The sequence below is a fragment of the Micropterus salmoides genome, unplaced genomic scaffold (assembly GCF_014851395.1).
Source record: "Micropterus salmoides isolate LMB-PRFRI ecotype aquatic unplaced genomic scaffold, ASM1485139v1 Ms_hic_scaffold_1, whole genome shotgun sequence".
Classification (NCBI taxonomy): domain Eukaryota; kingdom Metazoa; phylum Chordata; class Actinopteri; order Centrarchiformes; family Centrarchidae; genus Micropterus; species Micropterus salmoides.
Genome location: NW_024040040.1, coordinates 13,766,287 through 13,895,390, shown reverse-complemented (window position 1 = coordinate 13,895,390; position 129,104 = coordinate 13,766,287). Strand labels below are relative to the sequence as shown.

The 129,104-nt window shown below is 43.0% G+C and overlaps 2 protein-coding genes across 7 annotated transcripts in view; both read right to left on the bottom strand.

Moving 5' to 3' along the window:
• Nucleotides 1-7,710: 7,710 nt before the first annotated feature.
• On the bottom strand, nt 7,711-68,208 carry nrp2a (neuropilin 2a). 2 transcript variants are annotated; one of them, XM_038718952.1, is made up of 18 exons: nt 67,354-68,208; nt 58,116-58,293; nt 48,432-48,613; nt 40,786-41,016; nt 39,143-39,298; nt 38,410-38,579; nt 37,437-37,592; nt 30,439-30,583; nt 28,409-28,584; nt 27,679-27,858; nt 27,406-27,550; nt 21,789-21,869; nt 21,449-21,553; nt 17,666-17,931; nt 16,894-16,990; nt 15,313-15,345; nt 10,250-10,312; nt 7,711-10,137 (listed from the first exon to the last, which is right to left on the bottom strand). In XM_038718952.1, exons 1-18 carry the CDS (start codon nt 67,427-67,429, stop codon nt 9,833-9,835), a joined length of 2,745 nt encoding a protein of 914 aa, XP_038574880.1. In that variant the 5' UTR covers nt 67,430-68,208; the 3' UTR covers nt 7,711-9,832. The 2 variants fall into 2 exon arrangements, with proteins under 2 accessions (XP_038574880.1, XP_038574885.1); XM_038718957.1 differs by lacking the exons at nt 7,711-10,137; nt 10,250-10,312 and adding an exon at nt 10,690-13,417.
• Nucleotides 68,209-100,729: 32,521 nt separating this feature from the next.
• Nucleotides 100,730-129,104, bottom strand: part of pard3ba (par-3 family cell polarity regulator beta a) — a 161,166-nt gene continuing 132,791 nt past the window's right edge. For all 5 annotated transcript variants that reach the window (XM_038718904.1, XM_038718914.1, XM_038718922.1 and 2 more), the window contains 2 exons: nt 115,141-115,220; nt 100,730-101,927 (listed from right to left, as the gene is read on the bottom strand). In XM_038718904.1, the coding sequence (XP_038574832.1) occupies nt 101,564-101,927; nt 115,141-115,220 (444 nt within the window). In that variant the 3' untranslated portion in view covers nt 100,730-101,563. The remainder of the gene's footprint in view (nt 101,928-115,140; nt 115,221-129,104) is intronic.

Below are 129,104 nucleotides of genomic sequence, written 5' to 3'. Positions count from 1 at the left end.
TTTACTTGTTCCAAAATTTCAATAGTTAACAACAGCAGAGAATCAATTTTTTAAGCTGATCCAGAGTCTTCACCCTTTACGACAAACACACGCTGCATTTCTTTTTCTCTAGCAAATCTCAAGTGTAGTTGTCAGAATTGTTTGGTAGATATTTTCATAGTCCTACAGTAGTTATTTTGATGTCTACTGTTACTTCTACTTGAGCACTAGTTATATAAAGTAATACTACTTTTATTTGAGTACAGCTTTTGGTTACTCTACCAACCTCTGCCGAACAAAGTAGCGTTTTTCCACTCCAAAGACTCAAACCTGACCTGCTATGAATTGCACTAAACAATGCAAGTAGAGTACCACAAACAACCTTTCCTCTAAACAACTCTGTGGTTTAATAGCCACCAAACCATCCCCAAAGCAAATTTAAGAGAACAAAAAGGGAAACCTATAAAACAAAGCTCATACTCAACAAAAGAACAAGCTTTGCTGCTTTATTTCAAAAACCATTCTAAGCTTCAAAAATCGGCTCAAGCTAGCAACTGCCTCCCCTAACCACACAAAGCTTAGTGACACTAAGTCATCCAGCAGGTTTAAAAGTTGAATGAATAAACCCAACCAGAAACTATCTGAGGCCTAACCATCTCCTTTGAGGTGCGCTGAGCTAATTGCAATTTGCATAACACTGCAGTGTCTAATGTCTAGTCCTAGTTTTGGGCTATAGTCTTGGCTAGTACAGTCCAAGACGTGACGCTGGTCGGGTATGCACATCATCACATTATCAACACTTGCTGTATTCCCAACATGGACAGAGCCTTGCACACACAGTGTGATTTATCCTTAACAACTCTGAATAATGGCGTATGAAATGAGAAGTATTAAATGAACTGGAAGTCCTTCTATGATCCCCCACCCAAGAAAGATTAGGAGGAGGGGGGCACCTCCCTGCATGAGTAGCTCCACAGCCTGGCTGACTTCCACACAGGCTTGCCGGGGACGCTGCCACGGAGCAGAGTGTCAATTTTAAAAGAGCATCTCTTTCCTCTGGGCTGGAGGGTGATGGATAATGCTTTTGTGCATTACTGAGAGGGGAAGGCCATCCATCATGGCTACGTGCATGCGGTGGTCTGTGTGTGTGTGCACAGTTTGTGCATGTGCTGATTCTATGCAGGTAGCATTGCTCTCCTCAAGGCTGTGTAGTTATGGAAGGGGAGGGGGTAAGAGGAGGCCATGCGGGTAAGATGTAAGGCAGACTGCATCTGGAGACAAGGACTCTCACTGGTGTCAAGCAGGGGGCGTGTTATTTATTTGGTTGGGGGTCGAGGGAATACTGGAAGCATCCTTTTGCTGATGAAGAGCTGATGCTCTCGGACACACTGCAGTGCTGGTGGGTGGTGTGTGTTTTGTGTCAAAGGCTAGCTTTTTAACACCAGATGTTGTCATGCAGTAGGCTGATTAGTGGGAAGGAAAGAGACGCAGTAATGCAATAAGAAACATACGTGTGGATGTACACACAGTACGTACACACACAGAATACATTAGTCCACATTCATGAGTTATGAAGTGTCACCAGTCAAAACTCAGCAGGGTACAAGACTGTGCAGCAGGAAGGCTCACATTCTCTTGCACTCCTTTGCAGGGAAGTTTAAAAAAATCATATTTTGGACACAAATGGCTGGAAAATACAGGCGAAAAGCATTGCAGGAGTGAATTTATATGCGCATATATTTGCTAAACCTTTTGTATTTTCACTTCTATATAAATCTGGGAGGCACTCCACTCAATACAGTGGCACTCAGGTACAGAAGCACTTCTCATTCTTGGCAAGGTGCAGAAAGCGACAGATACTATAGTATGACCTGCTGAACAGAGCTCTGTTTAGCATGCCATGCTCTATAGGGCTAACATATAACACCCATGCTAATGCTGTTCCTGCAGCCGCTCCTGTTTCCATAACAACTAAATGTGAAGGAGACAGGTCTCTGACCAAAAACCACAGAGCAGCCTGGGTGGGAGGACACATGGGAACTAAACCTGTGCATGCACACACATAGTTGATGTAAAACAAGCAGGCCCATACATGCAAACAAAAATGCAAACACCCATGCAGGTGTAGTCGTAATGTTACACACCCACACAGCAGCAACCTAACCACCCACTGACTCTTGTTGTTTTTCCTCCCCGTGTGTTCAGAGGAGAGGGCAGGTGGTGCGCACTCCCCTGACTCCATCCTCTGAGGGTTATTACTGTTACAAATAATCCCATGATGACGCCAAGTCCAAACAGTTTCAAAAATAAAGACGGGATATTGATTTAATATTTGCAGCAGTATTTGTCAGTGGATACAGTTGCTTGTTTGTTGTTCTTCCCAGTGTATATATGAAAACTGCAGCGCTGCGACTTTGTGTGTGGCCTTGGTCATGGGAGGAAGGCCTTTTGTGTAGCTTGCTTATTCTACTATGATGTGTTTACTTGACTCTCTGCTTGTGCCCCAGTGGCCTTATGCTGTTATGTCTCTAAGGGCCCAAAGTGTAGCTTGAGAGGGACTGATAAGCAAATTGAGCAGGCCCCTTTCCTCCCTGCTCTGTTTGGCTATATGCAGAACGATTGTTTCATTTGTGTACAATATATTTTTTCCTTTTTACTGCCTTCTCTCTCTCTCTGTTTCCTCTCTAAATGACTGTACATTTTATGAATGTTGCTGAGCGTGAGTGCTAAAGTTTGGCAATTTCAAGCCCATGCAACTGTAAGTTTCACCTCTGCAATATTATAATTCAGGTGAAAAACAATGAGAAAAATGAGAGGAACGTGCAGGGATAAATCTCCAAAACACTTACTGAAAGGTCCCATGAATCTACCTCCACAACATCATTCAGCAAGACCCTACGTGTATGTGCAGGTGTTGTTATGAAGATGGGTGTTTGTGTGTGTGTGTGTGTGTGTGTGTGGTGAGATAGATAAAAAGAGAGAGGGATTGCTAAGTTGGCGGTTTGAATGATGTTTAACTGGAGCTCAGCACAGTTGAATGAGGCTGTAAATCCGCTTTCTCCTGGGTGTAGCTACTCAGAGAGCCATGGTACAGAACTATCACAGAGAGGGAAGGATGTCACCACATTACTGTCACACACGCACACACACACACACACAGACACACACACACACACACACACACACACACACACACACACACGCACAATATTTCTACCTCCTACAAGGCATAAAATATAACCCATACCATCAGCAGCAACCCACTCAGAGGATTGAGGATATACACAGAGCACAGAGCTCCATCCCACATTAACCAAACACAGAGAGCGCTCTCCTCTCTTGAGGCTTCACATCCGTACTGGCCTCACTGGCATGTAATCTCCCTCTGCCACTCACTTCTCCTCACAGCTTACTCTGCTTATGAGAGTAGAAAGGAAAACAACAAAACAAGACAGTCACTAACTGGCAGGTACAATTTAATGCCGTAAAGGAAATCAGTGTGTATAAATAAAATAAAGGAGGGAATCATTGGTTGATATTTTATTCCTGCTATAACAAATGTATCCACTAAGTCTAAATATATGAATACAGATATCTTCCTATATGTATAACTTCACTTAAGGACATTTGTTATAGCAAATAGCACCAAATTGAAATGCCTTTTGAGGGCAAAAAATTTTATATTTAACCTTTTTATTTACTGCTGCCAACGACATACAGCAGTGTCCAACTTCATCAAAAGGGGAAACGTGCGGGTGTTCTTACAAAGCTGCTTCATAAACACACGTTACTTGTGGAGCTAATTTGATTCATATGAGGAGATTTGTGTGCAGAGCCGAGGAGACCAGGGAGGTTGTTTTTTTGAAGGGTAGAATCGTCAATTATTTCGGAACAGATGGGTCTCAAAGTGCAATTGAATTTGATTATCCTCTCAATGGAATACATAATGAAAGAGTCCTAATTTGCAGGGAAAGTTATGAGAAGGCCATTTCAATTTCTCCACATGCTAAACTTGGGTACCAGCTTCACAAAACAGACTCAGGCATTCAGATAATTTTCTATTTCGTATTTTCTTTCTTTCTTCCCCTTTAATGACAGCCAGAGTGAATCATGATGAGCACAGCTGTTTATTTGCTTGTTTCTGAAATTTGCCCCAGCTGCATTCTTGAAAGCGCAATGCTTTTGTCATTGTTAATTGATAACCACTTTTCATGAAATACAACTTTGTTTTTCATTCTATTATCAACACACTTGTTCAAATAATAACAGGCTTGGCAACTCAACGTCATTGAAATCATTTGACAGATTCAGAGTAAAGGATTGTCCACGGTGCCAGCATCGAACAGATTATTACAGAAGCTTTAAGATGTTTTGTCCAAAACTGTTCAAATCCTGACAGCCTGTCAAGTATGATTGCTCTACTAACAGCTTTCCTTTAGGCTACTTAACTTGTGATTGACAGATACATTTTTAGCTCTTTTTTTCTCTCAGGTTCAAGAGTTCATATTGATTTAGGTTTCACAGAACGTATTTAATCTGTTTTTAGAATTGGGTTGTTTTAAAACTTGTAAGCATCATCAGTTATTTCTTCCTCTTTGGAGCACCAACACAATGATCATTCTTTCCTCCTAAATACAGTTTTAACGACTTAATTGCTCATAGATGGACTAGATGTTTAAGATAGGACCCTGATCAAATGGTAAAAGTATATTAGGAAGGTTTATTTGGGTGGGAAGGAACACAAAACTCTTAAATGTCAGCATGCAATGTGATGTGACTTCCAGTCCTACCTGTTTACAGGTGTAGAGGAGGCACACATGAAGAAAATTGCATAAAGCTAACAAGATCTCTGTACCCCACTTTTCGTGCAAGCAAGGTTTCATTAGCCACTACTAACACAACACAGCTGAATCTCTACCTGAATTGTCAGGAATTGCCTGCATTGTGGGTAATATAAGCAGCAGGTATTTTAAAGACGAATGCATAGAATTAAAATATCTGAGCTTTTATCTAATTGAACATCAATATATCTTTGGTATAAAAGATTTCCTTGGGCAAAGTAAACATACAACTCTTTTTAAATTTCAGCATTTAAGTCAGAATAACAAGTCTACAAACTCTTTGAAGGTCCACTGTTTCCACTCCGAGAGCTGCAGCTTTAATCTGAAGCAATTACTTAAACAACACAATTCTTATAATACAGAACTTCTGAAGTGTTGCTGGTCCCTGATGTCAAGCACTTAAACTGTAACACCTTCACTCAAACTCAACAGCAAACACTCCAGACAGATGGTTAGGACCCACTGCGAGAGGCCTCCCGCCATGCCTGATAACAAGTTTCTTGTGGTATACAGGTTACCCGTGACTGTAAACACACCAGCCTCAAGTGGAGAGAACAGGTGGCCCACCACATAGGACCCCTGGTCACAATGCGTGTCCACAAGAAAAAGTTCAGTTATGTGGAAATGTCAAAGAAATATCTTGCTCTGAATAATAGCTCTGCACCCAAACATTACTGCTGAGCAATCCCAGAGCTGACTGGCTCCAGTCTAGAGAGAGAAGCATCCAAAAGCATCAAATCACCCTCAGTATCTTTATATCAAGTTAATTTCCTCTGTGCTGCTTCACAATGACAGGAAAGCTGGCCTAGTTTGGAGCTCTGAATGGAGATTTTCTCATTCCAATCATTTCCTCCATGTATTTGTTTTCCGAGGCAGTATCCTCTGGTGGTGGGGACATGATAATGTCACGGAGGAAGGAAAGTGATGGTCTGCCTGGTGTTTATACAAGACTTTGGCATTTGTTGTCATTGGGTCTGTCGTCATTGGTAGGCAAGTTGCCATAGAGCCCCTTTCCATCCTCCACACACACACACCCACCCTCCCCACTTTGACCCATATAGGTGCTTTGAACCGCTGGCAGGCCTGACAAGATTATCTGGGCCCCCTTCCCAGGAAGACCATTGGGATTTGGGTGCGTGGTGGTGTGTGTGCACGCAGGAAACATGTAAACGTGCTGTCAGTCTTTCCATGTGCATGTGTATATGCAATGCTGCAGCATTTTGTGACAGCACTTTGGATGCTGTTGAAAGAGATGTAAGGTTTAGTCTCCAGGTGGTTCTCTTATTCAGTCACTGAAGGTGCAAGGAGGAGGATATGGAGGATTTTTGAATTTATGATTTCTGTATCTCTCCGAGGAAGGTCTAATTCTATATTATTGATATTCTGCATGACTAAATCACTAGCTATTTCTAAGGGTTATTTGAAACCAATGTACACTTGATATACCCAGACCAGGCTTCACCTTGCTACACTGTGAGAAGCAATACTAAGTGATTAAGTTAGAAAAACAAACAAAGTTTCTTCCCTAACTGCGAGGCCTGTTTGCCCTCTCTTCCATCTTGATAACATAATCCCCAGATTAATTAGCTGTGTGTTTCAGTCACTTCCTGTAGCGCGACCCTCAAATGGGCTCCCTCCACAATCTGGCCTATCGACTTACAGGGTTCCAGAGCTTTTTCTTTGAAGGCCGCCTCGGCTTCAGAGGCAAAAGAACTCTCTGATCTGACGGCTAAAGAAAAGGGCCCCTGCAGTAGGTCGTTACAGACTGAGAAAAACCTAGAAAAACAACATTTGGGTAACACTCACACTCACAGGGGGAAAAAATTAAGAATAATTTGGGTGTGAAAACAAGAGGCGGTATGGAACAATGGCAATCTGGCTCCTTTGGTAATTTCCTGTCGGCGTTCATTCGTGTGATGTGGTCGTGACTGTTCTGCCGGGATCAATCAAACCTGTGAGCAGATGGCATCGCACTTCTCCAGTGGACTGGGGATTGTCTGTGTTTTTTCAGAGACGGTAATTGGCCGGCTATGTCACGGACTGGAGCTTGCTAACAGCCACTGCCAACACGTGTCGTTCTGCTTTGTATGTAGTACCTGTGCTACAGGCCCCATTTCACATTAACTCAAAGTTGTGTTAAATGTTGCTATAATTAATATGCTATGATGACAGTCTATTTCAGCAATGAAAGACACATTTCAGGAGCGCATATAAGCTAAGATATTGCAACATTAACTTCGGCTCTCTCATTAATCTGCCAAGTCAGTAACAGCAATCATAAACCCCCCTCCCGCATAGAGTCAAAGATATCACATTCTGGATCTGAAACTCTGTGCTGTATTTGTTAATAGGGTTTGCATTTAGGTGAGGAAAGCTTATGTGGATAAATGAAACCGTGTGTGGGGGACTCAGAAAGCTGTATAAAAGAGAAGCAGAGTAATTGCATGTGTACTGTATGAGTCTTTGTGTTTATGTGTATGAGTCTGTGTGTGTGCGTGTGTGTAGCAGAGACGCCGGGCACTTCAAAGCTTTGATGTTGAAGCTCCTAAATGAGGGCCACCAGAGGTCCAGGCTAATGGGACATCATGGGGAGATTAGAGGCCAAGTGTAGCAGGCTGACAACACAGCATTATGTATGTATGTGACAGAGAAAGAGAGCAAGAACATGAGCTTGTGTGTGTGTGATTTCCCATGTGTATTCCTTTTTGCAATTAAAAGTGAAAGTTTGGCTCCAGAGTTTGAGGGTAATTGGACAGGAAGTATTTAGCTGTGTTGTTGTGCTGTCCACAAATATTGGCATAATGTCAAAAATTATAAGAAAACATTGCATCAATCAAACATTTTCTAAATGTATCACAGTAAAAAAAATCTTGGCCAGTTTTTTCATCAGTATGGTATAAATCCTTTATTAAATAATCATAACAATAATTATAATAACAATCATAAAAAGAGCATTTCTGTACAAAGACCCCTTTAAAACAACAACAACAGCAGTCCGAGCAGTGCGAAAGGGGGGATCCTGTCCTTTTACGTGTTTGGTCCTCCCAGGCAGAAGGGGGCGCTGTGACTGTCACTGTCAGCGTCAAATTACTGTATCTGATACCGGCTCCAAAGGCAAGCTGGATCCCCGAGGCTCCAAGGCACTTTGAAGAGAGTCAGTGGGGTCCAGAAAAGCGGGCCTCAGAGGAGAGTGGTGTGGTGTGCGTGTACATGGTGAGCGTAAATGAGATGAAATGTAGAGTGCATGTGTGTCTGGTGAATCCATGGCAAATACATAGCTCAGGCTCCTCAGCAGCAGCCATTGTCCCCTTCATTTTTAGGTCTGAGTGCCTGTCAGTGTGTGCGTCCAAGATCTCATGTATTTCTGATAGAGAGATGGTGTGCATTCATATTCTGTATACACATCTGTATATATAAGTGAAGTAATGCGTGTATGGTGCATGTGCATGGGAGGGAACTCTGAGATGTTTTCTCTCACCCTCTCCTTCTCATGGCTTATGAGTCCATTCAGAGCGTGCAAGACAAGACCCTTTCTGACTGGTTCAAAACCGTCCTGAAGAATGTCCGCCTTGCTGTGCGAGAGCAGAAATACAGAAAAGAAAACTAAAACGACTTCAGAAAATAGGCCACAATTAGCCAGTAGGTGGAAGTGGGGGTGGTGTGATCCATGTGTATGTGTGAGTTGGAGGTGTGTGGGGTAGGGGTAGGTCCTTTAAATCATGGCTTTTGAGGTCCACATATAAAGAGAAAGAGAGATGTAGACCTCCTCTCTTGTCTTGGTGTCGCCTCAACATTCCTTTTTCAACATTTCCATGAACAGTTTGCTTTTAAGGCTTGTTGTGTGTCCCAGGGCACAGTCAGTCAGTCAAGTCAGTCAGTCGATTGAGAAGAGCGGTTTCTGGTTGTGCATTTGTTTCTGATCCCATTTGTTTTTTGTCCTCACGAAAGCACAGGGAGAACATTGCCACTGTGTGAGAGAGAGACAGGGGGATTTTAGTGCTCTGTCAGTCATAGTCTCTCTCACTCTCTTTGTTTCTCTTTCTTCAGCAGTTTTCAGTCTTACTAGCAATCCATAGGTTGCGTCGACCCAAGCTCCTTGACCTTTCACCATTAACCACAATGTAAACATGACCTTCTCTTTGACAGGAACCAGTAACAACAGTCTCCGACGACTAAATCTAACAATAACTCTCTCTGTCGTTAAAAGAATGTGTTAAAATGACCCCCCCACCCACCCCCACCTCTACGTACACATACACTTTCTTTGCCTCTTTTTTTCTACTTATCTGCCATCACAGCCTGGCAATAGGCCAGAACGAAAACATTAAACAGAAAGAGAGTGACCGAGCAGAAAGACAAACTTGATGGAGGTTGGTGACTAAAAATACCACAGACTGTCAGGAACTAAGAGGATAACTGAGGCTGATAGGTAGCAGAGTCTACGACAGAACAAAAAAGCCAACGGGCCACACAAAGGAGCTTCTAAGTCTAGGCCACTGTGTTCACATGTGATCAAAAAAGACGCTTTCTAAGCACGTTCCTAACCTACCAACTTTCCAACACAATGTGTTCTGACTCAGTATGTGTAGCTTACAGTATCCAGTTTCACAACTAGACCTCTTACAAATCTATGATGCATTTATAAACAGTTCTCTTTTGGTGGAGCAGGAATCTGTAATTGATATGTGTAGATATTTACTTTTTGAGGCCTAACATCCCCTCAATAGAACAATCCATCTGGGTAACCCCAGTCTTTCTCTCATTGGTTCTTTCACCAAAGAATCTACCAACACTGGACTGTGCCACGTTTCCCAAGCAGGAAATGAATTCCCCTCTGAGCTAAAAAAGTGGCTTTCTTGTTGTCCATGTGTCCAGGGGTCTGCACCACTGAGGAATTAAACTGACGCTAAAGTGAACTGGAGGAAATGAAGAAAATACTGAGAGGCTTTCACAAAATGGCTGCATCTCCCGCTCTCGATCCGTCTCCTTTTGTGTTTCCTCTCTCGAACTCCTCACGCCTCGGTGCAGCAGCGCTGTTGGTTCAGTTTGACCTTGTGCTTGAGGCCGTCGTACAGTTCGAAGTTGTAGTTCTCCAGGGTGGTGGAGGAGCGTGACGACAGGCCGCTGTAGGAGCAGGTGCAGTACAGGAGGAGGCCGGCGCAGACTGCCCCGAGCAGGACGCCCAGGGAGCTCATGACAATGATGGTGACCAGGATGGGGTCCAGGGTGTACAACCACGAGTTGTCTTTCTCTGAGACACGGGTCACCGGGGGCTCAGATGACGGGGATGCTGTGTTCCACTCGGGGAACTGTAAAACTGTGACAGGAAGGGAAGGAGGGAGTGGCAAGTGAGAACTTTTTGAATTAGCAGAAACAGAAATGTGACTTTAATTCTGCTAATCAAAAGATGTGAGTTCTTTGTGCATTACCTCCACCTAATGGGTCTCTGCCACTGAAAAGGCGTCCATCTCCAAATTCATTGGGTCTCTTAACTGTCAGAGAGAAGCACAGGAAACATGGTATTTGAGCATCAAGCAAATTCCACAAATAATTATTACATGGCACAGCATTTGCACCAAAAGATGGTGCTATGGTGGGGAAGAGACTCATCTTCCAAGTTGTAATCCAAGTTGCAGTATGTTTGGTACTTTTGTTATATAGTAGAATCTTTGGCTGGTTTTCTGGTTCCACTTTAATACATTTTGTAATGCTAACAATCAGCAATAACAGGTGGTTGCACTGCTCATGAGTTTACAGGACTACAAAAATATTTACTGATAAATAACCCTTTAGATATTGTAAATTTATATTTACTGGTGTTTATTCAGAAACGTTAGAGATTTAGTACACATAAGTCTTGGAAGAAAAATTAGTAGAAAAATATGACTTTATTAATAGAGAAAGATCATTATGATACATTCCTGTCAAACACACAGTCATCACATAGCATACTGATGGTATAAGACTGTTCATTCCATGTGAATAAAGATGCAAACATCATCAAATAATTAACATTACCCATACTTATCACCATTAAAATCATCGACACTATTACTGTCAAGTTTAAGAGTGGTGTATAAGATGACCAAAGAAAAAAACCCCACAAATGGCAACATTTAAGTAGTGCTTGTGACAGTCTCGCTTCCCATTCTGTGAAACTCACGGCACTGCCAGGCAGTGTGAACTGAAAATTGATATGTATGTGAGTGTCTGAATTGGAAGATTACAAGTGTGGTAAAACTAGCAATGGCTGCAGCACTTTAGTTGAGCCCAATGGCTCAAGTGTACTTTTACTTTAGATGAGTTTTCACTTTCCGTGTGTGCGTGCATTTGTGTCTATGTGTGAGTGTGTTTTTGAGCTTGCTGCTCTTGGCAAGCATGCAGGAGTGGGAGTAACTGCTTGGCAAGGCACACGTCTAGATCCGGAGGTCTTTGATGGCCAATGGCGTTATTAATGCTTCGTTTCCAGGGCAACTGAAGTTGGCAGCGGATTGGGCGACAGAGGTGCAGTAGATGGGAAGGAAAAGTGCTTACCGCAGCCTTAATAAATGTTATCTGTCCATTAACTAATTACAACTATTAGAGGCTTGGAGCGTAACGGTGTCGAGATGGACTAAGTAGGGTTTCCAATCCCTCCTCTCCAAGTTGATTTAAAAGCACATAGTGAGAGTGTGCCAAAAAACACTTTTTTCACTCTGGAGAGAAAAGTTAAGCTTCAAAATAGTTGCAACAAATCGAGGTGCATTCTGCTGAGCTGTGGGCTAGTAGGTGATGGATTTTTGCTGGTGTGACAGATCACGAAAGCACGGCCATTTAAAAGCCACAGAGTGAAGACTTCAATTCCATTCAATCCAGGGTGTTAAACTGAGCTTGTGTCGAATTTCGACCACCTCTGTACCAACTGATGAGAAAGAAATTGGTGACAATTTGTCTAGCTCAGTCAGAGTTTGGAGAAATTTCACAATAAAACAGGCTTTTAGATCCTAGATATGTTAAATATTAGTAAGAACTGCATTAGCTAAGTCTTAATTTATGTTAATTGCCATTCACGGTGTCTTACGGCACTAAAGGAAGAACCATCAATAGCTGGAGCTCTGCTCTGGTTTTTATAATGTCTTGGATCCCTCTCACTGGTGTACATATACAGAAAAGCATTGCACTTATGGCTTCCAGCTGTTCCAGCTGCATTGTGGGATTTGTAGGAGAATAAATCAAGAACGAAGTGGTGATGGCAGACAGCTGTGTCTATTTACAACCCTAAAAACAACAAGCACATATTCCCACTGAAAACCCAACAAGGCTTTGCTCGGCATGGCTTTCATCTGGGCAGCTTAAAGACATGGGGAACAACGGAAGTGGGTGGTATGAAGCACAAATGGGAGTGGAACAACGTGCTTTATTACGCCAGAGAATCAAGATGAAACACTAAACACTGAAGACAGCTGCATCCATCACTGACTGATGCCTTTATCAGGAGAAGACAAGACGTTCAATCAAACGAGCTGGTTATCTCCATTTGTGATGCAGGACTTAAAGTATGATGGATTTGCATTCCTTTGATTTTAAATGTGCACATGCTCTGCTGAAAAGGACAATGGAAGGATTTTTTTCATCTCCGTTACAACATCCTCACTATTGGTACAACTCATATCACAGCTATCTTGTGTTGTTATTACAGAGATACCAAGAGCTTTATTTTCTTGAACTTTTCTTGGACGAGCTCACACATTGAATGCCTCTCAGCCTAACAGTTTTCTCTTCTCTCTCTCTCTCAGCACTGCAGAGCTCCTCATGTCTCTGGGGTCTTGTTTTAGCCTGTGGTTTGGCAGCTCAGGCTGGCTCTCGCAGCAGAACCAGCTCGACCCCCTCCTCTTTCCAGCCCACACATGTCTGTGTGTATGTCCATGCTGGGGTCATTTCAGGAGGACTGTTGGGGCTATGAGTAGCCAGACGGCACTCAATGGTCCGAAACAAGTTGTTCAGATAAATAACTTACTCAGACTTCAGTCCTCTCATCAGGAGCAGCATAGTGTGAAATGTCAACAGCAAACTCCTTAATGGAACAAAGAAGAAAACAGCAACCGAAGCTACATCCATTAGAGACAGCGAGACAGAGCACAGTGTTTCTTTGCAAATTTTCACTTGGCAGTTTAGGACAATGTCTATGTCATCATCACCCTTGCAACTGTAAACTAAATGAGGGAGGGGGTTTGTCGAGTCGATGTTCTGTCAATCTTGTGGCATCACGACACATACTGCCACTGACATCACAAGTTGGCGTCCTGCTCTGCCAAACACAACGCAGCTAAGTGCTTCTTTTCAGCAGAGGGTACGGTGTCGGTCCCGGCTGTCCAACCTCACTGTCAGGACTGGCTCCACCCCTGGGGCGGCCATACTGGAGGACCAGTTAGAATACTGGAAGCACTGCGAGGAGCTGTGATAGGCCACTGACAGCTGGCTCTTCTTGGTGGCCAGGTGTTGTCGGCAGCAACAGAGGGCTCTGACCAAGATGGCCACCGCCAGGAGAAGAAGGGCGCCCCCGGCGGCCATAATGTAATACCAGTGGATGGGCAAGGGAGGCACAGGAACGCCTCCCCCTGGTGGAGAGATACAGAATAATTGGCCAGCGGGAAAAAAGTGGCACTTGTTTATTTTCTACATTTAATTCTCTATTTTCTATCCCTATTGGTCTTCATATGAACAGCAGGCGTGCACCTCATATGAGCATGCACAAGCATGCCAGTTGCAAAAAATAAAATAAATCTCCAAGGCCAAAAAAAATCAAATGCATCCATTTCTCTCATGTAACTTGGGTTTCAGTTGGAGGACAAATTTTCACACCAAGATCATCAAGAGATTTGGTTTGAAATCAGTCCGATGTTTGGTCCAATCAAATTCAATGCAATTCATTTCTTTTAAAGCTCCAATGAAATTACTTGGTGTGAAACGAATGCCAAGATAATTAGTCATAAAAGCACCCACACACATTGAATTAAGGAGCTTCCTCTTCCTGTTTTGCACTGGCACAGGAAGTCACAAACATCCCCCTGATAAAAGTCTCAGAACCATGCAAGAATCAGTCGGACACCACATGGGAATCCAATGCTCCAGAGCTCTCACTGAGCTGATGCTGGATTGGGATTTGTTATTTAGCTGGCTTGAGTTGGCAGATTTGTTTTGAGTACATCATTTATCCTGTTCTCTGTTCTTGGTTTTTCATTTTCCTTTTTCTCATGCGTACTGGCCAGTCCTCTCCTCCTCAAGCCAAGCTCTGTCTCCTTGGAGACTATCTCCACAGATCCTCTACACTGCTGCCCCTCGCTTGAACCCCCTTCTCAAATTCTTGGTAAGAACCAACTACCGACCTTCCAAGAAGCCTCTACTCGACTACCCAAGGCGGCTATGAAAAAACGTACCCCTGAAGACAATGAAAAACTAAAATATAAAGCCCACATGTATCATTCAAACTTGATGTGGCGAGTTGTAAGACCAAGAGAATGTCAAATTGAACTAGGGAAAGTGAAGCAGAGCTGAATACATCCTGATTTTTGGACCGTGTCACATAATTACAGAGGGGAATGGTGCGTGCTCTGCTACTTCACACTGCACACACTCATTAGACAGAGCTGAGTTAGGGAGAGGAGAGAGAGACACCAGTGCTTGCCGCTGCTCAGTCACTCTATCAGATTGCTTTTCACTGGGGACACTGGTGTGTATGTGTGTGGTAGTATTAATGTGTGTGTTTGTGCATGTTTGTCAAGGGTTAGAGACTCTGTGTGAGTGTGCATGTGTGTGTGAAGGCGGAGGAGTAGAAAAGCCGGAGAAGTGCACACACATCACATTCGCACTGAAACCGCCAAGCTCTTATCTTATTGGAAGACATTATGAGATGCCAAAACACTAACATCAATCTCATAGAGTCCCTCAGGATGCTCTAAATATTTTTCATGAGGCAGACAGTTATTTAAAACCCTTCAGGCTGTGTCAGGGAGCCTAGAACTGAGAATATGTAGCTCTTTTCAAATATCTGACTCCATGAGGTGTGCTTGATTTAGCTTGCCTTACACGCAGAGTTTGCTCTTTTGAGACTAATCCTTTGTTTCCACTGAGACTGACAAGGTAAAACTAATGCACAACAGAACATTACTCAAATCATCTATTTTCCAACTTGGTAAGAGTTTGAGAAAATTCATTTGGCATTTGCAAATGTGATTATTAAGATTTTAGCAAGGGGTTTAGTAATTGTTTGAGGATGTCTGCATGCTGCTGCTGATGCGATGAATCACTAGTTTTGAAACTGAATGCAGTTTTTATTGATCTGGGTTCACACAGTTCTAGCAGACTCAGCCTCTGGGATGTCGGTGAGTGACTGGTTTGGGCTGAGTTTTTTTAGACAACTTAGCCACCAAGCAAAACTCCCCAGGCTAGTGCATACCAACGGGCAGGAAGCAAGACCAGAGAGGAAGTGACATCATACCAAAGCCAAACTCACCTGGATTTTCAGGAGAAAAAGCTGCAAAGGGTTCTGCGAGGACAGAGAGAGATAGGAACAGAAAGAGAGAGAGAGTGAGAACCATTAGAACTTTAAATGCAAGGGAAAAGTCAGTGAAATGTCACACAAATGTCACAAGACTATCAAACTCCTCCTGAGGAAATTTAAGTTAATTCCTCAGATAACTCACATGAATTATGGCATTTACTCGGCTCCTTTGCTAGAATGCAATTTCAAACAGAGCACATTGTGCGAGTTGGGAATTTGAGATGGGCTGTGTTGAGAGTGTACAGGCTATGTGTACGTGTGTGTGTCTGTGTTTGCAAAGTTCAAGCATTTCAAGTTGTTTATCTGCGGAGTCCAGTTAAATTGAAGCGGGTAAGGGTTTTTTGGCTTGCTGCAAATGCACAGACCAGAACCTTCTCTTTGACTGCCTGGAATGCAAACAGAAAGAACTGGTGTGTGTGTCTTAGTGTGTGTTAGATAGTGCATGTGTGTGTTTCATGGGGAGCTGGTGAGAGAGACAGAAAGGGGGAAACCGACTTGGGAACTGGCGCCTTTTGGCGGGAACGCCAACGTACTGTGAAAAACTCAACTGTGTTGGGTGATAAGCAACATCCCAGAATGCTCTGGGAGGGGCAGAGGAGGGGAGGGAAGGGAGGAAGGAGGAAACACAGCAGCATGGAGGCAGGAGGGGGCTGTCATCATTGCCTTCCAAGCTGCTGTGCTGCTTAGAATCTCTCAAGACTCCCGTGACACACATATACACACAAAAATGACTGATAGAACGCAAACACAAAGAGGCAGAAACACACAAAAACAGAAGCGATTGCCACAAGCTAAAGTGACTTAACACACACATATGCGCACACACTCTTTCCCTCAATTACACTTTTCCTTCTCCCCACTGTGGTCCAGCTCCAAAGCACACTGGACGTCAGTCAAAATGATGACGGAAGGTTTTTGGCTCTGAACCCCCGGCTCGGTCTCTGATCTGTTTAAGACCCTCTCCAAAGCCCCTGCTTGGGCCAGATTAAGGAGGCTATGCTGGCGCTCGCCTCACACCAGGCACCCAGAAAGTTGCTTGGGAAACAGCCTGTCTAGTAATTCCCTTTGACGGCTCGGGAAAAGCTCTGTTTACAAATACGACAGAGGAGTGAGCGCAAGAGAGATAGAGGGAGAGAAAGAGAAGAAGAGAAATCTAATGAAACATAGATTAGCATCGCAGGGGCCCACGGGGCGTTTATGGCCTAGTTTTCCTATTCTTCTTTTCTTTTTTTTGTGGAGGAATAAATGCTGTCCCTCCCTCTCCTTCCTCCTTTCATCTCTGTATTCAGTGGGCTCTTTGGAGGAGAGGCTGTCTCCGAAACAGGGATGGGAGGGCGAGGGAGTGGCGGGTGGGGGGTGTTTATCACTTCATGTGTGTCACTGTTCAAGGACCTTAAGGCTAAAAGTGGAGGAGGTGGAAGGGAAATAAAAGGAACGGCAGATTGAGGGAGGGCGAGACGAAGAGGTGATGGTTGAGTTGACGAGAGGGAGTGGGTGGGTCAAATGATGTGTGTTTGTTTGTGCGGAACTTACGTGTACACTCTTTCAGAGGGATGCTAGAGCTCATGTGGATGTTGTCTATCCAGATGTGTCCTCTGGTGCCATGCACAAAGAAACCTTCCATCACAACCTACCACAGAGAAAACAGGGGAGGAAGAGGAAGAGGGAGAGGAGGAGGTATAAGTTGAAAAAGAAGAGGAGGAAGAGGAAGACGGAGACAGGATGAAGGTAAGGGGGAGCAGGGGGGTGGAGGCAAATTGAGAACGGGGACAAGTAGGAGGAGGAGGAGGAGAAAGAGGATAAAAACTTAATACGGTGCCTGTGATTTTCAAGTTGCACTCAAAACTTGCAATCATCCTTCCCTTCTCTGTGAGCGTCTTCAACTTACTTTTTTATGAGAACATTAAGTGCCTGTGATGTCTCTGACAAATGCATGACAATCCCCAAACAATCACACAGACAATAGAGACACTATGGCATACTTTAGCTCCTTTTGAAGTCAAACCTGGCCCGTGGTGACAGAGAGGTTAAAACTGATGCTTTCATATGCTCTGAGATGAATCTCTCTCTAACCAACCCTGATAAAGACATTAAAGATATGTTTCTTTTTCTGGGGAGACATATAATAAAAGGTCTGACCCAGATACCTATTTATCAAGCAGACATACTTTAATATAGCTCACTGATATTTGCCTGAGGTCTGTCTGCTGTTATGACTTTTCCAATCACTTGCTTTTTTAGCCCTTGCACTTTTTTTCATACCAGTAAAGATAAAGTTATTTCCGAAATGTGGGTTTATTATTACCTGGAAGTCTTTAGGGGAGCGAGGCAGGATGGTGCGACCCTCCTTCCAGACGGGGCCCTGATCGTCTTTCAGTGTCCACAGGACGGTCTCCTCGTTGTGGGCGTCCCGCAGCAGGACCTTCAGGTGGCCCTGGGCCTCCCCCGACAGCTGGTAGGAGAAGAGGAGGCAGAGGGGCCCAGTGTCAGCCGCCACCACGGGGCTCACGAGCCGGGCTTGCTGCTGCTCTGTCTTTAGGCTGGCGTCCATGTACAGATAGCTGTTGAGCTCTGGAGGGGAGTGGGATCAGATGAGATAGGATGAAACATTACTTTGTCTTAAATCCAGATGTGCTGCGATTATACAGAGTAACTTTGGTGATTTCAATGTTTTAGCTGTATTCACCAGATTTGAAAATCCAAAACAAAACAACAAAATGTTGACATTACAGAATTTCACAGCAACAATATGCACCCGAGCTGTTAGTATTTTTAACACATTGCCAGAAATGAACAAAGCTTTGTTTTAACCTTGAGTTTGCTGGTTGCAGTCAAATTAAAGTGAAAATATCTTGATTTAATGGGTTTTCATTTCAGCACTGGAGGCAATAAAAACTAGGATATTTGAAAGGCTGTGTGGACTTTTGAAATCCACTGTAAATGGATGCTGCTGGAATGAGTTTGTGGGGCACAAATGAAACACATACACATACTGTGTGTGCATACAGTCACACAATTATAATCGTTAATCATCACTGTGTGCGCATTCAGGCAGACTTAGACATATATATCCATACGCACACATGTACAGTATGTGTTTTCACACAATTACAGATATCTCCAACATGACTCTAAAACAATAAGGAAACTAATCACCAGTTGCTAACAGGAATGGGATCAGTACCACACAATAGTCAAACCAAACAATAGCGATATGACAAATATAAACACACAGAAGAATAGGTCCAGTGAGAGCGTCATTCGTACATGGAGTGCTACCAGAACTCATGTCAAGACCCTCGGGGCCTATTTCTCTTGATTCCCTTCCAGGTAAATGACTTAAACAACGGAAAAGTCAAACAAAACGCAAGCCAATTCATTTGTTTACACCAGAGGATGTTTAGTTTGCAAATTGGATGCTGACATGAATTCCATTGTGAGAGAGTAAGATTGGTGAGACTACAGTATGTATGGGTGTGTGTGAGAGACAGAAAGAGACTGCATGTGTGTGTGTGAGAGAGTGATTCAAAGAGGCGTGTGGTGAAGAATTTTTTAAGTGGACCCTGTGGGAAAATGTCCAATATCAACAATCTGCAGATTAAATCACCTTCTTTATCATGAACTGCGTGTGTGTGTGTGTGTGTGTGTGTGTGTGTGTGTGTGTGGGAGCAACTACAAGCCTTTCTGTCTTAAACGCAAGGAAAAAGTAGTCCGAGGCTAATCGAGAGTGTGTGTCTGTTTTAGTTTTTGTGTCCAGTAACAGCACAAAGTTTGTCTTTAACACGGCATCTGCTTTTTATCCAAAGCACCTTACAGCGGCATCCACTGAGGGTGTATGTTTTTAGTACAGACATGCTCAAGTTATTGAGTGACTGGGTCGATAACCTTTTGCTGTGTGTGTGTGTGTTTGTATGTGTGTGTGTGCGCGCGTGCCTTGTTTCCAGCAGATCCGACAAGCAGTATCTGGAGGGACAAATCTTCCTCCAACTTGACAGCTCCCCTCTGCCCGCCATACGCCCAGACTCGCCTGTGTGTGACACTTCAGACAGTGTGTGTGACAGTGTGTCCCTTGGCCCTTCGCAGCCCTGGAATGAGTGTGTGTCTCTGTGTACTCTCCCCAGCTGCACACGGCACAGTTTTTTGTGTGCATGCATGTGTATATATGCCTAGAGAGGATGTGCGAGTGAAACATATTTGTGACTCCGTGAGGCGTGTTATCACTCATTTTAATGTGTGCACCAAAGCCTCTTCCATTGCCTATGCCTCGTGTTGAGGCGCGGCGTCTCGCAGTGAACCCCCCATTGTTATGCCTCTTGTTCGCCAGACAGCTCATAATCGAGACTGCCTTGCCATACGCAGCACAACAGAGCATTATTAATCCATTTCACAGCGGTCTCCTGCAGCGAGAAACAAACAAGGATTCAATCTATGAAGCCTAGTTAGCACATTTCTTCAAGCACGGGTATATTAAGCCAAATAATACAGATTATGGTGACTTATTGCAACTCTATGCCTAATTACTGGTTTCATGACTGAGGTCAAGAGGTGAGGAGCTCATGGTTTCTGGGTCACATGAGAAAAAGGAATTCTATAGAGGATTAAACAGTGATTTGATAGCAGTGAAATAATGATCCCGTGTTGGCTGGGATTTCTGACCTTTGACATGTGCAGGAAAATCAAAGGCTGGTGTGGCGTGTCAAAACGCCTGGAAATGGTACTCAATACATGAAAGCCACGACCTGACTAATCTAAGCAACCCTTTCCAATCCATCCGAAAGGAGAAGAAATGAAAGAAGCTACTTTGAAGCCCCCTGTCAAAGATGGTTTTGACCTACACAGGTCACGCTTCAGGAGAATTTCTGCCTTTTTGCTGTGAGATCTGTTTCCCTGCTGAACATGACCCAGGTGACATCACAAATTTGACAAAAAAGGAGGCAAGCTGAACCTCTTGTTTAATTCTCTACAGCTGCAGAAATGCTGAATCTTTTATGAAGACTTGCTCAAAAGCATTGCATTTTAAAACAAGGCTGGGATAACAATCCCTTACTCTGCCTATGGAAAATTATAAATAGCGCTATGAACAAAACCCTCCCTAAACCCAGCAGGATCTTCTATAGCTTTTAATAACACGCCAAAAGCTGCATTTTTGATCCACGGGTATGTATAAAAGGAAAGTGAATAATTATTTCTTAAAGGAGTGTATAAGTAGATGGAAGTCTACACTGCATCATCTGGGATGTGCCTGTGGTAATGGAAGGGCAGTGACGGGCGGCTGGGAATAACTGCTCGTCTTTGGAATCTCCTGCTCTGAACTTAATTGGAGCTACTGGGTCTTTCAATTTCAATTCTCTGTTTTATTTATATGGCGCTAATTCATAACAGAAGTTACCTCATTGCACATTTAACCCCTCTTAACCCACTCTTAACCCTTTCCTGCTGAGACGTCACGCATTTTGACACACAGAGTCAAGCCAGCAGAAAGCTGGTGTTTGTCACATGCGAGGCTGTATGCACTTGACACAGCGGCGATGTCTATTTCCCTCTGATTCCCTCGGTTCATTTTCGTTCCCAATCACTCGGAAAGAGTGGCACGGCTGGCAGACAATGTTGCTGCTAAATTAGACTGGTTTCAATTTAAGGAATTATTTTAATCAAATTGAAAAAGGACTCAATGAAGATGCACAAGAAGAATAACTCCATTTAATTATAGAAAACAGTGTCTTGTCTAGACCCACCGAAGTTGCTAAAATAAACTTAATGCATTTGAGCTTGTGCAATTTTCTGTGCCCAAATGAAATTCTCCTTGCAGCTGCATACATAAAACCTCTGCAGTAATCATCTGCAGTTGACAGAAGCTGATACAGAAACACAATGTAAAATTTGAGCTGCAAACCGCGTTGCTTTGTAAAATCATCCAGACCTACTAGCTTAACTAGTTTCAAAACAACCCCTGCCGGTCACTGTCCATCAAATGCTTTCTACACAGAAGAAAAACGTAAACTCCCTGAAGCAGCTCTGAGTCGTTCTGCTAACAGGACAGCAGCGGTGATTCATGCAGAATCTTCACATGACTGATGAGGAGACTCACCGTGGCTGTGCAGGGACCAGAGGAGAGGGGCAATGGGGTCATGCGTCCACCCACACAGGCCATGGTCAAAGTCACACACACTGTCTGATGGAGGAGAGGTGGCTACTGTAGAGGTGAAGAACAGGGAGGAGGGAAAAGACAGAGTATGAGCCAGAGCCAAAGGGCACAAAGGCATGAGAAATCGCAGTCATTTCAGATAAAGAAGTATTCACAGCTGCTCTACATGATGTCATACAGCCCTTTGAAGGGCTTTCATCTTTGTTATTACAGCTTCCTAATAACACCATTAATCCAGTATTTCTTTTGCCTTCAAGTAAAATACCTTGTTCCCAGATCTCACCTGTAGTCGTAATGGGGACAGTGGTGGTTTCAATGTCGGCAGGCAGAGTTGGTGTGACGGTATCAGCCGGTGTGGTGGTTTCTACAGACACAAACATACGACAGGTCAAATGTGGGTTGTATGAAACAATCCTCAGACATTTGATTATTGCTAGGAGGATGTATTAATCACCCAGTGTTTGCTTAAGAGATTATTTATATTGAATTTCTCAGGGGGGGCCAGGAAGTACACATGTGAAAGGAAGTGGTGAGCAACAAAGGCAGAGAGAACCAGAAAGTATTAGTAATGAGGTATAGTGTAAGCTAGTTATATATTTTGAAAGCTGTTGAATCAGATTTATTTGTATAGCACTTATAGCACAGTATAGTATTTCATGTCTGTACACTAAATATGATACAACCAACAGCAGGTTAGCTTAGCTTAGCATAAAGGCTTGAAGCAGGGGGAAATAGCTAGACTTGCTTTGTCAAAGGTAAAATAAAATTTACCTAACACCCTGTCTAAAACTCACTAATTTACGTGTTATATCTTGTTTGATTAATCCACACAAAAACCAAAGTGTGAAAGTGAAAATTCACTGTTCTTGGCGGGGACCAGTAACTTCCTGGAGGGTCTACTGGTTGCCTGGCAAGTGGTCCCAGCCAACAAATTGTCTGGCGCGTAATACCCTGTAAAATTCCCTCTTTTCTCATTGCAAGCTGTAGCAGAGAGCAATCCAACGCGTTCCTCACAAAGAACAGTTCAGGTTCACTTTCACAGCAGTCAGAGCACGTTTTAAACAGGAAATTGAAGAGTTATACTGCTGTTTCGAGTCGATTTTAACCGTAATTCGGCACATAAACATCATGGCTCAGTATCCTGTATATTAAAGGTAAATTAAAGCTGTTCTCATAATTGAGAATGTGAGGTCATTGTCCAAAACTAACTCCATCTCTCGTCTCCTGTCTCCATTCGGCCATCCCACCCAGAGTGTCAGAGACAGGCAGAGGCAGGCACAGACAGCCCCAGAGCACCCGAGGGGAGCCCCATGATGTTGTGTCTGGTGCTCAGGCGTCAGTATCTGTCTAACACACATGCTGACTCAAATATGCAGACACACAGATGCATGGGGCACACATGCATAGTCACACACACTCACGTACATACAGAACGCCTGGGCTAAGGCTGATGGATGGCTGAGTCTAACAATCTCCCCTCGACCTTGGACAGCATGATCACACTCTGGGACTACTCACTGGCTGTCAGGTAGGATACAGAGCACACACACTCCATCTCGCACTCTGTTTTCATGTGCATGTATGAGCTAAGGGAGAACGAACGGAAAGTGTAGGATTTTTTTCTGTCCTTAACATCAGTTTAAGCAGACATACATCACAAAGAAAGAGAAACAACACACTAAGGCATAAATACGGCAACAATTTGCTCATTAAAATGCATCACATGTGCACACAAACAGGCACATGTTGAGCAGACTGCAGTTGGAATGTGAAGTGGGAGAAAGCTCTGTGTTATTAGGAGCAGATGGGTCAACACTGGTGTGTTATGGGAGTTTACACAGAGGTTTGGGTCACATCTCAACCGAAGATTAAAATTTATCATGTGAATGAACTCTGCACGCCGTTCTTCCCTCAATTTCTGTCTGTTGCAAAAAGTCATTAACAACACATGTTTACACAGTGATTTGTTGTTTTTGTCACATTTCACTGCACTACATTCAAACACATCACACTTATTTTATTTTATTTTTTTTTTTACAGATACAGATAAACCAGCTTCTTTTTCTTATTTAACTGACATTAATGAACTCTGAGCGGATTCATAGGCATATTATATTTCATATCGCTTGGCTAGCTTTCCCTGACATATCTCATTTAAGCCTATCCAAACAACTCTGAGGCTTGGATGCCTGATGATCTCATGTGTGCTCATCAGTTGGAAAAGAAACACAGCAGCCATGCAAAAATCTAAAAAAGAACAAAAGTCACATAGATTCATCACCACACATCACTCTGCTGAACTCCTGTTAGCCGCAATATTGTAGACTGTTTAAAACAGTAGTATTAGAGCCTCCTAATGGTCTTCTTGCACGATTACCATTATCATTTAAAGACTATGAAAGTCACTAAGGGCAACAAACGCAGCGTGATACACAATTGATCCGCTTAGAGGAACTTCCTGTGGAAATGAGCACGACGGCGCCCCAGCTGGAGAAATGGCACACATGAAAGGGCTGGCCACAGTTGGCGACAGCTTCTGACATTAACCCAGCGTTAATGTCACGTCCTTTATGCCTGTCATTAACTAACTAATGAGACTCTTCTATCGCTGCCGGCCTACTGAAAAAGTAAGGCAAGGAGAGCAGCCCTCATCCTCAAACCTCTTTTCCTTCTAAATTCCAAATGCAAAACCATCTCTTGTTCCCCATCTCTTCCTTATTCTGTCTCTGTGCACACTCTTCTTGTTTATTTTCCCTTTTTGAGTTTTCCTTTTTATTCCAGTCTAACCTTTGAGTCCTCCAGTTAAGTCTTGGGACCAGGCGTTAAAATAAACCGAGCGCCTGCACATTACTTGGACGCCAGCAACACACGTGCTCCCATGTGTGTGTACAACTAAACACACATAAACACAAAACACACAGTCTAGTCCATTAAGATTCTACCCAGCTCCTGAGCACTCTGTGCTTTCAAAGGTCAGGCCTTGTCACAGTGTAAATGTGCTGACCTTTCTGGGGTGTGACAGGAGTGTCGGGGGCAATGGGAATGGGACCGACCTGTGCGTTTGTGTGGGTGTGTAAGTTAATGCGAGCGAATGTGTGTGAACGTATGTGAGCTGCCTACCTTGCCCCAAGCCCTGTCCTTGATGTGTGTGAGGACTATGTCACAGAGCTGCGTGAGGAGGCCCATGTTTGCATAGGCAGGCCTACTGTACATGCGCAGCAGAGGGCCTTGCAATGCAGGAAAAGTCCCTCCGCAGCAGAGTGTTGTCTTACATAATGTGTCTACTGCTGCAGGTGATGATGCAAGTCATCATCATGCACGGGATGAGACACCAACACTTAGAAATGCACCCAGGGGAACTGCTGGCATAGATAATGCAGATGCACACTCACACGTACAAATACACATCGCAGCTGCGCATGCATACACACATGCTCACAAAAATACACATGGACGTGCACAGATAAATGCTTTTGAATCCTTGTGTTTCAACACACGCAGACACCAAAAACACACACACATACACAGGGTGTCCACATAAAAGGCAATGCTCACTCCCAAAGATTCTGACTCAGCAATATGTCAGAGAAAAGAAAAAAAAATCTTCAATTATGTAGAAAGCTTTTCTGTAAATCTCTGCTTGGCAGTCCTAGGCACACACACACACACACACACACACACACACACACACACAAACTCCCAAAAAATATGATGAGAAGGACAAGTAGCCATTGTTTGATATTCTATTGGGTGTGGTTAAGGGCTCAGACCAAGGTTCATCCACACACACACACACGGAAGCTTTCCTAAAGAATGGGCTTCTATGAGGACAGGGACATAAAGAGCTTATGTGAACAGCCAAAATAAGTATAGCACCAAACTATGACTGTCATCATTTTATAGTGAGCTCTACCATACGCACTGAGATTTTGAAGGAAACAGAAAGCCAGTGGGAAGCTGAGACACCTGCGGTTTACATTACAGGTGTGTACGTGCATGTGTGAGCTCTACAATTCAGTGCTGCTAAGTCTAAAATGATCCTTCCTGGAAAAAGGCAGAGATGATATTTTGCATTTTTTCTACTGATCAGTCTCTAAAATCTCCTTCATGAGCTCATACATTTTTCATTTTTTGGAGCATGTACAGTATGCTAGAAAAAAACTGTCACTGTAGAGGCTGTGTGTGTGTGTGTGTGTGTGTGTGTGTGAGACGGCTGCACATCAACAGTGGGAAACAGAAGGAGTCAGGACCAACAGCAGTGAGTGAGCATGGAAAAGAGGTGCGAGTGATGAGTAACAGAGGAGGAGGGGGAGGAGAGGAAAGGAGAGCAGGCACGGTGACAAAAAAAAGAACAAAAACATTTATGGGCCCACGCACTGAGCCTCAGGGTGGGAAAAGAAAGAACTGCAACCATGTGTAGGAATGGGAGAGAGACCTTATTCAGCCTCACTGTGGTAGCTGCTGCTACGTTCAAACTGAACTAGGCACGATTTGGAGTAAAGAAATATCTGTGTGATTCATATAAATGAGAATAAGTTCAAAAAAGGGGCTTAACTGAAGACAGAACAAAGAAGAAGAAAGTGAATAGTTTGAGTGTAATGGGAAGTGAATGATTTACAGGATGCCAGCAGTAGTCCACGATTTCTGCTGAGTTTTGGATGCTTGTGAACAATGTGTGACCCTCAACAGCAGTTTTCTGTGCCACCTTTCCCCCCAAAAAACCTCCACTCCATCTGATAAAAATTACCCCTCTGCAAAAAGTAGTACTCCCTGACCCTGAGGTTCTTGCTTTTTCATTTTGTTTTCATCTCCGGGGTTGCGGTTCATTGTTGTCGTGTTTCTGCACTGCACTTCCCACGGGTCACTTGTCAATCAAACAGTAAATGCAAAACACATAATTTCCTCTGCGGTGTGTGGGAAAAAAGTGACCAGATACCAGGTATAAGTAAATGCTTCCATGTACTGCATGTAAATTAAGTTGTATTCTATGGCAGAGATTTATGCTTTATTGCTTCCTGATTATAACCGAATTACAAACACATACCTTTTTTTACATTGTTGTGGTTTCATAACTTTGACAGAGCACAAGAGACACACACTTAACACACAGAACTTTATATTATTCATTATATGTATGCAAGCACACAAACTCTGAATGAATGGATAGCCTAACTTGTATTTATAGTGGTGGGATTACAATGATTTGTGAATGTACTGTAAGGAGTCTGGAGAGTATACAAGTCTCTTGTTCTGTGGTTTATGTTGTGTGTAAGTCTGTCCATGTGTGCCAAAGTGTGTATGTAAGTGCTGAGCATGTTGTGCTATACAGGCCGGTCATCCTGTACAGGCACAGAGGGAGTGGTAAACAGTCTATGAGAGTCCATGTGTGAGCGAGTGCTGGTGGATGTGGTTCTCCAGCACTACCTCACATCTGGATAACAGACCATGCTGGAAAGTGAACACACCAGTGCTCTCTCTCGGTCTTTGGGGACACATTCCTTTAAACTGAACCCTGTCCAATCCCTGCTGATGCTAACACTTGTAGTTGTAGAGGCTTAGAGAGAGCCTAACTCATATTTTCCAGGGGAAACAATCTCAGAAACAAATCAAAATCACAACCTTTCAGGGTCAAGCTCTCACTGTGCTATCACTTTCCCTTCCTCAGCCAACACTGGGTGTCTCTTTTCACCTCTGGCAGGTTCTAATGACTCTCATGCATATCTAATGTGAGCCTTCCCTTTTCTGGTGAGCAACCTTCCTCAAGGTCCATTCAGTTCTGGTTAGATCACTGGAGTTCATTACAGTGTGGGGCAAATAATTCAGCCTGGAATAATATAGAGAGCAAATTATCATATATTAAAATGACTCCCTGCCATATAAGCAACAGCAGAATGTCCTACCTGGAAGGTCACAGCCCAGTATCTCCACTCGCATCCCGATCCCCGCTGGAGACCACCTCTCTGGATACAGCCTGATGTACTGGGCCACTATCTCTTCAAAATGACGTAGCTCTGGGGTGTCGTAGTGTGTGTTCCCCTCAAAAATCTGTCCAAAATACACAATTACAAAAGCGCAAAGTCATCTTGACTGTTTGTCTGTTAGGGGGAGGTTACTGAATTCATTGCAAACACACAAACAAAACATTTTCACATCTATCCTCCTTCCTCACCCACCTTGGGCAGGCTAATCTTGCTGTCCATGATGAAATTCCACTCTTTCCCATTCAGGCTGTATGCCACTTTGTACTTCCTGACAAATGCCCGGTTATCTGTGGTCGCCCCACTTCCTGCGTCTCCTCCCCTCGCTCCCTGGGTGATCACCCCGCGCACCGTCTTAGGAACACCTAGATCCACCTGTAGAGATTAAATTTATGAAATGCATGGTGATTAATGTACTTTACACAAAACAACACATGGTTATGTTTATGGCATGACAATATGTACTTAAGCACTTAAAGGTACTACATGTTGCATATATGTATAATTGTGACATTTTAAGTAACTTCCTGAACAAATGACAACATGACTAGACAGTTGCTTTTGTCTTGCATATTTAGCAGATAATATAAAATGCACTACAGGTTCCAGTAGATACATTTTATTTAGTTATTTATTTTTATCCCCTTTAGCTGTAAACTGTTACTCTTCTTGGCACCCACCCAGGCTACTCTGCTATTAATCTTTTATACTCAAATATACTATTATATTAATGCATGTAATTTAATGTTAGAGTGATTCATTCATGTTAAAATACCACACGTCATTAACATATAGGAAAAATGTACAATCTGCAAGGAGCAGACAAGCATTAACATCATATTTTATTGTTGGTGCTTGCATGGTAATATAATCTGGAAACATACAGTCAAATTGTACAATAAATGCAATTAAAATCCCCTTATACCTGAAGCCACTCCTCTCCAGCCAGGGGCTGTGCAGGCGCGGGGAACCAGCCGGAGCGACTGGCCACCAGACGGGCGGTCCCAGGATTCCACACCATATCCCTGCTGGAGGAGGCTGAGATCTGAGCATCGGGCAGCAGGCCGGACAGCAGGCCCTGCAGGTCTGAACACGGAGCATCTGGAGTGGAAGAGAGGCCAGAGATATAGTAATGTTAACCTTCACCTCGGGAGGGTTGATGGAGAAGTTTCAATGATGACCTAACGTACACTCTCATGCTGTTACACACATTGCCACCTGGGAGCTGTTAAGCTGCACCACAGGATTGCACTACTGGCCACTAAGCATTAAGAGTTTAGACGGGAGCAAATAGGAGAGGGAGAGGTGGGAGGCTGAGGAGCGTAAAGAGATGTGTAGCGCAGCACTATTGCTTCATGTTGAATATGCAATTAGACTTCCATTAGTCAGATAAAAGCATATGTTAACTTTGCTGCTGAATAGGCATATGTCCCTGCTTGGCATCCATACACTTCACATATCAATATCTTATTTCACTGTATTGTATCTTTATAGTCTATACAATAGCTTGTGTGTTCACTGTGCTGCACACATTTTATGTATATTCACTGATTGAGGGAAAATTCCAAGTACACGTAAAAGCACTTGGAAATGAAACTCATTCAGATATGGATGGGCGAGTAACATTGAAAGTAACTTGCTTAGGGAGTGTGTGAGAGGGAGAAATGAGGATTAAGGGGATAAGAAAGGTATAATATGAGGAGTTGGGAGGCAGAGAATTACAGAGTGGAAACAAGCGAGAGAAAGACACTCAGAGCTGAAGATGACGGCTTGGGGAAACTGGGAGGAGAAGATGCGGAGATGAGACTCCTACAGAGAGAAACAGTGGGAGAGGGAAGGATAGAGTAGGATGAGCGAGAGACTAGGGGTGGTGGGTGAGGGTGGTGAGAGGTGGGGAGAGCTTGAGAGACACGGAAGAAGACAGAAAGGGCAGGAGGAAGGGAGATGGGGAGATGTTAGTTGTGCTGACGGTTTAAGAGAACACAGATCAAAGTTTCATGCTGTTATGTCACTGCAAAAGCAGGAGATGTAAATAATAAATAAAAGGCACTGGAAGTGTATATGTGTGTGTCTGTGTACATTTCAAAGTGTGTGCCTGCTTTTGAGGTCATCTGCTATATTTAGAAACTGCATGTGTGTGTGTGTATGTGTGTGTGTGTGTGTGTGTGTGGATGTACCTGTACTGTAAGAGCTAATAGTTATTTCAATAGCAGCTGTTGAGGCTGAAGCGAATCACAGTTTCTGATGTAAGAGCGAACAGGGAGCCATGAATGATTGATTGGTACTCATTTCTCCACATAGAGGAGAACACAGAGCAAAGAGGACGCATCCAAAAAAAATAAGTATCTAAAACTATGAGAGGAAAAAAGAGGCGGCGTCGGGGGAGACAGAGACAGCGAGCACGGAGAAGTGGGAGAGCGTCAAGACAGGGAAGTGACACTGGTGGTGCCTCTGGAAGGAAGAACAGACTAAAAGTTTCCTCTAATTAGCCTGAGGCTTGCTATGTTTAAAAGATAGCAGTGTGGGAGAGAGACTAAATACAATGCATACAATTTATGCGTGAGTGAGCATGTCAGTGAGTTTATGTGTTCCTTGTATTTATGGTTTAGGAGGTTATTTTTTGCTGATGTTCAGATGTCTTTAAAGTTGATCTTTGTTTAAAGGAATTATATTTAAGTTGTTTTACGTTGCAAACCAACAGAACAGGCAGGCTGCTGACCACACCACTGCTGGTTCAAATCCCTAAATAACCAAAGAGGACAAAAGAGTGAACAAATAACTTTCTCCTCTCCCTCATCGCTTCTGTTGAATTGCCTTTGAACAATAACCTGAGCTCAAAAGTTGTTGTTTATGTTCAGTCAAACTGTACGATGATACCGGCAAAGTCAACTTTCTTAGGCAACAAAAAAAAAGAGGTCAGACAGATCTAACCTCACGATACACACGCCCACGCACCTGTAATCTGGCATCCGTAGAGCTCGAAGCGCAGGGCGATGCCGTTCCTCCAGGTCTGTGGTCGGATACGAACAAACCGGGCCAAAACTGGCTGGGGGACCCGGTTCAGAACCACCTCAGCTGGGTCAGTATTGGCGTGGAAAATCTGGGAGAACAAAGACAAATAGAAGACAAACAAAGGTTGGTTATTGTCAGAAGGAGACATGCTGGTATCAGTGCTAGCACTCTCTTATCTCTCTCTTTCTCACACACACACACTGTATCTCTTACTCTACACTTATCCACAGTGCACGGTTTCACTTGGCTTCACACACATACACACAGAGTGGCAGGCTGGACAAAGCAGAGACAACCCAAACACGGATCCAATGTCACCAGCCCAGCTGTCGATGTGTTTTGGGGTCAAAGGTTCGGGTGCTGGGAGGCTGGGAAAGCCCGACGACGGATGAGGGTATCTCTCTCTCCTCCATGCTCACACACACACACACGCTGCTCACTCAACTGCCATACACCGCTATGCTGGTGGCCATGGAGAGCTGTGGGAGATATGACCTGACACAACCAAACATGATTGGCCTTTAGACGCAGGAAGTCTCTCCAGGTGGGCAGGATGTGAGTGAAATTAACTTCCTGAGGTGTCCAGCCCAAAGCATCAACATTCTCTATGAACACACCCTTCCTTCCATTTGCTCTTAAGCGGCGGGGTGGGGCAGTAGGGGTCGGAGGGCAAATGTAACCAGGGTGGTCAAGTTACTTCCTGTTTTGGGCAGAAAAGCGTCCCGTGATGCTCGAGGGCGTAGGATGGGAACATTCAAGGATGGACATGACCATTTTGTTGTTAATTCAGTGTTGTTTTTGTGAAGCTGCAGAACAGACATAGGGTGCAAAATAAATTTCCCTTTGTGGACAATAAAAGTATTTCTTATCTTATCTTACATGAGTCTTCCCTTCTTTCCTTTTTGTGACAAACAAGTTTCCCCAGTCCATGACTCCCAGTTTGTATATAATTACAAACAGGGAGTTTACAAACTAACCCCCAGCACTCTCAGTCTGTCGTTATGTCTCTAAATAGCTTCATCTCAATGTGAGATGCGATGAAGGTTTTTCTCCTTAAATTTCTTCTTCAAAACCCTACAGTTGATATCTCTGCACACTTCCTCTCTCACCCCTATTGCCTTTCATTCCTCTTGTTGGTGGCTACAAACTGAAACCACACACACAAAAGACGCAGGAAACCACAGGAACCCACAGGAACCCACACACAACACACACACAACAGCACCCTACACACTTAGATAAGCAGAGGGACTAACCGACTGAGTGACTGTTAAGTGTCATTCACTCCATCTGTCTGTGGTTGATCGGGCCAACTGATAGAAGAGCCGCTGTTGACCGACAAATATGAGCAAAACCACGCTGACTGACATCACGGCCACTACACACAATGGAAAGATAGAAAACCAAATACTACAAGCAGCTGAATTAAAGATTAAAGATTTCTAAAAAAAAATTAATCTAAGCACAGGATGATCAAACCTCAGAACGGTTCCACAGCCCTAAAAAAATTGATTCCCTCTTGTTTTAATTATGTTTTTCATTATGAGTGATAAAAAGCCTGGTTTCAGTTATAGTTAAAAATATTATTCTGCCATATTGGTTTAAAGTGACCCATTTGTAAAATCCCCTGTCTGACACAAGCCTCAAAAAATTACATGATATTCCAGAAATTCTGTAACCAGTGGGAATATAAGTGATATGACTTCAAAATCCTACTCGAGGGGTTTTATTTGGTTTTGGGCATGGCCTGATTTAATCAAGCGGAGCTGACACTGGTTATACAAAGCAGCGTGAGTGTTTGAACAGATAAGCAGGTCTATCTCCGCTGGATCTGCTGCTGGTTTGAGGAATAGACAGCAGTTATGTTTACCTAAGAGGCCAAACAGTGGATGTGGGCTCTTATGGGGGTTATGTAAACACCCACGCATGCTCACACAAAGACAAGATGCCTCACATATAACCGACCCATCTTTACCGCTCCCAGATATTCTTTCTGCGAAACAAAGAGCAACGGGGAGGAAAGACAGAGAGGACAGGAAAAACAGAAAATGACTGCAGGGAGAAAGAGTCCTCAGAAGGATAGTTAAAAACAGATGAAGAGAGGGGTGGAGGTGGGAGGGAGATAGAGAGGAGAGGAGAAGAAAAGGTTGAATGGAGGGCAGCAGATATAACTGAATGAGGAATATGAATATGAGGAATGTGGAAGAGGAGGCAGGGAGTGGTGGCAAGTAGGAAGGAAAGAACAACAAACAGATTCATCTCTGAAGCAGGAAATACTTGATACTTGAATGAATTGCTTTCACTATTTAAAGTTAAGTGTCAATACATAATCTGACCAAGAAGTTCGATTTGCTTTATCAATAAAGCAATGTCACTGTGTGTAAACAGGACATTATAAGGCCCCAAAACAGTTTAGTTTCAAAAGTGGAAAGTTCAGAAATGCTTGTAAACTATTTGTCCACTACAGCTTCCCAGAAACGTCTTCAATCGTACAAGATGTCCGCCACGACTAAAAGGCCATTAGCTGGCGCATTACAATACTGCCGGCTGCTTCTCTTTGTTCTCATCTTCAGATAAAAGCGGAGAACACGGCCAACATTACTGACACAAAAAGAACAATTTGTTCAATAAGAACCAGCTCTCCAGAGGCCCTTTCCATTTTTCTTTTGGATGTAAGAACAAACCTAGACAAGAGAAAGAGAAGGAACAGAGACAATGAGAAACTGTCAGTCAGCTCTCAGCTTTTTCTGTGTCCTCCATTTCCTCCCATCTATTGTCAGGGTACATGAAAGGTCACTCATTTGATCCCTGGCCTATTACTTTCAAGGTTAAAGGTCAACGGCCTTAGGAAGCATATGGTTGGTCATTGACCAACTTGTTGATAACGTGGGGCACTTTTTGACTAACTAAGAATGACCACCAGGCATGAAGTGAAATGCAGGTTCTTATTGTAGACAGACAAGGCTACCAGTTTGTTGTCCAGGCCACCTCTGTATTCTGCCTGACAACAAGCGTGTTTTTTTTTGCTTGGGTATGTCTATGTGAGCCCCGCCCCTCATGTGACATGCAGGCGAGGTGAGCTGAATTATTAACGTTGTCATGTTGTGTCTCCTAGTGTGGAGAGTCATGAAAATATAACGAAGCCCTGCTCGTAGTCTAAAGCCCCCCCTTGACAACACACACACACACACACACACACACACACGCTCACACTCACACTCACACTCACACTCACACACTCACACACACACACACACACACACACACACACACACACAGACACTCACAGGCAGCAGCATGCGACCTGACTCGTTTGTGTGGTGGACATTGGCGGGACAGAGGCACTGTGGGTATTTAACTATTGATGACCTCTCTGGAGAAAGAGGTCACTGTGAAAGGCGTGCATGCATGTATTATAGTAAACAACCTCTCTAAAGATCTAACCTCTGGATCAGCAAGTAGTGTGAAAAGAAGCTAGTGTTCATCCTAAACAGACAGAAGAACATTTGTTCGTTGGAAAATGAGGCGTGGATAGATGAACACATCAGAGCTTGATTCATTTCCCATCTCTCTCTTTTGCTCTCCATTCTGTGTTTTTGTCACATTTATCCTTCCTCTGCCAGTGTTTTCCTTCAAGCTGATGGCACCACAGGGAGATGTGGCGAGTTCTGCACAAGATATTATACGTTTACCGGACGGTTTTTCATCCCTGTGTTGTTCCCTCGATCCAACTCTCTTTCTCTGTCCATTACACTCGTCATCCTCGTCTTCTTGCTCTAGTTATTCCCTCTGTCTCCTTCTCTGCTCCAGACGTTCTCTCCCTGCCTCGTTCTCGGTATGAAGATGTTGACAGTAGGAACTGGTTCCAGCTGGCCGCTCTCCACTACTGGCCCTAAGAGGGGCTGGCGGTATGTGTGTGTGTTCTAAGGTTGAAGCAGTGATCCTTGGGAATTACACCACTTAAGTCTCCCACTTTGCACCAATGTTACCAGCTGTGTTTGACTCTGTCTGTTTGCATGTATGTGTGTGAATCTTTAACTTTGTGACCATATGCAGAATTACACTGATATCATTTATTAGCTTTAAGAATGAGACAAAGCTAGTGTGTGTCTATATGAGGATGTGTGACACAGTGTGATGGGGGAGCAGGCTGTTATACTGAGTGGGCTGTTTTATCTCTCTCCCTTGTTACTTTGTGTATGTGTGTGTGCTTTTCAGTAACACAATGCTTGGTTATCACTGGGGCTGATGGGATTTTCCTCACAGACTGATGACAATGTGCGTCTTTAATGTTAATATGTTTGGGTGTGTGTATGTTACCCCTAGAAGAAAGTAATTGTGTGTTTGTATCTATGTGTGTGTGTGTGTGTGTGATAGAGAGATATGCAATTCCTAAGTGTGCTAGCGTCTAATCAAGTAATGATGTGCATATGTGAATAGTGTGATTTAGAATTAACAAGTCACATGGGTGTCAAACTGAAAATGTGTTGGCATGCACACAAACACAGACACACATGCACAAAGCCTGTATGCTGGTGTGACTGAGGTGATAGCAATCTGTAGCGCTGGTGTTTTTCTTTGCCTCTTTCATTTCTTTACAAAAAAAGTACTATTTCCCACAATTTTTCAGCTTTTCCCATTCTCTTTCTCTCTGCCTCTCTTTCCATCAAATAATTTCTATTGGCATTAAAGCCTTCGGTCTTTGTTACAGCAAATAAGGACACAAATCTTGACAATAAATGGCAGCGTGCTCTCTCCCACTAACAAACACAGTGAGGTACTGCCAAGCCAATTCTTTTATTCATGGGTGATTCATATCTGATGCACAAGATACACTCATGGCTCAACCTTCAACAAACACAGACTTATTGTACACCACCGACACATGCACATGCACTTTTTCAAAGCCACATTAGCTTGAAGCTCACTGTTAAATGACAATTAAAAGAACCAAATCCCAGTCATTACAGGACCCCCTGACGAGATTTGAGCTTCAACCACTTAAGGGCTCTTTGGGGGGCTTAGGACGGGCTAACTGGGAGTTTGTACGACATGACTGGTGGATTAGCAGTCACGGAAGATTCAACTGCAGCCCACGGGGACCACAGGAGAACCTGACTGACGGGGAGAGTGATGGGTACAGTGAACTTCCAGCATTAAAATTATAAGTCAGGCATGAGATCATGACCGCAAATTGTGCTTCAGTGTGCCATTTGTCAAAAGCATTACTTCTGAATCCCATCCATCCATCACTGTATGTGTTCGGAAAAAATACAAAGAGAAAGTTTTATCCAACGTAATCTGAGAAACCTTGCCTCTATTATACATCAGAAAATGTGAATGCACAATAAATCCTTAAATCCCACATAAAAATCCCACATAAAAGTAAATGTCCTAGCTGTCATCTCTTTACAATCATCAAAAACAGATGATATACTTAATCATGTCTACATACATTATATATAATGTACGGTTCATTTGTGGTAGCAGGCTTTATTTACTGGTTTCAACTTTGTTTTGAGGAATAATCACAAACTCTTTGGTTGGCTTCAGTTAAGACCGAGTCGAATGTGAGGACTTGGATTCACTGTTAAAAGTCTAAATGTTCCACTCTCACTACAGCCTTTTTGTCTTTAGAAACCATACTATTTCACAAATCGGCTATCTTTTATTGATATTTCATTTTCCTGCTGGACTTGGTGCATTCAAAAAGCTGAAAAGATAACCAATTTTAAAATGTTCAAAGTGACCACTCATACGGCTGTATCTCTCCTAAATGCATGTCGATGCATCTGTCTAAGCCCATGTCTGAAAAGTGTCTGAACAGTTTTTCTGCTCAGACAGATTAGTGGACTCAGATTACACGGTACAGACAGACAGACACACATCATATACGTTTGCGCACAGATCCCCAGACAGAGAGATCAGCCAGCGGTTATTTAAAGGGGGGTTGAGGAGTTTGCACGTGTGTGTATGTGGAAGGATTGGGGGGCATCTGGGGGGTTCAAATAAATTGCACAGATGTTGATTTTTTAAGTCAAATCCGCGTTTCGCTCAATAATCTCCACATCAAATACCACCCACTGGCCCCACCCCAACCAATCACTGGCACGCCCAGAAATGGGGCCCCAGTCCATGTGGGTAAGTGTGTGTGGATTAACCCTTGCTGCTCTCTATTCTACTGCTTGAAATCCACAGTGACCTTAACCCATATATAAGGGACATAATTCAAATCCCATGGAGACGGGCTTACTGTAGGACACCATCACAACAACAACCTGCACTGTATGTACAGTACATTCATATACACCCTCACCTTACACACAAAGATGGATACGATGAGGCTCGATCGAAGCACTAAACACCACCACTTTTGGAAAATAATGCTGCAATGAACCTCATAAACGTGCCCAGTCCACACCTGGTGCGAGGCGTGTGTTTACGTGTGTGCATTGGTGTGAGAGAGATGATGAATAGCAAGCCCAGATAAGGGCACATAGAGGACTCCATTGTTCTTGTTTGTCAGTTCCTCCTCCTCTCTCTATCTCTATCTCTTCCTCCCTCCCATTCCCTCTTTCTCTACCCCATGACTGGGGTCATGACTCAGGTTCATAAACAGTCGTGGAAGGGGAACGACTACTTCAGGAATGCTGCATCTATTGATATGGCTCTTGGACACACACAACAGCCTCTGTTGTTGTTAAAGATATCATGATGGTAGTATAAAGGTTAGAGAAAGGAGGGCCTTGTACTGCAAGTTCATCTCCTGGTTTAGTGAGTTTTCTACTCCTAGAGGCTCTATTTCTATCACTTTGTCTCTGTGTATAGTATATTAATCTTAATGTGCGCCACTTACAGGGACTAGTTAGGTCATTTTCTGACTACACTATGTGTTTTAATGTACACTATGTACGTGAATGTGTGTGCATATAAAAGCCTACCTTGTGGTTCTTGCCATGCCGGTAGACCATCCAGTCCTCGCCATTGGTGCTGACCTCCAGTTTAAAGGTGGTGACGTAGTAGGACTTCTGCGTCTCCTTGGAAATGGCCCCCTGTGTGGAGATGCCCGTCAAAACCTTCAGGAAGTGAAGGTCAACCTGGAAGAAGGAGCAAAAAAGAAATCATTGAAAACTAGGATCAGAATAGAATAGAGTAAGAGAATTAGGATTTATGGTGCTCAGAGCTGATGTAGATAACAGAGACAGACCAGCTGCTATGTTTATCTGTCACACAGACAGCAGGGGATGGACACCAACTGTGGCTTACTGCTGAGGCAGCTTAGGTGGTGTGTGTGTGTATCTCTGCATTGTCGTGTGTGAGTGTGTAAGGGGAGGAAGGCTGGAGGCAAAGATCAATGGCGTAGTGTTCGGATGCATTCCTGAAGAGCACTGTCATCAATCACGGGCTTCTTGCCGCTGTCCTCTTTACTTGTGTGTGTCTACGTATGCATACGCATGGGCCAGTGTGTGTTTGAGACAGGAAAGATTGAGAGCGCAAAATCACTTCCTTATCATCAGTTCACAGTTCCTCCATTTCTTTTCAGTGTGTGTGTGTGTGTGTCCTTCTGTATATCCTCACTGTATACGAGAGGCCTGCTGCATCTTCTCCTCTATACTAGTATCACCCTCTGTTTATTTTCCTCAGCAAGAGAAAGTAAGGCACTTTAAGTTAATGTACACGAAAAAGATCTTGATCTTAAAATTGCCTATTTTCTATTGCCAATTCCTACGTCACACAGTGATTGAAACTTCTGTATTTAAAGGTCATAAAGCTACTTTGTTACTGCTCTGAACACCTGAGGCCAAGAAAAGGAAATTTCTTCGGCAAATCCAGGCAGAAACATGTGATCTCTGAGAAATGCAGGTGTTGTATGATACGAAAAGGATCGTGTAGATGAACATCTTATAACCTGACCTGTATATACTCCCTGTTGCTGTCCTCAGAAGGCGTCCAGGCGTTGTCGTCGTTGTTGAGGCGGGCCTGGCGTGGCAACCAGCGGTTGTCGTAGAACGATGTTGAAGCGGTGATCTGATCGTCGCTGATCTTCCCTGACTCCATACCGAGCGCCATGCTGCAGTGGAACGCTGATTGGAGAATGGGACGGGAAGAGGAGGGAGATGGAGAAAGCGTTAACTGTGTATGTGTTGACGCAGCTTTACAGAGGAGATGGAAAATGAGAAAGGTAGACAGAAAAGAGGAACTAGGGAAAGTAGAGGAAGATTTAAGCAGCGTATTATACAGCTTGAAGACAGAGACAAAAATGTAAATTCAGACAGAGAAAGGGCAAAGGGAGACAGAAAGCAGTCCAACAGGTGAGCAGAGGTAAATTGAGGTGAAGTTAATTTATATTCTAAAAGAAAATAGTATGAGTCTGCTTCTGAGAAATCATGCTCTCTTAGGAGAGAACAAAATAGGCTGAGAGGGCCGAGAGAGAGCTTCAAGATTGAAATAGCATTAAAGCAGGCAAAGCAGAAAAGATCGAGAGGGTAAGAGGAGAAAACGATGAAGAAAGAAAGACGAGTGTCAGCAGAGATGAAACTGTTGAAAGAGTGAAAATAGAGGTGGGAATAAAAACAGGCAAACAAACCTACACGGAGAGCATTTGAACACACAAAAACACACTCGCTAAAAGTTATCTCGCACTCACAGTCGCTGACTTCTTTGTGTGTCATGTTGTATCGGGCAGAGAAGCCGTCTTTGGCCACGGCCATGTCGGTGTGGAAGGAGAGGGACAGCAGGCCGGAAGACGACTGGATCTCTGGAGGGATCTTTGTCCCACAGTACCGGCCGATCAGAGGAGCCACTGCAGACACATACACATAAAACAAATCGATTTGTCTTATGTTGGTCAATACTTTGAATAGTTTAATTTTTAAGTAGCTTTCAGGGTGACATTGCAATAAAATCCATTTGAAACAAACAGTTGTGCTTTTATTTAAAATAAACAGTTGTATTAGATTGTTACTTTTACAATATAATGGTTTTTGCTACAAGCAAAAATGTGAAATACTTTGTCTTGCAGCATCTGCAAAGACAGGTTTTGAGTGGCCACGCTGCTTCAGTAAGTGTTGTCTAATGAGTCGCAGCATGCTCCCCCCATATTTCTTCCTCCCATCCTTCCTCTCTCTCCCTTTTCTCTCCTGTCCATCCCTCCATCTGCCATGTATGTCTCAGCCAGGGCCCAGCAGGGGGATTGGAATCCCTGCCTTAATGCAAGCTGCACACACACACACACACACACACACTCACCAGCAAGGATTACAAGAGTAGTTCCCTCACCAGACACCAAATTCTTCACCCTTCCGTCTTGTCTCCCATCCCTCTTTCATGCCTGAGGACTCCGCGCACTGGAACTGGGTTACACTTTAATTTCCTCCTAATTCTCAACTTTAAATGGTATAAATTGTTTTCAGCTATCAAAGCTGCCAAATTCAAGGCTATAATTGGAATTTTAAATCCACTTGGATCCCTTTTTAGCAACTGAAAATAGAATAATTAGAGCAAATCCTCAGTTCTCTGCTTCCTATTTCAAAAAAACAGGGAGCGAAAATTAAATGGAAAGAAAGTCAGCAAGAGAGAAGTGGGAAGTGAACCACTCACCACTGGTATTGGGTTTTCATCACTACAGCAACTAACTGGCGGTCACAATCAAAGCCCTTGATAACATCCTCAAATGGTTTTTCCTCGCCACTTCCTGATCTAGGCTGATAGGCTACTTTCGCAAACACTCGGCACCTCCTATTGGATACAAACAGATACTCATCGTGGCCGTCACTTTTACTCGCCCGGGTGGAGGAAGGAAGCGCTAGATGATAAGGAGGGAGGACATTGAGGATAGGAAGGGGGTGATGAAGGGTGTTATTATGGAGTGGGAAGAGGGGCATGGGAAAGGGCTGCTCCTTAGGGGTGTTGAGGCACTTATAGCTCCCCGTGCGAAATAATGTTTCCTCTATATAATGTGAAGGAATGTAAGGCAAGGCAGCTTACATCAAAGAAAGCGATGGCTGCTCAGGAAATTGAAGACTGATATGTAAATTTCTGTGAGAATGTGGGGGATTGCATGAGTCTGTGTGAGTTCTGAACCTGGATATGGACGCAGTGTGTGTGTCGCTGCTGAGAAGACAGGGTGTGTGTTCTTCCCTGAAACATTGATTTTCTAAGCATGTGGGTTTCCATGCACCTTAATAAGTGAGTGTATAAGGATCCTATCCAATGTGTGTATGCTTGTGTCGAGTTGAGTAATTTCAACCTCAGCATGTGTGTCATTCGTGTGTGTGTGTGTGCCCTCACCTTGCGGCAGCCCGTCCCACACGTCCAGCCAGTCGTACTTGCAGTCGCCCTCTCCCACCAGCAGGGGATCGTTCTCAAGGTCAAAGGTCAGGAAGGTGAGGGTGATGTCCATGTGGGGCGGGGCGATGATCATGTAAGAGCACTCCAGATTATGAGGGTATTTATCTGGGAACCCCGGGGAGTCGATCATGCCGGAGGGACTGGTGAAATTGCGGAAGCAGAATTCCGACCCTGTGCGGATACAAGGATAAGAGGATATTTAGAAGGAATAAGCAATCGGTCATATTAGGAGAAGATACAGGCGTAGGCAATCGATCACACGAGGATATCTCATCTGACTTACAGAGGGTGTTTCAGAGAGTCGTTCATCACTGACAACAGGCTGGAATATGCAGTAGCTGTGGTGGCGAGGTGCACAAACACACGGTTTATGATCACCGATGGAGGAGAAAATACACGTGAGCAAATGCTCAAGTGGGCGTGTTTAACGCTGCAGCGCACCATGCCAGCAGGCTAATAGCTCTTTTTGTCAGCCGAATCCCTTCCATCACAGCGTCCCAACCCATTAATCGGACATCGACCATTTTTAACTCAAAGCACATTTTTCAACCACTTCTGTGCTCAAAAACAATAAAGATGTGACAAATGTGTACAAAAATCAATTTCATAAAAGTAGTAATTTTATGTTGTGGCTTTATTGTGCCCCTGTAAAGACCCCATCTTTAATGTTTGAGATTTCATAATCTGAATATTATACCCACTTATGCAGTGCAAAAGAGGGGAATAGAGTGACCCCTGCTATATTTTATACATTCAAAACAAATATTCTGTTGTTTTTTGCACTTCCTCTGTCTGTGTGTATCTCTCTCTCTCACACACTCACACACACCACAAACGTTGTGTAATGGTTCTAAGTGGGCCCTTTGCGGCGGCTCCTCATTAGCCATGCAGATTTATGCGCCCTGGGCGGCTCACCTTGAGCGGCGGCAGCTGTGTGGCTCAGATCATCTACCCATCAGCCACTGCTCCGCGGCCCACTGGGGAGCCTGAGTCACGGCCGAGTGTTTATGGACCGGCACATCAATGAGGAGAAAGAGCTGACAGTCCAGCACATGCACAAAATAGACTCGGGACTTTACACAAATGTCACACACAGTCTAATTCACAAACCCTGGCTATTTCTCAGTTTGTTCATTCGCCTCCTCCTCAAACATTTCTATCTTCATATGTAGGCTATAAACAGTCAGGTCTGTTTAGATGTATGTCTTTCTGTGTCTCTCTCTATCTTTATCTTTATTGCTGACGTGATAATGTTTTTTCATTAGGTCTTTGTTTAACTGCACATGTCAGAAATGCCTGCGGTCGTGGCTTTTCTAAACCAACTGATGCCGCTCTGCTCTCCTTGTGGGTATTTATAAGTGCACTTGTAGTGGACGTTGTTTTTTTCCAACTTCTCTCAAGTTACTTGTCCAGGGCTAACACATTTCACATTTTGCTTTGGCAAAGCCTACACATAGCATAAGGTAAAGAGTCTGTCTGCTCTAGTATTTTCCCACCATTGAGTGTGTTAGAAAGCAGATAGGGAGGTCAGGTTGAAGAGACTCGGGGGAGAAGCTTCTGGTAGATTTCAAACCCGGGGAACGTGGGGCTTCTGTCTCAGTGAACTGCCAGGTTGGTTTGATAATAAGATACATATTCATAAAAACAGTGTTCAGGAGCACAGACATGTTAACAGCACATTCCTTCTGCAGCATTCCTCCAAGGCACCAGTCCTTATTATCAGGCAGCCCCATAAAAGCAGAGAGGCCGACTGGCTGCTCTGGCCCTCCCCTGTCTACACTTGGTTAATGGCAGAGAACTGACCCCAATCAGCACGGAGAGAGAGGGAAAAAACTCAGGACACTTGCACTGTCTGTGTCTCTCTCGCTTTGTTGTTCCTGTTTTCTAGCAGTCTCCCATCGTCTGTTTTTTTCTTGTCTTTTCCTCTTTTTTCCACTTTGTTTTGACGCCAATTACCTTCAATGTTTTCACTCCTTGACTCATGTATATATTAATGTATTTACAACGTCTATGTCTGTATCTGTCTGTCTATCAATCTATTTTGCATAGATGTGTGTATGTTGTGCTGAAGATGTTGACACAAAAGAATAAATCTTCCCACCCATGTTAAAAGCAGCCCTCAACCTCTTGTGTCGACTCCCCCACACACGGCAACATCAAAACACCAGTGTATCATCTGCCTTAATGCCAGGAGCTTGCTGCCTACGCAAACACACAGGCGATTGCACACGCACACGCACACGCACACAAACACCCAGAAGCAGGCATTTTGAAATATGACGGTAATTTACAGCTAGCTACTGGCGATATCTCCCTATCCCCTCAACTACTGACCTCACCTCTCTGTATTAAATGCGTTTTTATGTGTGTGTGCATGTCTTGGGCTACTGTGCATGAGTGAACATCATAAACTGGAGTAAACACAAATGCTGTGAATCCGTTTAAGCAGTAAGATGCATGTGACCGTAATATGCTAATGATGAAACAGTAAATGAACTATGCAGTATGCATGAGCCACATGCCGTGTGAGTGTCTTTGCATGAATCTTCAGTTGTAAGATGTCTTTTTTTGTGTATGCCTTTTATTAAGCTCCTCAAATGTGTATCTTTTGCTGCTGGCATGTTTGCCTCTCTGTTTGAGTGTGTCTGTGTCAGAAGGTGTGTGTGACAGCTTCACAGTATGTGTGAGACCCAGTAACACACTGGCCTTGTTTCTTACTGGGTCACAGTGCAGCAGTCTGTAGTCCTACTGCCGAAAACTTCAATCTGAGCACAGCTTGACTCCATCGCCTCCAAACACACCACTCTCTTTTTAGACTGTGTGTTTTACACTTGGTGTGCACAAAATAGTTGCTCATCGCTGCTGCGTGCCAACGCTGTTTGCATGCATGTGTTCATATATTTACGTGTGCATGTGCAGTGTTTGCGTATGCATGAGTACCTTTTTCGTTAGTGCTCATTAGTTCACAGTATATGAACATGCCAAAAACAAGTTCCCCTTGCTACTTCCCTTCGCCACCCCTCAGCCTATCTTACACTCACACACACACATACACACAAATAACATGTGCACACACACTCACACATGCTTGCCTTGCGCAGACCCCCAGTTGGTGCTTGCATCGCACCATGAGCTGCCATTTGGCAAGAGCCGTTTGCTGGCAAAGAGGGGGAGGTCATGGCGTGAGTGTGTATGTGTATGTGAGTGTGACGCAGGGGGGTGAGAGGGTGAGTTGCTGGGTAGAAACCACTCGACTCTTACACATGAGTGCCTGATGTAGTAGCAGCTCCACATGTTGTGTCAGGGCAACCCCCTTCCCTCCTCCTCCTCCTCCTCCTACTCCTCCTCTCCTCTTCCCTCCTCTTTTCCTTCCATCCCTGTCTTCTCAGCAGCGACACGCAGAGTCTGTGTTCATTCACTCTTTCAACTCTCTGTCTCGTCTGGCGTCGTCTTGCTCCTCCTGTCCTCGGCACGCAGATCTTGCTGAGGGCTCACCTTTGCGTTTGCGAGTGTCTGCTGCACATCAAAACCGCCTCCCCTTCTGCTGTCTACCTGCCTGTCTCCACCTGACATACATCTACTCCTCATGCACAGACACACGCAGATCTCTCATGTAACGCTGCATGAGCTGAGTTCATGATTTCATTGAAGAAAATATCTCCTGAGGCATCCGAGCAGGGCTGAATGTGCGTGTGTAAATGTCTGGCGGAAGGGGTGTGCAAAGGGGTGGTGGGGGTGGGGGTAAGGGTGGAAAACCCACAATAACAACAACAATAACAACATCACGAACAAGAAAAAGACCCTAGAAAAGAAAAACAACATTCTTGGCGTGCCATGGCTCGATACTTTTATAGACCCACAGAGACATTCTACATCAGCTTTATATAGAGAGGAATGCTCCTTCTAAGTCACGTATCACATTGATGCCTCTGCTTTGCATTGTGGAATGGAATGTCATCATCAGGTTTTATTTATCTTGAGCACGCCAAATAATAAAAAAAAACGCAAACGGCAAAAAGCCCCCTGCGGTTTGTGATCAACGTGTTTGTGCAGCTCTTTTTTTTCCTGAGACTCATTCATGCAGTTGCTGATAATACCTTATTATTTAATTTTGGAACACGCTCTCGTCATCGCTGATCAGTTTTGTGCTCATCCAGTTTATTTATTCATGAATTTAATTTACCTTTGCCAGTTAATTACTTGAGTGTAATTCCAGCGTTGGGAGGAATCGGGTATTTCAGGAAAAAACACCACATGGCAATCAGCCATACAGTAACAACCATCACTGACTCAAGGGTCGGCATCCAATCAAAATGATACCATCAGAAATACACACAGGGCCAATGTTATGGCTGGCACTGGGTTGCTGGGTCGCCTTGGGCTGTGCTCCCGCCGTGACCCTACAGATGCCACGGCAGCGGTGACGGAGGGGACCCAACACCCTGGGGTGCTCTCCGCCCTGTCTTAAATCAGGATTGGCTGAGACGTTATCTGCCCCCGCCACTCTAGTGGTGGGCTTTGGGGAACTGGCAAAAAGGGGGCTTTGCTGGCAAGTCTTCCCCCTGTAGCCGTGGTAACAGCGTCAGTGGCACGTGACTGTGTGTAAGGGATGTGTGAGGGATGGTTGGGGGCATGGGGGGTAGTCGGGCTGAATAAAGGGTTATGCACACATGAGTAGGAGCAAAGTAGGCCACAACAATAATGTGGAGGAGGGGAGTCATGCACTTTCACTGTAATGCAGGATTAAGGTGTACGTGTACAGTATGTGTGTGTGTATGTCTGTGTGTGTGAGTGTATGGAGGAGGATGGGGGGGTAGGTGGAAGGATGTTGTTTGGGGGAGAACGCTCACCCTTGCTTCCCTCAGGAGGTGTACTAAAGGGTGGAGGGGTATCAGGATGGATGTAGAGTCAAAGGTCGACTTCTGCGCCTCTTTGCAGGAAATAATTAGCTTTCACTGCACTGTACCCCATTATACACACACACACACACACACACACACACACACACACACACACACACACACACACACACACACATTGACACAAACAGATTGCTTGTCCAATTTAAAACCCCCTAGAGATGTTACAGTCATCGCTTATGTAATAGGGTTGAATGAACAAAACAAAAACAAGACGCAGTATCACTAGTTCATACTTCAGAAAACAGGCCAAGATATGCATCTCTCTATTGCTTTCTCTCTCTCTCTCACACACACACACACACGCACACTGCCAAAACCAGACACACACTGTCTGACTTCTAGACACAGTGTGGTGGGGTCAGTCTGAACTGTAAGCTGTACTGTCTGTTTAAAATGGGAAGGAAGCTGACCAAACACACACACACACACGCACTCATACACATCTCCAAGTTGTGTGCTGAGATTTCCATCTCTTCTAGGACGCACCCTTTAAAAACACATGGCCATAAACACACACCCACTCATACACAGACCCACACACTGTACCAAAAATATTCTGCTCCAGTGCAATCTAGAATTATGTCACACTGTTACTGCTTTGATTCTGATTTTAAAAGTAGCTAAAGCTTCAGTAGAATTAATGCTACTGTCGTCTAAAGCTTTTTAGTAATTTCGAAAAAGCAACTAAAATCCATTAACTGGGGTAAAAGTAGTGGTAGTGCAATTACTTCCACTCTGGTAAATAAACACATCTCAGCCTGAGATCGCTGCGTTCCCGTCAAGTTGTAAGCTGTGTTTAGTGGAAACCCATGGCCCAGGCCTGCCACGGTAAGACAAATAGTGATGATGAGAGAGTGTGCAGGCGCTGGAAATGCCGTAATTAACACATGGCCTCAATCACGCATCCTGAATACATTTTTACTCTCTGACTCACTTCTCCCCTGTCGGTCTGTCTCCCTTCAACCCAATCATTTTCCCATCGTGCCAGTCTCTGTCTGTCTGTCTCTCTACCTCTCTCTCACTTTCTCTCTCACACACACACACACACACACACACACACAAACGCACACACACACACACGTGCATCTATCATTCCGCCTCCACATACATACAGACAGACAGAATCTAACACAACAAGCTGAGTGGAACCACCCACACATTCAGCGAGCAGACACCTACATGTGCTCACACAGTGACACAATCTCTTGTACCCCCTGAATTTATACCGGGATCTTGTTAAAGCCATGGCAACCGCATCCCCCATCCACCAGCCTTCAATCCGTGTGTGTGTGTGTGAAACAGATGCAATCTACACTATTATATTGTCGGGGTTCGAGTTGGTGGCCTTGGTAACGGAGCTGAACGTCAAATCTGGGTCACATTTATTTGACACAAAACCAGAGATATTTTTCAAAGGTAGGAGGTTATAACTCTGGTTTGTTGTGTTCCATACACCCTGGCTTTCACCTTTCTTCAATCTCTTCAATTACAACACATTTTTGTTTTTTAATGAAGATTCACTTTGAGATCTAAAAATCTGAATTAATGAAAGGGGGCCTGTTGTAGAGCTATCAAAAAAGTTGCAAATGCTTCAAAGACAATCAGGTGGTAACTCGCTCAAACATAAATCTTTTAGCCGCCCCAAGGCCACTGGACCATTTCACCTCTCCTCTCTACTATACACACACACCTCAGCACCACCGACAAAACAAATAGACTTTGCACTACAACCTCACCTGCAATGTGCACTTCACCTAACGTACTTCCACGACCTCGAAAAAATTCCATTTGCACACACACTCATCCCCCATCAATCTCCTCGCCTCTCCGCCTCTACCCATAAACCTTTAACCTTAAGTCCAACTCCAAGTTGCCTTGAAGCTCTCTCCATCACCCCACCACCGCCTCACACACCAAACCCTCTTTATCTCCCCAGAGGATGTGGATCCTGCTCCAATTAAGCAAACATTCCTTACATGCTTTCAGGCGGCTTGAAAGTAGTTTAGTATTTTTTTTCTCCTCTCTCTTTAACTTTTATTTACATGCTCGACTGCCTTTGCTGATGCAAATTGTTCTGAGAGTGTTGGGGTGAATGATCACAGGTTTCGGGCCATTAACATGGGGCAAAGAAGTGGCTCAAAGACAAAATCATTAACTTAAGGATTTATGTACAGCAGAGCCAGAGTGTGGAAACTCATGTGGCCACAAAGGCCTTTGCATGCTTCTAGACATTGAGATAAATTATATGGAATGAGCAGTAGACCCTGGCCAACAGTGGTAACAGACACAGTCAGTGACTGAGTAGCTGTAGCACTTTTAGTGAGATTTTGTCCATAATGTAAAAATAAACAACAAGAATCAAACATCAATCAGCTTCTAAACTGTACATGAGCATATTGTGAAACTGAAACAAGATTATAATAAATCAGTGTATGAAGATCAGAACAGTTAAGAAATGCACACACCATGGATCTCTGTGGAATATCTAGCATAAATATTTCTATCTAACTTAATATAATTAAGTTAATAATATATGCTAGCGTAATATAAGGGAGATCGTCAATTGTTTCGCCATTTGCTAATGTAGAGAAAATATCAACAGATCAATTTATTGTATTAAGTAAACGCCACTTCAAATTTGTCGTATTTTTTATAGTCATTCACCTGTTTTGAAGATCTCGTAGCGCAGAGAGAAGCCTGCCCCCTGGTGGGCGTAGTCTGAGACAAATCTGATCTGGAGGGAGGGTCCAGATGAGATGATTGGTGCTGGGGCGATGTTGCTGCAGTGTCGACCCAGAACATCCGCATTCTCCGAAGTCCCGTCGCGGATCTCGATGAAGTCATATCTGGATACACAAAAAAAGGAGAAAGAAACAAAGAAACAGAGAAAGAGATTATTTCCTGTTAGAGAGATAGAAGGAGAGCGGTGGAGGGTATACACATAGGTACATAGTTATGGGGTTATTGCAACAAGCTAAGCTAAGGAAAAACAGACAGGTGTGGACCTATTTACCATCAGAGTTCAGCCTCAGGACAGACAAGCAAAGCATTAAGGAACACAACATTAAGAGACAAATAAATATATCTGCCACAGACTTGGCTCTCAGTCAAAGCATCCCCGCCTTACTTGTGCTCTTTCCCCTCAGCTGCATTCAATAAATTTAGCTCTTACAGCCCAGTTTCGCTCGGGATGACAAACTGAGATCCCTTTTACATCAGATTGAGGGGAGCAATCCCCAAATCATTGGATCTTGGATCACACAGCAAAGAAGTTGAGGGAGGGCTGTGTTGAGCAAGTGGCTGCAGTCTTAGGGTGAAGATGCAGGCAAATAGACAGCTGGACGGATTGTTTAATAAGAAGCGTAAAAATAGACAGAGAAGCTCATGAAAAAATAAAGAGACGAGGGCCTGGGGAGTGGAAAGGTGAGGACATTAGCAGCTTGGGAGGTGAGGTGGGGTTTAGAGAGAGAAATTAAGATAAATAAATGTGAAGACTACTTGCTTTTTAGCTTCCACATACTTGAGCTCTCAGCTCATTATGACCTCAGACTAGCCAACTGACCCTGAACCATAAAAGCAAATTCTTAACTGTCAGGTCACTCTGCGTGTGTGTGTGTGTGTGTGAGAGAGAGAGAGAGAGAGAGAGCCCACCTGGCTGATCCAGAATTAGCTCGCAGCCCTGTGTGCCATTCGTCTAACATTATTAGACACATGCAGCAGCACAGAGTCACAGACAGAGGCGACACACTCTTAACTGTCTGTGGTTTTATTTACCATTGACAAAATGTCATCACTGACAACAAATGTTAGTGTTGACATGTTTCCAGTCTGCTGTGCATTTCTACTTGTTCCTAGTATATGCAAAACATGACATTGTTGTTAGGTCAAACATAGGTCTCTATGCCCTTATAAAGACACAGAGTAAGAGAGAAAGGAGAGAATAAAAACCCCAGTGAAGTCCAGCGCGAGCCATGATGAGTGCAGTAAGTTGTTTGCCTGCTGAACTGATGCCTTATTTTAAAGTTAAGGAACCCTTGCATCTCAAGCAGTTGGTTCAAATGGCCTCTACACTTGTCCTGCATGTGTGGCAAAGTCATCTGCTACTTCAAGCGCTGTTTCTGGAGAATGTTTCAGTTCCTCTATTTACATGACAACATTTTTAGGCCTCAGACGAGTGAGTGATATCCAATGAAAACTGTCATTTACTATAAAACACATTCCTTACAGGCATTACCTCCAATAACTGATACCACAGCTTTGTTGATATGATTAAGAAAGGACCAGCCCTGACAGTGAACCACCAGGTTTTTAAGGTAATAATTTGTGGTTGTGACAATACTGTGAGGTGTGGAAAAGTCCATAATTTCAGTTTGTTACTATCTCAGCGCTTAAATACTGTTTTAGGTATTTTACTTAACTAATGTTCTTCCTAAAGAGGCAATCATATTAAAAGGTATCTGTACCTTTTCCACCATCTTTTTAAAAGCATATGATTTTGTTGGTGCTACGTGTGTGTATCTGCGCTTTCTGATAAATATGCATGTTGTTGTCTTTCAAGTTGCGCAACTGTGAATAACTGCCATGTAATTTTTGTTTCCATAATATTCTTCCCTGGTTCTCTCTCCTTCTCTCTCTACAGTGCTAACAAGTTTCTCTGCACCCCCCTTACTGTGATTCCCTGGGTAACTAACTACATCGCCGCAGGAGCCCTGCAGCTGCATTGAGGACACCCTCCCGACATACACACATACACACACACGCAAACACACTCTTCTCAATTAGTTCATATGACGAAGCCGATAAAAAAACAACAGGGCCGCTGTTGTCTCACTAATTACTGTGATGGGCTCTTTGATGCTGAAAAGGCATCACAGACGTCCCTGGGTTTTAGCCACTCTTAAACACAGCATCTTGCTAAAGTTCTAAACAGGAAACTGTTTTTTACTCCATAATAAACTAATAAAGTATTCGGTAAAGCTGAGAGGCACCAATCAGCACTAGGCTGTGTTTCTTGTTGGCATCTAAGCACTAAGAGTGCCTTTGTACTGCATCTTGGAATAAAACCTGGATTAAGTAGAGTCACTAAGCCTCTTTTTTTGGCAATCTCATTCCTGCAGTGTATTGATTCCTACACAGAGCATTCAAGCTAAGACTGCTGATGGAGGGATAATCCCAACCACATTAATCTGGGTCAGAATGGTACACGCACAGGTGACAGTCATAGTGTGAAAATGCTGCAATGAGCCTGTAATGTCACCACAACATTGTCAGCACCGTGCAAGCATTTTACAGATGACAATATGTGGGAAGTGGTCTGTTTCATTAAACTAAAAAATATATAAAATTACCATGTACTGTTTTGTGAAACTATAATGAAGCTGCTTTGGAAACTGTTTTGATTTGGCTTCAGAAAGGTATCTAGGTCCAGATTTCACTAAAGGATGCTGGTAGCAGTTATGGATGACTACACAGAATGTTGCAAATTTACTACACTTAACGGGAATTTTGAAGGAACTTAAAGGGGAAAGCTGATTTTAAAGCAGTACACCAATTTTACACATCAAGATCAGTTTGCTAGTCATGTTAAGCATCCTGTCATACAATGCCGTCTGTAGCTCTGGAGTAGCTTTGTCAAATCTGAGAACATTTCACAAGTGGCATTACTGAGTTAAAGTTAAAGCTTGTGTTTGAAGCTGAGGGTGTGGTGTTTTAAAGACGAGGTTGTTTGTCAGTGATAGAAGATCTAATGAAAGGTGGATTGTAGGAACTCTAGGATCCAGCGTTGTTGGCTAAACGTCAAGCTATGTCTGCCTCTGCTGCAGCATTTGTGCCTGTTCTTTCTGTCCATATGTCTCTCTTGAGCCCCTCAACTGTATGAAAACGCAATACTAAAATCGCTGGAGTCCTCTTTCACCAATTCACATTATATCTGTGCACCAACATTAAGGAGAACATATGTGAATTATTTAAAAATAGATGTTATTTCTAAAGCAATCCATATATTAACTTTGTCCTGTGATATTGGTACATTCTTACACTTGACTGCTAGCAGTTACAGTATGTGATGGTTGGGGCTGAATCTAACATGCACAAAAGTAGGCCTGAAGAGTACTTGTGCTAGTGAGTAAAGAAGCCATTGTCCCATTCTCTTATACATGTCTTCTTTGTAATCCTGCATTACAGAGGCGATCGTAAGGGTTTTGCGGCAAGCTCCCACGGTGAGCCTGTAAGAGCCACGGCTATCCTTAAGTATGCCTGCTTAGGGCTGTAACTGACACATGCTTAGGGAAAACACACACTCAAACACGTGCCAATAAACACGCACACACGGATATAGACAAACACAGGCATGTACACGACGCTGTATCGCCAACACCAAGGATAAAAGGCCCGCGAAAGAGCTGAGAGCCTAATTAGGTTTTAATTGATTTTGGAGTGGGTCTCTATCCTTCTCTCTCCTCGTCTCTCTCTTTCTGTCTCGCTCTCTCCTGTCGTGGATTAACGTCAGTGACTGAGTGTTCCTCAGATGTGATTATTGACCTGTTCACTCAGCCTCTCCCCAGGCTCTGATGAATACATGCATGAGGGCCAGACGTGTGATAGCCAACTGTCTGTGTCTCTCGAACGCACACTTGAGCGCATTCCACGACATTGCGCACACGCACATACATCGTTTGCACATGGGCTCACACACAAGCCTGCACCCATGCATTAGCATCGCGAACCACTCACAAGCACATTGAAGCATTCACGCAGCCCCCCATCCAGATCCAGATTCCATTAGGAGTTGTTTTGATCCAAACCCCGCCTATGTCTGACACCACTTATTCCCCATTCCCAGCTTTCTGTCTGTCTGACAGTCTGTCTGGGTCTGCATGACCGGCCCTGTGTTTAGGGAGCCATTATGGGCACCATTTTCAACCCTCCCCCCCCCTCCCCCCACGAGGATAGCTGGAGCAGAGGAAGAGGGGTTAAGGAAACTAAAAACCCTTAAGGGCCAGTAATTCTGCACCAGTCCAGACATGTCTTCTCTTCCTCTGCGCTCATATATCACTCCGCCCCTCTGCCAAAACAACTAATTGGCTTTCACACCTTTGGTGTTTGTCCGTGACAAGGGACATTTCCTGCAGGCATTGGGACCTACAAAAAAAATATTTTCAGTATGCATGCACTAGATGTATGTATATTTATAGGCATTCAACTAGCATTTTGTGGCCTTGAGGGCTCCACTAGTGGTCATTCCCCTTGCTATCAACACCAGTCAGTTTGGTCATCTTACTCTGTGGATAACCAATAGTCATATTACAAACCCTGCTGCTACCTTCTTCTCTTATCTTTTGTGAAATCAGAGAAGGGTTTCTCATACTTAGCGAAAGAACTTGGAATATTGTGTTTCATTTAGTTTAATCTAAATGCCTACATAAATACATAAAGCATTCAGTGGGAGCAGAAAAATTACACAAAAGATTAACACATAATTGGTTGTGGGTGCGTCACGGTCGTCTGATTTATTTTGTTTGTGCTGATAAAAGAGCAACAGCTGTTCAAGAATATCAGCAAACCAAAGTTGGCTGTACTCAGACACTTGAGGCCTTCAGCTGAAATGATTTTCCTCTCTCTGGTCCATTGTGTTTTTTTCTCCCCCGTTTTCCACTCTCTGCAGAGAAACCCACAAGATCCCGATCCGATAAACAATGACGACCCTCCTGTCACTTCTGTCTTCTCCCTATTGATGATGTACAGAAGCAAAAATTAAGTAAGGCGGAGGGTGTACAGTAGCCACACACCTACATGCACAAGCATCTACAGACACACACACTCCCACCAACTCCTCCCGCCCTCGATGGGGACTCTAATAAACCATAAGTGCCTCTGAAATATTAACTAGATGCTGCGAGCGAAATCCCTGCAGATCCACAGGGCCTGCCATCTTCAATCTAGCCCCAACACAAATAGCACTCCCCTTCTTCATCTCCTCAAGCCTCACCTCCCTCTTCTGCTGTCCATCACAGATTCATACTTACAGATGACTGGGGCCAAACCGCTGACCACATGCAGTCTCGTTCTCGGCCCCAGACCTTCTAGTGCTGCATCGATCTGAAACATCAGACTATAACTGCTGTCTGAGCTGAAGCCGTGACCCTGCTGACCCTGCTGGATGCATTTTAATCGACCTCTATCAACATATATTTGCGACGGAGATTTTCATCTGGACTGAACAGCTTCACAGAGAGAGGCCTGGGACACCAGTGCTGCACGAGGCTAAATTAATAGTTTTGATGCATTGCTCATATGTGAATGTCTATGTAGTGGGCGAGAGCAATCGATCAAAGAAAGCATTTGAAATGGTTGATAATACTGGTTTCTACATTTAATCATACCTGTTACTTATTACATCATCATTATAGCACTGGCAACTGTAATAGCCATGACCGCTGGACGCTGATGACCATGATCTTGGCCTAAACGCCGGCCAAGTGCCAGATATTGACAAATCAGAATCTCATTCTCCTTTCATTCTTAACCACAACCCTCCTCCTCCTCTTCATCTCCTTCCCTCTCTTCCTCCAGCTATTGCTGATCATCTATCGATTTCCCATTACAAGTGGAATACAGACATTGATCCCACACCTCTCTGCCCCCCCTTGGGTATTAGTAAGAGGGTGATATCATGCATACACACACACACACACACACTCTTGCAAACACAGGAGAGTTGTTGTTATGTGTTTCCCTCACTGTGAGCATGCATGTCACAGGCCAAGGGGATTTACAGCTTTGTGTGTATGTGTGTAATGTTATAAAGTTATATCATCAAATCTTCCCACCTCAGGCTGCATTCAATAACAACTAACCAAATAAAAGTGAGAAAATAAAAACCACAGAGGTGGAAGAAATGGATCTTCCTGAATGACTACCGTTTTACGGCATATGTATGTGTGTGTGTTTGTGTGTGTGTGTTTATGTGCAAGTCAAGTGTGTAAAAATGAAACACTTCTTCCTCGGGCCAGAGGAGAGGGAGAACAAAGGGAGGAAAGAGATAGATCAAGAAAGGGACGGAGGAAGATGAAGCGAAAGAGAAAGAGAGCCGGTGAAAAACAGAAAAAGAGAGGGAGGGAGGGAGAATCACCTCTCTCTCTCTCTCTCTCTCTCCCCCCTCTTCAGCTCCTGGTATATCACTAGGTAGCATCCTGGGGCTTGGTGATGGCAGATTGCATTAGAGATATGGGCCTGATATTTCATCTAGCCTTTATTACATTTAGTTCACATCAATCGGCTGGCAACCTGGAGGTAAGAGCTATTTGGCACACAGCCGGACTCCCCCTGAAATGAAATCCTGAATTAAAGTGCCACCTCAGACACGGAGCGCCTGCATAAGGCTGCAGATTTGATTGCTGCAGTAGAGCCGTGGTTTGGCTGCTTTACATCGTCCGAATACTGACAGTTTGAACCCACTGAGGGAAAATCACCAGCTGGCCAGGGATATTAGCCAGAGTTCAGACCCCTTGCCTGGGCTGACCAAGCACTTTTCTCAGTTTTATAAGGCCCTAAAGTGCCCAAGGGGGGATATGATGGCCGATGAGCACTCTTACACCGACAGGTTGCATATTTAAGTGTGTACGTGCATGTGTTTTTAAACAAATCACATGGCCTTTTACAATCTTTGTAACCGTGTTGTAGTCTTATTTTTTTCTGATTCCATGATCAGCAGTCTAGACCACATAGCTCGGCGTCTTTCAGGTAACACACAGCTCTGGTTTTCTCTCCCGTCGTCTCTGTAATCCCAGCTGTCACACAGATTTCCAGCCTTGACCAAGATGGTGAGCCCTCCACCTCTGCAGCCCTCCGGCTCCCCTCGCCCTAACCTTACAGAGTACCGTGAAAACATGCAAAAATCTACTCTGCTCACTCACACTGCCATGCCTAATCATACAGGCAAAAAAAGGGCAGCTACCAGTAACAGTGCTACAGGGCTCGGATCAATCCGGGGAAAAAAGCATAGCACAGGACGGAGAGAGGAGCAATATCGAGCCGTGCTTTAGCTTTTCCACTTATTTCTGCTGCTATTTCTGTGCCCCAAAGGGAAATGCATCCTCCATGAAACACAGAAGGGCAAGCACATTAGTGTTAGAGGTTATGCATAAATAAATGTTGGCGTGATCCCCTATTTTTCTAATGGGCCTTTATAATAGGGGTTATCACTGGGATGCTGGATGGATAGATGGATGGAATAGGGAAAGGGGAAGTGGAGCGGCTAGTCTTACAAACTAACACTCTTGCAGAGTTACTCACATGTAGACAATTTTTCCCACCCACGCTCCCTGACTCTCTTTCTCTCTTTCACACACACACACACACACACATATATATATACAGGATGAAGGGAGATTGAGTGGGAGTGTATGTTAGAGGGCAGGCCAAGGCCTCAGTCCCTCCAGGCAAGCGTAAAAAAAAAATCCATCCCAATAAAACCCTCTGCGGATTGAAGAAAAGAGGAGGCATTTCAGTATTTTCTTCCTCTTCCCTCGGCCTCCTCTTGCCCTGTACGCCTTGGGCTGTGAGAAACTGCTTGACACACTGCTTATCAACAGCTGAGCCATTCCTCTCTCTATACCACTACAGCAGGGAAGTCCAGTGTGCTAGTGTTGACACTGTGACACCGGTGTAAAGGCGTTATTACTGAGAAACATATTGCAAGGGAGATAATTATGCAACATTTTGCCTTTGACAAAAGCGTCAGAATCCTGGAGACACAAAGCCGAGACATCAAAATAACATTTCCAGTTCACAGCGACGTGACACAACCGTGTGAATAGAGCCGACAATCATTAGAAAAGCCTTTTACCAAAGCAGCCATTGATGTCCTCATGAACATTACATTTCTCTCCTGGCCAGACAAAGTGCTTTGTCAGTGAACAATACAAAAACACCCATCTAGTATTAGTAATTATTTAATTTGCAGAGAGAATGGCGGGCTGGAGCAAGGAAAGGAGAAATAAACGCTTATAATTGCAGAGACTACACTGATAAATCGTGCCTGCATTCAGTTTAAACACACCAAATGGATAATGAAAGTCTCAAAATGGGTGAATTGTATAACATTCGCCCTGACTAAGATGTATAAAAGTGGATTAAACAGTGGTGACTGTGACTTCTTCCTGCTTCCTCTGAGGTAGAAGAAAATAGAAGACCATATGATTTAGATTATTCATGTCTCTGAGAAAGGAAACTGACCAATGCAGTCATATCCAGACAAACAGCTGGGCCTCATTCTCTTCTTCTTCTTCTTCTCCTTCTTCCCTTCCCTGTGTTCTCTCTCTCTGCCCCACTCCTCTTTCATCCTATCCTGTCTTTCTCCCATACTATCTGCCCTCCGTATCCAAACAGACATACAGGTTTTTAAATGTTGCTTGGCATTTACTTATCAGATGGAGGGGGATTACAGCCGGACAGTCCTGATAATGTCAGATAGGTATGCAGACACATACACAGAAAGGATTCTTAAAATGTGTCTAAACTTTCTGATTGCGGATTATAAATCTGTGTGTTGTCCTTCAGCATGTAAAAAACTTCAATTATCTGGTGCCAAGCAGATTATAAGAAAAATATTTTTATTTTTGTCCTAACCAGTGAAAGACACACATGGACTAATTATTGAGTCATGTGAATCATTCTTTCCATTCTGTCCTTCAGTTTGTATTCACCACCATGCTAATGAGACGTGGAAACTAAAATGAGCAACATTTACTGCTCTCTGAACTGTTGAGGTCATGTGCAGCTGACGTGCCCTTGAGCAAGGAATTCAACCCAGTAATTGCCCCAGAGAATATAATACTGAAGGTCCGCGGTTGCACTGGGCAGCATTGAGGACATAATGTGTGAATGCGAAAAAAGGACGGTGCTATAAAAGAGTTTATGTGCTCAGCATTCTGTCAACAAATAATAATTTCACAAAAAGAAAAACAAAGTGCACTTAATGGTCTGCATTTTGCGGAAAGCTTGTATCTACAATTAAAATTTCCTTTGCGACCAACCTGTTGTGGTCAAAATGTGGAAAATGTTTCAACAAGTTGGGATCAAGCCAAACCACTGGCAGTCAATTATAATAATATGTAAAAATCTTTAACAGGAAATTACTTATGTGAATTGCAAATGGTTTTGCAGCATACTAATGAAAATGTCAGCATAAATCATAATTCAGCCAGAATAAAAATAGACCCTGAAGGCTTATTGGTCAAAGCAATTTTTCTGATTGAGCGTTTTACAGACGTCACTATTATTACACGCTTTCGTCTCCGCCCTCTCCCGTAGGCCCCCATTCTCCCGTTTGTCCCCACCCAATCTTACTTGCAGTCGAGCCTCTCGATCTCAAAGTGTGGGTTGAAGTTGAGGACAATGCGCTGTGAGGGCTCCGGTGCCGTGATGATCCAGTGACAGTTCTGGTGAGGCGGGTACTCCAGAGGATAACCGGGGGAGGTGATGTAACCCGCCTCGCTGGCATCGAAGATGCCTCCGCACTCTGACACTGCAATAGAGACAGAGAGAGAAAGACAGAAGGGTGGGGTACAGCGAGACGTAACAGTTATTGATTGTACAAAAGACAAAATACAGGAATGATTCAGTATATTAAGTTGTTTTTTTAATGCATTTCTACATCTGTCACTTGCATGGCAGGACATAAATCCCGAGTAAATGGTACACTCCCTGTGAACAGTGACTCAGAAGACGTGCCTTCTTTTACCTTGTTTCTCTGTATAAAGATGTGACGAGCAACAAATGAACAGTAAAACAAAGAAAGCAATTTAGGCCGTCAGTTAGGAGGAAATTGGAAAAACTTCTCCATTGTGGATTCTCAATGCGAGCGGGACCACATGGGTAAGCTATTAAAACAATAAAAGATCATCACTGCCACATTTGGTGAGCACACACAAACACACACAAACACACACACACACACACACACACACACATACACGCAGGGAAAGACTCTTTTTCACCCTCTTCCACACCCAGGCTCTTATCTCTCTAGTTCCCCCGCTGGGAGCGTTCTCCAAGTGTAATTGTTGCTCCAGCAAGCCAATCTGCAAACATTAGGACACATTCCCTGATCCTATCACGCTCTCCCAGGAACAATAGCCTGCCAATGGCATTGCTCGGCAGGCTTAGACAGGAAGTGACACACAGACGGCCTGTCTAGCGGGGGGTCACCCCGACTCTGTAATGAGAAGCTACCGCGTCAACAAAGGCCCTATTCTCTGCTTACGCCCTGACAGCTACCGCAGCTCTCACGCTTTGCGTTATCTCCCATAAACACACTAAACACATAAACTCACATGGACATACAAAAGGAACATGTATATGGGTATTCTTCATGCACACACACACACACACACACACACACACACACCCACCCACCCAATGGGACATCACACACACAAGCACACATACAGCACTGTGCACAATGGTTCTTTTATTACTCCTGCATTGCAATAGATTCAGAGTATTATTATTCTTTACGGAGGCAAAGGCGAAACGTGTTCTCCATGACAACAGCGGGAGGTGGTTTAGCTACCTACATCTGTCTGAGTGTATGTATGTGTGTGTGGTTGCTGATGTACCAGGGGCATCTCTAAATGTAATGAAATTTGTAATATTGAACACAAAGAGGGACAAATGTTTTCTTGATATTGCAGCTGACGTATGAGAAAAACACAATACAGTGGAAGGAAAACAGCTATATCGGGCAACAAACTAATGCTTATGGTGTACTGCCACTAACAATGCACTACCAAATGGTTGACTTAACCACTCAGCCGCTGAGCTGCATCTATTCTTGACATAAATGGGTTGATAGTCTCGCCTGTTTCTTTCAAATTTCTGTGAAAGCATCAATAAAGGAAGCGGGAAAGAAAAAAAACACAGCAGCAAAGGCTTGAAGTGTAATAGACCCTTCAAGTGATGACATTTCCACCGCCTATTGTGCTTAAAAGGCACACTTAAGATTCTCTGACATTTGATAGAGCTGCGATGGCTTCCTTACTTTGTTACTGGAGAGGAGCGATGCCCACGCTCCCACACCAGGCACACGTAGCTGCCGGTGATTTCATATGAGTCCAGCCGCCCACATGCACACATACAGCCACACATACGAGCTGTTACACGGCTGTACAACACACACACACACACACACAAGTTCAGCCACATGTGCACACATGAAGGCACTCGCACGTACAGGGATGCATGCTTCAACACACTCCCATGATTTTATGCACATGCACACACACACACACACACACACACACAGCCGCTGCTCCATGTTCAAACGGCCACCCACGCACTCACACATCCAAATACATACAGAGGGCCTGTCAATCACGAGGCCCAACAGAAGTGTAAAAAAATAGCTAACTGAAAAATTTCAAAAAGATAGCACGGATGGCAAAGAATGACAGAGACAGACAGAAAGCCACACGCACACAGACATCTCTTTATCTGCTTTAGCTGTGCAGACAGAGAGTCATTGTTGGGAAGCCTATGGAGGGAATGGTGTGCAAGAGGCTATCAGCACGCAGAGCCCCGGCAGATTAAGCCGTTTGGGGAGAATCCCGCAGCCTCGACACTTTTTCCCTGAGCTGCCCATTCAATGGCCTCCAAGGCGGATGAGGAGGGGTGGAGGTGAGAGTAGGGAAGATGGGGGGAAAGGATTACAGTGGAAAATAAAACAGAAAAAGGTGAAGGAGAGGAGGGGAGAGAGGATGAAAGCAGAGGGAAGTGGAGAGGGAGAGTAGAAAGGGTGGATTGGAAAGGAGGAGACAGTGAGGCGATGTATAAAAGATGGATTGAAGAAGAAGGGGGGTCGGAAGGGGAGGAGGGTGAAGGCATTGGGTGGGGTTGATGTACGATGGGCGGATGCGAGGACATTGGTGGGAGAAGAGAGGACGAGTGACAGGTGGAGAGACAGAGGGGGGGAGGTGGCAAAAGGTGATGAGGAAGGAGAAATACACAGAGTAAGGAAGGGAGAGAGTGAGAGAAGAGATGGAGCGGAGGGACCGTGTGTGTGTGTGTGTGTGTGTGTGTGTGTGTGTGTGTGTGTGTGTGTGTGTGTCTGTGTGTGTTCTGCGCAGAGAGCCTGACGAGCCTCATTAAGACATGCCTGCTATCCAGCAGCTCCCTGTAGACACTGACCCCACTGGGAAACCTCTGCCAGTCAGAGTCAGCACACACACACACACACTCACACTGGTAGCATGTGAGTGTGTGTGTGTGTGTGTGTTTGTGTTGGTGGGCGTTTGTTTGCAGCTGCTAAGAAAACAACATAGAATGATGCGGCAGCAGCAATATATCTGTACTAAATGAACTGCTGTGAGAAGATTTTTTGATTATGATAACAGATATGTGTATTTCTTCTTTAATTGCTTGAACGTCCATGGCAATTAGTTAGCACAAAATATGTATGTGTGTGTGTGTGTGTGTGTGTGTGTGTGTGTGTGTGTGTGTGTTTGTGTGTGTGTGTGTTTCACTGTCAAGCAGAATGTTTTGGTGAGAACAGAACTTGTGGTGTTGGATGAGTAACACAGGGGAAGCACTCAGGAGCTGCCAGCAAGCTTTATGAATTACACTGTCTCTTCTACTAGAGGAGCCAATCTGTCTACACACACACACACACACACACACACACACACACACACAAGTTTCACATTTGTTTCTACAGTGCAGGGACCAAGACCCTATTACATGAGAACAATGTCTACTACTATGCGTGTGTGTGTGTGTATTTGCAGAAGCGCGTTTTTCATCATTATTCTGACTGAAACGCTGCAGAAATACTAAAATGTGTGTATGCATGTAAAATCACTCTCCCCTGTGTGTGTGTGTGTGCATTTTGTAGTCACTCCAGGTCAAGTCAAACTCACTGATGTCTTGTTAGCCCCTGTTAGTGCCTTTATCTTTATTATCTGGGAAAATATGCATATGTCTGCATGTCTTAGCTCACATTCTGTGGTGTGTGTGTGTGTGTGTGTGTGTGTGTGTGTGCGTGTACCCACGCTCTCATTTCTATTAGCTGCCTTATCAGGGAAGTATGGCGTCACGCTCTGGGATAAGCTGCGAGTGTGAGGAGAGGAGCTGATAAATCCCTCCATCATTCCTAGTGTCTCTCGCCCCTCCCTCCCTCGCTCGCTCCCCCCCACCTTAATTAAAAAGTGCTATCACCCCGGAGTGAGGGAATGAGAGGGGAGACTGGGCAGCACTCATCCATTCAGTCAAGAGCAGGGGTTGTCTCTCCGACTGCTTTTAATCTCACCCATTCCACACTAGACTGGACCCAAGGAGAGGGAGAGGATGAGGAGGAAGGGAGATTTACTTTCATTGCCCTGTGCTTTAAGACCTTTATGCTGAGGTGGAATGACAGTGCTTGCTTTGGGAAAAAGAGGCAGTGAGTGTGTGTGAGAATTAAAAATTCACGTGAATGAATAACTGACATACAGTTATCAAGATGCCACTTTCAAAGCTTTCCTGGAGTCATCGTTTTGCTTTCTGTACTTGCTGAATTCACTTGTGATCATGGGCGTAGGTTCAGTTTCAGTCCCGTTATGCAAAAAGAAAAAATGAATGGTAATCTAACATGTATAACATTATAAATAAAATCATATTTTGACCCTCACCCTCTTGCTTGTGAGCTAAAAGAGTTTCACCGCTTACTCATTGCACACTCATACCATCCATCCATCCATCGTCAACCGCTTATCCTGTGTACAGGGTCGCGGGGTGCACACTCATACTCATTGTTTAATTTACTTGATGCACTGAGGCCACTTTAAGGTGACGAAATTAGTTTCTGCATTTCCCATGATTGTGAGCCATATAATTTGCGACAATTTAAAAAGAAGTCCTTCCACTTAGAAAGACTGACATAATAACATGTACTGCTGTTCTATATAGGTTCAACATCTTCTGCAGCTAGTAATCTACTAGAATAAACAAAAAGTAACCAAAACACAGCAACAAGCAACTATCAGCCCAGAAGAGCAGCATACGCAGACAAAAGCTTTTTGTTTAACAGTGTTAAATGTGTTTAAGAAGGGATTTTTTTTCTTTTAAAAAATAACAAAAGCTACATCAAAGGCAGATAATATCCCCAAATCCTCTTTTCCTTTCTCTCTGTTTCCTTTTTCTTTTCTCTTTCTACTGCTCCCTCCCTAACAGGATAAGTGCCCCATGCTAATCAGCTAAATGCACAGTGCCGGCCATCGTGATCAATGGTTCAATGGATCAATCGAGTAAACAGATGGTTGCTGGTGCCTGCAGGGGGTAATGGTGTGGGCCTAATCCTAAACACTACCTGACTACAGTATCATGTCTCTTTCTCCCTTGGTGCACTCTTTTGTCTCTGTGCGGGAGCATCAAACCTGCACCGCCGAAGCACTTTTCACAAAAGATTTCCCTGTCTAAAGAGTGGAAATAGCAGCGCCTACATCAGCAAGAGGGAGCTGTGAAGAATTGAGCTTCGCCGCAAGAGTCTTGGTGATTTGTTGCCACCCTCGACCCCCCCACCTTAGAGAATGTTACCTTTCAGTGGAACTGACTGCTTAAAAAACCCTTTCTGGGAGAATTGCAGTTCTTCTAAAAGCACACCCTTAGTACCCTCTCCTCTTTAACCCCGCTTGTGAATTACAGTGAATTTAAAATGCCTTTCCTCTTGACAATACTAACCCCCTCCCAGCTACCACCTAAACCCATCCCTGAGCACCCATTAAGACCCCCCTGTGCGGCTAATGCAGCAGATTGAATAACCCTGCACTGTTTTATTTATTAGGATCTTGTTTTTAATTTCACCCCAAGTGTGGTGGGCTGTTCCAGGGCTACACGCGAGCCTGTGACTCTCATACCTGAATGGTATTGAACGGGCCACTCAGTTTGTCTTTGGCTATGAATGCTAATAGGTGACCTTGTTTTTGCAGCTGATACCTCTGAGGCTGGGGCAGATTAAAACAGGGAGAAATGCAAAGAATTGAAGGGCGGGTGTTAGACGAGAGGAGAGAAAAGGCAACGGCGTAAGAGAATAAACCAAACAGAGAAGAGCAATAAATATCAACAAAGACGATAAAAATTATAACGTCCATTCAGCCGGAGCAAACATTTGGAAAAGAAATTATTAAAGGAGTAGAAATCCAACTCTGGATGTAGTCGATACCATAGGTGGAGAGGATGCACAGCCGCCCACTCAATAAACATGCAAATGAGCTGCTTAATGGCTTGAATATTAATGCTTGGAAAGGAGTAATTGATGTACATGTCACTGAGTCAAACTATTGTGATTACAGTACAAGTGGAGTGGAAGTATCTCTGCTTAAAAGATAAAGACAGCTGCAACTAGGTCTTGTGACATGAAAAAGGACCTGTCCTATTCCACATGATGCGCCCATCAGAGCATAACAGGCCACAACTGGAAATGTCCAGGCACCGAAACATCGTTCATGGATCATTTATCTTCAGACCATGTAAGATTTTTGTACTTACAGAGGCTTCTGGCAGAGATGCCTCAGGCGTGCATCATTTTGTTTCAAATCATTATATTTTAAGGGAACCCCTTTTGCTACTAGAAGTGTATCAAGTTGCTAAAACTAGTCTCTCATCAAACGCAGGAACTCTTTGGAAACCTTTAATATGACTCCACTGTGCTTGACTTTCACAAGAGCATCATTTTGTAACAGAGTGTCTGTTTCTTTTACACTCTGGCTGTGATTTTACCCCTTTACTTTAGCAGTGTCACCTCAGGTGATAATGTCACTTCATAACCCCTTAATATGATCTATTCCCTCTAAGTCCAGGGTCACGTTTACTCTGTGACCCCTGCACACTTTGATGTTGCCCTTTCCTCTCACTCTCTGCTTGATGCACAACCGCCCACCAGTCTCTCCTCCAAGTCTTCCTCTTCCTCGTTCCCTTCTGTTCCTTCCTTCACGTTATGGCCTTGTGGCTCACTTTTCTGTGCCTTGGGTAGCTTTGCATCTGCATTCCATCATTGTCTTCCTGTCCCCTCACATCTCTCTCCCTGTCTCTGCTGAACCTTCTTTCTCTCCCCTGACTCTGGGAACCTCCTTGTTCTGTCTCTATTCTGTTCTCTTTCAGTCTCTCTGTCCTCTGGCATCTGTGTGTAATGCGGCTCTTGAGGGGAGCATGGAGGCAGGGACATGTGGTGCACTGTCTTGGAGAGAGAGATGGGGGGGGGGGGCTTCTTGCTTGCCTGATGGCTGCCAAGAGGCCCACATCTGTCTCTGATCAATGGCTACACAGGCAGCTAGTGAAGCGCACACACACATTCTGAGGGATGGCTGGGGTGACTGTCCTATTTAAAACAAGTAGCCTAAACACGAGGAAGAGCCCATACGAAGTGAACAGAGCTTGGCTTCCTTTTGAGGCAGACCAGCGGGTGGTGTTGTAAAGGTTCAACAGTCATCATAGGATCATGAACAGCTCATCACCCACCTACTCCTGGGTGAAAAGGAACCACAGCACTCCAGCTGAATTTAGACAACTATATAAATAATATATTTGTACACAGATAGGTGACAATTTAAAGGAAAAAACAACATGAAGTGTCCTAGTATGGAGTCATGCCACCATGAGCTCCAGTGTTCCCTGCCTGTGGAACTCTACTGGAGGGACGAACACCAAGATATTCCCTCATATTCATACACAACCTTTATTTAATCAGGTAATTTCATCAAGACAGACCAGAGTACAGCTGACAGAAAGATGAACAAACACAGCCAGGCATAAACAGACATATAACATCAGAAAGGGTCACAGACATCAGTAAATAGATTTGAAGATTGAAGTTTATATGATTTGGTCTTATGGAGATGGTGTAGAGCGTTGGTCCAAAAACACTGTGAAACTGGGTTTAATTCTGGTGATTGTAGAGGCCATAGCATTTCATTCATGACAAATGACATTAATGGGGGGAAATATATATATATATATATGTCATAAAGTAAGATGTGTGAATATGCAGGATTAAGTACTACAGACACAGAACATACAGAAACATATATACTATTGTCATTTTTTCCTGCTCAAAAATTCCACCTGGCGACAGACGGCGAGAACATCTACATGGAATATAAAACTGTGACACGCGGAGTTAAACCACCGTAAAAGCAACAAGAACGCTAGAATAGGTGAGTGCCTTACAAGGATGAGTGAGCGAGAGGCCATGTGTCATCCCACCAGTGGTGTCACTTATCTGCATGGTAAGCCCCAGCATACAGCCCTTTTCCCACCAGCACTTCCAAACCCGTCTACACCCTGCACATTTCTGGTGACATAATGAAGCAACAACTAATGAATTACTCGTTATTTGTATTATTTGATCGTTTATGCATGACACCAGATGGAACACGGCGCTCCCCGATGCTAAATCCACATTTAATGAGGCTTCTAAATAAATTTGGCGCTGTTTCGTGCTTGAGCTTTGCTCTCTCAGTAGTACATCAAACATAGACTAATTTGCCACAGCGCCGTTTCCGAACTTAACGGCAAAAATTAGCCCTGCTTTAGTGCCTTAAAGCAAGGCTCTGAATCTCCACCAGCTGCATGGCTGCTATTGTGCGGATAATCCTGCACTATAATCTCCCAGTTTATTGTCATCTGATTGCTGAGAGTGCACGGAGGTGACGGTGCGCCGCCGCCTGGAGCTGCCGTCGCTCAGCCACCAGCAGCCCTGCCTTCACCCCACACAGACAAGCCCAAGGAGCACGAGGAGATAATAAAGGAGAGACTGCGGTGGCTGATGAAGATAATGATTATAATGGCCATGATTACAGTCCTATTAGTCAAACCCTACAATGACAGTATAGTTTTTACGCACGGTTTCTTGGACACCAGCGAATTTGTAAAATAGCAGGTTATAGCCAAGCCTACGCCTAAAACCTCTTTTCATCCTGATGTGAAAAAGCATTTTAATCAGGCACGGGTTTGTTTATTTCCCTTGATGAATAATTAAATCAAAGAAAAACAACGGGAAACTCGGGGTAAAGAATGTGTTTGAATTTTCAAAAGCTTCATGCATATAATCAGCTCATTCACAGTCCAGTGAGCTGACGGGAGGTTCTGTCCTGCTCTCAGTCTAGCTGGGACAGATAACTGTTTCCAGTCTTCTTAATATTTAATGAAAGCATCTAAGTTCTTTAGTTTTATGTGTGTAACAGCTGGCTTGGCACAGAGCTGAATTAGTCACTGACTTAAATTTAAAAAGTCATCATGGTTCCTGAAACACACACAGGCCTATATAGACTATTCAGATATATATAGACCCCATATTTACCATAAAGGAAAAAATACAAGAGACACATGAATGTGTTCATCATGCCATGCACCTGTGTATTAAAATTATATGAAACGCATGACCAGGAGCTATTGAAAAACGGTAAATTAACTGTAATGTAGCCTATAGACCCATCAGACTAAACTAAATGTGATGCTCAGACTACATTCAGCTTCTGTGATTTAGAATATTATTTCTTTTCCATTGGTTAAGACAGAACGTGCGTGCGTCAAAATGAAAGAAGTAACTAAAACTCACCTTCTTCTCCTTTGACTCTCAATGCCAGATGACACATTGCCATTAAAAATCCAATCAACGATGACACAAAATCCATCTTGGATGACGCAGAAACGTGGAGAGCTTTTAACTTTCTAATGTTTCCACCTCGTAGAGTATAAATTTTGCTTTTCCTCCAAAAAATCCACACCCCTGTTGGACCAAAAACGCTGGCAGCAGTCAAACCTAGACCACTTCAGTAATAATCTCACGGCGTTTATTAAACCATGGTGGTGAGAACTATGTGCCAACTACATGTCATTGAAAAAAGATTTTTTATTTGCGCAGCCCTTTGCCTTTTAAGTCTGTCCATTCGGCGGAGCGCTGTCACTAAACCGTATCCAAAAAATAGTGGATAAACAAACTCCTTGATTAATACTGCGTGCGCTCCGCGGCTGGGAGGCTTCGGGCGATCTTTGCGCTCCAGAGAATCTGGACAGGGGCTCCAGGGTGCGTCAAGTTCCGACTGAGAAGCTTCCAGTGGCCGTATCTCCCTCTCTGCGTCCCCGCGTATTTTGCGCACACGAGGGTTTGTTCTCCTGTCGGGGCTTGGGAGTAGCAAGCTAAAGTCCAAAGTAACCACTCTCAAAGCCCTGGACGCCTCAGTCCGAGTGTCAGAAGCTGCTGTTTAATGCTGCGCAAAAGTCACAGAATAATAAATAATAAACTCTTTTGCGCCCTTGCTTCCCAAAAAGACCGTTTATGTCATGCTACCTCATGTGGCACCGCTCTCTCCCGTGGGTCTCTCTCTCTGGTCGCGGCTCCGTACAGCCTGAGCTCCGCTCCGATACCGGCGTGTGCCCTGTGTACACGTCTGGGAAGTGTGTGTAGAGTGTGTGCGTGAGTGATCGCGCTTTTGAACTGAGCAGCTATCGCGTTACAGTCACGGCGCCTCGGCTCCGCCCCCTCCCGTCAGTCGCTGATCATAGGGAGGGAGAGAGAACGCACGTGCACGCGCCCAACGCTCTCTCTCTCTCTCTCTCACACACACACACGGACATACGTACTCACACAGACAGACGCACCCCCTTCAGAAGATAGCCTACCACAGATATGAACTCTTCCACAGATAAAGCCTAGATAAGACATATTGTAATGGTAAACCAGGGAGCAGAACTTCTCCTAGGGCTGTTTTCAAAGGAACAGGAGGATAGATGAGGACTAGCAAATCCCAGAGTGAGACAGGGAGGGGTGTCTGACTGGGTAGGGGGTGGTTGCACAGTAAACAGGCACAAGGCTTCCTTTCACCAACACATGAAACCACTGAGCCAATGTCAAAGCCCTCAACTCAACAGACTGAGAGCCCACCTCAGCCCGGCCCAATCTCAGCCCTACAATCAACAGGCCTAAATACAGAGCGGGAGGCCGTATAATGACACAGTAGTGAGCCCAAAATAATCTGCTGAGAAAGGGCTCTCCGCAGCGTCCAGCCCATGTGCCCTGCCTATGGCTTGTATTACCGTGTAATGTATTGGACTGGCTGAGGCCTGGCTGTATAATGAGGTACAGTATGTAGCCTCGCTGGCATCTTTATTTGGAGCAGTTAGGTGCATTCCTAAAGATCAGGGCACATGGGAAACTTTTTGGGGCAATTCAAAATGCTGTAATATATGTGTAGGGGCATGCTTTATTTGAAAAGAACTGAGCTAAATATTAAGAGTGTTGGTGCCTTGTTGAACAGACATACAGTAAGTGGTGTTAAACACAGTAAAAAGAAGCTTTTACAACTATCATCATCCTGCCTTATTCTCCTTGTATCGTCATGAGTTGTAAACAATGTCAACAAAAGACCCCAGTGTCCTTGACAGAAGGTTGTATGACAGGTCTGGGTGTCACTGCCTGAATGTCTGTCTGTCACCTCAGTCTGTCATCCCCCGCTGCTCTACGCCCCCCAGGTTGAGTAGATGGCATCAACTTGAAGCTTTCTTACAGCCTGTCAGTAATTTTTTTAAGCCCACCTCTAGCTCGAGGGCGAAGCGGCTGTCAGGAATCATTGTGATTGGCTAATCTGAGCCCCTGGGCGGGGGGGTCCATACTGGAGTAAACCAGTTTGCCATGTGCTACATTGTTGTTTTTTATATTTAAGAAGGTAAGATCCATTTAGATCACTGATCTCTTTAACAAGGGCCACGACAGCACCATAAAAAAGGTTACAGATGACAATAATAACCACAAGAAACATTTAAGATACACATTTACGTGCTAATTAAATTAACTTTTAAATACCTACGCACAGTGACAAGTACCAACCGAGTCATTCATCCTTGCACTTACAAGAAGTTGTTTATGCTTATGAGATTGTTTTTTTTGCCGTATCTGGTGTGCTATATGTATATGTTTATTGATAACTTTTTCTGATTAGCAATGTTAAACCCCTTAATGACCCTTTCACAGAGATAGAGAGAGATGAAAAGAGAGAGACAGAAAACATAGCCAGTATACAACCTTAAAGCAGCACTGGGCCACTTTCTGTTCTGTTCCCCCCTCCTAGTCCCCAGGGGTCATTCGATACTCTTCTCTCCCATTTGTCAACATCTCTACCCCCACCATCAGCTTTCAACCCCCCAAAATATTGGGTCAACGCATGGCTAATACAGGGCAACAGTCAACAAGAGAACCTGAGTAAGAAAGCGATGGAAAGGGAATGTTATGGGTGGAATATGTTTGTATTTATCCCACAAGGGAATACTGTTGCGTTCCTGTGTACAGTTCTTGGCTGTGTATGTATTGGCATTCGTTTTTTGGCAATATGTTAAATGCTGCACTGTATTTCCCAGAGGCCACCTGTCAATCAAATTATGGGTGTACCTCTGACATCGTTTTTTTTGTTTTTCCTTTGATGAAATTTGAGCAACTGTAAGTGACACAAATACAGCCATGTTGATCATTGACACTCATAAAAACTACCCAGTAGTTCTTCTTGCTCCAAAGAGAGAGAGAGAGACAGAAGAGAGAGAAGCAAAACAGGCATTTGTCACAGAGTAAGAGTGAGATATGCTGCATATGACTCAAACGAATCTTCTTGCAAGCAAATGGCATGCTAATAATATGAGGCCAGGCTTAAAAAAAGCCACAGAACACTGCATGTCTCAGTGTCAGAGGCTGTTTAAGTACCACAGCAGTGAAATCAAACACTTAACCTGCAGCTGCAATATGTGAACCTCTTTCTCTAATGTATTTTTCCCCAGGTTTTACCATCTGTATTCCCTTAGCCCCAAAATACAGTTGACAAATGGCTGCCATACAGTCCAACTCCTCACTTCAGCACACCTGTGCTGTGTGCACTCATGGGCGGTAGAGGGGAACACAACAGGGTCTTTCTCCCCCTTTATGTGTGTGTGTGAGAGACAGAGCGGGAGAGATAGATACCAACCGCTGCCATACTGCCTCTCTTATCACAACCTGCCCCGGAGACTGACAGCATGACTGATAACTCTCCCTCTCTTTCTCTCCCCCGTCTCCGTCACACACACACACACACACACACACACACACACACACACACACACAAACACACACCACACCTCTCTACCTCTATAGCTCTCTCAACACCCCCCGCCCCCTTCTCTCTCACATCTGTGTGTTTCGCCAGTCAGTCGGCTGTAGGTTCAAGGAGGAAACTGTGTGGAAGTCTAGAAGTCTTTCTGAGAGGCGGAGTGATCCCGGTCAAGGCCTTCAGCTTTCTTCTCTTCGTCACTGACAGACAGGCTTTAGATCTAACGGTGGGTGAGATAAGCTAGAGATAGCCTTGACTTGACCCTATCAGCATCTCCAATGTGTGTGTGTGTGTGGGGGGGGTGGAGGGGTATTGTAAGCACATCAAGAACAGAGGGTCAAAGAGGCGATTTTGCATTTGGTATTCATTGGAGTGACCCCTAGCTTTCCAACCATTTTAGGGAAAAGCATAATGAAAAGATAAGGACACACACACAGGTTGGCGGCAGAGCTTCTTCAAAGCATATAGGAGCTCCATATTAACATGATGTAGTTGCTGCATTGGTAATCTTCAAAATGTCCTGTTTGTTGTATTTTTTATATTCACACTTTTATTTGCTGCTGCAGTGACCCAGTTTCCCCTTGGGATCATTAAAGTTTCATCTGATCTTTATCTTATAAGCACACATGCACCTACACACCCTCATCTGCCCTGTGATATTTCCAAATATTCCCACAACGTTTCCTCCAGTGAGAAGTATCTCCCCCTTTTCACCAGGAGGCTCAAATCCCAAATCTCTCACATCTTGCTATTTCTAGACTTAGTGCCACCATCAAATTCCTGATGGGCCACCCAGGCTATGGGCATACCAGGCCATGGTAATAATTATACACACACACACACACACACACACACACACACACACTTCAACCTACTGTACTGCGTACACTCATCTTGCTTCTGCTTTCCTGGCTGGTTGCTTGGATTGTATGGAAACATCTGGTGTCTGCTGTTTTACCACTCCTCCTCCTCCCTCTGTGTGCTTCTGTATGTGCTACTTTCAATACCAAAAACAGCTCAATCATCAAAAAAAAAAACGTTCTGCTGCAGAAACAGCATACACAGACAGCATACACGCAGACAGAGAGGAAACCTCAAAGTAGAGCCGTGTAGAAATGCAATGTTTGGATTTAAGGAGACCCAGAAAGACAACATTTCATGATTTTGCTCTGCAGGTTTTGGTCCATCATTGTTGTTGTATGCTTTTACATACTTAATCTGACAATTTGTGGTTGCTGAGATCAGTTTGTCACCCATTCAGGGAAGAGAGATGAACAAAATACTGACTGTAGTCTGGAGTCATATTCAATGACTACTCACATCTTCATTCAGTGTAGGATGATTCATGTGCAGTACACAGCTGAGCCTAACGAGGGCAGGCCACTGCATCAAGCCGAGGTGGTGGGGAAACCAGGCTCCAGGCAACCTTTAGGAACATGGTGTAAATAAACAAACTTGATGTTAGATTATGCATCCTTTAAAAAGGTTAAGATATTAAGATCAGCATGCAGGAGAACTACACTTATGACAGCTATCTAGGCAGATCTCATTTGCTTAATCATGGCATATCCAAAGCATCTTGAAATGCAGTTAAAATAAAGCTGAATTTATGAATCATTCATTTAATAAATCACAGTGGATGATCAGAATTTGCCAAATGCCCTATTTTGATGAATGGTAATTTATTAAACCTACAGTTGCAGCTTTAATAAGTTGCAGTTTTTGATTCAGATATGAGCTTTGCTTGTTTCAAGATGGCCGCGCTACTGTGTATGTAGCTCATAGCTGTTGTCGGCTGAGTTCTAAAACGTTGTTTGCTCACTTTAATTGCAAGATGCCTGCTCTATTCCCCGGTCACCTCTTGTTTATGATACAGCATCATTATCCTCTAGATGTTGCAGAGGGGAAGAGAGAGCGCGTCTCCTCTTCCTTTGCTTTTTCCACCAGGATCTATTTTACTTCTGCTCTGTCTCTTTCATCTCTTTCCACCGGCCTGCTGTGTGTCTTTATAGTCACATCAAAGTGACCTTCGCCACCCTGTTCCCTCCAAAACCCCCTCCCCTCCTTTCAGACTGGAGACCAGACACACACACACACACACACACACACACACACACACACACACAGAGCGAGAGAGAGGGGGGGGGGCTTACTACACATATTTTCCAGACAGCAATACAACAACATGTGTAACATGTTGAGCACTTTTCAATGGACAATGGACATACAATTGCAACAACATCACTACAAATGTTACATCTAACATCTAATGTTACTCTTTTTATGCCTTATTGCTGCTGCTTGACATAAAAACTGCTGAGATCAGAAAAAGTCAGAATAATCAGATGTACTTGTGGATGTAAATTTGTATATATTAGTGTGTCCCTTTTTGTGCAGTGTTTTTCCCATTTATGATGTGTGTGTACGAGAGTGTGTATAACAGTGCCCCCCCCCCCTCCCCCCACTTTCACATGGTGTTTGTATGATCCAACCCTGCTCCAGCGCGGCAGGAATGAGTGCTGCATTAGGAGGCAATAATAAAAAGACAAGAGGCCATTCTCCACGCCTTGTTTATTCTGCAGGCCCTTTATCACTCGGCCTCTGAAGGAAAGGCCAGTGTTTGACAAACCCGGGAGAGAAAACACTGAAGGACAAGTCCATGCTGATGAGAGAGAGTGTTTATTTTATTTTATTTTTTTGTTGGAGGGAGATAAAAGGGCTGCACGGCTAGGAGCTTCAGTTTTATCTGCTGCTATCACAATCTGAGGCTGAATAAGATGAATCATGTCTTATCATATGAAGTCAGACACTTAAACATTATACGCCTGCTGTAACTGTAACTAAAGACATACTGTATTATTATATTACATCATCCACTGTACTTATACTGTGCACGTGCTAAATGTACAACTTTTCTGTATCATGTATTTTCCTTAAAGGATTAAATTGGCATGTTTCTAGATTTTCCTTATAATAAATTCCATGTAGGGTTAGGCCAAAAGCAGTAGCTTTTAATGCATTCAAAAATCCATTTCTCTGATGCTTAGTCCTAAACCCATTAGTTCCTACAGAAGGTGTAAGTCTTTCAAAACAGGTCACAAACACATATATTTAAATTTTTTTAAAAACCCAAACAATTTCACAACATTACTCAAACAGCAGAATATTAAGCATTAGTTGGGATCTATTTTCAGCCGCGGATTAACACACATTTGGTGTATTTACAGCCAGAGGAAGGTATGTTTGATTGACACAAAATAGACTACAGTGTCTGTGTTAATGCTAATAAAGGAACATGTCCCCCAGTGCAACAATGTGGCTCATTGATGTGTTTTAGTAGTTTTTTTGGGACAACAATGGAGCTTTATGGCACAGAAGAAGAAGATATACCACGCTTTAGCTGCATAGGCAATGTTACAAGGATACATTTATTGTTGGCTTTGGTCTTTTAATGACTATTGACAAGAAAATATATAAAATCACCAGCCCTATTATTTAATTATTATTTATAATAAAAAATACTGTTTCTCATTTATTGTGAAGGAATTGGAAGGAATATTTACAGTATTTACAGGCTGATGTATTAACAGTTAATATTAATTAACTGTTTGATTCCTTGCACCTAAAATGTGTGTGTAGATAATTTAATTCTCATTTATATTACATTGGTAATATTTGGGAATAGATGACTATAATTGTTCTTTCCTATTAACTGCACCAATTGCTTTGGGAAACTCTCGCGTGAAAGTTTTGGGAAGTAATCGTAGGAGCAGTCAGGCAAGCAGAGAGTAGGCTCACTCATTTTTTTTGTCTCTTTCTTTCTCGTTTCTGTATTCCCTCTGTTACGTTTTTTTCTTGTATACAGGTACATTTTTACAGAGTGGTCCTGTGGATTTATTGATGTGTATATGGATGAAGGTAATAGTTAGGGCGTCGTGCTAAGGCTTCATTCATTGGAAACCTACAGACTCTATAAAGTTGGAGGGTTTTAAGCAGTTTTTATGTGCTTCTATGCCACTGAGTCACTGAAGTTAATAGAGAAAGATAAAGACAGAGAGAAAAACCGAAATGGGGAGACAGATGGGTTGAGGAAGTTTGTGATGTAAAGAGAAACAGAGGAGATTTGCTGTGCATCTGCTGTGAGAAAGAGGATGTCGAAAGAAGGAGTGAAGGGCACACAAAAGAAGAAAAGTCCCATTAACAGAAAGAGGCAGAAGAGGGCACTTAGGATAACATGGCTGACAATTTAAAAAAGGCAAGGATCTTGGAGAAAGGCGGCTCCCTTAATGTGGTTTAACCCTGGTGCATTCACATTACCATGGTAATCTTATCAGTATCGTGTGTGTTCGTGTGCATGTTGGAGACAGCTAAGCACTCGGCCCCATTAGCAAACCTAATTGACTTACAGCCTTCTGACCACAAAGGTAACATCTGTGTCAGTCGTGTAAGTGAATGCCCCATGTCACCTCACACACACACACACACACACACACACACACACAAAGACACACACATATCATTTGCCTCATTGTGCATCCCTTTGCCACTGATTGACCTTGATATGCACTAGTGGACGGAATATGGACCATATCTTTGTCTCCTTGAGATGAGATGGAGTATACCCCTTCAAATATACAGATTCCTAATTTTTCCCCTTAGCTCATCTTATCCCACACTGTCAGACAGTATCATGTTTGTAAATACAAAGGCATCTATGGTTTGCAGAAAACCTCAAATCTTTTTAGTTTTCTATTCTAGTTGACTTTTAAAATGCTTCGTGTTTATATTGTATTTAAAATCTCACTGACTCCCAGCATAACAGCGAGGTTTTAAGGGTTGAAGGAGTATTAGTAGTAATTTAGTATTGCTCTTCCATGAAGTGCAAGAGACTTGCAAGAGACACATTAGACACAAAATCATAGTAGCAGGGCTTAATATCTTGGTTCATGGTCTAAAAAGAGTGGATCTCAACTCAGCAGCATCTTTTATTAGACTGGTTAATGTCTTTTTCTCCAAGACCTCAGTTTGCTTTCCATCCAAATGTTGAAGTTGTAACCCTCATGACATCATCAGGGGTTTATTTCTCAGACTATAGAAATCTCCCTCCAAAGCCACAGAAGACACAGCTGTTTTCACAAGCTGAGTAGTACTCCTCAAGAGTAAACGTGTGAAATGGGTGGAGTGCTCCCTTAATTTCAGTGAATACAGGATGAGAGACGCAAACCAAACAGACAGACCGACAGACAGGAAGAAAGACTGGCACAGCAGCAGTGAGGGATTGACACACAAACGGAGACAGAGAAAGAAGGAATAGGCAGACGGGTGAACAAGACAAGCCCAAGGATCCATCATTATTTAGCCATGGATATAGAATATCAAATGGAGGACAGGAGACTCCTCCATATCAGCCTGCTATTATTGAAAATGACTAATATATTCTGAAGAGAGAAAGACAGAGAGAGAAAGAGAGATGGATGAGATATGGAATCCAATGGAGACTGACACTCAATCTTTCTGAATAGTAATCCAATAACGTCTCCTGAGTTTCCTTATGGCTAATCAATTGTGCCGCAGCGCAGAAACAAATCACCATATCGCCGAGTCAATAACCGTCAGTCACGGAAATACCTCGCCTCAACTGTCAGTGTTTATCAAGCTCGGCTGAGTCCCAGCCCTCACTGCAGCGGCGTAGGGGAGGGTGGCACGGGTATGTTTGGCATGCACTCTCGGAGCTCTGTAAAGGTGGCTCATGCTGGTTGTAATTTAGATAACGATAAGACGGAGATAGCAAGGTGTTATCAAGCATGCCCTGACCTCAGGTGAAGCCAAGCTCGACCAAAGTAAAGACGGATGAAGCTCTATGGCTGACAGGGTAAACACAACAAACACATTTATCAGGGAAGGGGAATAGGTCATACCACACCTTTAAACACACACAAGATATATCCTCCATTGGACACATTTTGAAGATAAAGTTTACTTTGAACATTGTTGATACCTTTTTTCCCCTTTTCTTTGACTGGTCCCAGGACAGTGTATGCAAATAGCATGTTTAATCAATGAGCCTCACTTCACTACACATCACAAAACACACACATGCAAACATGGATCTCTCCCAGCGCTGACTTCTAACGCTTGTGTCTGAACTGCGAGAGCCTGTCATACTGGTTCTGCATTGGGAATTTCATAATAAGGATCTTAGGTCCAGATGAATAGAAAACAGGAAGCTGCAGCTCAAAAATCAAAACAATATAATGTTTTATCAATTAATAGTTAGAGGTACAGTGTCACTAAGTTTCCTTTACATTTACCAAATCCATAGTGGAGCATTTAGCAGCTCAAGAGCCCAATATTTCCCTCAGGAGAGACAGAAAACCGAGGTAAAAGGAAGGTGAATATTAGTCAGCTAGTCAGAAATACAACTCGAAATGAATGCTAATGTTGCTCCTTGTCTGCTGTATGTGTACATATGCAAGTGTTAGCAAATGAATTCAGGAAATCAACTTAAAAGGTGATAATATGTCAGTGGTGTGCTTATAGTTTCTGCTTCCTCCATGTGGCCAAAAACATAAATCAATCATTGCAGATTTAATGTATTTACATAGTACATTTTAATTGATACATTCACTTAATTTTAATCAGCAGGGATCTGTAAACTAGCGGTCTGCTACTGCAGCCTGCCCTTCTAGGCTATCAACAGCCAGGTGCTAAAAGATACTGTAGATATGCCTGTATTTAAATTGCATTGTCACTAATTAGCAAACAGTGGGCTAATTAAGTACAGCAACAAACAGAAAATTTGCCAAAAACAGGCCAGTCAAATTAATGAATCTCCTTGCACAGCAGTGGTTAAGACAGCATCTGATCTCTTCTGCTCACATACTGTAAATAAATGGGATAACATCTAAAAACAAGGATTATCTAAAGGCAAAGCCTCAAAACTTTGCTGCAAATCCAAATTCCTGTGAGTGGACATAACTCCAAGTCCAAGGTCAGAGCAAAGTGTCCCTGGCCCTGCAGTTGCTCAGACCCAGACTCTCAAGGTCTGGGTCTAAGTGAACAACTTTAGAGATAAGATGTTTTTTTATATTTGATACAAAATGCCCTGTCTAATTAGCTGTTCAATTTTAATACACCCGTGTCTGCAACCTATCTGCACAGTTCATAGTCTTTTATGAAGTAACAAGTTATGGCCTGTTGGGGCAAAGACAAGCTGATGTGTGTTTTTAGTAAAAAAAACAAACAACAAACACAGCAGTGTAAGGGCCAAAATCAATAATGGCTTTTTATTTATTTTGCCTCGGACTGTTTCTCTCTACATTTGGACACCTCCACATCTCCACTGAGCACCTCCACCCAACACTGAGTTTTAATCTGACCAAAACCAACAAACTTACTTCTCAGAGAAAAAAAGTGATTTTACTTCCACAAAATGAAAATGACAGGACTTTTTTTGCCAACTTTAACTTCTCTAATTCACCACCCACGTCAGGTTTAATGCCGTTACACCAACTTTGAGTATGGCTCTACAACATATCATGACAAAAATGTGACACCGGCAGACTGGATAGAAGGAATAAGAGATTTCCAGCCAAACGTGGCCTGGTACTTCAGACTGAATAAGGAGACCTCATGTGCTCACTGTGTCTACATGTTTAAGGTTATTAATTACAGTGAGGCGAAACTGTCAAGGGTTTTACCACCATGATGATGAATGAAACATGTGAATGCTGTCACTGCCAAACCAGACTTGACTCATGTTTGGCTCTGACCTAGATAAGCGCACTCTTGGTGTTGTGTATTTCAAATTTCTGTCTGAAGCATTTTACATTAATGTATAGCACAGTGCTGGAAGGCTGTTTTTTTTTTAAAGGAAAATGTTCATAGTAAGAGGCTTTTTCCTCTGCCTCCTCTGTTCTTACAGAGAGGATGGCTCAGTGACCCTACATTGAAATTAATTAAATACCTTACAGAAGTGTGGGTCTTATGAATGTATATTTTTTTAAAACTCAAATCCTCTTTTTAATTCCTGATTTAATAGTGTTATTCATTTTTCATTTGCTTCAATTGGCAGAAAATGTCTGACTTGTATTTCTAGAGTGGGGCTTTGTCAAGTAATAAGAAAAGCTTCATAAGTGAAGTTCCTTTGTAACCAGATTAGCAGAATCCTCGTCTGCCTTAATACTTTGTCTCCGCAGCCTTTAACTATGAACTATATTTAGGAGCGCTCAACTTTTTAACTTGTCATTCTTCCTTTAAATGATACCAAAATCCCATCTTAAATAAGGATAATAGAAGAATTATGTATATTTTTGTGTTATATGGAATATCCCACTCTGATATCAGTTCAATATTAAATATCAGATACGACTAATCACCATTTATGTTTATGTTTATGTTCATGTGTACTGTAAGCACCAATTTATACCAAGGCAAATTCCTTGTGACTGAAAATGTACCTGGCAATAAACCTGATTCTGATTCTGATCACTGTTGTCCACCTAATGATGGGCATTCCTCATTGGCCTCAGCTAAATGCAGCCTGTAAAACAAACATGATTTGTTTAGATTTATTGTTCATCAATTTAATTGCCATTATGTTTTTGTAAATTGATCCCACATTTCAAGGCCTAATGGAGTTTTGTACCCTGGTATAACTGTTTTGTGTGCTGTAACTGTATTGTGTATTCAGAGTTTAAGACTGCTACAGCAAGTCTAATCCAATGGAAACAGTGACTGAAAAACAGCTTTAGGACTGATTTTAAATAGAGACCGGTAATATGGATAGTCAGAGGAACAAACATGCTGGTTTCATGTGTTTTTGTAGGGTTATTATTATTATATTTTATTATACATTCATGTATGCCATGCATATAGAGCTTAATGAATTTTAAGCTGGTGCAAAATTGACATAATGGGAATCCTCCCCGAGGTCAAAAGTCTAGTGAAATAATTGTATTTATTTCTTAATGAATTATCAATTACTTAGTAAATTATCGGGTGTCCTCAGGCAGCTTTCACTGATTGGCTGACCTAATACTCCATTTGCTGATCTTTAAAGCAGACTCTTTGAAAGAATATGAGATTTCTGGTGGGAAACTACCAGAATGAGAAATGTGGAGTTTGATTTCCTGTTAGTCGAGGTTGAATGCTTTTATTCCCATCACTGCTATTTACAACCATTATGTCCCTAAAAAGGTGTATTTGAACAGCTCATTACCTTATTCAGCACGATTCTCACTTCATCAAAGCTTTGTCTGATTCATTGTTGCCTCGTTGGGCTGTCATGCATCTCAATTCAAGACAGTCAGTTCATTAAAAATGTGCAAAATCGATGTTTAATTAGAATTTTTCTCATAAAGACCTGTAATTCATCCATCTTCCCTAAACACTTCCTGTCTGATTGCTGCGATGCTCCAGCATCACAGACAGACAGTTGCCTATTAACATTCTCATTAGCGAAAAGCTGCTAAGTATACACTTTAAATCCTGTGAGAGGAGTCTAATATGTGTCAGTATTCACTTTGGATACTCTTGAGATTAATTCTCTATCAGAGTTGTGAGTTGGAAGCAATACTGTGGGTTTGGCTGGGTTTCACTGGCTCTGGTGTATGTGTATGTGTGTGTGCATGTGTGTGTATGTGCCATCTGTAAGTGAACAGTGCATGGTTTTAATAGTGACAAGCCCAGTTGAGCGTCAGATGTGGTTCAGTAGCTCTAACCCAGCGGCCATCTTTAAAGAAGATAATGTCACTCGAGTGAAGAAAGTTCTTTCAAAAGTTTGTTTGATTTGGAAACAGGGCGTATCGGAATATTTTAACTTTTTAAAAACTATGATTTGAAGAGTCAATACTAGACTAAATTGCTTGGTAACTTTTATCTCTTGCAGCGTGTGTGAAAGTGACAGTGATAGTATAAGGGGCGGTTATGTGAAAAACATTATCTTCCTTTCCCTTTCTTTCGCTTTCTCCGCCTCACACCTCAGTTTCTTTTGAAGAGGAAACAACAATGGCGCCATTAAGTGTCTGAGGGGGTCTTTGATGTGAATGGATCCTAAATGTCCCTTTCAACAGCTAATCAGGGGAGGGGGGATGGGATGGCCGGGGGATCAGGGTTGAGGAGAAGGGAGTCAAGTAGCTGTAGTGAAGGCCAACCTTGCTTGGATGCAGTATGTCCAACTTGGTAGATGTAACATACTGTGTGATGACCAGTTTTAATACCATGTATTGTAACACATATTACTTTTAACTATAACTATTATTAATAACGTCAATGAGAAAGTCAGACCAGGAAAAGGAATCTATATCTACTGTGTGTTGTGATTTTATAGTAATAGTATATTGCAAAACAACACGGACTATAATTTTGATTGATATATGGTAAACACCCTAACTTCACTCCTTCCACCCATGTCTCCCCATTAACTCATTATTTCCCCAGTGCAGTCAACCGCCAACAAAGCAAAGAGCTCTCAATAAAAACTGAATAAGCTGTCAATCATTCGGCTGCATAGCCCAGTATATCATATCAGTGTATTTTGCGGAGTGGGATCTAATGAGCTATTAGACTGAGAGGTTGGGACATCCAACAGTTAGCATCGCCATCCAGAGAAGGAAACTCTATGTTGGACAAATCTGGGTATTTTTTCTACACTGTCTGTGCTTCAGAAGAACAATTCACTGCAGGTGGAAGGCTTAGAGGCAATGGGACCTCATGAGCCAGTGTGCTGAGAGATGGCTCAACTGCTGCATCCTGCAGAGAAGGAAAGTATTAAAAAATGTGATACATCTTAGCCGAATTGCCAGAGTTTGCATCAACACCTCTTTAAGACAGTCTTAAATATGAATTGAACATTACAAACTTGGTCAAGGTACCTTGCAAGGCAATTGTATTGGACTGCATTTACTACTGAGTCGACTTGTCCTCGAAAGTCTTAAGGCTTGTGCAGACTACACGATTTTCAGCGTCGGCTGTTCACACTACACAACTTTCCGTCTTTTGACAGGAGTCTTGAAGTCTTTGTGGCGTTCACACTACGTGACTGATCAGTGACAGGGGGTCACACACTACTCGAGCTGACAGCGACTCTGTCACCCAACGCTGGTCTCCAAACGACGTTTTGTCAAGAAAACACACGTGAAATGTGAAACGGGAAATGACGCAAACCTACACACCAAACAGCTGTTGTTTGTTATTATAAAGATTCCAATTATAAAGACAAAAAATCTGTGTGAAAGAATGGATTAGCACACTCAGGTAGCAGGGACTCGCTGTGCTACAGAGAGGGCTGAGGGGAGAAAAAAGTGTTTTGCGGTGAAAAAGTAGCTGTCTGCTCTGCCAGCAGCCTGCTCTCATTGGCTGGATGTGGATGTTGAGTCGGCCGACTCCGCCAGATATTTGGCATGCTAGATATCTGGCACATGTCGGCGATGTGTCAGAAATGTGTCGGGGAGCCGTTTTGATGCGTCATTGAGTAGTTCACACATAACGACTGCCGACCGCCAATCAACCGCTGATTTACCCCCGATCACAGCCTGACAGCGGCAAATCTGGCTAAAAATCTTGTAGCGTGAACTAGGCTTAAGGTAATTGGTGAATGGTGAATAAAAACATTACTGATATTTGCAGGAGTCCAAACTCCTGCATGACAGCAAGACGTGCTTCCACCACCTTGACCTTCAGATCCGCACTTACAGCCTTGCTAAACATAGGCCACACTACTTCCTGCATTAACTGGCACTGTACAGTGGCAATGGACTTAGATTATAAAGCCCAGAAACATCCCATCTTTGCCCAGGGTGTGCAGGAATAGGCTCCGAGCCTCCAAAAAGCCTGCACAGCACAAGCAGGTATAGATAATGAATGGGTAGCCCTATCATGTTGGATAAAAGCTCTGTATTCAACATGGGAATAAATTAAATTAGGATCAAAATGGAATTCAGAGCAAAAGCAGGATCAGAACATTGGGAATTGGGATCAGGCCAGGAAGAAACCAAGTTGTTTCACCATGCAAGCCCATGGCTCTTCTCAGGCAAGTACCATCCTTCTGACCCAGGATGTTTCACAGAAAATAAACTAGAAATGAATATATATGTTTATTTTTTTATTTTATTTATTTTTTTTTACATATGGTGATAATTTGTAACACTGAGTATGAATGAGTTGGTCCCGGGAATAGGAAAAAGACAGGTGGGTTATAAGAAATAAAGAAAAAGACAAAGAAAGAAGGAGGCCGGAAGATGGAGAAAAGAGAAAAAAAAAATCATAATGCGTTAGGGAGCAGGAAGAAGGAGAGAGAAACTGTCATATCTCTGCTGTAATAGGGAAAAGGGAGTCTTTGCTGATTGGAGTTGCCATGGCAATGGTTGGCACCTAGTGTATGTGTGTGTCTCTGTGTATTTGTGCATTATTGTATTTGTGTGTGTGCAGGGTCTTGTATATATGAATGTGCTTCTGAGCATCTGGAAATGTTTGTTAGTGTGTGTGTGTGTGTGTGTGTGTGTGTGTGGGTGTGTGTGTGTGTGTGTGTGTGCGGGTTTGAATGGGGGATCTTGTAGGGGGATTATCAGTGTTGTCAAAGGCAAATGAGGAAGGGGACCAGAGAGGCACAACAAAGCGCTACTAGCCTGCTCTGTGGATGGCAAACATACAGTAAACACACAACCACCAGTGTGTGTGTAGGCATGTGTGTGCATGAGAGAGAGAGACACACACAGAAAGAGAGAGAAATGTTGAGAGAATTTTTTTTTTTACACTGATGCATTGGCAACATTATCCTTAACTTTCACACGGCTATGCATGTCGAACTGATTGAATTTGAAATGGGATGATAGAAGGAGGCATTGAAAGACGAGAGCCAGAAAGAAAGAAGACTTGGAAGTCCACATGTAAGAATAAATGTTTTTCCAAATCTCTAGAGAGCAAAACAGTTGCCTGCTTGAAGGAAAGCTTCTTCCTGCCAGAAAGTCTAGCTGACATTAGCCAAGTCCGAGAGAACTTAACATGCAGTAAATTCTGGAAATATAAACTGCAATGATTCATATTTGCATAACAGTAAACAAAGAAAAAGAAAAAAATATTTTTGATTGCAGCAGATACAGTAAACATACACAAATGAACCATATTGAGTGTATTTGCAATCCAATTGCTCTCTGACTGCAATACACATACCCCACACTTCGCCCCTACAGGTAACTACAGCAATGACTGCAGCCAGACGCATTATTTTCAATCCCAGGTTCCAGGGTGGTTACCATCTAAAGGTCATGACAATAGCCTCTAATTGTTTTTCAGGGGTCACAAACCTGTTTGTTTAAAAGTCTAAGCCAGCACCTAGTGTGTCATGCTTATTATTAATAATGGCCACAGTGTTGTGGCGTCGCACACCCTGCTTGGAGTCAATGTACATCAATTCGAGCAAGTCAAACCTTAAAACCGGAGATGGTTAGGGAAGCAGGCTGGATGCCATGCTGCTAAAACCCACACAGCAACAGAACGATGGGTGTGTTGAGTCAATTGTGCATCTGCAGCGTATCTAAAATGATTCAATCTTTGACATTCCTTTTTTTTCTCGGATGTGTTTCTGCTTTGCTGCTCATGCTAACAACCAAGTTATTTTACTTGATGTAAAATGCATCACTTGCTGTGTGCCAAAGGATCTTCCAAGAAAACAGCCACCAGTCAGACACTGGGTATTAAGAAGGTTATAGGCTGAACCACTCATCTGTGACAGACAGGTGCATAAGGAACATTTATTTATATGCAAAGCAAAGCATGTTAATTTATTAAGGGCACATTATACACAAAGACAATCAAAGTGCTTTTTATAATACATGCATAAGACACAACTTAAGAAAAACAGTGTACGATGCAAAGACACAAGAATCAAATTTAAAAGACATGAATCAAAAATATCTTTTGTAAGTTTGTTTCAGCTCTGTGGAGCACAAAATGCTGGTTCTCCATGTTTAGTTTGGACTGTTACTCCATAGACCTAAGAACCTAAGAGTGTATATGGTAAAAGACAGATATATTTTGGATTATTTAAATTATTGAAAGACAAGCAACAGTAAACTTTTGTAAATTTCAACTACTTTAGTTGTTGAACTACTTCAACTTCAACTCAGACCTGAGAAAAGACCATTACAGCAGAACAACCTCTTAGAAATATATAAACATATAGTGTGTACACGTTTTTTAAAGTCATGTCTGGTCAAGCCTCCTCAGATCCATACCTTGTTTTTCTTAAGTAAGTTGGTATTGCTATTAAAAATTGACATCAGAGAGATAAAAAAAAGTTGAGTTGAGCATGGAGCATTAGCCTTTCTTCTTTTGCACCAAAGATGATTTCGTCCACTATATAAATTTTGCTGAAGGGAATTCAGCAACGTCCAATTACTAATTTGTATAATCCACCTATGGAAAATAGCTTAGGCACATTTGGGTGTTGCCTGCATAGTGACAGATGATATTTATTGGCCAAATAGAAGCATGTAAAGGTTAAACAGGAGTGGGCCATGGATTGAGCCTTCGTTTGTTTGGACACATCATTGTTGAATAAGACAGACTGATTCTTGGTTTAGAGATTGGACTTAAACCCTGGTTTTAGTCTGTATAGTAGTAGTAGTTGTTTGGCAGAAGAAAGTCTAGTAGGGAGGTTTTGCCTGAATCAGTTTCTAGTGAAATATCACATTGAACAGCATCATTAGTATTTGAGGTTAAGTAGTTGCAGTCCAATGATTTGACAAAGGGAAGGTTTGATATGGGGCTGTAGTTTGTAATCACAGATGCATCTAGACTATTGGTGTGTGTCATTATACTAAGTAAGCTGCCAAGCTTTTTTCTCCAGTGACACCAAGACAAGCCCCTGCACAGTAATTGTACTTGGTAACTGACTGTGATTACAAGGTTTTTAATATCCATTCTATGAAGAAATAAATGACAACAGCAAACCTGCCATTACAACAGGCCAGTTTCAGTTTACACTCTGAATTCCTGCTGAGTAAATACAACAATCTGCCTGAGCCTGTTGTCATTTCACTTCCACTTCAAATCCTCAGCCGCAGTGGGAAAGTGCTCACGTTCATAAATCATTCACTTGTTATTCTGCTACCCAGATATGGAAGAGACGAATGCATCGCAGCGTACAGCCTCCTATCCCACATTATACCCGTCTTTTCTGCTCTCTGCCACTGTGATAGAAAATCCCGGCGCAAGTTTCCGACTTAGTAAATGTCAATCTCTCGGAGGTTTTGTGAAGAGACTTGCTTCCATACGGCCACAATAGGCTTTTTATGACAGCTTCAGTACCATGATAATTAGGCAGAGGTTGGAGAGCTAGGCTAAAACTGGGATACCATTTACAGTGTTTGCATATGTATGTCTGTGTGTGTGTGTGTGTGTGTGTGAGTGCATGCGGTGGTGGCGGCGAGGAGGGTAACTGAGCTGATCCACAGTACACAATGGACTGGCAGCTGCTGTAAACGATAGCAAGGTCATCACTACTGCAGCCGCTCGATCAGGACTGTGTGAGCGAGTGTGTGTGTGTGTGTGAGAGAGATGGAGAGTCTGAGAGAGAGAGGAGGGAGCTGGCAAGTGTGTTAGGGAGTGCAGCTACATTTCCATCCATTTGTGAAAGGTTTTTAAGAGGACTTTTCTAACTTTCCCAATAAAATGCAAATTAGGAGCAATTTCACCAACTTTATTGGTATAAAATATCTTACACAAAATGTATAGCAGCTGTCTTGGATTGATGGTAGTAATGGATTGTTGCATTTATGCGGGCCCCACACAAGAGGATAACTGGGCAGATTTGGGGTCTGATTTGCCTCTCCATACAATTGCAGGGGTGTTCCCGATTCCAGGCTTGTCTGAACAGATTATCTTCCCAAATGATCCTGTAGTGTGATGGGTGTACCAGGCATAATCTTAATGTTACTGATAGGATTGGAGTCTCCTCGTTTATGAATCCTAAATATCAAACATAGAATAGCGATAGAATATTGAGCATAAACCCGTAAATCGTTTAGTATAAATAGCATGTGGTCCTGCGTCTTGACTGAATCGTCTGGTGTGTGCATTCTTCCGATTAATCCTCTAGTGTGCACCAAGAATTAGCCATCTAATAAGAAGACATAGCTGAGTCACATAAAATAAAACAAAACAAAACTACATAGAGGAAAATGGATCAGGGAGCTGTTTACAGAGTTGTTGAATTGCTTTTCATGTTTCATGTTGCCATATTGTATTTCATGTTGTCTAGAGACATGTCATGAGAATGTTCGGGATCACAGTCAAAACAGCTCATCTCATCCGTCATGTCTGTTTGCTGTCCATCCAAGTATAAACTCCCAAATGACAAAAAAATGAAGCAAAAACAGGCTGGAGCGAGTCTAACATTTTTTTTTTTATATAAATTTTTCCTTTCCAATACAGTTTTTCTAATGTGACACTTCACAATGTGCAAGAAAATCACTCGGAAACCTGGCTAGTGTGTGAGTCGGGTGTGAAACCGAGGAAACAGAGAGATGTGTGCATATACTGAGGAACAGCCTGTACCTGTGAGCTGATAGTTCTGACGAACAGGGAAGTTGCTGTTATTCAGGTGTTTTTCCTCAATGATGGGGACCCTGACCCCCCCGCACGCCACCTCAGGTACTTCCTGTTTGGTGAATAAGAAAGGCAGACAAAGTGAAACTATCACCTCTTAACATTTGGGTTTAAACTGCCATTTTAAAAGGCACACAAGCACAAGTGTTTTCATGCATACTGGCTTGGCCATCCCCCTGCACTATCTTCAACCACAAGATGAAACTAGAAAATATAACTTTAATGACTTTGCGCATTAACCCCTTAATTTCCTGCATTCTGAACACATTTTCTGCACCAATTTATGGAGAAAATGTCTTTATTTATATGAAGGGAAAAAAAATTAAGGTGACAGGTGACAATTCAAAACATAAAAATATAATGGAATATAATTCAGTAATCAGCTTCCAGACCATGCACATTTCTTTCTGCTATATTTCAATTGCATTGTTTCATTTGTTATTCAACATTTCTTGTTGCTGTTTTTCAGAACATTTTTAACTAAAGCTTTCAAAAAGTGATGGAGACATTCAGATTCTCACCTGTCCCCAGCGTCCCCAGTGTAAATGACACCTATCTGTCAATACTTTTAAATGTCCCGCCCCATCCAGGCTGGGATTGGTCGGTTCACGACAAGTGACATTGACGAGCTACATTGAGCACACGGCTGCTTGAGAGGCACCCGAGCCTTTTTCTCCGTCGTCTCTCTCCGCCGACAGAGATTAGCAGGCAGGTGAGAACGGGAACAGGTGAGCGTCACGTAGCGTCCGGAGAAGCTGATATGGAGAAGGCATAGGAGAGTACCGGCAGCTTGGGAGAAGTCCCGGTACGCAAGAAAATGTGTCGGTACGCCAAAGAGTAAAATGTCGTGGTGCCGGTACTGTGAACCGGTGCGTTCCGGCCCACTTCAAGGGTTAATTTGGGCAGAGTTAGGCGGGCAATTACGCGAGGTCACCATATTTCATGTCCTCCTTAAAAAAGATACCACTCTTTACCTCTTTTCAACGTAGTATTAGTCTTTAAACTAAATAATGTTTTTAGATGGTTAATCAGAACTAGTTTGTTTAAAACAGCTACACATGGGAATAAAAGTAGAGTTTGTGCCTGGGAACAACAGAGGCTTAAGACATCAAGTGATAATTCTCTGTAGGTTTGTCACTATGAGCGATCACTTTCACATTACACATACAGTAGTCATTTGATCCATTGTTAACATAAATATTGATTACTGGAGCTTTAAAGCTTATGGAAGCTCTCTCCTCACACCAGTAGCCGCCCACTAAACCGGAGATGTGTGTGGAGGTTGGAACAGATGTTTTCCTGTGTTGACAGTCACTAAAATAATCTTATCACATGCATAGTTTTTGATGAGGTGACAAATGTCTAGCTAAAATTATAAATGATGAAAATGTCAAAACAAACAGTTTACATGTCCTTTTCATGCAGTTGGAAGAAAGGATGCTAATTAAAAGATTTAGATGGAGAATTAAGATGGGATGATTCATTAGAAGTCTGCACTCTAATGTGTTTACACATTTTGGACATGATTTACATACCCACAAGAATTTTCTACTATACTACTATATAACGTCATCAATAAAAAACAACGCTGTTTAATTTTTTTATGATTGTCTTTGTAATTATCATAAAAAGAAGTCTGGATTTAATGAACTCTGGTATGTAAGTAACAAATATTGAAGAGTGGGATGGGAAAGTGGCTGCACAGTACCAAACAATCTGGCGATGAAGCAACATGAAGAATAAAATTCACAGAGAAGCAGGGTATTGAAAATGTCACATTAGCTATATTTATTAAAATCTTCCTGCAATGCCTGACAGTGCTCTAGATTTCCTTCTGGTGCGATAAGTTTTTTAATGAATTGGCCGGCATCCAGCAGCACAATATTACCCCAACAAAACAAGCCTTTGCCCGCCACTAAATATCTGATGTCGATTTCTCTGCTGATGTGAAGCGCTAAATACGGAGATGCCATTAGTGTGGACCAGGCAGTCCCCAGCCATTATCTTTGCAACGCCATCTTGACATAAACATTTTGGAGGCAATTAAAGATTATATATGTGTGTGTGCGTGCACGGAGCTGTCAAAGAGCAATTATGGTGACAATGTCCTCAATGTTCAGGATGGCTCATTTTCATATCAGAGGAGACTGTGATGTTTCACAATTTGATTAATGTGTTTTCAGAAGGACATGTGCAGTGTGCAGGGACGTATTTGCAAAAAACCCACGCACGAAAACACATTTGAAATCCCACACAAGCACAAACACACACATGGAGATGAGATGGATGCGAGGAAGTAAATGGTTCTTAATTGATGCACTACATCCTTTGTTTCATTATTTACAGGCCCGCCTCATTATTCTAACATTCCCAACTCTGAGTACTCCACAGAGCTTCTTCCATGATACAAACAAATAAAAACAAAGGCCAAGAATAGCAAATGGGTGTGTGGTTGTGTTTGGGAGGGAAGTGGGCACTAAATTATTTTTTTACGAGTGTGATAGTTTAGTGAAGATAGTCGGTTGACCATAATTGAAAAAGTCTTTCCTTTTTGGATTAATGTACGTGTCTGTGTATGTGTGGCCGTTCCAGTCAGAGTCTTTAACTATGTTCACACTAAGCCTTTGTATGTATGAAAAAGACAAAACCAAAGAGCAAACAACAAGACAGAATGGTGACCACACCAGGGGCCAGGTGCATCCATTATTTTTGTCAGATTATATAAAACCATACATGTTCTGTTTTAGAAATCATCATCATACCCATAACCCAGAGTGGCCATAACATGCCTTAAATCTCCTGTTTGCCTATCTCTTGTCTGATCCACCAGTCTTTACACTTGTCAGTGTAACCAATTGGGTTGCATCGGCGATGTTCACCAACAATGCCAGAGGTTGAAAAAAGACAACAAAACACACAATCAGTGAAACAAACTAGATTTTTATAATTTGATTGCATCTCTCAAACTATTTTTCCATCTCAACCTTATTTGACCTTAGGATTTCTCTAGAAAACCAAGTATGTATGAGGTGTGTTTATTATCACCACACCTTTTGTTTTTATAAATACTAGTTCATGTGGGCAAAAGTGTTTTTTCTGCGTCGTTGAGACGTTTACATCATGTGGTATGCCATGCTGAAATTTAAGATGAGATCACAGAGAAGGAGACAGGGAGTTGTCTTTTTTACTATCACAGAGCCTCTGTACGTCACTGAGCAGGCTCACATTTCCAAAAGCTCCAGTTTTATCATCAACACTACAATGCAATGATGGCATTTGCAGATTTTCACACTTTGCCCATAGCTCAGTTTTTGAGTGCAAAACTGGACAAAGGTCCAAAACATTGAGGAAGGGTGCTGTTACCTTTCTTCTCTAAGCCATTACTTACTTAACATTTAAAGGTGTTAATATGTCTCATAATGCTTATAATGACCTGTAATCTGCTTTACTTTCTTGCCAGCTGTCACCTTATATGAGTAGGCGTCGATTTTTCCGAATGATGTAAATGTTGCTGTGGAAGGAAAAACTGAAACCTGTAAAAAAAATACAATTCAATTCAATGCAAAATTTTGTGTAGAGTGTGAAGTGTGTGCGTCATTTTTGTGTGATCACATCTGGATGAGTAAGATCACATTATTCTGACGTGTGCGTGTGTGTGTGTGTGACATGTCGAGTAGGCCTTAATTGAAGCAGGGTGCTGTGCCAGACTAGCCATTATGGGGCTGAATTTTGATCTAATCCGCAGAGTTAGTGGCTTTAAATAGATAATGCTCATGGGGTCCAGTCACTGGGGATGCTGAACATATAGTCCATATGTGCCTGTGTGCGTGTGTGTGTGTGTGTGTGTGTGTGTGTAAAGTGAGAGGGAGAGGGAGAGTGGGTGCATGTGTGTGTGTGTGCACGTACAGGAGTAGACAGCTGAAACCAAGCCAAGGCAGGACGGCATGCCTGTAGCATGAGCTGCAAACTTTCCAGAGTAACTGAGACCCCCAGCTGGTCTCCACAGAGTGGTGTAACTTTAATGGCGCTACGCTCCACTAACATGAACTGACACTCTGGATCCAAGAGAAGGAAGGCCCGGGTAGGACCTGAGGAAGATGAAAACAGAGATACAGGTGGAGAAAGGGAGTGGGAGAGACAGATTGACAGCAAACAGACTGAGAAACAAAGAGGCAGACGGATGAAAACAAAACAAATGTGAGAAATGCCAAGCGCAAGACTCAAATGAGAGGGAAAAAAAAATCTAATGTAGGAAAAAGGGTACCTGCCAGAAAAGACAGAGAGTAAGAAACCCCAGCGCACTCCAGACTGCTTAGAGTAGCTTGTCAATCACAACCCCCTTGACACGCACGAAGCAGGTGAGCCAAGGTTTAAATGATACACACACCAACGAGTCAATTACAGGCCAGCGAGGCAGAATGTCACGGCCGCCCGGACACTAAACCGACGGCTTAACCTCCCAACATTGCATCAATATGGCTCACCGGAGAGGGAAGGAGGAGGAGGGCCTGGATGCTGCTGGAGACTGAGAGCCCGTGCATGCCGGACATTCTTGTCACACACATTAAAGAACTAATTTAATTCGTTTATGCACTTTTTTAATTCAAATACGCATGTTAGCTAGTAGTTTTAGGATACATAATAAACTTAAAGGATAAACGATTTAATTTCAGCCTGGTTCAGTGTTTGCCAACACAGCTATTAGTTTGGTATACAAATTTCATCACTTACTTCACTGTAAAAGTTGACGTGGTTGCAGCAAGATGCCGGGAATGCATACAGTGCTATTGCCAAGAAGCAATTAAAACTTGTCCTCTAAAATAGTCACACTGCAATGGAGCCTGACTCACACTTGTGTGTACTGTAGCATTACGTATGCTACTTAACCTAGCGTTAGCTCACCGGCAAGTAGACCAATCAAGACTGGTGGTATGTTCAGTGAAGGCTCTGAAAAATAGTCACTATCAAACTGGAAACAACATTCACATAGAAAATGTGTGATTTATTGGTAGCTTTCATAAACTGAGTAATAGGAAGGCATCAATTCTACTGATTCTGGCACAGTAAGATTTTAAAGTATATTCACACCAATAAAATTAACTGTTCTACAGTGAGAAATATAATGTGGATATTTTTTTGTGTGAAGATCTTATGAAAATAAATCCTGTTTTCCCACTGTTTCTAAAACGACCCAGTGGCAGTCATTAACACTGACATTACGCTCAATGACATTGACACTGGACCTAATCTGGGGTTTTGCAGAATGTTCCAAAATCAATGTTTTGTTTGGCGAGTGGCTTGTCTGAAATGTTACGACTTCAGCAGTAGTAGGCAAAAAGGAAGTATGAGCTGAAGTATTTAGCACAAGCATGGTGTTTTAGAGTTGTCTCTGCCTGTGTGTGTGTATTAGAAAGCTGTTATAGTGATGTGATGAACTTTTAAACACACCTGATGATCATTATGATATGCATGGGAAAAGCACTTTGTTAAATGAAATGTTCACATGGTTGTTAAAGAATATAAAAAATATAGTCTTCAGCATCAGCGGCGTATAAGATCTGTCACATCTCCTGCATCCATCCTCCAAATATCAGCCTGTCCACACACTTCCTGTTGTCAGTTCTACTTATCTGACTCGCATATCTCCTGCCACTCTGCTGCAACTGGACACGCATGCAGTAAATGCACATGTAAACCCACAAACACACACACTTAAGAGGACTTGGCATCTATGGGGCTGTTGCTCACTTTGCTCTCCACTGATGAGGGGGAATAGGATGTGACTTGTCCTAATGGACAACCACAGGCCTTCACCCCTCCAGGTTTCTATGCGTGTGTGTGTGTGTCCTTCATGAGCCATTATGAAGTCAAGTCAGGCCCAGACTTTCGTGTGTCCAGACCCTCAACTCTACTAGTATGGACTCCCCATACACACCGATACTACAATGGCAACTCTATTCTGCTATAAAGCACAATAATGGATTTGTTTTTGTGCATGTGTGTTTGTGCTAGCTGGGAATTAAGCAAAACACACAGGGAACAACCCCCCCCCCCCCCCCCCAAGAGAGAGGAGAGGCTGAGATAAGGCGTTATAAAAACACACTCACTCAGAGGGTGGTCAGAGCTGGCAGGTCACATATCTCTGATGTTTACAGGGGAAATACATGATGCTAACAGGTCCAAAGAGACAGAACAAGTATGTGTGTGTGAGTTGGTGTGGAGTATTTACTGAACTTTGGCTGAATGTGTTTTTTTTATCTATGTTATTAGGGAAAGACTGTGAATCACTCAAATCAGGGAAAAGGTCACACAAGTACAAGGTGCATTGGGGTAACAAGGATTCTGCACCCTCGTAGGACGAAGTGAGGATTTGCATCGGTGTAGCTTGCACAAATAATAAAAAAGTGAATGTACGTTTTTATCAAAGCAACTTATGAAAGAGACTGGCAGGCTGTGTGTGTGTGTCACTCTGATTTCCTCCCTATCATAGAGCTTATCTGTGGACTGCAAAGAATTGGGGGAGAGGAGTGACAGAATGGAAAGAGGAGACGGAGGAGTGTGGCGGAGAGAAAGATGGAGGAACGGAAAGTCAAGCTGCGGAGTGAGAAGGGCAGGCAGTTGGTAACTTGTGTTTGTGTGTGTGAGAAAGAGCAGAGTGTAGCCGTGGCAGTTTGACTGTTATGTCTAGAAAGGAGGCATAATGAATGGGAAGGCACATTAAAATGACTCAGTGAAACTCCCTATTATGCCTTTTCTTTGTGTATTGCATGATACAACTCTGCAATAGGTCTAAGCTGTCTCAGCAAACTGCAAAACACTTACAATAAATAAACAATTATATAAAATAATAATGTGTCAGATGTTTTTTTAGCTCTTTACCTCCCTCCGGCTGCAGCTCTGAAAGCAAGCTAGAGGTGGAATCCAAACTGGTCAAAATACAGACACACTTGTGGGAGGCTGGAACAAGAGATGCACAAGGAAGCACGTTTGTCTTCACTGCAGAGAGCTTCTCAACTAAATGCCTCACCTTAACGAGCAGGACATTTCTTAGCACTAATGAAGCTGGTGGCAGGCGCAGTGTGTGTGTGTGCATGTGTGTCGCTCCAAGCTACAGCATGAGGTGTGTGTGTTTTTGAAAGATAGAGAGCAGAGAGACAGAGTGGAGATCTAATGGAGTCGGGTCCACAGCTCATTTTCAGCGAGCTGTTTGGCATTCTCTGGAAGGAATGTGTGGATGGATTTCACTGCTGGCTGCTACAGTGACTTTCCAATGAGGCTCCACTTTGTCTTCACCCTTATCTAATCCATGTTGGAATGAACATCTCTGCAAAATGAAAATGAGGCCGGAAATCATGGCCTGCCTGTCTGTTACAGCTGCATGGACCGACATGTGATGTGAGAAATTACACACTGCTTGATCCAGACTAAGTATATGCAAAAACGTGTGATTTGCATTGCATAATGGTATGGATATAGTGATGAAATAAGTATTTTCATAAAACATTTGTTCTACATAAAGACGCAATGTAATGCAGGATAGAATGGAAGCAAACATGTTGGTACTATCAATGGTGCAGGTACTTCCAGTCCATCACCCCTTAAAGTGTCATGGAAACAGTGATATAGTGATCACCAGAAGATCTTTGCTGGAATACATGAGCAGACCCAGGACTGTTTCCATTAAAGGGTTACTCCACTGATTTTACTTGTCAAAGACAGGTTTTGACCATTTTCTTTTGAATCTCTCTCACAAGTCCCCAAACTTTATATAAGTGCAAAATGAAGTCACAGGATTAATCTTTTAAATACTACTCTTTAAAAATACTGTTATATTAGCTGAATAGCTTTACTAATCATTTGTGTTTTGATATTTTCTCCAGCTTAAATTTGAAAGGAATAGTTTGAAATTTTGGGAGATACACTTGTAGAGAGATGGTAGAGAGGATCTATACCACTATGATAAATATAAAGCTACAGCCAGCAGTCAGTTAGCTTAGCTTAGAATCCAGGAAGTGACTGCCCCAGGCAGGAAATAGTCCACCTGTAAAACCACTTTTTTGACTTAAGTTTTTGTATGGAGTAACAAACATGTTAATTATTGAGCTTTAGCGTTGCTGGTAGGCACATTTTGTCACCTTTAGACAGAGCCAGGGCAGCTGTCTTTGTGCTAAGCTAAGCTAATTAGCTGTTGGCAGTAGCTTCATATTTATTGCGCAGATATGTGAGTGGTATCGCGACAAGTGAATTGAGTATTTCCCAAAAAGTCAAACTGTTCTTTAAAGATGTCACTTTCCTCGCTAATGACACATAATGTTTGTCTAACATGCTCATGACCAAAACAGTAGAAGTTAAGATGTTTAATCAAAATTTGTCTAGTGTATTTTGCCTGGAATATTGCGTCTGACATCCTTAAAGTAAAATATGCTTAATTGAAGATGATGGCTCATACCTTCATGTTTAAGGAGTGTTTGGGAAATAACATGTGGACAATAATCACACAGCATTTTCAAACTCATACGGGAACTAAGCTGTCTCTAATTCCTCTTGGGCCTGGCAGTGCCAAGCGGCCGGGCTAACAGGGACACACGACATATTACCCCATCCTTTCCCTGCCGTTCACAGCAACCCAACACTCCTGACACAAGCTCGGCCCCCAGCACCCCCCTGACTGCCAAGCAAAACACCTGGCATCTGGATGAGAAGGGCGCCAATTTCACAGTAACTGCCAGGCGGTCAGCTGAGCCTCTGCCACACACATATTGCTAACATGTGTGCGAGGGCAGAGCGATACGGATGTGCTGTGTGTCAGCAAAGGCAGCTTGTGTCTGAGCGGAGAACAGGCATGTGTATGTGAGAGACGGCAGGGGAAGCATATGAAAAGCATGCGTTCGAATAAGCACTCAGTTTGTGCATGACAGACAGGTCAGTTTGGACACACACAAGACCACAGTTTGGCAGCGTCACTGCTCTGGAAACATTTATAACTTTATATTCACATGCACAACCACACTGGTGTGTGTTAACTTGCATGCAGAAATGTTTGTCCTGTATGCATGTCAAGTGTTTGGACAAAGTGCTTACATATAATTTTATATGGTCCCGGTGTCATACAGTTCCCTGTTGCGTGCTTCCATTCCTTGGCTGAAGTTTTGTGTGTGTCAGAGGCCATGGTTAGTGATGAAAGCCTGATGGATGGGGTCCAGGGGGGTCACGGACTTCAGCTGTTGTTGGCCACATCACAACCCAGTGAACCACACTGCTAGCCTTGGGTTAGCAGCAGAGTGCACAGCGCTTTTTTGGTGTTTTTCATTGTCGGAGCCATAGGAAAGCTGAGAGGGTTGGGGGAGATATATAAAGAGAAGATTCTGGAGGGTTAGGATGCCCGGGGGCTGGCGGGAGTATAAAGTGGGAACAGAGGCAAGAGGTCTGGCCAGTCCAGCAGCTCTGATCCTCCTTAGCACAGGAAGAATAAACAATGCAGTCCCCACATCCTGGGATACCACATTGCTGTTCTATTTGAGTGGGAGCCCACATGGTACAGGCCTACAAACCATTCAGTGGTCTTGTTGCATCCACTGGTTTAAAAAAAACCTCACTGAATGGGCCAATGTTTTTGATTTCAAAACACATCTCAATGAATATCTAAAAAGCGCCTCAAAAGTAGAGAAAAAAATGCTCTCTGCACCCTCAAGAGCTGAATGTAATGCAGATGGCATTCCAGCTGCATGCTCCCTATATATTACTTAGTATCAGTTCTGGTGCAAAAAATAAAGAGATTTTATTGTATTTGATTAAGGATTTTACAGTATATGAGTGAGTATATGAGGGGATCAAGGAGCCTGCATGCCCAGAAAGAAAAAAAGATACCAGCTTTTCTCCATAAGAGGATATATGAACCTTTCATTGTTGAAACGCCGATGTCATCAGCTCTGAAAGGGGCTCCTGTGCCAGGAGTGGTGGCCACGTTGCCATGGCGACGGTTGGTGTAAAAGATGGTGGTTGGCGGCTTGGCCATGGTGTGTGGGCAAACGAGAGGCAGTCAGCAAGCCAGCACTGCTTTTAGGGTAAATATGGTCTAAATTAACAGTGTTGCCGCGGCAAAAGAATAAAGAAAAAGACATTCAGAAAAAAGGGATGTCTTAAACACAGCACAAGGTGAAACCAAGCAAGAATATTGCACAGGATATGAAATTATTTCCAATATCACCCCAACTGTGGAAATTCAATTTCACAGCTCATGAACAATATCAAACAAACAGGCTGGCTGAAAGAGCACACTCTAACTTGAGTGATACTGTATCAAAAGGCTACACAGCAGACATAAAAGCGAATGAGGTGGGTGAAGGGCAGGCTAACGGGTAACGGTAATCCATAACTAGACCAATCTCCATATTTAGGCCGTTTAAACTGCACATTAGCCACCAGCTATTCCCGTGGCCTGTCTCAGACCTGGGGGTGGGCCGGCTTTCTAATGAACTGTATAATTAAATGAGAAGCTCCGCTCGGCCCACTCCGACTACTCTCGATTCCGAGACCATGATGCCTTAACGAGGGCTGAATTGAAACGAATGGCGGCAGGTGAAGGACAGAAGGACAGCGGGCAAATGCGGTGGAATGTGCCTTTAATGAAGAGGATGAAAAGGGGGCGCGAGTGCACCCCGAGGTCACTGTGGGCGCTCACCCGTACCTTCATTCTGCTATGCGAGGGTGTCTAGTCCCCATACACACTCTCTATATACTGTACACACCATCCTCCATCGCTTTCTGTCTATCTCTCCCAGCTCTGTCTTTTTTGGGAGCTGTGTGGGAGAGAGATAACTGCTGCAGCTCTCCACTTTGCCCTCCCCATGGCACGGCTTTTGATTGACACATGCTAACAAGCTAAGGTGTTCGACAGGGGCGCCGGCAGAATAGGTAATGCTAAGAGAACATAACCAGGGAATTCTCCCACAACCTGTGGTTCATGACAATCGACTGGGGAACAGCGTGTGTCTCTGCATTTTCTCTCCTTTTTCAGTAACTGCAGCAAGAATGTGGGCTTATGAGGTGTCAAATTAATTCACAACAGAGGAAGAAAATGTAAGTGAATTTTCAAACGGCAGGAAAAAGAACCTTGCAGAATCGCCAAGGAAGTTCAACGAAAGGAGGATGGGTGTAGAGAATAGACAAATAGCTTTTTAAGGAAGGGTAGTGTGTGAGCTGAGGCACAAAAATATGTCTGTCAGTGTATCAACTGGCTGTGACTGCGAGTGTGTGTGTGTTTGAGTCTTGCTGTGTCATGTGACTGAGCTAAAGAATCTCTTCTAGATGACAAAAGGGAGACACTCACAAGACACACACACACACAGTAACTGATTATATAAGCTGTGGATGAAAGAGTATTTTCAGTCAGATGTGTGTAACAGCCAACTACTCCTCGAAGCTTTTGTTTAATGGCCATTAAATGCAATTAATTCTCGGATGCTCAGTTGCTGTTGTTTATCGTCTTTGGCAGCAAACTGACCACAAGCACTTGAAGGAGGCTGTTGTTAACTCCGTAGTTATTCTTTAAAGTACAGTGAATAGCCAGTGAAGCCAGCTTTTGTGCTGTAAGTTGGTTTGCCCGCAGTGAGAGCATGAGATCTACAGGAAATATTTCCACACTAGTTATTGGTGAAATTTAAGAACTGTCGATTTAATTTGAATGTTTTGAGATTTGATGAATCGAAATAATGACTACACTGGACTGGATTTAGTGTGACACTGTCTATAATCCCCTCTTCAAACTTTACATAAACAGTAAAGTAAAGTTTGCCTTGAGTGAAGTAAAAGTTTTCAGTAGGAGGGGCTGCAGAGATGTCAAGGAGATGGACTGGAAAAGTCCTGGAAAAAGCTAGTACGTGGAGCTTTTGCTAAGATTTTTTTGGGTCAAATGTATGCAGTTGTGAGGAGTGGTTTAAAAAATCTTCCAAGAGGTGTATGAAGACCCTCTCACAGTTTGTCTTCTAGACTTCATTGTTTTACAAAATAGTCCATAAATGCACCATTTTCACCAGCTGACACTGAAGGTTTAGATACTGGATTGTCTTTGAACGGCACACAAAGGGAGCTTTTTAAGATAAAGATTAAGAACCATGCTTGCAACTGCATTAACATCGCATAATTCTATTATCATGCAATTATCACCACATGGCACTGCCTTTTGTAATGGTAAAGCCATGGGACTTAGATGTGACAGTGAGTGAAAAAAAAAGCGCAAAACTGCAGTGAATAAAGAATGGCGGTAACCAATTCTTGCAAAAGGGAGAAAAAAAACAGACATTACATCTTTTCATCATGTTTTGATTTAACAATCTGACCCACTGGCGTTGCATCTTTGCATGTGCTTGATTAGTTCAAGGTATTAGCAAGCCATTTTGGACTGTTTTCCCTGTACCGTCACCACAGGATGGTCAGCAGACAGCTGCTAAGCTTTGTCCCTTTATTGTTTATCCAGCTATTCTGGTTTGTGGTGCATTGTAATCCTGTTTAGAAAAGTACTATTTGAATAGAAATGCGTCATAATGAGCATTTGTTTATTATTGTTACTAAGATGGCTTGTGCCTCATCTGAAGTAGGTTAGGATCACTGACGTCTGCCCTGACTCTATCTGAGAAAAGAGGTCATTTGCTTAAAATTGGTATAAATAAAACGATTGCTCGCCCATGAATCTGCCTGTGCTGGATGGTTTGAAAGGTCTATTTCAGCTCAGACAGCAGAGGGTCAAAGCAGTGTGGAGACTAGACGGATCAGCAGAGGCCCGGTCCCTGTTGGCCATGACGCTAATTAAACACTAACTGATAGAAAAAGCCTTCTCCTCACTCTAATTATTCCCCATTTCAAGTCTAATTTTGCCAATCAGTGCCATCTTTATTTCTGAGAGCAAATTGGGCAGTAATCATTTTCTAGTGGAGATTTCCCTGCCTTTAATTGTTGAAGATGATTTAGTCATTATCAGAAAGCAGGCTACTCTTATCAGTCATCTCACAGGGCAAATTTATCTGGAGATTATGCACAGAGAAATTAATCTGAATATTTTAATGAATTTTTAAAGTGATGACTCATAGTGTTGTTGTAGTTTGACTGGATATTTTAAATATGCATAGTCTGGCTAATCTGTTAAATGAAACAGAAACAGGATGAAAAGATTTGGTGCAGCACAGAGAGAGAATTTCAAGATATTTAATGCAAAATATATGTAAAAAAAAATGATGTATTTATTTGACAGCATGTTTGAGTCTGTTGCTTGTGTGTTGATCAAGATTTATACATATTATTAGAAACACCAGAAAAGTATCGCAAATAAACTCATTTGCATTGCATTTATACGTTTCACAAATGTACAGTAAAATCGACCTGCCACGTTCACATCCAAGTAAGCAAAGGCAAAAATACTAAAACAATACCAGTGTGATAGCAGGATGTAAAGGAAGTCCAAGCGACTACACATCAAGGACAAGAAGATACTTTGAAGGGGCGTTGCTTCCTTTTCCTGTTTGTCGACTTCAACTTCCTGTGTCTCTTCTTTTATAGCGCCGGGCTGGTCAAGGTAATCCCTCTTTATTTCCTTCAGTTTGATCAGTTTGTGCAAAATGCAAGTCAGCACTGCCTTCATGTCCTGTTTCCTGGAACAGAGTTGATTCTATCCAACATATAATAAGTTTACTCTATATATCCATGTTATTAATTTAATTGCCCCTAATTTAATATAAAATCTATGTCAAAGATCCTGTTTACACTAGCACACTTGAAAATATACAGTGTGCAACTGTGAACACACATACATATATATGTACACATAGTCCTTAACACTTAAATCTGTCTTGGCCTGTGGAAACAGTTATGACACGGTGGTTCTGAAAATAAAGTCTCATTTTAGCCTCTCAGCTTGTCATTTATTGCTATAGGTGTTCTTGATCAGATAAATTAATACAGAAAAATCCCACGTATTCACATTGGCAGCCTAAGTGACAGCTTATTTTATGTTTCACAAATCTGGAAACACATGAATTTTGGAGTTATTTATCTTCTTTGTATGACTGTCACTCAAGACTACCTTTACCTTCTACTTTACACTGTTCCTATCATGGGTTTCTTCCGTCTTGGATCAGGTTGTCTTTCGTCTCCGTAGTCATAGAGCTCGGAGCTGTCTCCTTGCCCTCCAATAGCTTCATAGTAGTGCCGCCCTCTGCGGCCTACGGTGGGCGAAGGGGGAACGTCCTGCCTTGCTGCTACACGGCGCTGGTGTCCTGAATAGGGAGACGAGGGGTAGTAGCGCGGGTTACCGGGCGCATGATCGGATTGTGTGGCCATCTGGGTGGGCGGCACACGGCTAGGGTGGCTGGAAGCAGGAGGGTCATAGTAATGGCCGGGGTAGGGGGCTTGCTCTCTTGGCACAGGTCTGGAGTGGGTGGGGTAATCATATGGATCCCTCCTGAAAGAGAAAGATGATTGTCTGTAAGAAATGACAAACTAGTGACTGTAGGACTGTGTCACCATTAGTTCAATATACAAACACACAATCACACACACATATACAGTAAATTTGCTTGAGCGTATTGAGGAAGACAACATTTAATTCTGGTTTAAACTGGTTTGGAGTAGAGGACGTGCCAGAGATTTGGCCCTCCCTTGCGGTAAGCCTCCTCCTGTTATTCAGTTTACGTGGCGAGGCTGTGGCCTTGGCAGGATCGAGTTGTGGGGGAGACGTGGATGGAGAGATGCCAAGAGATAACAGCAAATGCCTTGGTAAGCATATATGAGGTTGTGTGTGTGTGTCTGTGTGTGTTTGTGTGTTTAGCTTGTGTGTGTAGGAATGTGTGTGTGTCTCCCAGGGGTCTGCAATAACGAGGCAGCCAGCTGGAAGTCTCTTGTTCCCTCCCACTAGCTCTGGGTGATTAGGGGCTAAACCCCTGGGTAAGGCGACACGCGGGCCTTTGGGAGACGGAAGGAGACAGAGAGAAAGTGAGACTGAGAAAGAGAGGGGACTGGAGAGAAAGAGAGAGGAGAAAAGAAAAGGGAGGGCTGCTCACCTTTCACAGACCCATTCAAATGTTTTCCATCTTATGTGCTGTTTCCAGTGCTGAGTGACACACAAGTTTAGCTAGAGCAAGTAAGCAAATCTAAAAGTGAGGTCTTCATCGACACATCCGAACCAAAAGGGTCAAGGTTACCTATATCACACACACACACACACACATATATATTTCTATACATATATATACTGCGATGGACTGGCGACCTATCTAGGGTGTACCCCGGCTTTCCCCTGAAGTCAGCGGGGATTGGCTCCAGACCCCCGCAACACTGTACGCAGGATAAGCGGTTGACGATGGATGGGTGGATGGGACATATACACACACACACACACACACACACACACACATATATATATATATATATGAACAACTTATTTATACTTACAGAGGCTACATGGTCTGAAGACTATGTCATGCACATGCGTACATGTGAAAGAAAGAAAATCTGTTTTCCCCGGTTTAAATCTAGCGGCGGTAAATTTTTACCCCGATTACAGAAACAAGGTTTCATGTATAACACTGAAAAAATCCATTAACTGCAGAAAGCTGTCAGTAACCTGATAATACAAGTGCATGTAAACAAAATTTTTTGGATGAAATGCTTAAACTGTCAATAACTGGCCACAGTTCAAACTGCTATTATACTATATCAATCAGCAACAAAGAGCAGCAAAACAGATTCAGACATTTACTTCCCACCCTTCAACAATAGCTCCCACTGTAGTTATTATACAGAAGCTTTCAGCTTAGCCTCTCCCTTGTTCTGCAATCATATCCCTGCGTCTCCTCTGTCCAGTCCCTTGAGTCGGGCTCAGCACCTGTTGACTGGCCAATTAGAATGACTCACTCACCACAGATTAGATCGCACACAGCTTGCTTGTGTGTGTGTGTCTGTCTGTGCTTGTGCATAAGCGAACTTCCCTTGAGGATATTCATGGACTGTGTTGAGGTGGATTTCTTTATGTTTGTGTGTCTGTATGTGTGTATCCCAGATATCACTAGAGTGTGTTTTCTGTGGGCTGGAAGGCCTGACCACCCAAACAGAGCGATGAGACAGGATACACAGGTGGTCCTAAGAATGAACAGCACTGCCTTGTCAGTCAGCAGAACCAAGGCGTGAGATAAGGGTGAAAAGAGGAAGCATAAAAATTAGGATAAAAAAACAACAGAAATCTGAGAGGCAGAAAGAGAGAGAGACTTCCTGTGAAAGTAAGATGTGGAGGAAGTCTTGGTAAAAATGTTATATTCTTGCATGTAAAGCTTGGTGAGGAGTTGTGAGTTAGGAGTGGAAAGACAGAGAGAGAGAAAGAGACACGAAGGTCAACCTCCTCATTAATCCAGATTAAATGCTAAAGGCCACCAGGGGAGGCAAAGAGACGGAAAGAAAGAAGAATGAAGCGATATAGGGATAGCGGAGGGGGAACACCTGGGTCTTCAACCCGTCTCAGGGCCACCCAAACAGACAGGAACCTCCGCCGGCTTCCCCTTTCTTCTCTCATCATTCACCTTATTTTTCCCCCACTGCGATCATCAAATTCCACATCTTCTCCACATGATTATTCATCTTCCTCTCCTTGTCCATCACCTCTGTGACCTCTCTCCTTAATATATGTTCATCATCTCCTAATGCACTCTGTTATTTAAATGCCTCGTTATCTTTGCACCTCCCCTTATCGTCCTTTGTCATCTCCAGCCCTTCTCCAGGGCAAATGAGCAACATTAAATTCATGTGTGGGGAAATCCTTTGACAATATAGTATCTGTGCAGAACATTTTAGGCTTATGGATGCAAATTGCAGGACAAACAAAGTCCATTACTGTAACTTGGCTATACCATTATTGATAGACAATTAATTCAATGAATTAACAAATGTTCATGGTAAAATTAAATGAAGTGAATCAGACCAATGCATCAGAGTTTGTTTATAAAGTACCAAACACATTGAGTGACTAAGAGATAAATGAAGTAGGATAAATTCCAGTAGTGCCATGGTACAAAGGTCTGGATGACCTTTGACCCTGGCATGACATGGCCTTTTATGTGCTCATATGGAAGTATTTATTCTTCAGGGAGGTGAGTGTCTGACAGTTTAAATGTGAGGAGCAGAGGGGAAATGAGCATCTTAAGTTTGTGTGTTATTATTATTATTTTATATATGTATTATATTATTGTTACAACATTGTATAAAAGCAATCAGTTCTGAGATATTGTGGTTAGTAGCATGACTGCCTGCAACCAAAAGGAGTGTATGCATTTGTGTGTGTGTCCGGTCAAGCAGCTGGGGGATTAGGGGGGTCCACGGGCCTCAGTGACCCACAGGGAGTTCCTCATCCCTAGGTCACACAGCTGGCTTTAGCCTGGTTGGGAGATGCAGTCAAGTGAATGCTTGTATCTGTGTGTGTTTCTTTGGGCCTCTGCTAACCTGAAATGTCCTAATACCATGCTGACATGTCCACAAGTTTTGAATTTTAAATGAAGTAGGATTTAATTTAGCAGATCCAAATAAAAACATTTCTAGTGTGCGTGCGCCTCACTGAGTAAGAGAGCAGGAGGAAGAGTGCATGGTATTTGTATATTCTAAGTGTCAGAATGAGGTCTCTTGTTTACTTGTTAACTTACATAACTTCATCAGTAAGTTTATGTGCTATTCCCCATGTGAATATGGGAAAGAGAGGAAGCGTGAGCAGGAGAAAGAAATACAAACATAGAAGAAACATAAATCTTAAAACCTTTAAAAAAGAAAGCAACTGAGGAGAAAGAATGAAAGATGCATTTCAGTTTCCTCTAAGTATTGGCATACATGTCAATCTGCCACTCAAAACATCACAAGTAAGTCACAGTTTTCCGAGGACAGGGTGGAAATTTCCTCCAGAGCTGTTGCTTTGACATACAAAAAACATGCCAAACATGGCAGATTCCTGCCGGAATAAAACAGCTGGTAATGACAATTAAAGGAGCGCCGCCAGTACCGCTAATCTAGCTTGAAAAGAGCTTATGACAACGATACACATGCAGACAGTAGCTGTGTTTTCATTCAACTGTCAAGCGAGCTTTACGCACACTTCTGAAATGTCACAAAAGATTTAATAAAAAATGCAAATGAGATGTTTCCATGAGCTATGCTTAAAACAAACAAATAGGTTTGAATGAATGCCAAAAAAGGAAAATGGAATATCTTTCAAGAATGAATGAGGTACTTGGTAGGTTTGTTATTTTTCTAAATGTTATTATTAAATGACACAAAAATGGGAGTGACAGAAGGTATGACAATTCTGGGAAGAGGCAATTTACAGATAACATTTCAAAAAGCGCCATGCCGATTTTAATCTGTTTTGCAATGAATCTCAACCATTTCTTTACATCATTATTCACCAGCAACTGGATTTCCAGCCCTATCAAATTATCATGTGATTTTTGTTTTTTGAGAAAGTGTATAGACCTTTTGGGATATAGCCGAAATGTTATAGACCTTTCCTTTTTCCATTTGCTGTTTAAACTATGAACTATGATCTGCAAAAAAAAAAGTAAATAAATCACAACAGAAAATGGAGACTGTGTAAAGAAAAAGGAGGGGCAACATAGAAATAAAACTGAGTTCCTGTGTTGAAAAAGATGAGCCTTGTTTAGCAGGAGACAGGCAGAGAGACAGATGTAGACGCTCCTCTGTCCCTCTGAGGTCTATATAGAGCAGCAGTGCAGGGTGTGTTGTGAACCACAGGGGCCAACTAGAGTGGAAAGCTGTAATGACATGCCGTGTAATACATCTGACTCACACTTCGAGAACATCAGCACCATATACCACACTCCCAACCACCCTGTGTGTATGTGTGTGTGTGTGTGTGTGTGGTGAGAGTAAATGACACACACATACATCGATATTTATATGCATGTGAATGTGTGTCGGGAGTGTATATGATTACATACTCAACTGTGAAAAAAAAATGTGCGAGTGTCCATCTGGGACTGTGAGTGCGTGTGTTGTCATTTAGGCACAGCTTCCGCCATATGACAGTGAAGAATTTGTGTGTGTATGGTGGGTGCATGGGGAATGGGGGTTTGTCCTGCACCTGCCCCTAGGAAACGGAAGGAGGAAATTAGTAACCCCTCCCCTCCCAACTCCTTATTAGACTCCCCCACTTACCATCCTGGTCCCCCAAATAACCCCCGGTCTTTAACAGTTGGAAAACTACCATGTGTCTCGGTCAAACTTACACACATATTGTTACTGTACGAGGTGTGGGGCAACACATATACAACTAATTTGATGAAACTATTACAGAGTAAAACAAGAATATGTATTAATAAGGAAGATTTGAGGAAACATAGTGTTTATAAAGTCAAGATCCGGTTCCATTTACTTAAATCAAAAACTTTGCCTGAAAATCTGCAGTGGTTGGTTGTCAAAAATCAGCATCCATGTATTATGTTTTCGCTGTTGTTAAAGCAAAAGGGTGTTAAAGCATTGGCAGACCAACTCTGTCTGTATTACTTTTCTATGTTATTTTTTTGTGCTGGAAGCAAACTATTAAATACAGGAGAAAAAAAAAAACATTAAATGAAACGAAGCACCAATTTGGAGCTTTGGAGGCAGCTAATTGCATTCTACTGTATATATTATTCTTTACTTACTACTACTTACCTGCTCTGCCTTGTGGATGTGTTTTGTTCTCACGCATACATAAAGAGTTTGTGCAAATGCTCAGACGTTTACCTGCACTCACTTATATTACATTTGCACATTTAATTTATCCTGATTGCAAAGAAGAGAACATACAGATGCATATGTAAGCACATCTGCCAGTCATGCGCTCACCTTAGTTACCTGACGAGGAACAGACAAGCACTGCATGCAAAATAAATTAATTGCTCGGCAAAAAAAACAACCAAACAAAAAAAACAGCTGCTGCGCCTCACTGCCCAACACTCCCACGCGCAGACATTCATATGCATTTCTGCACACACACTTCTCTGAGTAAAATATTTAATGCGTCAATCTAAATATTTATCAGAATCAGCTTTATTGCCAGGTATGTGTACACATACGAGGAATTTGACTCAGGATTGTACATTGCTCATGATGGGCTTACGCATATAAAATTTGTGGAGGTACCAGGAGAGGAATAGCTTGGAATGCATTTATCCCATCATAATCTATGGATTAAGGTGGTGAAACCACTGTCTATGGTTTATAGATGATTCCCTCTGGTCTGAGGAGAGTGTGGCAATCAATTATGGTAAAAATTGTTTATTTAAAAGACATGCTACAGTATATTTAGCAAGTTGACATATTCATTAACGTATGATCCATTCTCCAGATTCATCTTTGTCCAAACCCAGTACACACACACACACACACACACACACACACACACACACACACACACAGCGCTAATGGTGCTGTACTAGGTGAGTGCTACAGACACAGAGCAGGCCTGGCTGTCTCCACAGCAGAGGAAACCATTAGCCACTCTGGCCCTGCCCGCCGAGGCAGCTCTGCTAATCAAACCAGGCTATGACAACAACAGCAGTGAAAATTGGCTCTCACCTACACGCATGTGCCTCATCTAAATGGGCCTGTGTTTACACTCTCTGCTACTTTATACTGAGCAATGACAAGGAATGTGTGTACAGTATAAATGGCAGGTAGCAGTGGGTCCGACTGCAAAGCGGGAGCTTTCGTTTAGAAATAAGAAGGTGAGGAGAGATGGGAGCCACCAGGGTAAACAGCCTGTATGTTAACTATGAATAGATATTCTCTCATAAAGCTCAGTGGAACATTTAATGACTCATTCATCATTTTAGTGATGTCATGCTTCAGACAACTATCAATAACCGTTTATTCTACAATATTCTATTTCATTTTATTTGAAACATTAAAGTACATTTACTCCATCAAACTGCTGCTCTTATCCAGAGGAAGAATACAAAAACAATCAACCATCAAAAGTACATGCAGCCACTACTAGGGAGGTCAAAGGTCAGGTTTACTTCTTGGACAGTATTCCAAGAGGGAGAGTAATCATGTAATAGAGACGTGCTGGGGGAAAGCAGTAAAGTTACTGTTAATGACAGAAACAGATGGCATTTCTTTTTCACTAAATGCAGGAACTTTTAGGCTCTCCACAACTCATTTAATTTGTCATATTCTTTGCAGTTCAAATTAAGTTCACTGTATGTCTATTCTATTCGATTCTATTCTGTGCTAAGAACATTTGAATTCATGGTGACGCCTCCTCCACAGAGCTGACTGTCCATCTGTATTTGCGGACTGAATGTCATGCAGACTTCTACATGACAGTCTTTGTATTTCTCACTGAGCTCCTGGAGAGGGCCGAGACCTCAAAGTGTATATCTTTTGTTTTATTTATAAAGCGGTGATTTAATTTTCCCATACACAGACCTGAGAGACTTTGGGAGAGAGGGATGGAGCGGAAGGGGAAGACTGAGAGCGAGACGAGATACAAAGAGACGTAAGCGAGATATAAACAGCAGCGACACCAAAACGCAGACACAGGGATTGATGGAATCATGGAAAAATGCAGAAAACAGAAAGAGGGAAGTTATTGTACACAGGTAGAGCCACTGGGGCCTCAACTATGCATGTGACAGAGCTGGCTAAAGCTCTTTCATTTCCTACTGCTGATTCCATTCCATTTTCCTGTGTCTGAGCACAAATACCGTTAGCTGGACAAACACTGCTGCCTCTGCACACCAAACAGGGGCCCGCTCCTTCATAAAGGGCCCACAAATAAGAAAAGGGTCAGGGCAACTCTGGGGAAATCAAACATAATAATACGCACATTGCTACTGATGCTCTTGGGTTGCTTATTTAACAATAACGGAGGGGTTCACGTCACCTTTTAAACCAATCAGGTTGGGTCCTGGAAACACATCGCCAGCTGTTATGAGGCAAACGTGGAAAAACTATTCATAATCTGAGCTCTCCAGGATCCGAGAAATTAAATGAGTTACGGAGACAATAACTCTAACTGAGTTGGGTGAGTTTAAAGTGAGTCATTCAACAGCTGGACGGCAGCGGGTGGGGAAACAGTTGAACACTTATGAAACTGTGAGAAGCAGGATTGGGTTTTAATAAAGACGGGGTGAGTGCAGCGAAAATATGATTTCTCCGCTGACCTTGAAAAAGCCATCTGAATTCATCGAGAGCTCCAAACTACAGACCCAAACAATATTACTGTGCTAAAATAATAACAGACCTTCACAGTAAATATAACCAACCAACTGTGTGAGGTAGGAGTGAAATTTTTGGAGCTCATTTCCAGTTGACAAAATCAGACAGTCAAGCAGAAATAAATGAGTAAATATGAGCATATAATAAGTTTTTTTTTTCTTCAATTTTTATATTCTTCTAATCTTCGCTTATTCATTCATCCTATTTCAATCAACATATTGCTTTCACTCAGAGGGGGGCTGAGTCAATTATTCTTTTCTATTCTGCGTTGTTAGATGTGTCCATTCTGGACGTGGCTCATTAGGGCCTGAGCTGACACAGCTGGGGGTGAGAGGTTCATGTGCTGACACATGGTGGAGAAAACCAAGTGGCTGTAAGTCTGAGAAGTGCGTGTAAGTGTGTGCACTTTTCAGGAAGGTCAGATGAAAGTCCTTAAGGGATGCTTTCCCACATACCAGAGGATACTCAGCATGCTGAGGACAATCAAGATGTTGCCCTCTGTTTTTTAAGGGGGGGCAGAGAGCGCTTGATGAGAGTACTGAGCACTCAGTCACCCCTCAAACAATGAACCTGAGAGGCTCCTTAGAATGGCTGACTGCAAACACATTCAAAAAGATGTATGTGTGTGTTCAATGTGAGTCCAACATACTGGACCCGATCTAAACTGACCTGTGGAAAACAATCCCAAACCCAAAGTTTATAAATACATTTTCAACAACAGTCTACAGCCACATTAGCTGCTCTGTGAGGCTGTACAGTTGTGCTTTGAGCAAATGCATGCTCACTGAGACATTATTAACATGCTGATGTTTAGCAGGTAAAATGCCCATATAATGTTCATCACAAGCGGGAAGCTTCCGGTCTACAATATGAAGCGAATGCGGAAGTCCCTGAAACCTACTACATTCTATTCAAAATCCAGCAGGGGGAGACTCTTCTGGTGGCAAAAAGAAGTCCGGCTCCATTAGAAATAATGGGAAAATGACCCTACTTCTCAGCTGAATAATTACCCCAGTAAACACTTTCCTGATGTTTTCATGGTCTCAGTCGCTAGTTTCAAGTCTTCTTCAATACAAAATGATGTTCATTTAGTAAATTATGGACCCATTTATTTTAAAATAGACCACAAAGCAGAGTATGTTTCAGGGCGGGATTATCTATGATTGACAAGTTGTTACCATAGCGACCTGTCAATCAGGCTAGAGCCGACTCGTACCCTCGGCACTGTGTAAATTTAACCAGCGCCATTGAAAAAGCTTATTAAGAGTTGGCTGTACACTTTCTCTGGTGCGTACATTTAGTTTTAAGACTGTTGTTCGCTAGACAAAGTTATCAGCCCTGTTAAATGACAGTTAACGTGAGTTAGAGTTGCACCTAGCTAAGCAAGCTAGCTAGCTCTGCACACAGCCGTTAGCTTTGCCGTATCGTCACTTCCGGGCACTTCCTGGTTGCAAAAACTTGACATGGCGGCGCCCTATCGGCCAAACTCGAGGCTTCAAAATGGCAGTCCACAAACCAATGGATGACTACGTCCATTTCTTATATACAGTCAATGGTTCATCATCTTAGTTTAGCGTATTAGCAAGCTAACATTTGCTAATTAGCACTATACACAAAGTACAGTTGTGGATGATAGGAATGTTAACAGTTTTGCAGGTATTTGGTTATAAACCAAAGTACTGGACACATTAGGGAAGTGAAGGGATTACATAGGTTGCTGCAAACTCAGTACTCAGCAGTTGAACTACAAATATCAACCTCATGATGGCGCTAGAGGAAACACAAGGGGATCATCTAAATCAGTGGGCTTCATCCTCTGGGGGCCATGAAAGTCTGTACAAAGTTTCATGGCAACACATCCAGTAGTTGTTGGGATATTTTAGTCAGCACCAACTTGGAGGACTGACCAACCAACAGACCCACGTTGCCATCCTCGGAGCCATACGGCTATCGTGGCTGACTAAAAAAAAGAAACCAGATCAGGCCCTGTCCGAAATAAACCCGAGGATTATTAGACCTAATTAGTGGAACCACACAGACCGAAACAGAAAGGGATGCCAATAGTGGCAGCAGAATGATGTGCTATGAAGTAACAAGCTGCCAAGTTTTTCCTATGCTTTACAGTTCACACTCTCCACATAAGACTTATTTGGACCTGGTCTGACTTGGTTTCTGTGGTCTTGGAATAAAATGGACCTGTGAAGACCTTTCCACTCGTACACACAGAACTTGTGTCCTTAACAGTGCGTCATCTCCATTGTCCAGATGTGACAGGGGCTTCACAAGGCCAGGACGGTCCCCTGGTTTGAGCCCTGTGCTCTCTGAATCACTGGACATCGGCTGCACATTAATCAGCCAATTATCAGCCCTGGCCAGCAATGTTGCTGCGCCAACCCGGTCCCCTAATCCAATCACCTTGGGGGAGTGGGTCAAGGGGTGCTCTGATTGGATAACCTGAGGCTGGGTCGCCGTGCCCATGACCTGCTGCTTTGAATTGGTAATGATGTTAATATTCTCCATATGGCTGTGTGTGTGCATGCATCTGTGTGTGTCCCCAAACACAGAGCCTATCCGCAGGCTGAGCTGCACCCCAGCGCTAATGGCCAATGGAGAGGGAGGTAAGAGCCAAAGTAGCACTATCACCCTCCCTGGGGTAAACCTCTCGACGCTGCCACTTCCAGCCCTTTTTCCAAATCTTCTTTCCAGACCTCAGCCCCTCTTGTTGGCTGACGTGCAGTAGCCTTCAGCACTAAGTGTCCGGCTGAGGTCCACTTCCCCCCCCCCCCATCAGCCCTGCTACTTTGGCATCCACTCCTTCAGGTCCAAAGAAACTCTCAATTTGAAAGGTGATCTCGGTATAATGAACCCACAATTTGGGCTGCAGGATTGTGATGAGAAATATTTTCCAATACAGTGAAAGAAGTAAGTAGGTAACAGGGTAAACTCTGACTCGCTGTTCTTTGTTATGACTGTAAGGAATATATAAAGTGGAATATATGGTCTTCCTTAAAGCTACAGGAAATCCAAATCTCTTCAAACTATGGAAGAAAAAAAAAATCTAACTATTGCTTTCATTAGGAGAGCAATAATGTCGAAGGACGTACTGACACTTAGCAACACAACACTAAAATTTAAATATTTACATGTCTGCCTGAGCGCCTTGATTCTTCCATGATTTCCCCATCTTTCTGACTTTTACCTCTTCTCGACTCTCTCTCTCTCTCCATATGCTCCCATCTGTGGGGAGCTTTGCTACATCTCCTGTACTATCCATGCGCGCGTGCACACACACACACATGCACGTACTCACGCACTCACCTCCTTCACTCCCACCCCTCCAGCTGCAGCCCCAGCCGGCTCCACACAAAGGCAGGCCAAATGTATGCTAATGAGAGCCAGGCCAATGGTGGAGCCGCACTCATTTTGAGAGGAAATGGCTTTCAATAATGGCAGCCCCCGGGGGGATTTTGCACAAAGTTCAGCTCCACTTTGAAAAATGCATTCAATTCACTGCCGTGTCTGCTCTCTCTTTCTCCTGCCCCCCCTCCCCTCGATACAAAAAAAACATTCCCGGAATATATTCGCACCCCCTCCTCCTCTTGCCTCTGTATTTATATTGGGGGGAGGCAGAGGAGTTTTGGGGACTGAGGAGTCATGATTTATCTTTATAGAAACATCAGAAACAAGAACTAAAAACATGTGAGTTTGAATAGTGTTCAAACTCTATCTAACACTTTCCCTCTGCCTTTTGTTGCTTTTGCTCTTCTGCTGAGGCAAATGTCCCCAGAAGCATGTTAACTGTACCATATGCATTTCAAACGGATAATATCCTATGGGTCTTGGGCCTAAAAATACTTCAAAGGGAAGATGAACAACAGTTAAATAACAATGAGAACATTTCTTGAGGTAATGAACATTATTTGAACCTGACTTGGCATCTTTATGCCTAATCATATAAGCCAGAGAATATAGTGGCTGTTAATACTTTATCACTTACATGAATCCTTTTGTCCATTAAGTGTCAGAAAAAAAGAGAAAAATTTCAAATTTCCAAGAGTCCAAGTTGATGTCTTCAACTTGCTTGTCTTATCTGACCAATAGCACCAAAACTCAAAGAAATACAGAAAAATTCACATTTCAGAATCTGGAACAAAAATGCCTGGCATTTGTGCTTGATAGATTAATGAAATGAGTACGCGATTAATCGCTGGTGATGTCTTCAAAATGTAAAATCCAAAGACATCAAATTTCTAATCATATTACAAATTTCTAATCATATTAAGCAGCAAATCCTCACATTTGAGAGGCCGGAAGAGAGAATGTTTGGCCTTTTCGCTTGAAGAATGATTAAAGAAAGTAATGGATCATTAAAATCGTTGTCGACTAATCATTTGAGCAATAAAATACAGAATGTAACTTTCATTTCCTCCAGTCTGAATGGCTGGGAAGGGTTTTCAATTTCCTGGACTTTAATTCTATAATGGAGAAAGTTTCGATAAGTGGATGGCATGAACTCTGACTTCTTTTGACTGTACATAAGTATAGTATCGGACTGAGCTGTCAAAGGTCCTGCATGTCTCCCTCAGTCTGTCTGTCTCCATTTGGGATTGTCTCCACTGTTACAGTTGGCTGCTTGGGACATGTCCCCCTGTTCTCCCTCCTTCTCTCTCCCAGATTCTCAGCGAGTCTCGTCTTCCCCTGAGCCAGTGCTGATGTCTGTGCTCCCTGTTGCCTGTCATATCAGGAGGCGCAATAACCCATGAAATGACTGTTCTCTTTTTCTCACTCTCCCCCTCTCCATCCCGGTGTCCCCCTTTTTTCCCCTCATTCTCCTCCTCTCACTTTCCTCGCACCATGCCACTCCACGCTCCACTTAGCTGTTGGGCCGCGAACATCACAATATGGCGTTTGCTCAGCATGTACGCACACACTCACATGCAGTCAGGTAATATTCTGGTGTGGTTGGACTGATGAATGTGTGCTGCGGCACTGCTGGGGAACCCATATATGAAGAACAGAGAAGGTATGCATGTGTACACGTGTGCCTAATTTGACCAGAGTACGTTTAAACAAATATAAAGAACATGTGCAGTTCCATTAAACCCACACTAGAGGTTATAAATTCTTCATAAGAGCAAACTATCCTCCGTGCATGCGTGTGTGAGATCCTCCTGCCTATGCCCTGCTCTCTGGAGAGCTGAACACTCCTATTCCTGGGATGAGTAGACACTCCCAAGGCAAACACTCCAGATTTAATTATAAGCTCCAAAGAGGATTAGTCTGTGCCGTGTGTGTGCGTGTGTGTGTGCTTGTGTGAGTGGGGGAGACACAAAGGGAGGGAGTGGCAAGAAGTTATCCCTTCATTTCCTCAATTAAGGAATAACACACACACACTCTAACTCGCAGAGCGGTCTCACCTGGGGTGTGTGGGGTGCTGTACCGCCAATATCTCTTTGTAGTGGTGCACAGGTCGAGAATCAGCTCCTCTGGGTGTCATCTGAGGGGAGACACAAGACGTAATGTTAAGTATGAAGACCAAAAAGGTCCAAGGTTCAGTCTCTCAACAGTCAAAATACCATTGAAGCAAGGCACTGAAGTCATACTTCCCCTCACAGGAAGTCACACAGGTAGACATTTGAAGGAGAAGTGTTAAACAGAGATTTTTAGTCTATTCAAGCAGGTAAACCTTGTGGTGGAGACCACACACGTCCTCGTGTTATATGTTTAAGCAATTTAACTCAGTGGATGTACATAAAGTATTTAAAGCATGTATGTGTTCGAGTGCAGCCATGTGGTTTCAGTGGAAACAAAAAACAAGAGAGGGAGAAATTATGGAATGCCCCACATGTGGTAACATAAACACATGTAACCACATGTAAGCACTGTGCCCCTCCGATGAACATATGTGTGTAAGGTTCATGCAAACACATCAGTCATATGAAAAACATTACATATGGAGTAGGTTTTGGGCAGAGGGTTGTTCACACTCTCATCCACAAACACACACCAGGAAGTGATTGATTAAAGCTACATTCAGGTGGATAAATCTGGAACCGCTGTTTACATATGAAAATGCCTTTGGTACACAACAGCATTTTCAGGTAATTTTCCATCCACACATAAACTCCTAATAGTAAGAACACAGCTAAATCTCTTCTTTTTCACTCTCTTTCTATTGGCAAACAACGGAGGATTAAAGGCATCATGTGGTAGGGGAGTAGCACAGTCACTGCCCGTTTACTCAGCTTGGTCTCAGCAGGATAAACCTCTACCCTATTACTTACAGATGGGTGACAAATAAAGGAAATACCTGGATAAATGAGTGGTGAAACCAAATGAAGGAATATCATTTGATATAATGGTGTTCATCCCTCCAGTAAAGTTTTTTAAGTAAGGTGTTGGTCCACCGCAAGCCTCCGGAACAGCTTTAATGCTCATCGGCACATGTTCTCCTAACTGTAGGGATAAAATGCTATCATTCTTTTTTGGCACAAAGAGCACTGGCTTAGTGTGGATCGAAGGCTAACATGCAGAGAAAAAGATGTGGTATCAAATTTTGTTGTGTGGACATGGTCTGAGGTTACAACGACACAAGGGGTTTTTAAAAAAGCCATCCCTGAAGGTAAATGAGGAGGAAGGCAGAGAGAGGACAGAGCATACAGTTTCAATTATCTGTAATTTAGGTTCTGCGATCTGAGTTTTCACACACAAACACAGGCTGTTTCCTCAATGGATATCAATCAATCATCACACATCATCAAACCATACACCACCGTAGCTTAACATGCACAGAACATTAGTCAAATACACAAAAGCAGCCCTACGTATAACTGACATGCACATCATTACATAAACAAGCAATCACAGGTTTGGCAGATATGCACATGGAAATCCAAAGAGGTAAACAGTGATGCGTTTGATCCAGGCTATCAAAGCGATAGAACCCCACACACACCCACATATACAGAATTTAACATCACAAACACACACTATAAAAGAGTCTAAAAGACTCACGAGTTCAAACTCATTCTGCATGTCAATGCAGCAGTGGCGCATTACCAGATATCATTAGCATGTCTCTGTAATATAGGGAGCTCTAATGTCTCTGAATGGGAGCCAGGAAGTGAAAGCACATCAGAACCAAGGCTGGGGCAAGGCTGCTGCTCTGTTCACTAAAGTGGCTTTGTGCCTGTGTGTGTGTGTATGTTAATATTGTGGTAGTTGGGGAAGGCATTTGTGTCTTTGGGTGCAGGTTTAATATGATGTCGGGAAGTGAATGCTCCATCTTTGGATGGCAGTGTGTGTGTCTGTTAGGTAGGGGACATTATGCAAAGAGATGCATAATGTGAGGTAAAGGGGGCATTAGTCTCAGCAAGAAGCTGGGACTCAGGTGGAAGACCTTGTATGTGTGTGTGGCGATGTGTGTGTGTTGAACAAGGCATAATACATCTTCTGAGTATGAAGCGGGGGAGAAAAAAAGGGAAGGAAAGAGCAAGAGAATGATGAGGAGGGGAGGAAATGTGTGTTTAGATAAAATGAGTGAAATTCTTTGTCCATTGATTGTATTAACATAATAGCCTCCAGCCGTAGGTCTGGAAGATTCGTTTATTAACTAACACACACACACACACACACATATTATGGATGTCATATGCATGCTTTTCATGCGGAAGCCCATTTCCCTAAATTAGACAGCCGGCTTTAGTGCCAGCTGATGTGCCTCGAAATACTGCTGTGGCATACTCTCTCTCTCTCTCTCTCTCTCTCTCTCACATAAATAAACACACAAAACAAGTCTCAGTCTAACCATGGCAACTGGTAAAACAGCCATATGAAATGAATCCAGGTTGGAGTGAAAATGTAACAGCCAGACTTCTGAGGAGGCGGTCAGTGAGCAAAGGTGGAGAGCGATGACAAGCACTTTGCAATTCCTCACACGCCCCGCGTACTCTACCTGAACCTGGTGACATAATATACAGTACTGAGTGTATCTGCAATATATGAGTGCGTACACCATTATCAGTGGAAAAGTTAGTTTTGTGCAGACAGTAGCTGACAGAAAGCCAGCTTCTCTCTGGACTCCATGCCAGACCACAATACGCACGCACGCACACACACGCACACACACACGACAGGGAATTTCCTATTTCTCATGAGTGTCATGTGGTAAAACTGGAAAGTTGGGAGACTTTGTTAATCTTGGAGTTCATTGTGGTTGTGTGCATGCATTAGTGTGTAATCTAAACCCAAACCTCACAATCAGCAGATCTTCAGACTGCTTTTAATACTTTCTCATCGGGGACAGCAAATGAGCTGAAACATATCAGAACAATCTCTCTTATAAAGTGTATAATTGTGTCGAGTCATTGCCGCAATTCACCAGCTGACAAACGCTCTGACAGAATGCTTGGCGGCATGTGTGAGTGTGAATGAGTAGAAAGTCACTTTTCCATTTGTGCAAATTAGAAAGCTATGCCTTGACAGTGCCAGATGATACGCATTGGAACACACACACACACACACACACACACACACACACACACACAGACACAGACACAGACACTAACGCTCACACTCACACTCACACTCACACTCCAATCAACTCTAGCAGCACAGCTGTCGCATTCATCAGAAAGTATTGCCGGAGCTCAGGAAATGAATTTTTTGGAGCATTTTGGTTTTGCTGTAAATTTGCAATGCTCATATGTACAATAAACCTCAAATGAGAGTCCAAGTGCTTTGACACAATGCCTGAGCAGCGGTTTCATCCTGTGACTGAGATGCTCAGATTTGCTTTTTCCAAACCGCTTTCCTCCGGCATCTCTTTTCAAACAGCATAATTAGCCTCCTGTATTGCCATCTTTTCTTCCTTCCATCCATCCATCCTTTTCTTCCTCCCTGCATAGATCTTGGATGCTAATTAAGCATGTGTCTCAGTGTGGAGCCTCTGCCTGGCACCCCATGCCCACCTGCTGTTGGCAACCTCACCCCCATGGCCTGCATCTGACTGGCACGATGATGCGGGAACCCAATATCCATTCTCTCCATCTCCCTAAAAATCCCTGTGTTGAGATTCTGCTGACTCCCCCATGGGAGGAGAGGGAACAGATAAGACAGGGAGGGAGAGAATTGAGCTGGCACAGGAGGGAAAGCAGACAGAGAAGTTGTAAAAGATGTGGCGCGTGCGTAGGTGGACGCAAAACAAAACATAGCAGGAACTTGTGAGCCACAGAGCCTAACTACTGCTGCTACTAGTTGTTGACAGCTGTAGTATGAACTTAAAATGCAGAAATACAGAAAAACCACACCCATTTATACATGCAGACCCTTACCCACATACAAGTCTGCATGTTTACATAATGGAAAATGCTGTAAAACACCTTCAGAGTTACTATATTTCTGTAAGATGCTTTTATTTCACCTTTTTGCAAGTTTATTTGGAAAGACTAGAGTGCATAAGTTGTGTTTGGGAGACAAACAGGTTGATATCGATCACTTCAATGCATTCAAGGACATAATATAGTATAACAGGATGATGTAGAGTTTGGCTCTATGTCATGTTGGAAAGCAGCTATTGCTTGCATAGATGAAGCCTGGAATACTTTTTACATTGCATCAGCACTAAGCTGGCTATATCTGAAAATGCACTTTTTCTCTCAGTTTTGGACCTCTATACCGGGTTTCTCACACCAAAAGACTTTTTGGAAAACCCTCTCCAGAGTGGATAAATCAGAAAACTGCAGAATTACACGTTTTCCGATATCATTTTAAATGGCAATTATAGATGACTTTATTTATATAGCACCTTTGAAAACAAAAGTTATTTACAATAAAAAACGTTTATTGTTATAATACAAGTTAAAATAATTTAAATAGTTACAACAAATACTATGAGTTAAGAAAAAAAACTCTCCAGACATCGATTATAAAATAGTGATTTAAATGGTGCTTAACATGAAGCATTTACGGTACAAGCCGCGATCAAATCAATATATGTAAATCAAATAAATGCATAATTGCTGTATGCCATCCCCCCACTCTTTCCCACATTACCTGTCTCTTAACTGTTCTGTCATGAATAAAGGCAAAAAATACATAAAAAATATCTTTAAAAAAACAGTGTTGAACTAGTGATTAACTAACAGAGACTGAGCAGCGTCACCAGGTGCGGTCAGGCTGTGATGCAGTATTTTGCCAGTTTGCCCACCAAAGTAGGAGGAGTAAAGGAGTAAATTTGCAGTTTTCCTACAATTCAGGTGTTTCAGTGTGGATGGAGATCTTAATGAAAACAACCTGAAAAAGTTTGTGTGGGTGGACGTTGTCATCACTTAAACAGTATTTTCAGATTTAATTGGTGGATAATTTAGTCTAAAACAGCTACAACAACAAGACACACACTTAAAATAAATAATCTTCCCAACTCTCTCTCACATTTCTGTGTTTTCTTTCTTTTCCAGTCCCTTGAGTCTCCTTACAAAAGTATAAATATGTAATGTTCTTGTGAAATGGCTTGTTGGCATAGTTACCAACTAATCTCAAAAAGGTCAAAGCACCTCTTCCGTGCCAGTGAAGTCTAGTCCGCTGGCACACAAGATTATGCTGTATTAGGAGACTCTTAGGCTGTGTGTGTGTGTGTGTGTGTTTATCTCAAACAGGAGGCTCACTTGCCCCCCAGTGTACACTAAACACTCCCACACCTGGACCCCGCTCACTCTGAGCTCGTTAGCAGCAGATGGTACACATGCACACACACACCCACACACAAGGGGACCAAAGGTTACACACACTCAGACTGGAATGCAGTCTATTTTGGTAATAGGCCAATCTGCTGGTAATTGTCTTCATTGTTAGTGTTTGTTTAGGTCTCAACTCTTGACCTTAGAACAACTTTACATTTACATACAGTTGGGTTAAGACTTTGACTGGCTGTCTGTGTGTGTGGTTTAATATTCCTATGTGAGGATGTAACAGGTAGTGTGAAAACAATGTTACGCTCATTAGCTGCATTAGATATGTGAGTTCCTGATGCTCTTTCTTACATCCATCATTTGCTACGGCAGCATGCAGACTACTTTATCTGTCCGAATAAATTTGCTCTGATATAAACTTTCAAACCGTTTACATGGACTCTAAATAAATTGTGTTTACATGCATCAGTGCAAGCACATATTCAAAAGAATGTTTCACGCTCTCCGGGAAATGCACCGATGTCACTGGCTCCAAGTGGACAAACATTCATAAAATATGTTTTGCAACCCAAGAGAGTATTTGATTTGTTTAAGTGGCTTTTAGCCACAAACATTTTGTAACTGGGTAGTTTTTTATCCCTCTTCCGGATGACAAACCGTGGAATCGGCTGGTCAGTCTCATCTTGTATTCTTGTTAGGTTATACTCCTTGTGAATAAAGTATTAGATATCATGTTAATTAAACTGCTGATCAAGGGCCACCAAACCGAACAAACCGACTTTTTAAACTTCTGTAAAACGGCCTTTGACGTTAGAAGGGGAACCTGCATGTGCGTGCATTTTGTTTCCACGTGAAGCTGTAATCAGCATGCATCTTAAACCTGTTCCATGTGTGTGTCAGTGTGTGTGTGTGGCCATGGCAGTGGCCATGGGGTGTTGTTTATTTACTGGGGCTGTGTCCATGGCCTGCTCCCCCTCTGTGGGTTTGTTTGCCTCCCCACTGCTCGCTGAAATAACATCCAAATACCCCTGTGAGAATGTCTGCGTGTGTGTGTGTGTGTGTGGTGGGTTTAATTCTTCCTTCTCCAGGTTATGATACCCTGAAAGGTATGTCCTAGGGTGTGTGAGTAAGAGAGAAGCAGAGATTTTTTTTACCAAGCTGTGAGCAGAGTGTGTGTTTGTGAGTGTATAAGCCCAGGCACAGCCATGATGTTTGAACCGGGATCTTGCACACACACGCTGCAAAATCACCAACACATCCTTCAACAGTTCTCCCTCTGGTTCTGTCAAGTCATGTTTCTGTGTTCTGTGATGGCACCATCACCACAGCACAGGTGATTCAGTTTTCTGTCGTCCCCCATGCACAGTCACAGATTTGTGGACGTGGGGGTTGACACCACCACCAGCGATGGAGGCTTTGATGAGTGAATCCAGCTCCTCATGCCCTCCAATGGCCCGCTGCAAATGTCGTGAGGTTGATATGTTTGACCTTCAGATACTTTGATGGAAGTCCTGCCAACACTGGAACCTCTGGAGTGAGCTTTATTGGATTTAAAGGGTCAGTTCAACCGACATTCATCTGCAGTGATTTGTCTGTCTGAAGCACAGAAGAGAAGTATCTGGATTTTTCTCACAAGGGGAAGCAGTTAATTTCCTGTCTTTCATGGTCTTTCTTGACTTTGTGGTACAGGTTGTTGAAGCTGCATTGCGGTCCTCTATTTGCGCTAAACGCGATCAGACCTCCTCTTGTAGAGCAGAGTGGTAACTTCACCTATGCTCTCTTGGGAAAATGGTAAAGTGTGACCTCAGCAAAGAGACACAAACATGCTCACAGCCGACCCTATTGAACCTCCCCTTCTTAGCTTCTTAGATTCAGAGTGGTGACGAGCTTTGAAGTGAGAGCGGCCGCAAGTGACGAGGAGAATGGGAGATTTCTATCAACTTGCAGACAGATCACACACTGCAGTTTGCCCGTAGGCCAGAGACAAGCTGCGGGGATAAAGACAGACACCAAATAGGTCCCTGTAGGCCTTTGTTGGCCCAGATGGGGTGGACGGAGAGGAGGTACGAAAAAAATAAAAATCCTCACCCGGCTGCTGTGCAGCATTGGAATGAAGTGACTTAAAACAAAAAAGGGGGAGGGAGGGAGAGAGAGGAGTGTGTTGAGCCTCAGGGATAAGCTGGAGAGACAAGGACAGGAGGAGAGGAGGAGTCCGTGGATAGAATCGCTCATTGTGACTTTGCAAAGAGAGAAGAGGGAGAAAGGTACAATACGTGTGCGTAAAAACTCTTGATAGCAGTGGGTAGAAACACATTGCTGGAATGAGATGTTCTCTCTTGTCTTTGTCTCCCAGGAGTGTGAGCAAGAGTTCAGCCTGTGCCTGAATCTGTGTGTGTGAGAGACGAAGTGCCCCTGTGAGCGCCAATCAAGCAGCGAGATGAAAGCCAAAGGCAAAGAGCAGGTGATGTAAAACAACAGAAGTGGTCAAACAGTATGAAATTATGTAGGAATCATGAAAAGGAATTAACCTGCGCTCAGTGTCTTTGCCTCTCAGTCTGCACTCTTTAGTGGTACAGTATCGAAGTTAGAAAGAGTATTACTGGCTCTTATGATCTGTAATGCAGGTTCAGACAAACATGAAAAATGTGCAAAAGGACCAGGGACCATATTACAGAAACTTCCTAACCTGCAGATCCTATTTTAACTGCTTGGTAACCATGGTAATAAGGGTTAGGAACTGATCTAGGAATACCATTAAAGTTCAACAGTTCCTAAGTCAATGTTCCTTTCCTAACTTAAGAAAGGAAAAGTGTATTACAGAAGCATCCTAACTTCGTAAAATCTTTAATAAACTCTCCAAACTTTAGGAGAACCGTTCAGCTGTCCTAACTTTTACTTTTCCACCAGGTAGTGTTTGCTAACTTGATTAATCCACATGGCTGCTCTTTTATTGCTTTTACATTCAACAAAATGTCAACAGGCGGAATTTATTAATTGATTCTGGCGATGTGTTTGATGACAAAACACTCGTTAGTAGAAAGGCTGTGGGCGATGCAACGCTAGATAATGTCTCATTATACAACATAATGTAAAGGCTTGATGTAACAGCAGCATCCTAATGCAAGTCTTTGATAAAAGGACATCGTTAAAGACAAGAAATACTACATGAAAAACACGATGAGGTTAGTGCGCAGCCTTTATTATTATTTTTACCTTCATTGTTCTTTCCCAGGAAGAGTACGGGTTTCTTCCGGGGTGAGTGAGGGAGCACAGGAGGTGCCACCACCGGTTTTCCTCTGCTCTTTGGACAGTTGCCTTTCTCTTTGTATCACTTGTCAATGGACTTATTTGGACAGACATAAAAGTTGATAACTGATGTTGGATTGAGTATTTAGTATATCCTAAACTGAGATAAGATAGGATGAAGTAAGGATTCCAAAAGTTAGTTAGGATTTGCTTCTGTAATACCAAATTGGGAAAAATCCTATCTTAGACTATTCCTATCTTAACTTAAGGCTTAAGGTAGGAACTTTCTGTAATACGGCCCCAGGGCCCTCGTCACTAAATCTCTCAAATTGGGCCCAAGACCCTCCCCCCAACCAACACAAAACACACAACTGTGCCCATTCTTTGGCTTGTCTCTAGAGCAAATCAATTTGTTTTCAAAATATTCCTGAAGCATCATTTCCAGATGAGGTGCCTTATTCTGGAACTTTTCAAGTAAAAAGGTATTAGTGCAAGAAACAATTTAATTTGCATTGGAACACATGGATTTATCTCACCTCACTGCCAAACACCTTAACCTAAAATGATCTTGCAAGACTGAATATTGGACTAAATGGGCTTGTAAGGAGGAACAATCTGTGCAGCGCTACTTTCTTTTCATAATTATCACCTCAATCCCTACATTAACAGAGACTGGCCTCCTATAAACTCTACCTCCTGCCTCATTTCTCCTCTATCATTTTCCTCCTGTTCAGGTGGTTTTCCAGTAGCTTGTCACAGTAGCTTGTTCACAGTAATTCTGGGGTGTATGATCCAAACACTAACTTGTGGTGGGGCCTGTGTAATTAAATGGGCCAGAATAGCACTGAGCCCGGTCCGGAGAGTCAGGACCAACGGGCAGCCTTTAATCAGCACAGGCCTCGACTGCTGCACAGGGCTAGGTGGGCGTGGGTGTGTGTGTGTGTGACAGAAAGCCTAGGATGCGTGTTTTGCGTTTGAACATTGACTGAGGGTGATCTCAGAGGGGTTCATGAGGAAAACAGGATCAGGTGACTGAATTTCTTATAATTACTGAATTATATGATTTTCCTTAAAAGGTTTGTGTGTGTGTGTGTGTGTAAGCTGCCAGCATGGATTTGGCTGGAACCTCCTACAGAGAAATGAACTCTGAAAACAGCTGAGGTTTGGCCAAAGCTGAGGTTTGCATCCCTTTGATGGTGGCTGAGCATGTGTGTGCATGTGTGTACATGTTGCATTGCCATGGTTGATTGTGGATTGTGTGTTTTTATGTGTTTGTGGTATGTTACCTTATAAAAGTCTGTTATAAAATGTGTGTGAGCGGGCATTCGTACTTGTGTGTCAGCTTTTTGTGTTCATGCTCCTTTATACGCAGTGTGTATGCATGTGCACAAGCTTTGTGCGTTAACACGAGTACACGTATGTGTGTGCAAAATCAGTCGAGAGTACATTACATTTCTAAACTTGCGTGTTTGTGGAAAATAGAAACCAGGACTTAATCCAACTTTCTTGGTGATCCAAGTGTTTCAAATGCAGCTCTTCCCATGGGGATTGTGAGACTGTGTGAGTGTGTGTAAGAAGAATAAAGTGAGACAGGCAAAAAGAGAGAGATGTTAAGGGATGAATTGAGTTTTCTCATTAAAATAGTGCAGGTGCATCAGTAACACCTCAAATCTACACTCTCTCACACACACACACACACACTCTCTCTCTCTCTCTCTCTCACACACACACACACACACACACACAGGGCATATGCTAACCTGATTAACACTAACATTAGACTAACATTAACGCAGCCTCCTTCAGAGAAACACCCCCGGACCAGCTGCTCTCTCGCCATCTCTCTCTCTCTCTTTCTTTCTTTCTTCCATATGCACAAACTAGCATCTCTGCCTCCCACACTCTCCTTCCCAGATTCATCTTCTTTTATAAATCTACATTTTTAACAGTTTTATTTAAAAAGGTTTCTAATTAATTGGACAGCACAGACTGAAGGGTGGGTTTGGGGGGAGGGTACACGAGATGGAAACAAAGCTTGGCGAAAGGATTCAAACCAACAACCTCATGTGTTACATAGCTTCCATTCATCAATTTAGTCCCCATCTCTCGTGCTCTATCTCCAGTTTTAATTCATTGAAATCACAAAGGCCACTGATTGGTATATCGATTCTTAGCCAAGAATCAACAACAAACTTAGCCTCTGCAAAACGGCATCATATTGTAGTTATTTCGGCATCAGTTTGATCCGTTTATAGCAATTAAATAACAGCAAAAGCTTTACTTTGGGTTCATATAGCAGTAGTATCCGCGGGCTGTGTCTATACGCATTGTGTGTGAACACTCAAAATGTCCAGCAGTCAAACTTGCGCGAGTAAAGAGACGAGAATATGAAATTCGCTTTCGGTGTGAACGCAGCTTTAGGTAGATATTTACCATCATGCTCAAAGGCGGACACTTGCTTTAGTCTCACTAACAACTGCCGCCGACTGAGCTTCTTTCTACCACCTGAAACCCTCACTTCTTTCTCTTCCTCCCCTGCTCCATTACTTCAGTCGTTTATGTCGTTGCCTCCATGTATCTGTCACTTCCTCCGTCCCATCTGTCTTCTCCTTGTTCCAATCCAGCTTCTGCTGTTAGATGTGCTATTTCTAATCCTGCCCATTTTACCCCTATGGAGCCTCTTTGAATTTTATTTGCTTCAACTCTGCTCTGTTGCTTTGTAATGTTCTCAGTTTCTCTCTCTTTTTTCCCCTAATTTCTCATAAACATATATGTTCGTTTCTTCCTCTCTAACTTTCTGTTCTTCTGACTGGCAGCATCGCTGCCACTCCCCTTCCACGTTTCCCATTCCCCTCATATTCTCTCCCTCGTTTACTTGCTCCCCTGATTGCTCTCTCCCATTTTCCTCCTTTGGGTCCCCCTCTTACCTTTATAAGCAGCTTTCTGCTGGGCTGCGCCATCTTTGTGGCAGCTTCTCCAACAGTAGGCAGCACACAGCAGGGGGTACCCTGCCAGCACATCCATTACACCTGTGCTCTGTGTGAGTGTGTGTCTTTGGTGAGTGAGCCTGAAGTGTTCACAGCAGAACGTGTGTGGTAAGAGCATGCACTTGTCAGGTGGAAGCAGGGATGGCCAGTCACTAGGGCAGTGTGGGAGCCAACGTATCTCAGCTGTAAACAAAACTAAATATCAGCGTCTAACCACAAAGGGCCTGCGGACACATTTTGAAGCGTGTTACCACTACATTTGGAAATCTGCTGTTGATTGTGATCAGTGATCAGTGTTGAACACTGAGGTGTTTTTATTTCCCCAAAACTGAACTTTTAGATCAGTGCAAGTTCACAGATGAATACGTGTGCATTCATTAGGACTGTGGCCGCAAAAACCATTGGGGGCTTTTGCCTGTGGGCATGAAGCGCCCCGTGCAGATCACCAGTGCCTGTATGTGTGTGCATCTGTGAGTGTGTGTAGGCCATCTATCACCGTGACAGGCTGGTGCGTGTTTACTTAATGATGTGGGGGTTTATTTATGAAGTGATGGCCAACGTGTGGGAGGGAGAGAAAAAGTGAGAGAGGGGGAGAGATTGAGACAGCCTGAGGATGTGACATTAAAATATCATCAAGTTGATGGATGTCCACACACACAACATTAGAGAGAAGTACAAAAAAACAGCTGCGCAACGGATGACAAGTCGTATCTGGACTTGCAAGAGTGTTTCTCTGTGTGTGTTTTATAATGACTCCGAGTGTGTAGTTGCGTGTGTGGTTTTCGGTGACTTCTGTGTTTGTTAAAATGTCACATGCTGCCACGGTTGTTTATGATTCACAGGGTAAAGACTTGAAGATAAGATACATGAGTTCATATGCATGTATGTTTCTCCTATACTGTGCGCCTGTGTGTCTTTGTTACACTGGGTAAACATGATTCTGTTTTATTGTAGAGTCAGTCATCTCAGCTGACCATGCATAATATGGTCAGTTGATGGACGTAAAGTACATTTACATTATAATAAACATGTCATAGACAAAATCAGGACAAAGACACACAGTGTGTTTGATGTGAAGCTGTGTCAGGGAGTGGAGGTGAATAAGTGATCCTGGTCAGTGCATCGGCTGTAAACATTATTAGACCAATAATGACCACTATGGGGAAGATAGGCCAACAGGGAATGAAAGAAAGATTGAATGAATGAATGAAAATGTGAGTGGGATAATTTTTTGTTATTAATGAAGTGGTTCCCTTCAGAGTAAAAAAAACAAATACTTTAAAGAACCCTGACAATGTGTTCAGAAACACTTAATAGAAACACCTAAAAGTAAAAGGAGTAAAGTACAATTGTGACTATGATATCGCTCTAAGAAGGCTAAAAAAGTAATTACCGTCATTCTATTTGGCAGTTAAACATTTTAAACTAAAAATAATTTCAAAGGGAAACTCCACTTAATTCAGTCATGAGGAGTAGCACTGTGGAATCAGTTGTATAATGTCTTCTGTTGCTCCGGAGGAGCTTTGTCAAGACTGAGAAAATATCCAAAACAGACCCGTGGAAAATCAAAGCGCATACATTAATCATCAGAAAAAAAAGAGACCCAATCCAACTGGAACCAGAAGGACTGTCAGACCAAGTTCAAATACACCAAAAGATAATAAGACCCGATCTAAAATTTGGTCAACCAGAACAGAACCTAACCGAGAGAACACCAACACTGCCAGCAGATTGATGCCACAAATGAATGAGCAACCGCGGTCGAAAAAGAGTGGCGATACGTGTCACTTTCCCTGCACTTGACAGTTCACACCCTCTGTCTTGCATCAAAAACACATTTTCCTTCTGCAGTGATAGCGCCACATCTGACACAGCTGCTCCAATAAACGTACTGACACACCCAAGACACCCAAGACCCAAAGCAATCCTACAGGACCCTACCTGACCTGATTTAACGGGATCCCTGAAGACCTCCATTCTGGAAGTGTATTTGCCAAATCTGAGAAACCAACCCCTACTGAGACCCCTGATTTTATGGAAGCGTAATCACTCAAGTATCCCTTTAAAAGGTGACAGGAGCCAGAGAAAAAACTTCAGGATCAGTCTTTTCTCAAACATTGTGGAGTCTCATGTAAAAAAGTTATTCCAGACTCTTCTTATAGAACAAAGAAGTCTATACAAAGAAACTGCTCATGTACTTTTGTGGCTTAATTGGCCATCAAGACATTACAGAGAGCCTATCATTAGCATATAGAGAAAATAGACAGAGAGAGAGGGACAGTGTGATTGTCATAATTACAAGTGTGACCTATCCACAGACAGGGAACATGGAGGAAGGGTCACATTAGAGTCAGATAGACAGACAGGGACACAGAGGGAGAGAGGTTAGAGGAGAGAAATGAGGAAGGGACATGAAGTCCTTTTTGAAGACCACGTTTAGCTGCACACACCCACTTAAAA

What these genes read in the sequence shown, in the direction of transcription:
- nrp2a (XM_038718952.1), bottom strand. Translation starts at nt 67,429, where the DNA reads ATGGATTTTGTGTCATCGTTGATTGGATTTTTAATGGCAATGTGTCAT. An exon ending in GCAAGATTAGCCTGCCCAAG is followed by an intron (nt 27,551 to 27,678) that starts GTGGGTGAGGAA and finishes TATTTTGGACAG; the next exon opens with ATTTTTGAGGGGAACACACA. An exon ending in ACTGGGCTGTGACCTTCCAG is followed by an intron (nt 21,870 to 27,405) that starts GTAGGACATTCT and finishes TTGTGTCTGTAG; the next exon opens with AAACCACCACACCGGCTGAT.